Source organism: Mizuhopecten yessoensis, unplaced genomic scaffold, assembly GCF_002113885.1.
Source record: "Mizuhopecten yessoensis strain PY_sf001 unplaced genomic scaffold, ASM211388v2 scaffold5229, whole genome shotgun sequence".
In the NCBI taxonomy this organism is placed as follows: Eukaryota; Metazoa; Mollusca; class Bivalvia; order Pectinida; family Pectinidae; genus Mizuhopecten; species Mizuhopecten yessoensis.
In genome coordinates this window covers 1,905,393-2,028,944 of record NW_018405944.1, presented here as the reverse complement: position 1 = coordinate 2,028,944, position 123,552 = coordinate 1,905,393, and the positions used below count along the sequence as shown (strand labels likewise).

Below are 123,552 nucleotides of genomic sequence, written 5' to 3'. Positions count from 1 at the left end.
AAAAAGCTCGCATATCGAATGCATCACGTGTTCTCCTTGTATATAAAATGTATACTTTTGCGGTTTATGTTTGTGAAATGAAATTGTTTTGACTTGACACGATGTATTTCGGTACTCATCAGTAATACTGTCTGAATGGGAGTAAATACTCTTAAACTCATCGGTCATTTCTGTCTGGAGTGGAATTAAATATTAAATCATCAATCACACCTGTCTTAAAAGGAGTTCATGATGAATTCTTTAAATATACCTGTCTAAGTGGAGTTATTTTTTCAACTAATCAAACATACCTGTCTAGAGTGGAGTTACCGTTTAACTCATAAATGAAATCTGTCCGAAGCAGATTTACTGCTAAATTCTTCAGTATTACCTGTTTTAAGCGGATTTACTGCCAATCTCATCAATGATACCTGTCTAAAGCGGAATTACTGTTTATCTCATAAGCCGAATCTGTCTGAAGTGAAATTAATTAAATTCTCTGTTGAAGCATTTTTGGTCAATTTACATGTAGATTTATAATTTAGTCAAATTTTCGGGTCGTTCAAGTATTATTTTAATATTTTCATACATAAAAAGCTGCATTAATGTCTTGTAAGATTTCCATCAAAATGAACAATTATCGTTGACCGCAATGATACAAGAGGTGCGTTCGGTAGCGAGAACGTTCGCGAGCGTTTTGTTGGCGAACGTTCTGTGCTTACCGTACGCTGCGTTCGCAGAAAACAATTTCAAGATGGAGGAAATAATGAATGTGTTAATACTAGACGAACTAGCAGACGACTCTGTGGACCTTGCATCGTTTACAGATGCATCAGCAGCAGTTATCCAATCAAGTAACACTGCTTTGTAGTTGATGCTCGGTCATCGCAAGGATCCGACAAGAATCGACAACTATTTTGTAGAAATAGTTCCCTTTTACTCGATTGTCGAATTTAAGGGTCATTTTAGAATGACAAAATCGTCGTTTGAGGTAGGCTTACATCATTCACGGTGTGTTCGATGTTGCATTTAAGGAGACACTCTCGCTACTTATTACAGTACAGTAAATGTGAAACCTATCAATATTTAACATACCCTTTGGATAAAAACGGCATTATGGCGAACTGACTGACATAAATATACTAGCCTGTGTCAGTACATTTTGCTGTTGCAAGATATTCTAACTTACTTTCAATTTATAAATCTCGTAGTTTACATAATGGGTCGCATTCGTTTTTCGCTTAACGGTTGTACCAGGTTATTCGCGGGCTATAAATACTTCTTTCTATGACGTCACAATAGGCAGTCGTCACGCGAGATTTCCTGTCGTCATTGTCACTGTTGCTAGCGACGAAGGAAGCTACAGATTAACGAAGACGTGCGAAGGAGATATACTATTTTGGTTCCAAAAGATAACTTTTAAACTAGGTATAGGATATTTTATTTCGGAAGGTACGTATGAATCACGTATTCTCCATATATAAAATGTACACTGTTACGATATGTTTGTGATATGAAACTGTTTGACTCTACACAGTGTATTTTGGTACTCATCAGCCATAACTGAATAGGAGTAACTACTCTTTAACTACAATCATACATGCCTTAACCGGAGTTACTGTTAAACTCATCAATCGTACCTGTATAAAGTGGAGTTACAGTTTAACTCACCTATCATACCTGTCTAAAGTGGAGTTATTGTTTAACTCATCAATCGTACCTGTCTAAAGTGGAGTTATTGTTAAACTCATCAATCATACCTGTCTAAAGTGGAGTTAGTGTTTAACTCATCAATCGTACCTGTCTAAAGCGGAGTTACGACTAAATTCATCAAGCATACCTGTCTAAAGTGGAGTTATTGTTTAACTCACCAATCATACCTGTCTAAAGTGGAGTTATTGTTAAACTCATCAATCGTACCTGTCTAAAGTGGAGTTATTGTTAAACTCATCAATCATACCTGTCTAAGGTGGATTTACTGTTTAACTCATCAATCGTACCTGTCTAAAGTGGAGTTATTGTTAAACTCATCAATCATACCTGTCTAAGGTGGATTTACTGTTTAACTAATCAATCGTACCTGTCTAAAGTGGAGTTATTGTTTAACTCACCAATCATACCTGTCTAAAGTGGAGTAACTGTTTAACTCATCAATCATACCTGTCTAAAGTGAAGTTACTGTTTAAACCATTAATCACACATGTCTAAAGTGGAGTTACTGTTAAACTCATCAATCCTACCTGTCTAAAGTGGAGTTACTGTTTAACTCATCAATCATACCTGTCTAAAGTGGAGTTATTGTTTAACTCACCAATCATACCTGTCTAAAGTGGAGTTACTGTTAAACTCATCAATCATACCTGTCTAAAGTGGAGTTACTGTTTAACTCATCAATCATACCTGTCTAAAGTGGAGTTACTATTTAACTCACCAATCATACCTGTCTACAGCGGAGTTACTGTTAAACTCACCAATCATACCTGTCTTAAGTGGAGATACTGTTTTATTCACCAACAAGATTTTTCTTAAATGGGGATACCTCTGATCCAGATGTATAATATAACATGAAATTCATTCCGTTTTACACATTAGGTCAATTCAATTTGTTTGAAACATTAATATTGACCTAAACAGGTACAAATGTACTCGAAATATCTCCGAGTCCCCGCCTCAAACATATATGTTATTGGCTGGAAATAGTGCTTTACAGTGTTGCATGTGAATGGTCTGTTGGAAAACAATGCCTGCACGTGCATGGTTTATCGTCCAACAATACACCAATGAAAAGCGTTGTTGATTCACAGAAGTGGTAGAATGAGCTTACAGGCAATAATTTAACGACATGAACTACATTTTTCAGAATCTACAATGGATGACGAACAACTGCGAAATATTGCACAGATTTTGGTGAAGGATGTAATAGAGAAAGCCGTTGATAGAGTAAAGACCGAGAACAGGCAAATGGATGAAGGTCTTGACCAGGGCGTAGACGGCATTGTAGGACTGACCATTGGACGGTCAATCACGGCCATACGCGAAGGTCAAAGGTCACCAACTGACAACAAGATGGAGAGAATGTTCGGACTTAACAAAACCTTGGTTACTGCAACACCGGAAGTAACAAGTGGCACAACAGGAAGTAAGCCTCTGGAGATTAAAGATGATCGAATCAAACCAAGTGTTGGAGGAAACGATAACAAGCCTCATATCATCACCTCTCACCCCGTCAAAGGTAATTTTTAAAAATCAAAATATTCCTGTCTCATGCATGTGCTATTTACTCCTTTAGCTTAAACTACCAAGGTATTTCAAAATGGCATATTACTAAAAAGATGTAGTCACAAAGTTATATTTCATCTATTATTAACGTTACTAAGATATCGTTTAAAACGAATCAGTTTATAACGTTGATTTATAGTGAAAAATAGAAAAAAAATTATCAAATAAAAATGATCAAATTGTGTTTCTTTTCGGTCTTTATTATCAAAGACGACAAGCCGACAGAACTGAAGAAAGAGCACGTGATTACAACGCATGAGCATTTAAACAAGACTTTCGGTAAGAAGAATGTACTGGGACGATTGTTGGACAGGATCCTCAAGGTAACTTCGGTCGATTAACATTTCTATTAGATCGTTGATCAGTGTCTCACCATTGTAACAAAAACTCAAAATTGAAATAAATATTATTTCTTTATCAACATCAAACACTAGTACCACCACATGTAATTTCACAGAAAGGCTCGTTCAATACACAAGAAACATCTGACTTTGAATGAATAAAGTCAAAGTTTAATATATAACTTAAAAATAAGTCATACATAATATTAAAACACTTAATTAATGTATTTATTAGCTTGATTAAGTTAATGCAATTCGATTTTAACGTTTTGTTTCAGAGAGACAAGAAAGAGGCTAAGGAAATCGATGCTGCTACAGCAGGTGAGAATAGTATTCACTCGATAACATCGTTCAGATCCGGTCTTTCAGTAGATCATACATTTGGGAAATTAATGAGAAAAAATACCCTATAGCATTTCCGCTTCATTGAAGTCAGGCAAGAACTAAAATAGGTACATACCAGAAAAGTCTGAATGATTACCAGATGATTTATATGCGATCGGCACAGCTAGGTATTGGAGTTAAGCCAAAAGAAAAAAGGGATATAGAAAGAAAAAGTCTATAATTATAAAGGCGAATCAGGTTCCGGACCGGACCTTTTTCCCGGTGCCTTTTCAATAACTGTTTTTTGGCCTTTTCTCGGCTTTAATCGGGAAGGAACCGTCTGCACTTTCCGTAACGTATTTTTAACGTTTATGGAAAGTGCCGATGGTCCCGATTGCTCTCTGCTTGTGTGAAAAGCTCGTGTGCACGGGGTTATGTGATTTTATGTTCTGTACCGAGTCAAACTTAATAAAAAAAAAAGAGCATGGTTTTATCAGATCAATTATCTATTTTGTTCTCTCTTCCATTTTAATATATTGTTATTTTAATGTTAATGTGTTACTTTCGATGTCCAATAGGTGGCAGCACCAGTACCTCAGTCGGTGGAAAGAAGAAGAGCGCATCCAAGGCCCATAACAAGAGAGACTGGATACGTAGAAATCTCCTGTGCTGCTTCGTCAGACAGACTGCCACAGTCGAGCCTCTATAAATGAATAAATACATCAAGCGAAGTCATGGACATTCCGAATATAATGTGGCTTACATGTATCATATTAACGATATAAACAAAAACAAAATAATGATAATATTGAATCAATTTCTAAAAGTAAAAAAATAAGAAACCCGGATTCAAGTTTGGTGACAGAGTGAAATTATCGTAAGATATATACTTTATTTAATTAAATAATCCAATCCGTTTAAGCATTAGTCAAAGCAATCTTAATTTTAGCAGTGAAATACTCATTGTTCAAGTCAAGTTTTTGTCATTGTAATTAAGAGATAGACTGGATTGCCCCCCGTACTATCACTACTCTCCGCCAGGCTTCGAAAGAATACAATTTATATCGGACCGCGCTCGGCCATTTCCGTGATATCACTGACTCTCAAGTATGCAAAGGAAAGGGGCGGAACGATCCGATTGGTAAAATAGTATCATTTTTTTCTGATATTGGCCGTCACAGAGCTTCGAGTAATGAATAGTACTGATAAAATATGTTTTCATGCTTGACAATTTGTATACGTACATCTTGTTTCAATTATTAATAAACACTGATGTCTTTCTTCTTATTTTCGTTTTGTGTGTATGTATGCTTATACTTACTAAAAAATCAAGTTATCAAGGGATGGTCTCGTTTATAGAAACTGATACATATATATGTATATTTAGACACTACCAGAGGGAATTGGAGTCATTTTGACGTATCTTCTTCTTCTCCTCCTCCTCCTCCTCCTCCTCCTTCTGCCTAATAAAACATGGGACCATAGTATAACACAGGGCGAGCCTCAGTTTAGTATTAAGGAAATAGAAACAGGAAAAAAATCACAACAGAGGAAAACAACTATGCATACACAAATGTTATTTACATCAACATATTTAAAAAAGGAACCAACCAGTATTCACACTCGCTATTACTCTCACTACCCGTCCTACATTTATCTATATAAATAACTACAGTCTCTTCACATCCGGGAAGTACAACACCTAAGACAGCTTCTCTGCATCTGTCACAACATACGGGTACACGAACCTGAGAAGGTACCAAATCCTCTCCACATTGTCTTTGCTTCTGATCAAAGTAATATTCAAGAGCAAATATCTTGTTCAAAAGCACAAAGATGAGGTCAACATTCAGTCCCTACTCCAATTTTTTATACTGTTTCGCTATATGTGGATACATAAAAACTGAACAATAATTGCATATAAAACTATTCATTATTATTACTGATAAGCGTAGTGGACCTCCTTGCATAACACCAAGGAACCGCAGTGGCCAAGTGGTTAAGGCGTCTGACATTCTGCTACCACTAGCCCTCCACCACTGCGTCGCGGGATCAAGGCCTACGGTGGGGCAGTCGCCAGGTACTGGCCGTAAGGTCTATGTTTTTTCTCCGGGAACTCCGGGAACTCGGGCTTTCCTCCACCACCAAAACCTGGCACGTCCTTAATGACCATAGCTGTTAATAGGACGGACACAAACAAACCAAACCTGGCACGTCCTTAAATGACCATAGCTGTTAATAGGACGAACACAAACAAACCAAACCTGGCACGTCCTTAATGACCATAGCTGTTAATAGGACGAACACAAACAAACAAAACAAACAAAACCATGCACAACACAAGGTTGAGGGACGAGGGTATCCCAACAAAATGACAGATATATGTCTCTTTCACGTTACTTATGTTAATTTATAACAAATCGTAACACAAGATTTGAAAGGATTCCATTTTTATCAATTTCAAATTTTATCACTACTACCTGCGTTCGGTAATTCGGCAGCATTGACAATCAGTCCTGAGAAATAATCCAATCCGGGGTGATAATGCACATGACGAGCAAAACACAAATACCTTAATACCATGGCTACGTGTGAGCAGAACATTAACAGTACCAGCCGGTTATATTGCGCTCTGAAAATTCCACCAAGAGGTTGTGTTGCTTTGCGGAAAATGTTTCCATGTTTTCATAAAACGGTACTGAACTGTGTTGTCTGCTGCAGCACATTCAACCATTCGGCGAGCGACGTCACAGTCTGACGGTAGAGATGTCCGCAACGGTGGCCCGATGATGCTGATAAAATCCCATACATTGGGCAGATCTTTGTTTGGTACAATACTGCACAGGTACTTCCAGGTTTTTAATCTACCGTTGACAGTTTCAACCGCCCAACGAATTTTTCTTTACCAGCCGGGAATTGTTGACATCTTCGGTTGACATTTATTTCTTTCCTCTTTTAGGAACGCTGGCGAGTGCGTTTCAATCTCAATTTCTTCGAGAAAAGAAGGAAGAATATCCCGAAATTCGCGTTGAAGGGTGATCATATCTTACTGTTTCATCCATGCAGATATATAATTGCCGCTTCATTGTTAGAACTCTTAGTTTGTAGCCAGCATCATGGTCATCATGGGTTTTATCAGGGGGCGGTACTTAGGCATAGAGAAACATTTCCTTTGATATTTTTGCTCACTGCTAGTTCATCCATGATAAGAATAACTGAATCTGAGGTGAAATTGGAAAATAATTGAACGGCTAAATCGGTTGCATGTTTTTTTTAAAGATGTCTGATCTAGCGATATGTTGAAGTCCTAGGTGCGATGGTACGAAGTCCTTTTTCAAAGCCTTTTTTGCTGCTGCGATGTAATGAGCCACCTTCCGCCTGCTGCTGATTGCATAATGTTGCAATGACCATGAAGTTAAATAAACGTGTCAACATCGGGATGATTTAACACAGATTGATACATGAAATTTGGTGAAAATAGGAAATGTATAATATAACTTTGTAAAGTATACAAAGTACGACTAGCAATAAACCGACACTTAAAATACTGATTTGCCTTAATCGAGAGACGATATTTTGTAATGAATAAACAAAACTGAGATATATATAGAGAGTATCTTATAAATGGTGATGTAATATCATTTACATCCAATAGAGTTAATTAACTCTTAATTAAAGCTTCTACCACCAAGAGCTGTAGAGACTTACTTGTTTAATAATTATCTGACGAGAAAAAATGATATTATATTGTAACGCATGTGACATTTGGTTTATTGCTCTGGCACATCTTTATTGTGGTAGTACGCTGTTATAAGTCAACGTGTTGATGAAATAATAACGGTTTCGTATAAATACATTATTGACACCATTTATTTAGCGACGTAACAATTCGAAGGTGTGATTTGGTTTGAAGATTGCAGATATATTTTATATAATAATAATATTTATAAATTTACCTATCGGACACTCCTATACGCAACTTCATCAGGAGCATTCCATCTAGACTACCTGTGCGATTTGGATTTCTTCATTGACTTCACTATGGAACACGTGTCATCAAATTGCTGTCTATTCAACCCAGTTGTATTGTGTAACTGATCATCTGTCATATTCATGTTGTCAAAATCAATCTTACTGGTGTTTATCGCAACATTACACAGTCCAGTGAGAGAAACGATTCATTTATCTGTGGTCACCTTTGAATTACATTTCAATGCCGTCACATTTTCCGTTACCCCCTGGTTCAGTTTTGGGCAATTTAGGTGTGACTTGCAACATCGTGTTCCCTGGGGAATCAACACACATTAATGACTGACAAAGACCTGCAGACATGTCTGTGAGGGTACATTTGTCATGCCGTTACCTGTTTTCTTACAAAACATACATCCTGATTTTGTTCTTCCTGCACCTTAGAATGGTAAAATTACATATAATTTTCGAAAAGAATATCTTACACGTGTATTGCGCTCCTTACTTTGTGTTGCAGTTTTCCTGTATTTTAATCCATTGAGACCATCCTCAATGATGACTTTTCCCCGCATTTTTGGTAAAATATTTGCCATAATTGTTCATTCTTCTTAACATATATAATAACTTTTGTCAGTTGGTGGGTAAACAGTTCATAAATGTAATGTAAAATGATGTCTTACCTTCAAAGGCTTTTAGCATAGCTGAACTGTACACGTGTACAGGATTTGTTGACATGATTCTTAAGAAGTATGTCACACTAAATGATAACAAAAATATTCTAAACAAAACTGATAAATGTATAGGTATGTTATTAAAATATAAACAAAATGTTCTATTGATTAAAAAAAATAAAAATATTACGTAGTTTAGAAAGAAGATAACAACATGCTTAAATATAAAAGTAATAAAGAAGAATTTTAATCTGAACGTGGATTCGAACTTGCACTGTTCCTTTTCTGGTCAAAAGTAAATAGCCTTACACATTCGGCTAGATTGAACATAGAACAATATGGAAACACCAACTGATTAAACCAAGAAACACCTGTCGCAGTTTTGAGAAATTTGATTACCCCTGTTTTTCATTATTTTGAGCACTTTCCCAAAGAAGGACCATTTTCCCGTCGTACGTTTATTTGTTTTTTCGGGGGTTTTGTCATTTGTTACACGGAATCAAAAACAATATCAAAAAGTTTGTCCTCGGATGGGAACGTGTTGAAAGTACATTGTTTCCTTAAAAGTGTTGGAAACCCAATCCCTTTCATAGATATAGTGAAAATGGTTATATCTGCAGTATTATATAAAAAAAAAAAAAAACACCTAATATCTCAGTAGTTGAAAAAAAAAATATTCAATTGTTTTTTAACTCTTCTATGCATTTTCGCTACTAGAAATTATTTACTCCTTATTTTTTTTTCATCTTAATAAATGCCGACTTGGGGAAATAGTGACAGTTATACGCCATAGCTCTTTAACGATTGTCGTTTTTGTAATATGTGTTATATTCTGTATCAAATTAATAGTAGGAATATGTTGTACACGATAATGATATAATTTTAAAGTAATTGTGTCATTTAAATATCTATGAGGAGTTGTATTACCGCATATTTAACACTCACACAGGTGTAAGTCAATGAGGTCCCATTTGTCATAAAATAATTTCTGAAACTAACTATTCCTGATTTAAGCTTCTCGTACCCATATCTTTTCATTTACTGCTTATGTTAAAATTTAATCCTATTTAATAACTGATATTTACAATAAGTGTCCTTTAATGTTGCCAGCATATTATGTTCTTAGATGCATGCTAAAATCTACATAATTAATTAAGGTTTGAAATGCATCTTTTTAACATTTATGAGGGTATGCAACACAGCTCCGCTAACGCGCATCATGGAATAAGTTTGAACGGAACTGTGTAGCATACCCTCATAAATGTTAAAAAGATGCACTTCAAACCTTATATTTACATTCTATTACATCCACTTTTATTTTATTAATAGTCTTTTTTCACGCTAAAAAGCAAAACACCGTCATGAAAACAACATTAATTGAACAGCCTTTTTCGCGGGAAAGATGAAGCGTTGACAACGGTGACGAAATACACAGTTGAGCAATAAACAAATCGTTCCACTTTGCATATTTTTTGCTAATTTAATTTTCATTACCAGCATGTTTAACAAGCATTGGTTATCTTAAAATTTGACAGTAGATCTTTTAAAACAAAAATACCATATAAAATATTTTAGTTGCCAAAAGTCAGAAATTTATTTCGTGTTCGCGGAGAAAGCTGAACGTTTAAACATCCGGCAACGAAGCGGTTCCACTTTCAATGAACGAGATAGAAAGTGCATCCGTGAAATATTGAGTTTTCCTTTGAAACTAGAAGACGATTTAAAATATGCTATTTGCTGAATTCTTGTGTCGATCGACTGTGTCAACAGGACTAGCTCATCGTTTGAGCATTCGGTATGTGTTACTATCGATGAGGGACTGCCCGACGAGCCGGGACGATTTCACCTGCTTCGCCACTTGCAACGGACGCTAGTGTAGATTCTAGAGGAAAGTGAATTATTCTGTTCTGTTGAAAAGGACCGGTTATAGGATCTCATAGCAGACACGCTTCGGTGGCCCGCCATATACATGATGTTCCTTGATTCAAAACCACAGTCATTCCATATTCTAGGGACACGTCCGCGACGTCGCTGTCAGGCATAATGGCTGGAACACAGGGGTTCGTTACAAATGTTTGTAGCTGGAGTTAGCACACGACGCATTTTTGACGTTGAATACGCCGACTTAAATTTCACGGTGATTTCTTGTTGATGATTTAAAAAAAAGGATTATCAAAATATATTTACATGTATTTTAACCGTTGATTAACAATCTTGTTTTGTTTTTGGTTTGTTTGTGTTTGTGTGTGTTGGGGGGTCAGAGGTCATGCAACGGTACATGTTGTACTGTTAATATTACTACACACTTGCTTTTATTGAATCATGCAAACATTTTAGTTGGTACTGTTATCTAGTGGCACTGCAACACAAATGTAAATAACTACTGATGAGTTCATATATACGACTATCACGCGTCATTCGCCGTTTCTGGGCTTCCGTAGATATTCCTTCTGCGCGCACTCCATACATAGTCTACCCTTTAAATTAAAGGCTTTCTCTGTTGGTGCATTTTTATCGCGTATTTCAAGTATTGTGTTAATATTATCAAAGAATGTCCAACGGAAATTTATAAAAAAAATTGCGTGAGTCCCTGTTAGAATTCTATCAATATAAATATTTATCATTGTCCGCAAAGATAAAAAAATGTGGTTCGCAGGCTATAAATATTTATTTCTATGACGTCACAATAGGCGATCGTCACGCGAGATTTCCTGTCGTCATTGTCACTGTTGCTAGCGACAAAGGAGGCTACAGTCAACTAGACGTGCGAATTCGAAGGAGATAAACAATTAACTTTTGTTTTAATCACTTTGCAATAAGGAACAGGATCTTTAAAAGGTATGTACTGTACTTAGTCTCTTTGAATATGAACAAATTGAGTTTAACCGAATACGTAACTGCTTTAACTTAACGCAATGTATTTTACCACTTGTCGACCATTTCTGTCTGAAGTGGAGTCACTGTTTAACTCATCATTCACACCTGTTTAAAGCGGAGTTACTGTTTATGTCATCAATCATACCTGTCTTAAGCGGAATTACTGTTTATATCATCAATCATACCTGTCTAAAGCAGAGTTACTGTTTAACCCACCAATCATACCAGTGTAAAAGATGTGGATTAATTAGGTTGCCTTACAAGCGTCAGCTGTAGGGAATTTCCCTTTAGCTTAGCGGTAGAGCATCGGGCTGGAGAGCCAAGGGTCGCGGGTTCGAGCCCCAGCGACGGTACTATCTTTATCACTTTTCCTCGTCCTATTACACCTGTCTAAAGCAGAGCTACTGTTTATGTCATCAATCATACCTGTCTAAAGCAGAGCTACTGTTTAACTCATCAATCATACCTGTATAAAGCGGAGTTACTGTTTATGTCATCAATCATACCTGTCTAAAGCAGAGCTACTGTTTATGTCATCAATCATACCTGTCTAAAGTGGAGTTACTGTTTATATCATCAATCATACCTGTCTAAAGCAGAGCTACTGTTTATATCATCAATCATACCTGTCTAAAGTGGAGTTGCTACTTTCCTCACTAATCATACCTGTCTTAAGCGTATAGTCACTGTTTAACTCACCGCAAGTTTTTTTTTCTAAAACAGGGGTAGTCTTGATATAGATGTATCTAATGAAACGTGTAATTTGCATTCCATTTTAAAGATTTTGTAAGTAATGAAACATTACTATATAGACCTAATCAGGTACTCATAATATCTCGAGTCTCCGCCACAAGCAAATATCATAGAGTTGCACCTACATGGTCTGTTGGATAATAATACATGCACGCGCATGGTCTATCGTCCAATAATACATAGTTATTAACCAATGAAAAAGAGTTGTTGAAGCAAAGAAGTGGTGGAATATACCATGAACGTACAAATACAATTTAACGAAGTATTTTTCTTTCAGAATCTACAATGGATGATGAACAACTGCGAAATATTGCACAGCTTTTGGTGAAGAGTGTAATAGAGAAAGCTGTTGATAAAATAAATACCGAAACAAGGGAAATAAACGAAGGTCTTGACCAGGGAGTTGATGATATTGAAGAGATGACCATTGGACGGTCAATTATGTACATCCGCGAATTTCGAATTTCACCAACTGTTAATAAGATTGAGGGAATGGCAGGACAACTGGATAAGGAAGTAGACGACATTGTAGGACTGACCAGTGAACGGTCAATCACAGCCATACACGAATGTCAAAGTTTTACAACTGACAATAAGACGGAGGGAATGATTGGACTTCACAAAACCTTGGTTACTGCAACATCGGAAGTAACAACTGGCGCTACAGGAAGTAAGCCCCTAAAGATTAAAGATGGTCGAATCAAACCAAGTGTTGGAGGAAACGATAACCAGCCTCATATTATCACCTCTGACCCCGTCAAAGGTAATTTTAAAAATTAGAATATTCCGATCTCATGTATGCTTTATTTACTTCTTAAGTTTAACAACTCAAGTATTTCATTATGTACAAAGAAATAACAAATTCTTAAAAAGACGTAGACATCTAGTCACAAAGCTATATTTCATTTATTATTAACGTTATTAATTAAGAGATAATTTTAAAACGAGTTTGTTTATATCGTTATATCATAATGAAAAAATAGCATCGCTTTAATCAAATTTCGGCCTTACTTCATAAAGACGTCAAACTGACAGGACTCAAGATAGGGCACGAGGCTACAACGGATGCGCAGATGACCAATGCCACCCAAAAGAAGAATGTACTTGAACGATTGTTGGACAGAATTCTCAAGGTAAGGCTACTATATCTGTCTTCTGTTGATAAAGATGTTATTTATTAGATTGTTAATCAATCTCTAACCATTCTAATAGAAATCCAAAACTAAAATGTATATATATATTTTTAATAAACATCAAACGCTTTCACGACTATACGTAATTTCACAGAGAAAGGGTTGTTCAATTAGACGAGGAATTATACTGATGTTACACGATGTTGTCAATGTTTATTAAAAAATTTACGTAAAACAACAATTAAAAAAGCTTTCTGCTAACTGTATCAAATAATACAGAATATTAAAAGACCATCGAAAATATTTAGGAGCTTGATTGAATTGATGTAATTCGATTTCACGTTTGGTTTTAGAGAAACAAGAAAGAAGCGAAGGAAATGAATACCGCTACAGCTGGTGAGAATATTATTCACTCGATAAAATCGTTCATATCCGGACCCGTATTCATGAAACCGTTCTCATGCTCAAGCATGGGTTTTGTGCCCAAGCCTAATTTCTTGTTCTAGTTATACATTGATAAACAAATGTTATTTTGTCAATGATTTGAAAAAATCCATGTTTGAGCATGAGAATGGTTTCATGAATTTCAGTATATCAAATATTTGGGTAAAAACATGTTTCTCAAAATTAATCAGAAAAACGTATTTTCTCGTTTACTGAAGGTGCCGACGTTTCACGTTTGCTCTCTGCTTGTGTGTGGTTATGTGACTTTATATTCTGTACCGAGTCAAACTTAAGAAAAACATGATTTAATCATATCAATAAACCATTTTGTTCTTCCTTCCTTTAAAAAATACTGTTATCCGCGATGTAAATGTGTCATTTTCAATGTTTAATAGGTGGCAGCACCAGCACCTCAGTCGGTGGAAAGAAGAAGAGCGCATCCAAGGCCCATAACAAGAGAGACTGGATACGTAGAAATCTCCTGTGCTGCTTCGTCAGACAGACTGCCACAGTCGAGCCTGTATTTGACTAAATACAGACAGAGAAACAAGTCATGAACATTAATGAGAAAAAAGTCTGTTGTAAATAATAGACCTGCAGTAGTGACCAGTATATATTACAGCCTGCTTTCCTTTGTTATAAAGAGACAGACCGGATTTCCTGCTGTATCATCACTGAGATATGTTAAAACTATTAGATAAAATATTTGTAAATAAAGAAAAACAATGTTTTGTTGTTTAAATCATCTTTTGTGGAATATGATTGTAATATTGTTTTTTATTTTAGAATAATTATTTGGCGAACGTAGTTCCGGTGGTCGTGGCTTATATTTCTTTCTTTTTCATGAAACAATGAAACGAACATTTTGACCAGTCAGATTCAGGTATTTTGTTTGAAAACAAAGAAAACATCATTATTTAAGAATTGAGAGTGATTTGTTTTTAATTTTCATTGGAGTATGAAAAATAACTTATTTGCAAACTGTTTGTTTAAAATAATAATCTTTCTCCATGCTTAATTATTGGTTATGTAGCTCATCCTGTTGTGCAAAAATCAGAGTCTCTTAAGTTATACGGGGTAACAGTGCGTCTTTCAGTTAAGAGAGAGTTTCCCAACCTGTTTCAAAATACAACGACTCTCTACTAGCAAAGGATGGTAAACCCGTGACAATACTGACAACACTTCTAATTGTAATTTTCCTACTTTACATGCATCGGCGCTAGAACAACCATCCCATTTCTCACAACAATATTCCAAAAGAAGTAAGATGTATGAATTCTAGTTCATGTTTTACTATCTAGAGTGTATTTTAAATTGCGTAGTATACCTAAGTTAATGTCTAATTCGTACTTTGTATTTGAAATTAGTAATGCTTCCGTTTTCAAAGGGTTAAATTTTACAAGTCAGCTGCCTGCCCATATTAAAAACAATTTCGAGGTCCTTATTGGTGGTGGTTTCTAGATCATTTGCGGAAAAAGCAGAGGACAGTAAGTGAAGTATCATCAGCGAATAAGCGGGAGAGACTAACAAGATATCGTTGATATATAGAAGGAAAAGCAAAGGGCCTAGGACAGAACCCTGTGGTACACCAGCATTAGTTGTTTTTGAATTAGAAGATGGCGATTGCTTACGTAATCAGATAACCAATATAAAAGATTACAAAACATAACATAGCTTTCTTATTAATGTACAAGGCCTGCATGCCATACTTTGTCAAAAACCTTCGCAATTTATGACTTTCGAGATTATTGCATACAGTGTGATACATTTAATTAGCTGGTGTACCGAAGATTGTTCTGGCTGGAATCCAGACTGGTATTTATATAGCAATGAATTATCTATAAATAGTTATGAAGGTATTTAGTAATGACTTTTTCAAAAAACTTTGCCAACAGTGCTTAACAGAGATATGGGCCTATAGATACTGGGACATTGTTTGTCGCCTTTTTTTAAATATAGGCATAACTAAAGCAATATTCCAAGATTGTAAATATATTCCTTAGACAAGTGATTTTCTAAATATATGAAATACTGGGTATGAAACAGTATGAGCAGTATTCGTAAGCATATGATGACTAATTTTGTCATGTCCAACTGCTTTACCTATATTAAGTGATTTAAGAAAGTCAACGACATCCGATTTTGTAAATTCTACATTATCAATTCTACTCTCTGTCCGAAGATCAATAGGTGGTAGAGGTACGTCAGAATCATCTATAGTGGAAATGAATACAAAATAGTCGTTAAGGATATTGGCTTTACGCTCGGCATCAACTTCAACCAAATTCGAAATAGGGTTTTAACAGAGGGGGTATACTGTTAAATACATCATTGGATTTTATTAGTCTACGTACCAGTTGCAACAGGTTATTTTTATTTGATCTTATAGTCCATTCACATCAGCATAAAAAAGTTCACGTGTTCTTCGTTTAAGATTGTTGACGTGATTCCACTTTTTTAATTACTTACATTATCTACAGAAAAATGACTTTTTATTTTTATTTGAAGTCTATCTCTGATCCTTATTTCACGTCGTATCTCTAAAGGGAACCATGGTTTATCATTACATCGAAATGTAATAAACTTCGTAGGAATACAATCATGAGCTATTTCCATCATATTTTAGTAAATAGCAAGCACATTTCATCACATGTAGTAGCATTACTAAACAAATCATGCTAATCGGTGTTTCCTAATGAATAGTGAAATCTATGGTAGTCAGCATACTTATAGCACCAGATCATGCGTTTCAATTTGATAGTAATGTTACCATGGCAGCACAGGGGCACGTTACAAATGTCTGAAATACACACATATGCTANGGCAGCATGATGGTCCGGAATACCCGTGTCTATTTCAATAACATCCGAAAACCCGACCGCGCATGTCTCACTCACAGGTACAGGGTCAAGGAGAAAGGCACGTGTGCGAACTACAAGCTTAGATTGGCATTTACATCACCAACTATTATTACATGTTGGTTTTCATTTAGAGCCTTTTCTGTGGAATATTTAAATTGTTCCCAAAATGGATTTACACAATCGTTGGGTCTATAGCTAGACTGAACGAAGAAGATACGAAGAGTTGTCAATAGATACTTCAGTCCAAATGACCTCGCCTGACGGAAATTCTAAATCAAGACGACGGTGTGCCGAAAGTAGATGCGAGATATATACAACAACATCTCTCCTTGGGAGTATTCTCGATCTTCCCCGAATGGGTAAGATTGGAAACCACTAAGTGATAGATCACTATCAGGGATGCTATTATCTAGATGGTAATAATATGAAAATCGCCTGAAATATTGTCAAGGTGAGTTATTCTACTTCTTAAAGCTGACAATGCAAGTTAAAAAGCTTTCAATTGAGTTTTAAAAAAATCTGGTTTCGAGATTTTCCCAAGTGACAATCTCTTCCTGCTGTCGTATCTAAAGAAGCGGCGACATTTTAGAATGTACTTGCTTGGTAACGAGTAAGGGTATCGCTGGGTATAAAAAGTGCATTACCCGTCAAACAGTTTATCATTTGCTCAACTTGTGCGCAAGGTGACACTACTATACTATATAAATAGAACACTGTCACGATTTTTAACCAACATTTTTTTATCAGATCAGTTGAATAGAATTGAAATAGATCACATCGAAGATATCATTTATCTAAGAAAAGTGGAAATAATAGTAAAATAATATCAATTAAAATATCTAATGCACACATATTATTTGAAGTATTTTCAGTAGTGTATACATTTAATTTTGGATACACAATTTCGAGAATGTGACATAAGTAACAACCAGATTGGCATTATTGCAAAGTCTTCAGGTGCGTGAATCGAAAGACGGCAGTTGTAGAATGATAACCGGTTTGACAGGTAATGCGCTTTTTAAAGCCAAACTCGTTACCAAGCAAGGGTAAACTAAAATGTCGATACTTCATTAGAAACGATAGTTGGAACAGATGGGGAAGATACCAAAAGCAAAAAAAAAAAGAAAATCTCAATTAAAGCTTTTTAACTTGCACTATCAGCTTTAAGTTTGGGTATACTTGATCTGAATAACGTAAAACATGAGAGAAACCAACCAATCAAAAAGTAATGTAAAAATATGGCTTGAATGGGGTAAGACTAGAAAAACTGAATAGTATATGTACATTATTTACAATACCAACAGATATGTTAAGTTTATTGGTTTTAAAATTTCAATTGACTTAATCTTGCACGCAGGGTTGAAGCCTAATAATCATGCATAAGCGAATTCACGGGGTGTCACGAGAGCAGAATCCAACATATAGAAAATATGTGTTACACTGAATCAGATGTAATATTTATCATTACGATGTGTCGGACAGGGTCAGAGGATATGTTTTATTTCAGTTAAGAAGTTAACAAAAAAGCGATAGCACATGTAATAGCAGAAAAAGAAACGTGCCAAAATTTGACCTGATATATCGTCAGTTTGAAGGGGCCTACTGAGGCGTGCTTTTCATTATGTTAATCATCGATGTTTTTACGGCACGTAAGAAAATCAAATTAAAGTATTTTTCGTTTTATATCTTTGACATGTTTCACACTCTGGGTGGGGTATTTACAGAAAGTTAATCCTTTTTGCTTTGTAAGAAAAATAAAGCATGCAAATTGTATCCTGCTGATAAGAAAACATAGTGAAGGTAAGCAGGACGGTAATTAAATGAGAAACTCTATAGTGTTTCGCCGACAGTGGGATAGGGATTCTTAGATTTCTCTAGTGAAATCACAGAAACTTTATTAACCACTCATTGTAGAAGACTAAAAGACATTGAAAACATCTCTAATCGTGACAAAAAAACTGAAATGCCAAATCAGTTCTGGCTTATTTCAGCATTTATGCCAGAGGTAAAGATCAACTGTGAGAAAGTTATTGCATACGCATCATCTTTAGACTCATCAACCGATGTCCTATGCAGTCATTTTAAAGCCAAAAGGTAATTTATTTCGATAATTGTGACATGATTTTAATATTTTCTTTCGCATCTACAATTTTTGAGTCGCCAAAGATTTGAATTACGTCACAATGTTGGCGCTGATAGAATACGTCCATCGGGGACAATTCAAACACAGGGTTATAGTTCAACGTTACTTAGTATATAGTATTCATTTTCCCGTTAATATTGCCCTTTCAAAACTATATGATGCAACACATTGAAAAACCTGAAATGTTTCAAATAAAAAGGACTTAAAGGGAGCTTACCTGTAACTGTATCTGGACTTTATGATTATATTGTAGCACCAAAATTAATTTAATTTAGTTTTTTCTATCAGCATGTCAGTATCGAGTTTTGTGGGCTCCTCATTTTGCTTAAATGATATTAATAATAAATTAATTAACTAAACTAAAAAAAAAACCGCATGGTCCAGCTGTAGCTTAGTAATCATTCCCGTTTCCGGATCAATGTATACCATACTTTAGGTAAAGTACTTGTTGAAATAAATCTTTTGTCTGAAATAAAGTAGTAGCCACTAACATATATTTCCTACCGAAGTATCCATTTTGACCCTTATCGAGATAATCTCATGGCCATAGTTTATATTGTTGATGACATGATTATCAAACTACTTCCATCCGTACCTACATGGACTACGTCAATAGACGCCATAACATATAAGTACTGTCACTTTCCTACTAATTTCACGGATATAATGTATAAAGAACGGATGACTTAGTTAATTTTGATATGTATTTAGGTATAGGTTAAGATCATTGGAACGTAAAAAATATGCTCGAGCCCACTATGCATTGCCCTGTTTTATATACGCGCATGAGCAATGATTGGTAACTGATGTGAACAGTCAATGTGGTTGTATGTATTAAGTGGATGACCTAGTTAGGGATTCTACAGGTGTTGCACGATACTCTATTGCACATTCAACTACTGCTTTGCATACGGCATTTGACGTTTTAATAGGTGTGCTAGTTCAAAAATGGCGTCTCTGGGGAAATCGGTGAGGAGATTGAGTGTCCTGTGCACGTATTTCCGGCGTTGTATGTTCACTGGTAGTCCGAGGAGGAGAGCCTGTCCCGCTGTAGGATCAGTTACACGACAATGGTGTACCAGGAAATTCTCCAGCTCTTCCGCCCGAAACACCATTTTCACCAGTCCGATACCCGATATCCAAATCAAGGAAGAATCTTTGTCGGAATATCTTTTACCAAAATTTGAACACTTCGGAAATAGGACAGCCCTGGTAAGTTAAATATAAGAGAGAGAAAAACACATTTTACGATAATTATTTGTTTTAAATTGTTCAAAACCAAACGTGGTATAAAATACTATATAATTTATAACTTCGTTGAGAGACCCAGCAATCTGTATTGTATCTTCATCAAAGGAAAGTTCCAATTTGTTCAGCATAAAGAGTTACATACTGAAGAAACATTTATTATAATTCAGTATAATTGCCTGTACTTGTGGACTTGTTCACTTTCGGGTCGGCTAAAACAAGTCATTTTCATATTAAGATGTTTGAGTAAACATTGTTGTATATGTTGTTCTATTACTTTACTCATATCAGGAACTATTTTGTATTAACTGTATAGGTAGATGACAATGCTGGTAAAACGTACACTTATCTGGAGATGAGGGACGCGGTGGTAAAGTTAGGCAGTTCTCTACACAGGTTGGGGTACAGAAAGGGGGACGTACTCTGTATGTATTCTACCAACAATACCGAGTATGCCCTTCTCATACTGGCTTGTGTGACGTCAGGAATTATACTTACCACCACGAATCCGTCCTACACTTCCGGTATGTAAAATATTTGCAGTGTTATAATTCGCATAGTGGTATATTGCATTCTCTTTGATAATAACAATAGTATGTATTGATGAACACATCCTCAACATTTCAGCGGTTACGCTTACCTACACTTTGTCTACCCCTGGAATATGTCATGACAAAAAAGGAATACTCGGTGCGCGGCACCTTGTCAATGCCACAAGTAGGTTAATGTGAACGTTTGATGTACATATCAAAATAATCCCGGGGAAGCATAACATTTAACATCTTCAAATGGACATGAGTCAGCCTAGCGATTGATCAGTTTTATATGCCTGAAGCGAAATAGCTACCTTCGTGCTTTCCATTTTGTCATGACATATACCAGGGGAAACAGGTGAGCGTCACGCCTGGAGTATCCAGTATGGGTTTTAATATCACATTTTACGGTTTAAATGAAAGCATCATATGAGGAAATATAAAATTGAAATGTTAATGTTCTTCTTTCAGTTGAACTTGCAAGGCAACTCAACCATTCAGGCACTACTGGTGTTGTCGTCATACAATCGCTGTTGCCGACTGTTCAAGAAGCTATTACAAATGACCGTTTCCTTAAAACTAAGATCAAGGTACGTTTGAAATATCAAAATGCCTACAATATACTCTAGCAATGTTCATTAAATACAGAAAAAAAGTAAATAAGAAAAGAACACTTAACAATTTGCAATAGCAAAACATTTCAATAAAGATTTTTTACCTCAGTATTAAGACAAACAGACAAATGATATACAAGAGTGGCAGCACACAGGGCAAAATCAGACCTCAACGTAAAACCTTACAGGCTACAAATATAGGAATATAGGGGAACTTGGGAAACACCAAAACAAAAGGAAAACATCATGACCACTTACGAAACATTTGATGTCAAACCATGTGACAGCTGTCCTCTAATAGCAAACGGATAAAACGTGTGGTTGTTTTTGGACTTTTTTTAATTATGCCGACAATAATCATACACAGATTTAAACTTGAACTATATTTATTTGTGTTATTTTTTTATATTTTAATTCTTAGAATGTCATAGTAGTAGGCGAGGTGGATGGATATCGTTCGTTCTCAAACCTCCTCAACGATGACGGTACTTGCTTTCCTGACAACATTACATTTAATCCAAAAGATGACGTGTCACTATTACTCTACTCCAGTGGTACGACAGGATTACCTAAAGGCGTTATGCTTACACACAGGAATATCGTATCAAATCTTCAGCAAACGAGGTATAAGTACGATAGTGATATCACGCTGCCATTCATTCCGTATCTGTCTTCTTTAAAATTAATGTTATAAATGTTTTTACATTTTTTTTATAGCTGAAGCCTACTTTGCGATGTGTGTCAGTAGTTATGTTAACTCTACCTGTACGGGTCGTGCTTGAATCATTTTGACTGTATTATGCTGATACAGATTGTAGATTTATGTTTTGTTAAACACTTGCCAGTCACTCTGAATATCCATTTGTATAAATTAGTAAATTGTAGTTTTATATGTGTTGAATTTACAAATTTTCTTAAATCTTAATGTTGTTGTACTTTCGAATCAAATGATAAACTTCTGTTAATAATAATATTTAATACCGTATACGAAAAGTTAGCGTCAAATGCCAATATGTTGGGGCAGTTTATACAATGATCATGTTAACATATTTATAGAATTTGTCTATTATGAACATTATCCATATCTATTTTCTATAGGCCACAGCATAGCATCACGGCTGATGACACCGTTCTCTGTCTTATGCCGATGTTTCACGTGTATGGCATGCAATTTATCCTTATGACAACCTTGCAAGATGGAGGCAAACTGGTCATATTACCTCAATTCGAACCAGAATCCATCCTCAACTCTATCGAACAACACAGGGTATACAGTTGTTTACCCAAACGTTTTATTATTACATGGTCGCCCTCCGGCTTTTTGAACATTTTCACTAATTGTTGCATTTGCCGTCCTGTTTTATTAAAATTGTATACTGAATATCAATAAAAGTAAGACGTACGTGTTGAATTAATCCTATCTTTCAACAGTGAAAACAACACAAGAGTGAGCATTATATAAAGTTTGTTTTCAATATCTCATTTATACAATCCGACTTCCTTTAAGAGCTTAAAATCTAATAAGATAAAGTAAAAAGAAAAAGAAAGAAAAAAAGAAGAAAAAATCCCGTCTGGCATTTCAAAAGAAAACATCAGTGAGAATCTTTACTCATGTACGATATTCTCTAGTAGAGTTGATAATCAAACTGATTTTGTTTTTAAGGAAACAATTAACTGCTAACAAATAAAACAGCAGCAACAGAATACAGCAGCAACAGAATGGCTTAAACAAGCCCTACCTAGTGTTTGCATTGGCTGTACCAATTTGTTGTTGTTTGTATATCAGAAATTTTATGGAACATGGCGTTCGACAAATAATCCAAGATATAAAGGAATGCGATAAAGAATTGTGTTTATCATTGTAAAAACTAAATCCTAAATACATCTTACAGTCAACCGGAATAGCACCTGCATCGACGATTGCACAACTCTACCAACTCAACAGACCTAACAATGTGTATTGTTGAATTTGGTAGGTGACTGTCCTGTACATGGTTCCACCAGTAGCTCTGTTCCTAGCCAGACATCCCATCGTGGACACGTATGACATTTCAAGCATCCGGTCCCACTTGAGCGCAGCTGCTCCTTAAGGGGAGTCATTATGTAGGGAGTATGAGAACAGACTGAGACATCCCGTTGTTCAAGGTAATGACGTCATTTCTTACTATCACAGTAATAATGCAGACTTAAAACTATCTGAGAGTTAGAATTTTTTCAGTGACACAATTTGAGACAAAAATTTAAATGAAAAACGCGGTGCGCATTCGACACTCCAACAATAATCAAATGAAGTACACACTTAAGGAAAATGCAAAAACTTTGTAATTTGTGAACTTCGAAAAGATATCGGTGTTATCATAGACATCATTTGATCCACATATATCTGAAAAAGTAGGTTAAACTAATTCCAATATGGGATTCATGAACTTAGACATTTTTAGGTTACTATTCACATCTTAAATTAGACAACACATTGAATACGCGAATCAGATCTGTTGTCCTCATCTCGAAAAACACTTAGAAACAATAGAAAACGTCGAGCAATGAAGCAGATTCCTGGCCTAGAAACACCTATTATATCCATATCTTAAATTGATTAATACCTCTAATACAATGTTTATACCGAATTTGATGCTTTTATCACAAAGTGTAGGTTTTTTCTCTTATCCGCTCTACTATAAGGAGCGATTAGAGAAATTAAAGACACCAACACTAGCATAAAGAAGATCTTGTTGCGACATAATAGAGGCTTACAAAATATTGTACGGGAAATATGAAATGAAGTATCCGACATATTTCTTATCGGGGAAAGTTCATTTACACGTGGACACAACTTTAAAATTTTCAAATCTCATTTAAGAATTAATATAAGAACATGTTCGTTTACACAGAGAACTGTTGATTGGTGGAACAACCTTCCGTGTTGTGAATTCAAGCACAGTTCAACAGTTTAAATCAGATGAACACTGGCTTAACCTAGCGCAGAAATATAGTTATATATATCAAATCGAAACATAAACGTCCCAACTGTTGAAATATGTTTTTATTCTATTATGTTTTTGTTTCAGAGCTGACTGTCAAAGAATTGTAAAAATCCTAATTTTGTCAGAATAAATTCATGTATCTATGCAAGTTTTTTCAGAGTAATGGCCCATTGTTATATTGGCAGTAGGTCTTTCCTATACAGAACTTGTACATGAGGGCAAAGATGTGCTTTGTCTTATTCCATTTGCTAGGGAAATAAAGTTTAGTATGTTTCCTCTATTATCCAGCAAATGCCAGGCGTATATGGTTATGGTCCCAAAATATAGAATCGTTGTACACTGTACTTGTAGGCTACGGAATGACAGAGCTGAGTCCAGTAGCTACGTTAGACACGCTGCCCCCACACCACATAGGAACGGTAGGACCATTAATACCTAACTCAAGCGCTAAGGTAACTTACCTAAAATACAATTAAATGTACGTATATGCGACACTTGGATACACATTATAGATTAGGTATAAATGCCATCTATAACGAGGAGATAAAAAAAAATTGGAAGACGCGTCCAAATGGTCCAAAAGCTAAAACTTGAACAGTGCAATAACAGATTAAAAAATTACGTGATCATAGACGAAATGGGCAAATTCGGGTTTGACAATTCAAAAATCTTATTGAGAAAGTCGGAGATTAATCCCTTTCCCCCCGGAGAGGTGAAGGATTATTTTAATGTAACGAACGATGGGTGCCCATAGAGCTTTGTTAGTTGACTTTGATTTCGGAAATTTCTGTTCAAATGATATATCAAAGTCTTACCAACACAATGTGTTAGGGTCTTGTTAATGGAGAAGGTAAATACAAACTAAGCAAAATATGTTCTTATTAAAATATCGTCGTGTACATATTACAAGGAAAATTGTTCAAAGATGTATTCAGATGAAAGTTGAATTTCTTCTTTGATTAAATATTTGTTTTTGCTTATATTTCGAAACATTTTAGAAATGAATATTTTTCTTCTCATACTAATAACTCCTGATTTGACATTTTTGTTAAATGAATGCCTGTATTAAGTGATTCATTTAAATTAATAAATGTGTTAAGAGATCCGATTTCATATACAGGTTAAGACGGATTCAAAGTTTAAATTTTCATCATAGGGTTATTTTTATTTATTATTATCACTTTTTAAATTTGATTGGTGTTCATGTGAAATTTTCCCGAAAAGAATACAGATCTATGTCTTTAATACACTTAATTAAGTAACTGGTTCAAATTATCATGATATGATTATGAAATATTATCCTGGAAATTTGTCTTTTGTTTTCCAACTTGATAACATAACGTCGTACATCTTCTTTTTACTTCTTTCGTTTTTTCCTCTAACTATTATTCAGCAGTGTAATAATGGATTAATTTAACAGATCTTCAATTCAACCATAGCTGTTATTTGCAATGTAATGACGCATCAATAAAAACTAATAATTTTGAAAATTTACAAAATAGCCACAAAAGCGTCGTTTTACCCGCTTGTTATGTAGTATCTAGATTTTGAAAGAAAACTTAAATTAAGGTTTGTCCTCCTGAACTGACAAACTACTAGTATGTATAAATGTAACACCGTGTGGTATGCAATGGTGAATAAGTTTTATTTTGGTTTTATTTTGTTTTACGCCCTATTAACAGCTAAGGTCATTTAAGGAAGGACCTCCATAGGTATTGTGTATAAATGCAATTGCGTGTGCCCATGGCGAAATAACATTTCTCATGAACGGCATGAGCCATTAATAAATTCTTAGAGGAATATATTGTTGTATATAAACAATTGCGTGTGCCCATGGCGAAATAACATTTCTCATGAACGGCATGAGCCATTAATAAATTCTTAGAGGAATATATTGTTGTATATAAACTTTCCGGTAATATTCAAGAGTGTAATAATGTCAAAAAGTTTTGTTGTGCTTAGTAAAATATGTGTCACCTAACCAGTACTATAGAGTACATGTAGTAGTGCTCAGTATCCTATACAAGTCTAAATATAGTTTGAAGTAACTACATATGTAACAGGAAAGAGAAAAGTGTGCTTCCAACAGGGATCGAACCCTCGATCTCCAGGTTCCTAGTCGGACGTTCTACCACTTAGCTTAAGGGAAATTCCCTCAAGCTCAAAGCTAGAAGGCGACCGTAATCCTATGTACAATTTAAATCTACCACACTACTCCACCCCTTTTTAAATGTGTTCGCCCGCGAACACCACAAACCAGGTTCTAGCTCCCTGTCACCACAGAGAGGGTCCCGAACACCATTTGTAACAGGAAAGTGAAAATTGTGCTTCCACCGGGGATCGAACCCTCGATCTCTCGGTTCCTAATCGGACGTTCTACCACTCATCTGGCTAAAGGGAAATTCTAGAGAATCTGTGTGCTGTGCCCACCTCAATGGGGTGTGGGAGTCCTGGGGTGAAACAGGAGAGAGTGAGCTGTGTGCTCAGACGTGGTGAAGAGAGACGCCAACAGTGACCTCGGGGCAGGGAGTCAATAACAAAGGAATGACCATGTGCTAGACCATACAGGGAGCAGCAGAGACCATGGGTATAATGTAAAACCTGAGGAGCAGTATTTGTGCAGTTCTAGAGCAGTCTATGCGAGTCAAATTGTACCCGCCAGTGTATGACGTAAAACATGAGGAGCAGGAGTCGTGCAGGACTATCGTTACGGACAACATCCGGATTGACGGGAGCCACTCACAGTGATGAACTATAGATATTTTGTGTTTGGAGAGACAATGGGTTCCTGAGATAATGCTTTTAATTCACATAATTAAATGATTGTGAAAGGGTGTTTAGCATGTTGTAAATATATATTCGTATGTTTATGTATATATATTCGGGCGAGTACATATGCTAATTTGATTTCATGTCGTTGTCTTATCTGTTTGCATATAATTAGGCTGAACCTATACCCACAATTCTTGACAAGTATTACATGTATTGAGCTTGACCTGTCTAAAGGTCGTGTGCTCAGAGACTGGGGCTGAACTTGGACCTGGCGAGACGGGGGAGCTGTGTATTCGGGGACCACATGTCATGAAAGGATATTTAAACAATGAGGCGGCTACAAACGACATGATCAAAGACGGCTGGCTTTACACAGGTACTGTGTTTTAAGTAAAATATGAAATTATGTTCTCGAACACACAACGTGGTAAATTAACGGGGTAAATATTTGCGGGGGTTAAATTTCGCTGTACACCTGCTTCCGATATTTCGCGGATCTCTTATATACCAATATAATTTGAAGTCAACATTATTCCAGGTTGTTGTGCAATGTATTTTGATTATAATCGTTTAAGGGTAAATCCGTTTTGAAACAGTTACACAGCTTGTCAAGGTGTATGTGAGTTTTGCGTTGTGTATACACTATCCCGACTGTCGTTATAACCAATACATTTGTTTGCTATACACGATTTGATGAACTAAATACTTTTAGAAGATAGACTTTGTACATTTTGTAATTTAAACTGTATTGAAGACGAATGCCATTTTCTGATTGAATGTGATTTTTATACAGATTTCAGAGCTCATCTTTTTACAACAGCAGAACAGATTGTACCAGGTTTAGGCTATTTTAACACTGTACAGAAACTTGTTGTCTTAATGAATGAACCTATAATTTACAATATGTCCTGCCGAGTTCATAAGATTTATCGAAGAAGAATGTGTTTTTGATATTAAGTCTTAACCTTTTTTATTTCTTTTTAATATCTATGAACTGATTTTTAGTATTGATAAATTATATCGTATTAACGAATATATATAGTGTCTCGTAAGCCTTAGTATAGGTTGGGTGTCAATCATATATTGTTGTACATTTTAGACCATGCTATTTTGAGCAAATTTGACATGTGTCACTTTAATAAAATGATTTGTATTGTATTGTATTGTACTATTGTTACACATATTGGTCAGTTTTGGGTGTTACCTTACCGACAGTGGTCCAGCGATAGGTACTGTAGTTACACCACGTCCATTTCCATGAGTACTAAATTTATGTAACGTTGTTGAGTTATAATGACACTTCTCAAAAACGTCAGTGATGTGCTTACTATTTCGCTGGTGTTTAGAATTCGCGGATTTTAGTCGAAACGCAAACATAGCGATTTTGTTTTTTAAAAAAACGCGATATATAACCGCTATACAGTACTATGAGGTCATAAGGAGGTCAGTTTGAGCAATAATATGACGTCACTGATAAACGATCATGTAAAGATGGAAATGATTTTTCTTGTCAAATTAATCACAAGAGTATCTTAACGTTTTGTACACCACATGTGCACTGTTTTGACGTGTCATGTCAAGAGTATGGTATGTAAAATAGTTTCTCAACTGAAAGTTCACCGAACATAGTGGAAAACAATATGTGATGTGATATATTTTCCGTATTACACGCGTTTTTGTGTTTCCCCATACCAGGCGATGTGGGGCACGTGCGAGAAGACGGCTGTTTCGTGATAACAGACAGACTGAAGGAGCTAATCAAGTACAAAGGATTTCAGGTTTGTTAATTTGCTAAGTATTGTAGTGGTTGACAACAGTTGAGTTGTCATTGCGCATGTTTCTGATCGAGTCACACAATCAGCGACGTCGCAATCGAGATGTGACTTCATATCTTTTACAAGAAATGTGACGTAACAAATAAAGTGTCAACCATAATTCGCGTTCAATTGCTAGGAGCAAATAAAGACAAAGTGTTCCAGAAGGGTAAGTTTAATCGACTACATCCGTCCTGCTTTATCTTTGCTAATTGCCTGGCATAGGCTTCTACAGTATTCATCAGTATCTTGAAATTTGCACGAACAGTGGCATATTTTCACAAAAGTTATACATTTATTTACACCGCTTTATTTACACCGCTTTATTCACACAAAGCTGTATTACTACAAGCTATATTTTACCCAGTTACACGAACGACACATGGATTTATTGGTTCAAAACGAGGGGTTTTCTGACATTTCACAGGTTGCCCCAGCAGAGCTCGAGGATTTGTTGCTGCGACACCCCGGGGTACAGGACGCCGCCGTGATAGGGATGCCAGACGAGAGGGCAGGGGAAATCCCCCGGGCTTACATAGTACCTAATCCAAACAAAAAGGTCACACGCGACGAGATATCCAAATTTGTTGAAGGCAGGTTTAGTATTATGCTTTTGGATGATATATCCTCATTCTTAATGGATGCTGGTACTATGAACACCAAACCGCTTACACTAAAAATAAATATCAATATGTACTTCTTGTGACGTAACTATGTGAAACTATGCCAAATGCACCAAATCCGTTTTACATTTTTTCATTATATTTCAATAATGTTCCTTTATTCATATTATACACATAGGTATATCCAAAGTTAACTGTAAACGTTTTTTCAAGATGGAACATTAGATTCATTTTAATCTTTCAATATAGATAGATCTTTAACAATGTGTATACTTATTATTCAAATGTGATATAAACATTGCAATCTAAATTTTGCTTGACAGAAAACGCTGCTCCGCACAAGCAACTGAGAGGAGGTGTCGAATTCCTAGATGAAATTCCAAAATCATCATCTGGAAAGATTTTGAGACGTATACTTCGGAACATGTCCTAAAGAACTCGTGAGAACAAAGGATTAACACAGAAAAAAAACACTAAAAGAATTTTACAAATTTGATATTGATACACGTAAAGGATTTATGTTTAATCGCTATTTTCCATGAGACAAAACCATAAATACATGGATCATCGAAGATGAGACCGAATTCTCCGGGAAGATAAACGTTTTCTCACTACAGTTGACACTCGGCATGGTGTTTTCTATCTAATCCAATGCATGTTTTGGTCACCATCGATTCAGATCGCACAGTTTCCATAAATGAGAAATAACCAGAAAAAAGAAGAAGAATTCAACAAATTTGCTCGCTATCGCAGTCAATACTAACCCTTCTCGTTCAGTATTGAAGTGAATGGTTGACCTGGTCTGAGTTTTGAAACCGAGGTGTTTGAATTGTGCATAATGATGTAATGTTCCATTTTAATAAGAATAAACTTAACTTTAGTAAGGATAGGAGTGTTTGAAACTTGAGAGACTATGAAATTAATAAGTGCGAAAGGCAATTTTCCGTAAAAAATGCAAGACTTGTGTAACGTTGTCCTTACTATTTCTTAGTCATTTGTGATCGTTAGAGTATGGGAAGGTAAGAGATTCGTTTGTAGTTTTGTTCACCTATTAATCCACTTCGAATGACTGAACGGATATAATTCAGAGTCATATTGGAGATCAAACTGGAAATATTGATGTCGCCGATTCACCAAAGGATATATGAGCAAGTGTATCATCTCTGGATAGAAGTATACAACATCTGAAATAGTTATCTTCAGCTGTTACCTACTTGAACTACAAGAACTTTATCTTGGAACCATGACAGTTGAGCGAAGGAGGGATAACCTTTGGATTCATGTCGTACTTTTCGTCGGCGCTGTCTTTATTGATTGAAGAAGTGATTATCAGACCATGTTAGGATATTTGGAATAACGCTAAACCTCCCACATACATAAGTAAAGGGATTATATAGATAGTTATGCTTTAAGAGCTATATTGAAGAGTATTGCACACAAAAACTGTGAGTGAAAAACAGTTTGTTTTTATTCATGTACATGTCTTGGAGGTTAGGTGTGCATACTAGATTTTGTGCAAAGAAGCGTGACAGTACTTCCGGTACCATATTACTCACAATCTTGAAATATCGGACAAGTTTTAAGTTGTGTGCATTTTCTGACGTGCAAGTGAAACTTTAATATTGTTTTAAGTAACGTTTATTTGTGGGGCAAACGGACGAGTGATTTGCAACTGTTGAATTTCTTTGATATTCTTCAGACTTTATTGTTTTGATTTTCTGGCCTAGGACGGGCATTGATTGGTAAGATTGCGTCACGTGATAACTTGCAAGTTGATAAAGCCGACTTCTTAAGACTCTTAAAAGATGGCGTGGTATTACATGGATATATACGTATGTAGTGTATATTTGTCACTAGTAAAAGAAGTGATACGGACATGAAAAAGTGATATTGACAGAGGCGAAGTCGACGTTAGTATAAATGTTTCGGGGTTCATATCACATAACCAATTACCACCACTATTTCTTTTATTCCACTAATCAAACTTTTTTTTATTTTCTAAAAATAGAAATATCTAGATTGGATACCAGGTTATTCTGCCATGTTTTGTTGTAAGCTCCCTATCGTACAATATTTATTACTTTATCAAACAACTGTTCATAAGCGGTCACGTGTATGGGATGTCAACTGGATTGCGGGAAAGTTTCCAAATCGTTGATTATATTACAAGTAATGACTTTATCAATCATTGGCCAGATACTTATTTCTACCGTTATGACTATCTCTCCGTTAGTTGTTTCTATGTTAAGGTGGTATATCTAACCAGACCGATTGGCGTACTCAAAATAAATGTGTCATAATAAGTTAACCGTGAGTAAATCTCTCGCAAATCTTGCGAGTTTCAGACAGAGAGAGAGAGAGAGAGAGAGAGAGAGAGAGAGAGAGAGAGAGAGAGAGAGGGAGAGAGAAAGAGAGATGAAATCTACGTGTTGGTTCGTAATTATGAATACTTTCTTTTTTGATTAATTCATGAACTTAGAGCGATTCTTGATGTTATTATTGACAAGTCACTATTACATTCATAGTAATAAATTCATGAACTTAGAGCGACTCTTGATGTTATTATTGACAAGTCACTATTACATTCATAGTATTCCGTATTAATCGGGATGACGTCATAAGATGGCGATTGTCTCGGAGAAAATTTGACAGTCCTCCAAGAAATACTGCTATATATACAGTACATTTAAAACAGTTTCTTTTGTTGACATATTCACAACCTGGTACCCAACAATGTAGTACATGTATGCAAGCCCATTATCATATGTTGATCACAAACCAAATATACCATATAGATGGAGAATAGTCTGGCATTACTCTCTAGTTGTCACTGTGTTTGTTTCATACCCAGTACTCTGTGTTGACAGAACGTCACACCTAGTATCCAGGGTTGACTCATCTTCATCTTCAAACCTTCCTCCGTCAATATTGACGATTGCGGAATTCTGGTCTTGCGCTGTAGTGTGTTGTTATGTTCTGCGTACTTAGTATATTACACATATAAGTTGACATTTCTGTCTCCAGTACTTGAAGATTCCTGCTTCTATCCAAGGCTGACGGATATCTCAACATTTCCTAGTATCTGTTGATACTAGTTATGTTGATACATATACTGATGTCCACAATAGATGTTGACAGATGTTAGAACCATATGGCGACTTAATAACATGTACTACCAAGTAAACCCAAAATGATTGTGCATTAGTTTATATGATGTTATATCCTTAAAATATATCTGAAATTTTATAATTTCAATTTTTACCGCAGATTATTTTCCGACAGATTATGGCGCGGTTACTAAAGTTTTTCATACAAACAGTAATATCACCATAATTTCTTTTTTATGTAATCATATCTGGGCAGGGTCATGGGTAAACTATCGGCAATCATGTAACTCTGTTTGTAAGAGGGACCAAATCAATTCCTTTTTTTTTATATATATATATTTGCTTTGGTATTTTCATGAACGGGTGACAAAAGTGGTTAATAATATGCTTACCTTTTTTCTTGTTTTTAATGCATCAGCTTGTCTTATTTTGATATATCCTCAGCTCCTGTCATTTTAAATCGAATTTGGCTCTGACTTTGTTCTGATGTAATGGCACTATAGTCTATTTGGTCATTTTGTTGACGATGTGGAACATTTTGTCTGTATTCAGGCTGTGTGATATTTTCCCGTTTTGGTTGACACCGTAGAATATTGTTTCATTGTTTTTTGACACTGTGTTGTATTTCGATATGTGTTGTTGCTGTGGTATATTTGTATAAACAGATATCAAGAATGATGGATTGTGAACGACTGTTTCATCAAAGTAGACGCTGAAATCTCTAGAAAAGTATTTAATGAAAAAAACCTTCAAACTTTCTCAGCGTATATTAACGAAAAATGTATATCACATTTAATAAAAAGAATGTTTTTTTTTCTTGTATCACAATATTTACATATTTTTGATATTAAGTATCATATGCAGATAAACATATTGAAATTAAAACAAAATATTTATGCTGGGCGGAAAATATATGACATTTTTTGGCTTTATTTTGTTAATGTAAAAAAAGTTTAGCACATATTCCGAAGAATACGTCTCAGAATTTTTCCTGATGGCGATTTTGGAATTTCATCTAGGAATTCTACTCCTCCTCTCAGTTGCTTGTGCGAAGCAGCGTTTTCTGTCAAGTAAAAAATGTAAGAAAGCATTACACAAGCTTATATTGAGTTACTTAAAACAATAAGATTGAGAGCAATTTAAGATCGCAATGGTTATATAAAATTTGAATAATCTACACATTGTTAAAGATCTATCTATAGCAAAAGTATACATTTACCTTTGGATATACATTGTACATATGTATATGATATAAATAAAACATATACTGTAAAAATAAAAATAAAGATATGTAAAATGGATTTGTTTGCAATTGGCATGATTTCACATAGTTGTATCTCAAGTTATATTTATTGATATGTCATTATTAGTTTTAACAATTAAGTGTTCAGAGTACCAGTATCCATTTGAAATGCTGAACTTACCTTCAACAAATTTGGATATCTCCTCGCTCGTGACCTTTTTGTTTGGATTAGGTACTATGTAAGCCCGGGGGATTTCCCCTGCCCTCTCGTCTGGCATCCCTATAACGGCTGCGTCCTGTACACCGGGGTGTCTCAGCAACAAATCCTCGAGCTCTGCTGGAGCAACCTGCGTCATGTCAGAAAGCAATCTCGTCATGAACCAATAAATCCACGAAATTTGACTTTCACGCGTCTTTCGTGTAACTGTGTAAATATGACTTGGTGTAATATAGCTTTTTGTTTATAAGTAATTAAAACATTTGTGAAAATATGCCTATGTAAATTTTATACTGATGAATACTATGAAAGACTACGCTTCTGGATCACCTGATTTTATTCTCTTTGCACTTTTTCTTATGCCTCCATGTATTTTTTTCTTTGCTTATATTTTGCCCTAGTTTTATCGATTTTTAGTCCAAATTATGGTTTTGTTGACAACTCCGTATTTTTACCTGCATGTTTTCCATATAAGTAATATTTTACACATATGAGATGTAAAGCTTTTTACCAGTTTCGCCTTAAGAAACTGTTATTTACAGGTAGTTCCTGTACAATTTCCTTTTTTTGTTCTAGAGTCAAAAGTTACATCACATTTGTTGCAAAAGATATGAAGACATAATCAACTCGATTGCGACGTCGCTAATTTCCAAAAGAGTTGAACATTTTTTGCCATTTTGCCATTCATTCTTAAAAGTAGAATAAAACAGACATTTCATTCACGTGACCAGATCAGGAATATGCTAAATGACTATTCAACCGTTGACAACCACTACAATACTTCGCAAACTAACAAACCTGAAATCCTTTGTACTTGATTAGCTCCTTCAGTCTGTCTGTTATCACGAAGCAGCCATCATCTCGCACGTGCCCCACATCACCTGGTTTTGGGAAACACAAAAACTTGTCACTCGGAAAATATTTCACATCACATATTGTTTTAAACTGTGTAAGGTGTACTTTAGTTGAGAACCTAGTTAACGCGCCATACTCCTGCCACAAATTTCTCAAATTTGCCAGAAAACGTCAAGACCGTGCCACAAACGTGTTGACGGAAGCTTGTAGACACTTTTTGTGAATATTTGGACAAAACAAATTACTACCATTTACACATAATCGTTTAACGATATGGTCATATTACTGCTCCTAATGACGTCCTTATGACCTAACTGTATGTCAAATAAATTCGGAAATTATGTGTTGGCGTTATTACACTCCATACATTCTCAAGAATTCGAGAATATACATTTCAAATTTCACTATAAACTACAGCGTACCTGTGTAAAGCCAGCCGTCTTTGATCATGTCGTTTGTAGCCGCCTCATTGTTTAAATATCCTTTCATGACATGTGGTCCCCGAATACACAGCTCCCCCGTCTCACCAGGTCCAAGGTCAGCCCCAGTCTCTGAGCACACGATCTTTGGACAGGTCAGGAATAATACATACAGTACAATACTTTGAAATATTTGCAAATCTGGAAGGTTTGCAACAATGCAACAAGATATTCATGAAAGATTCTGAGATTGTCAATCATGACACTTGATGAAGGTGAATTACAATTTAAGGAAACTTTTTTGACTGATGATTTATGAATTTATTACCTAGGTCTGGAATTTGCTCATCTCGTCTAAGAGGAAGCAAAATTTTATTCTGCTCTTGCACTGTTAACAATTTCAGCCTTTGGAATTCATGAACATGTGAATTGCTATTGTTATTAGACCGGGTCAAACACTTCTCGCGTTTTAAATATAAAAAAATAAATGTCATATATGTTAAATAAATCCATTTCAACACGTTTATTTTACGTAAAAAAGCAATACACGGTCATGTAAACAATATTAATTGAGTCTTTTTTGCGGGAAAGATTATGCGTTTCCAATGGTTATAAAATACACAGTTGAGCAATAAAGAAAAAGTTCTATTTAAAAAAAAAAAAAAAAAAAAAAAAACGNACGCGAGATTGAATATTGGAAAATTATAAAGCGACCTTTATTATTATTTTTTCAATGTTTTATTTCCTCGTTATATAAATGTTATTTATACCTTTTCAAGAAATTATATCAAAGTGTCGGATATACGTACATTTAGTTGCATTTTAGGTAAGTTACCTTAGCGCTGGAGTTAGGTATCAATGGTCCCACCGTTCCTATGTGGTGTGGGGGCAGTGTGTCTAACGTAGCTACCGGACTCAGCTCTGTCATGCCGTAGCCTACAAGTAAAGTACCAAGATGTTATTGTTCAGGACAACAACAACATACGTGTAGGCTGGTATATGCTAAGTAATCGAGGAAACATACTTAAATTTATTTCATTAGCCAAGTACGCGTCTTTGTCCTTATGTACAAATTCTGTATAGGGTAGAACTCCATTTGCCCGTTTTCCAAATAATCATAAACAAAAAACGGTTCAAGAATGAACAATGGGCCATTACTCTGAAAAATCGTACATAATTCATTATTTTTTTGTTTCACAAATTGTGTCAACAAAAACAATAGTATTCTGTCTCTCAGCTAGTTAAACGTTGGTATGGGTACTGTGATAGTAAGAAATGACGTCAATACCTTGAACAACGGGATATCTCAGTCTGGCTTCATATTCCCTGCTTAATGATTCCCCTAAAGGAGCTGCTGCGCTCAGATGGGACCGGATGCTTGAAATGTCATACGTGTCCACGATTGGATGTCTGGCTAGAAACAGGGCCATAGGGGGAACCATGTACAGGACGGTCACCTACCAAATCAACCATAACATTTATTTATGTCTTTTACGTGCTTTAGGTACGGTGGTGTTGGTAGAGTTGTGCATCCGTCGATTCAGATGCAAATGAGATTGGATGTAAGCATTTAAGATGAATATCAAAACGATAGTTATACAATGATAAACACAAGTCTTTTTTACATTCCTTGATATCTTTGATTATTTGTCGAACGCGCGATATTCAATAACATTTCTGATATACAAGTCAACCAGATATTGCAACCGCCAATGCAGACGCAAGGTAACGTTTCTTTCAGTCGTTTTGTTGCTTGTTTCATTATTGTGAGAAACAATTACCTCAATTACCAACTTGACTAGACAATATCGTAAATAAGTAGTTATTATTACTTAGTTTTATATGCCAGAGAGTTTTGACTGCTTAAAAGAAGTTGTATTGTATAAATGAGATTTTATGCTGTTCGCTTCCGTCTTGTTTTCGCTGTTAAAAGACAGTATGAATTCAAGACTTAAGTCTTATTATTTTTTATACTCAGTGTACAAATTCAATATAACAGGGGAGCGAAATCAACAATGAGTGAACGTGTTTTAAAAAGCCCGCGGGCGACCATATACTAATGTTAAAGTGATTTAACAACTCCGTATTATATCAGTTACCCTGTGTTGCTGGATAGACTTGAGGAAGCATACCGGTTCAAATTGAGATAATATGACCAGTTTACCTCCATCTTGCAAGGTGTTCTGAAGGATCATAATCATGCCATAACCGTGAAACATCGGCAGAAGACAGAGAATGGTGTCATCAGCCTTGATGATATGCTGTGGTCTGAGGGAAATAGATATGGATGATCGATGTTACAAATATACAGGTACTATAGATATGTTAAAATAATCCTTATATAAAGTGCCTCAACGTATTGGCATTTGACGCTATACGGTATGAAATATTATTACTGAGGATTATCATTTGATTATATAAGTATAACAACATTAAGATTTATGAATAATTCGAATAATAATTCGAGTTTCTTATATACCGCCTTATTACAACCTAGTTCAATAGGTCGTCTCAAAGCGGTTCAAAAAATATTATCCGTGGTTATAGGGCCTTTGCAACCAGCCAATATCTTTCTCATCTCCTTGGGGAGCAAACAGCCGATGCTGACATTTCGGCACTCACAGCTAGCATTCAACAATTCCAGCACTGCCCAACCACGTGCTCATTTACAGCTGAGTAGACTGGAACAAGCGGAGTAAAGTCTCTTGTTCAAAGATACAACACAGTGCCGTGCCCTGACTCGAACCCGCAACCCTTCGGTCAAGAGCCCAGCGTCCTACCACTAGACTACCGTGCCTACGGTATATATTCAATACATTTTAAACTACAATTTACTACATTAAATATTCAGCGTGACAGTTAAGTGTTTACCAAAGCATAAATCCACAACCTGTATCAGCATAATACAGTTACAACGAGTGAAGGACATACAGCACGACCGGAATAGGCAGAGTTAATATAATCACTGACACACGACAGGTATCACAAAGTAGGCTTACTATTTAAAGAAGATGTGCAAACACTGATAACGTTAGTTTTTAAGGAAGACAGTTACAAAAAGGATAACAACATGATGTCACTTTAGTCCTTATACCTCGTTTGCTGAAGATTTGATACAATATTCCTGTGTGTAAGCATAACGCCTTTGGGTAATCCTGTCGTACCACTGGAGTAGGGTAAGAGTGCCACGTCATCTTTTGGATTAAATGTAATGTTGTCAGGAAAGCAAGTACCGTCATCGTTGAGAAGGTTTGAGAACGAACGATATCCATCCATCTCGCCTACTACTATGATGTGCTAGGAAATATAATAGAAAAAAGTATAGTTGAATTATTTATTTTTGTATGTCCATTATCAGCATAATTGAAATCAGTCCAAACAACCTATAAGTTTGGTGTATGTTTCTAGATTACAGCTGTAAAATGGTTTTTGCATCTAGGTTTTGTGAGTGGTCATGATGTCTTTCCTTTTGTTTCGGTGTCCTCGCTGCCCTCACTACCTGTATTTGTCTGTAAATTTTGACTTCGAGGTAACACTTTGCTTTTTGTTCTGACACTGTTGTATATATTTTGTCTTCTTTGTTGACACTTTGTAAGATACTTCATTTGTTTCATTTCAACAAATTTAATTCAAGATGGTATATAAATAGGATTGAATAACAGTTTTCCCCTGTCAACTGGTACCAGTACTTACTTTGAGAGTAGTTTTAAGTTTAATGTCACTTTCAATAGCTTCTTGAACAGTTGGTAACAATGATTTGAAGACGACCACACCGGAAGTGCCGGAATGGTTGAGGTGCCGTGCAAGTTCACCTAAAAGAAGAAATGGCATCTGGATAATATTTCCTCAAAAGATACTATTATTTATACATGTTTTATTCGCATTTATCTTACCTCTTTTAAATGACGTGCATATTTATATGCTATTTAGATTTCGTATGTTCTTGGTTTCGATTCGCAATTTATCTGACCTATTTAAATTTGCGTAAATTGCGTAAATTGTAAGCCCTGGAATTTTGAGGATGTGTTCATCAATATTTGACAATAATAAATGCAGCACTTCACATTTCATCGCTATAAACACTAGCATCCATGCCAGTGGTATGTTAAGTAAAGTCAAATATTTTACATACCGGAAGTGTAGGCCGGATTCGTGGTGGTAAGGATAATGCCTGAAGTCACACAAGCCAGTATGAGAAGGGCATACTCGGTATTGTTGGTGGAACACATACAGAGTACGTCCCCCTTTCTGTACCCCAACCTGTGTAGAGCACTGCCTAACTTGATCACCGCGTCCCTCATCTCCAGGTAAGTGTACGTTTTACCATTATTGGCATCTACCTATACAGTTGATACAAAATATTCCCAGATATGAGTTAAGTAATAGAACATATACATCAATGTTTACTCAAATATCCTTATATGTAAATGACTCGCTTTAGCAAACCTGAAAATGAACATATAATCACAAACAACAAGTACAGGTAATTATGAGAACTTCAAACGAATAAACAAAATACAAAAAAAGTCTAAATATTAGTTGTTTCATAACGAAGTTGTTAATCATATTGCATTTTATACCGCGTTTGGTTTTAAACAATTCAAAACAAGTAAATAACGAGGAAAAAATAATTCTTCTATCATTTTTAACTTACCAGGGCTGTCCTATTTCCAAAGTGTTCAAATTTGGGTAAAAGGTATTCCGACAAAGATTCTTCCTTGATTTGGATATCGGGTATCGGACTAGTGAAAATGATGTTTCGGGCAGAAGAGCTGGAGAATTTCCTGGTACACCATTGTAGTGTAATTGATCCTACAGCGGGACAGGCTCTCCTCCTCGGACTACCAGTGGACATATAGAGACGGGAATACGTGCCCAGGACACTCAATCTCCTCACCGATTTCCCCAGCGACATCATGTTTTACTAAAGAAACTCTGATCCCTTCACAGAAAATAATCTCATTCTAAAAAGAATCATATGATCAAAAGTAAACTTGCACAGCTATTATGATACGTCCTTTGCCGTATGCAGTGTGTGTAAGGTCTGAGGAATCTCTAACTAGGTCAAAAATTCATACACACCACCACGCTGACTACCCACTCCAGTAAAGCTATATCACCTGTCGTGTGTGTATATAAAACAGGGGCCAATGACTCAAGGTCTCGCGATTTGTTTACACACAAATGACCTTAACCTATATCTAAATACAAATAAAAAATGAATTAAGCTACCCGTTCTTTATATTGTATTCGTGACCGGAGGTAGTTGCAAAGTGACAACACTTATATTATGGCGTCTACTGAAGTATTAATTTGGGAACATGTCATTGAAGGAATTTTTCTCGTAGGTTCATCATATTTGCTAAACAAACCGGATGGAAGTAGTTTGATAATCGTGTCATTAATTTTTTAAACTATGACCACGAGTTTTCGCGATTAAAGTTTAAATGGATACTTCGGTGGTATATATATGTAAGTGCATGGTTAGTATTTCATTGCTAAGGTATAAATGTAGCACAGTAGAAATGGTCTGATAACGAAAATAAAACACGTGTCTCAGATAAATATGGATAGTGGATTCATCCTGCATTACACACCTACATATATAGATATATATTTATAAACTACAGTTTGAAAACATCCTTTTAGAAGAATGATTTTGTTTTCAAAAAGTGTTTTCCCCAGATTTCGGACTTGTGAAAACCATGATTACCACATAAAAAAAACATGATTTTTAACACAAAATTTGACCTCGCAAGTAGTAATTTTAAACCTGTCTTAAATTAATTACCACCTTCTCGGTAACAGCTGTACCATAAGTGTTTTTAGTTTTATTTATTTATTATTTTTAGTTTAACAAAAATGAAGAGTCCACAATAATTAGATACTGACATGCTGAGAGGATGAACATTAATTGGCGCTATAATATAATCATTGACTCAAGGTGCATACACAAATAAACATCCTTTATGACCGTTTAATGCAGAATATTTCATGCTGATCAATGTGTTGTACCCTACAGTGTGTAAGCAGTCGAATTTACGGGGGAAAAAAACACCATGTATTTAGTAACAGTGAAGTTTTACCCCGTCGTTAAATTCTCCCTGATTGACATATTTAAAGGCCAATATTGTAACGTAAGACAAATCAATAAATTGATAAATTCATTAACTTCCGGTATTAAAATGACTGCACAAGACATCGCTTCAGGAGTCTTACGATGATCTGTATGCATTGGGTTTCTCACAGTTGATCTTTATCTCTGGCATTAATGCTGAAATAAGTCTGGAACTAATTTCTCATTTCAGTTTCTGTCACAATAAGAGGGTATTCAATGTCTTTTAGTCTTCAAATAATTAAGTTACCAGTATCATTTCAGTGATTTCACACGAGAAATCTAAGGACCCCTGTCTACCTGAAGGAGCAACACTAGAGAATTGTACATAAACCATAAAACAGAAACCTCACCGTAATTTTGCTTTTTATATAACCATATTCGGGCAGGGCCATGGGGGAATTACCGCCGATCAGGTAAATTAGTTTGAAAGAGTGCCCAAATACAATCATCTTTCTGAATACTCAAGGGGTTACACTCACTTTCGCTCTCAGCACCCCTAGAATATGTCATGGGAATTTTGAAGGTACAACGGTAGCTGATTGTTTGGTCTTAAGTAAAAACACCTAACCAGTCGCAAGGCTGGTACCTGTCCTTTGAAGATCATAGTGGAGCGACACCCCACTTCAAAGTCAGTCAATATTTTTTACCGTTACGCGACTTAGAGATTCTTTTGATGTGCATCAAAGTATCGAACTAGTTTGCTTGTCCATCCATAAGGTGGCGCATACTGAGCCTTCAATTTTGCTATGATATATGTCAGGGGTGCAGAGAGCAATGGTGAGCGTAACTCCTTGATTATTGCGGATGAGATACGATTTTATTTTTGCATTGAAATGCTGGTCCTCAACGTGTGCTACAATGGGCAAATGAAATGCTTACCTTTCCAGAAATATATTTTTATATATTTTTAGGGCATCACAGTGTCATTATTTGTTATCTCCTCTGCTCCTGTTTTTTTAATCGACTTTGTTCTAGTGTAATTGCGCTGTAGTGAGTCATTTTGTTGACGCTGTGGAACATTTTGCCTGTATTCAGGATGTGTGATATTCTGCCCTTTTGTGTTTAAACCGTAGTATATTTTGTCATTGGGATTTGACACTGTAGTGTATTTCGTTATGTGTTGGTTGCTGTGGTATATTTTTTATAAGTAAAGTTATCAAGGATGATAGATTTTCAACAGCTGTTTCATCAAGGTAGACGCTGAAATCTCTCCTGGAAATTGTTTTATAAAAACAGCCTTAAAACTTTCTCAGTGTATATAAAAATTAAACGTAAATCGCATTTTATAAAAAAACATATTTATTTTCTTGTATCACAATGCTTACATATTTTGACATAAAGTATCAAATGCAGATATACTTATAGAAATTAAAAGTAAACATATATGTTGGGGTGGGGGGGATATATGACGTGCTTTTGCTTTATTAGTTTAGTTCTTTTGTTAATGTGAAAAGTTTAGCACATGTTCCGAAGCATACGTCTCAGAATTTTTCCAGATGATGATTTTGGAATCTCATCTATGAATTCTACACCTCCTCTAAGTTGCTTCTGCGAAGCAGCATTTCCTGTCAAATAAAATGTCCATTTTACATTTGAATATTTTACACATTGTTAATGATCTATCTATAGCAAACGTTTATACTTAACTTTGGATATACATATATATGCATATAATATGAATAAAATATATACTGTAAAAATTAAAAAAAGAAAATGTAAGATGAATTTGGTTGCCATTCGAATACTTTCACATAGTTACATTACAGGTAGTACATATCTCATTATAAGTTTAAACGCTTTGGTGTTCCTAGTACCTGTATCAATGAAGAATGTACTTACCTTCAACAAATTTGGATATCTCCTCGCTCGTGACCTTTTTGTTTGGATTAGGTACTATGTAAGCCCGGGGGATTTCCCCTGCTCTCTCGTCTGGTATCCCTATCACAGCTGCGTCATGTACCCCGGGGTGTCGCAGCAACAAATCCTCGAGCTCTGCTGGGGCAACCTGTGTGTCATGTCAGAGAGAAAAAAAACTCTTCGTGAACCAATAAATCCACGAATATTGACTTTCACTCGCCTTTCGTGTAACTGTGTAAATATGACTTGCTGTAATAAAGCTTTTTGTAAACAGGTAATTACAACGTATGTGAAAATATACCTATGTAAATGTTAATTTTTTACTGATGAATACGGTGGAAGACTACGCTTCAGGATCACCTGGTCTTATTCTCAATGCACTTTCTCATATGCCTCCATATGTTTTTTCCTTTGTTCATATTTTGCCCTAGTTTTATCGATTTTTAGTCAGAATTATGGTTTTGAAGACAATTCCGTATTCCTTTTTTTGTTCTAGAGTCAATTGTTACGTCCCAATTGTTGTTAAAAATATGGATTACATACATCTATATTTCGATGTCGCTCCTTTCCAAAAGCGTCGAAAATTTGCATGTTTGGATTTGCTATTTTGACATTAATTCTTAGAAGTAGAATAAAACAGACCTTTCATTCATAAATGAACAGTTCGTGACTCGATCAGCAACATGCTAAATGACTATTCAACCGTTGACAACCACTACAATACTTAGCAAACCAACAAACCTGAAATCCGTTGTACTTGATTAGCTCCTTCAGTCTGTCTTTTATCACGAAGCAGCCGTCATCTCGCATGTGCCCCACATCACCTGGTTTGAGGAAACACAACAACGCTTGCCATTCGGAAAATATATCACATCACATATTGTTTTCAACTGTGTAAGGTGTTTATGCACCATACTCTTCCAGGAAACGTCAAGACCGTGCCACATACGTGTTAACGGAAACTTTTAGATACTTTTTGTGAACAAATACTTACATCTTCACGTTATTGTTAAACGATCTCGTATTGACGTCCATAAGACCAAACTGTATGTCAAATAAATTCGGAAATTACGTGTTGGTTTTATTACACTCCAAACCTTCTCACGTATTCGAGAATATACATGTCAAATTTCACTTTAAGCTACAGCGTACCTGTGTAAAGCCAGCCGTCTTTGATCATGTCGTTTGTAGCCTTCTCATTGTTTAAATATCCTTTCATGACATGTGGTCCCCGAATACACAGTTCCCCTGTCTCCTCAGGTCCAAGTTCAGCCTCAGTCTCTGAGCACACAATCTGTCGACAGGTGAAGATTAAAACATATATTACAATACCTTCGCATATTTGTAAATCTGGATAGTTTTTACACACAAATGTATGCATATTAAGTATTTATTAATGATGCCAGCCGTTCTGGATAAGTAGTTTTTCGCCATGGCATATCACAGCTAAAGTTGACGTCGAAGATATGTTAATTTAGTTATTATTACATTGCTGCAAAATAGTTAGAGGGGAAATGGGAAGGAATGAAAAGAAGAAATACTACGTTATGTTTTCTATTTGGAAAACAAATTACAAATTGCCAGGATAATTATTCATAATCATATCATGGCAATTTAAACCAGTTACTTAATTAAATGGAATAACGACAAAGATCTGTATACTTTTCTGGAAAATTTCACATCAAAACCAATTTAATTTAAAAATTGATAATAAAAAATGAAAATAAAAAGGGATGTTTGAATCCATCCTTATCTGTATCATAAATCGGATGTCGTAGCAAAGAAAATTTAAATGAATTGATCGGAAGAAACATCAATTTAAAATCATAAAACGTTAGATAAAGTTCCCATTTTTGTTGCACCTTATGGCCTTTCTTTGTCAAATCAGAAGTAATAAATGGTATTCATGTGAAAAGGAAAAAATACATTTCTGAAAAATTTCGATATATAAGGAGGAAAAGTATTTATTTATCTTTCATCCTAACACATCTTTGAACAATTTTACTTGTAATATGTACACGACGATATTTTAATAAGAACATACTTTGCTTAGTTTGTATTTACCTTCTCCATTAACAAGACCCGAACACATTGTGTTGGTAAGACTGTGATATATCATTTGAACAGAAATTTCCGAAATCACAGTCAACAAACAAAGCTCTATGGGCACCCATCGTCCGTTACCTCGTTAAATAGAATCCATCATATCTCAAGGGCGAAATAGAGAAATCTAAAACTCTCGCAATAAGATTCTGAAATTGGCATCCCGATATTTGATGATGGTGTTTGACAATTTTTGGAAAGTTAGATAATTATGAGGTTTACTATCTGCATCCGTTGTTTAAGAGGGAAAAAATATTCTTCTCTTGCACTGTTTCAAGTTTTAGCTTTTGGACTATATGCACTTAGTAATGAAGTGTTAATATTGTTATTAGACCGGGTCGATCGCTTTCCGCGTTATGGATTAAAAAATATCGTTATGTATATTATTCGGGACTCAAAACATTGGAAAATATATAAAGCGGCCATTGGTTATTGTTTCATCCAATATTGTATCCCCTCGTGGCATATATGTTCTTTATACCTAATCTATAATGTGTATCCAAGTGTCGCATAAACGTACATTTACTTGTATTTAAGGTTAGTTACCTTAGCGCTGGAGTTAGGTATTAATGGTCCTACTGTTCCTATGTGGTGTGGAGGCAGCGTGTCTAACGTAGCTATTGGACTCAGCTCTGTCATTCCGTAGCCTACAAGTAGAGTAACGAAATTCTATATATTTCAGAGCCATAACATAATTCAAGTATGCCGTTAATAAGTAATCGAGGAAACATGTTTAAATTTATTTCACTAGCCAATAGAATAAGACAAAGGGCGTGACTTTGTCCTAATGTACACATTTTGTATATGGTAGAACTCCATTTGCCCGTTTTCCAAATATTCATAAACAAAAATACGATTCATGAGTAAACAATTAGCCATCACTCTGAAAAATCATACATTATTCATTGTTTATGCCTCAAATTGTGTCATTAAAAAATCGTATTCTGTCTCTCAGAGAGTTTTAAGACTGTATGGTTATTGTAATAGTAAGAAATGACGCCATTACATTGAACAACGGGATGTCTCAGTCTGTTCTCATATTCCCTACATAACGTCTCCCCTAAAGGTGCTGCTCCGCACAAGTGAGACCGGATGCTCGAAATGTCAAACGTGTCTACGACTGGATGTCTGGCTAGGAACAGGGCCATAGGAGGAACCATGTACAGGACGGTCACCTACCAAATCAACAATATACATTAATTTATATCTTATACGTGCTTTGGGTCCGGTGAGGTTGGTAGAGTTGCGCAACCGTCGATTCAGATCCAATTGCGGTTGATTGTAAGCATTTAAGATATGCATTAAAAATATAGTTATTCAATGATAACCGAAATTCTTTTTCACATTCCTTGATATCTTTTATTATTTGTCGCGCAATATTCCATAAAATTTATGATATATATGTCCACCAGATATTTCTACATCTACCGCCAATGCAAACACAAGGTAAGGCTCGTTTGAGCCATTTTGTTGCTGCTATTTCAATTGTCACAATTTAATTGTTTCCTTAATGTGAAAAATAATCAGTTTCATTATCATCTCCACTAGACAATATCGTCAATGAGTAAAGATCCATGCTTCTTTCAAATGCCCGACATCTTTCTGATTTATTTGTTTTATTTCAAAGGAAGTTGGATTATTTAAGTAACAGATATGGAAAATATACCTTGTGTTGTTCGATAGAATCAAGGAAGGATTCTGGTTCGAATTGAGGTAATATGACCACTTTACCTCCAGCTTGCAAGATGGTCAAAAGTATAAATTGCATGCCATACACGTTACACATCGGCATATGACAGAGAACGGTGTCATCAGCCTTGATAATATGCTGTGGCCTGTAGTAAATAGATATGGATAATATTCAAAATAGACATGGACTATAGATTTGTTAAAATGATCATGGTATAAACTGCCTCAACATATTGGCATTTGACGCTAACCTTTCGAATACGGAATTCAATAATAATGATTAACTCAGGATTATCATTTGATTCGAAAAGTACAACAACATTAAGATTTAATAAAAGTTGTAAATTTAGCACATGGAAAAAACACAATTTACTTCATGATATATTCCAAGTGAATGTTAAGTGGTTTTCTTCAAAACATAAATCTACAACCTGTCGAGTCAAGGACATATATCATAACCCGAAAAGGTAGCGTTAGTATAGTCACTGACACACGACAAGTATCACAAAGTAGGCTTTCAGCTATAAAAACTGCGAAAACATTTATAACATTAATTTTAAAGAAGACAGATACATACAGAATATCATTACTGACAATATGACGTCACTAACGTACTTATACCTCGTTTGCTGAAGATTTGATACAATATTCCTGTGTGTAAGCATAACGCCTTTAGGTAATCCTGTCGTCCCACTGGAGTAGAGTAATAGTGAAATGTCATCTTTTGGATTATCTGTTATGTTATCAGGGAAGCAAGTACCGTCATCGTTGAGGAGGTTTGAGAACGAACGATATCCATCCAACTCGCCTACTACTATGACATTCTATGAATTAAACCATAAAACATTAACATATAATAAATATAGTTCAAGTTTAAATGTTATATGACCATAATCGGCATTATGAAAATAAGTCCAAATAACCACGCATTTTATCTGTTCGGTGGATGTTTCTAGAGGACAGTTGTCACATGGTTTGGCATGAAATGTTTCTTGAGGGGTCATGATGTTTTTCTTTTGCTTTGGTGTCTCCTCAGTTCCCCTTGATTCCAAAATTTGCAGCTTTGAAGTTTTTACATTAATGTCTAATTTTGCTTTGCGTACTGCCACCATTGTTTACCTTTTATCTCTCTGTGTTAATACTGTGGTAAAACATTATCTTTTTATTAAAATATTTTGCTATTACAAATTGCTTTGTGTTCTTTTCTTATTTACTTATTTCTATATTTCTAATGAAAATTGCTAGAGTAAATTGTTCAAGTTCATTTATTTCCTTAAGCTTTACAGCTCACCAGTTGTGCATATATACAGTGCAACATAAAGTAAACAATTAAATAATACACACACACCACTTTCGCACCTACTCCTAGAAGTTTATATATATCATACAATTTGGAGTAGTTTTACGAAAACCAAATAGATTTTTACATAAACTTAAATGTAACTTTTTTTTATATCTGCTGCCTTATGACTTCCACATATATCAGACTCATAGTTTAAAATGCTAGCTACATGTGTATCGAATACCGACAATATTGTTTCAAAATTAAAATATTGCTTAACGACCTTGTTCTGCTATTTTTTGTACGTTTTACGAAACTTTCTGTTATAACTCAATAAAACGCCAAGGTAATTAAACTCATCTACATGTACAATGTCTAAATGGACCCCATTATATGTCCAGTATTCATTGTCACTCAATTTACCACCATTCCTAAAAACAATCACTTTAGTCTTATCCTATCTAATTCTGAAAATGACGCAGGATAATGAGAACGGTCATTATTAGTTAAATGATTAAAAATGTCCTCATTTATACTAGTTACCGAAGTTTCCAAATTTGAAAAATGATAAAAAAAAATCCCAGTTGATGTACTTTTCTTCAATTCTTACGTTTTCCAAAATGTTTATAGAATGTCTTAGGATTGTGCTTTCTTAAAACATTCATATGGTTTCCATTATGCCCCTTATATTCTATCTTGAACCTAGTTTCATAAATCTTATAAGCACCTTTTTTATTGACTAATATATTACGATTTTCTACTGTTTTTTAAGAATTAAAAGAGATTAATGCAGCTTTGTTATCTTTATAACGTCTTCTACAAATCTCATTAAACCAAAGTTTATCTTCACACCGTTTCAGTTGCACCTTTTGAGAAATATTTCGAGTAATAGGTTGCAAACAAAAAGGTTGAACAATATCATTTAACATCACTGAATTTTTCAATACATTCATCATTACATTTAGAAGTAAAATCAACAGGGTCACACAAAACGTACAGTTCATCAATGTGATTACATAATCATTGTACTTTTTTTTCCATTTATAATTTACAGATGTGTGTATGTATGCTGTTTGACTTAATTTTTCATAACGTAGTTTCAGACAAAAGAAACAGGCGAATGATCTGAAGAGATATTAAAGATTCCAGATTGAAAATTAGTTATGCTAGACAATGTCGATCGTTCTACTAACAAATTATCTATATGAATAGTTCCTCTGGTACTTTAAAATATAATACTGCCATTAAGATCATCACGATGTCTTCCATTTACTACTCTTGAAGATGAGGTTTTACACAACTGTCTCCAGCCCTGATTATAAAATCTCCTATCGCTACATGTATAATGCGATGGTTCAAGAGTTAAAAATAGATCAATATCTTCATCATGATAATGTGTGCTATTTGCTGGTGGAAAATAACAAATAAAAGTGTATAAATGTTTGCCGTCTGAAAAAAGGCATCCCGATATTTTCAGTCATGCAATACTATCGTATTGACGTTAGTTATACATTCACAATATGTCCTTAACTGATTTCTGATAAAAAAAAAACAATGATACATCCGCCCTTAACCTTAGTTCGTGGATATATTTTGAAAAAAAAAAACGTTTAACAAAATGCAATCATCACTCGTAATCCAACATTCATACAGACACACAATACCATATTTACATATCATATTTACAAAATCCGCATTACTCAATATATCTTTTTTTCTCTTCAAACGTTCCATGATATGAAAGATACATTCTCTGTCCTTATAGTAAGGTTCATCCGGTTGTATTGATGGGGCATTCTCGTCATCCATAATGAAGTTAATGTCAGCAGAATAACTGTTATATACCGTCTGGTCTGTTCTAAGCCTGACATCATTGAGCTCTTTTTCTGTACCGCTGACCTAGCATCCTAGTGATTTCATAGAAAATTCAATTTGGTCATTTTTTTTCAAATCATGTCAATTTTGTCAATCTTTTTAATTTGGGTTTCTATTGCTGACAATCTGGTGACCATAGCACATTCCAAACATTATGATATTTCAAACTTACCTTGACCTTAGTTTTAAGGAAAATGTCACTAGCAAAAGCTTCTTGAACAGTCGGCAACAGCGATTGTATAACGACAACACAGGTAGTGCCTGAATGGTTGAGTTGCCGTGCAAGTTCAACTGAAAGAAGATTCAATTGTATACTTCCTCATATGATGCTATCTTTTAAACGCAGGGTTGAACACTAATTTCGTTTTGCTTGGTAGTCCACAGGACTAGTTCAATATATTATTTACTAGTCATTTGTCAATGTAACTAGTCCCAGAATTCCATATAAGGAAACATCGCAATCTACAGCATGACACATCAAAAGTAGTCGACTGTAAGAGACTTAAAATAACTACTGCCATCAATATATAGTGCAATATATCTTATTTTGAAAAATACTTTATTTTAAGCAGTTTTCTAAATTTCAAAAAGGAATATTCGTATTTTATAATCACATTTTTCACAAGTCGAAAAAACCAGTTAGGTTAGTTGATTCACTAGTCCCTGCTGAAATCTTCTAGCCCAGGACTAGTGGAATAGTGTTAGTGTCGACCCCTGTAAACCTGATGCTAAAACTCATACTTGATACTCCAGGCGTGACATTCACCTCCTATCCCTGCTCCCGTGGTATATGTCATGACAAAATCGAAAGCACGAAGATAGCTATTTGGTTTCAGGCAAATAAAACTGATCAATCGTTAGTCTTTCTCATGTCCATGTGAATAGTTTAGTGTCATGCTTCCCCGGGATTCGTTTGATATGAACATCAGAAGTTCATGTTAGCCTACTTGTGTCATTCACAAGGTGGCGCGCACCGAGTATTTCTCTCTCTTTTTTCATGACATATTTCAGGGATAAACAGAGTGTACGTAAGCGTTACCCCTGATATTTGAGTATGTGTTCAACATTATTGTTGTTATAATCAAAGGGAATGCAATATACTACTATGCGAAATATAACACTGCAAATATTTTCATACCGGACGTGAAGGCAGGATTCGTGGTGGTAAGTATAATGCCCGACGTCATACAAGCCAGTATGAGAAGGGCATACTCGGTATTGTTGGTGGAACACATACAGAGTACGTCCCCCTTTCTGTACCCCAACCTGTGTAGGGCACTGCCTAACTTGATCACCGCGTCCCTCATCTCCAGATAAGTGTACGTTTTACCAGCATTGGCATCTACCTATACAATTGATACAAAATATTCCCAGATATGAGTAAAATAATAGAACATATACATCAATGTTTACTCAAATATATTATAATGTAAATCACTTGCTTTATCCAACCCGAAAGTTAATAAGTTAATAACAAACAATAAATACAGGCAATTATGAGAACCTCAAACAAATAAACAAAATACAAAAAACGTCTCAATATTAGATATTTCATAACGAAGTTATTAATTATATTGGATTTTTTACCACGTTTGGTTTTGAACAATTAAACAAGAAATTAACGGGAAAATGTTTGTTTTTATCATATTAACTTACCAGGGCTGTCTTATTTCCGAAGTGTTCAAATTTTGGTAAAAGGTATTCCGACAAAGATTCTTCCTTGATTTGGATATCGGGTATCGGACTGGTGAAAATGGTGTTTCGGGCGGAAGAGCTGCATAATTTCCTGGTACACCATTGTCGTGTAATTGATCCTACAGCGGGACAGGCTCTCCTCCTCGGACTACCAGTGGACATATAGAGACGGGAATACGTGCCCAGGACACTCAATCTCCTCACCGATTTTCCCAACGACGCCATGCTTTACTAAAAACACACTTATCCCTTTACTGGATATATTGTCACTCTATAAATACAGATATGATAAGAAGAATTCTTTGAACTAGCACAGCTATTAAAACGTCCAATGCCGTATCGTCCAATCCCGTATGCAAAGCAGCAATCTGCTGGATAACCGAACTACTCGGTAGTAAAGCGGACGTAAAAACTATTAATCAATCTATGCAAAGCAGTAGTTGAATATGAATAAGATTAGAATCCCTAACTAGATCATCCACTTAATTCATACAACCACAGACGGGAATACGTGTCCAGAACACTCAATCTCCTCACCATTTTCCCCAGCGACGTCATGTCAAACTGATCCCTTCACGGAAACATCTTCACACCATAAGAAATAAATGATAAGAAGTATCGTTTAAACTAGCACAACTATTAATACGTCCTATTCAGTATGCACCCGTAAAATCTCTAACTATGTCACTTCATACACATCATCACGCTGACCGTCCTTACTAGTAAAGCAATCATTTGTCGTGTATATATATAAACAAGGGGTCATTAATCGCGCATTGTTGACGTTCAAATGACCTTAGTATATACCTTTATACACATCAAAAACAGAACCAAAAAAAGATACTTTTTATTTATATTATATTAGTGAAAGTAATGGAAAAGTGAAAGTACTTATATTGTGTAGTCTATTAACGTTTTAACTCTAGCAACATGCCATTGAAAGTTTTTTCCCGTAGGTTGATCATATTTGCTTAATAAAACGGATGGAGGTAGTTTGATAATCGTGTCACTCACAATATATACTTTGACCATAAGTTTTCACTATAAAAGTAAAAATGGACACTTCGGTGGTAACTTTATGTAAGCGCGTGGTAACTATTTCATTGTTAAAATGTATAAGAGTGTTCTTGCGATCAAAAAAACATGTGATTTATTGTAAATTTTAATATTTTAGACGATTAAAAAGGTGTCATCAAACAGTTTACCAAAACTCATGGTAACCCTTGTTCTTGAAGCATGAATGATAACTTAGCTGCACCATTCTGTTATTTATTTATTTATTTATCATATTTGTTTAGTAAAAATGTAAAGCCCACAAAACTCGATACTGACATGCTGATAGACAAAACTAAATTAAATTAATTGGTGCTACAAAATAATCATTAAATCCAGATACGGATACAGGTAATCTTCCTGTGTATGACCGTTTTATTCGGAACATTTCAGGTTTGTCAATGTGTTGCACCATATAGTTTGGAAGGGGCCATATTTAACGGGAAAATAAATACTTTATATTAAGTAGTGTTAAAGTATTATCCAGTTGTTAAATTGTCCCTGTTGAACGTAATTTATCAGCGCCAACATGGTGAAGTTATTCGAATGCCAAAGAAAATAGTAAAATCTTGTCGAAATTGTCGAAATTCATAAACGTTCATTTTTAAAATGACTGCAAAGGACATCGCTTAATGAGTCTAAAGACGATGCGTATGCAATGGTTTTTTGACAGTGATCTCTGGCATCAATGCTGAAATAAGTCAGGGACTGATTTCGCATTTCTGTTTCTGTCACAATAAGAGAGGTTTTCAATGTCTTTTAGTGTTCTAAATATTACCTTACCGGTTTAATTTCAGTGATTTTATACGAGAAATCTAAGGACTCCTGACTAAATATAGGCAAAATATTCTTAACTCTTTTTTTTCATACAAACATAATCCTCACCGTAATTTTCTCTTTCATAATACCACATTCGGGTAGGACCATTGGGTAATTACCGCCGATCATGTAGTTCAATTAGAAAGAGTGATCAATGCATATATACATTCATCCTTGATACTCCAGAGGTTATACTCACTACCGCACATCGCACCCCTAGACTATGTCATAGGAAAATTGAAGGCACAAAGGTAGCTGTTTGGTTGGTCTCAGGTAAAAACAATTAACAAACCGCCAGGCGGATACTTGTCCTTTGAAGATTACAGAGATCCAGCACCCGACTTCAAAGCCAGTTATTTTTTACCGTTACGCGACCTCAAGATTCTTTTGATGTACATCAAAGGATCGAACTACTCTTGTCTCAAAAACAAGGTGGTGCATATTGAGCATTCAAGTTTGTTATGACGTGAGCGTTACCCTGGATTATCGCGGATGAGATACAATATTTGATTTGTTTTGCAGTGAAATTAGGATCATGAACGAGTGCCACAGGCGGCTAATAAGAGACAGTTGTGTGACCGCACAACGCACCAAAAATAGCGTGCACACATCGTGTACATTCGCCCCATTACGGAGGGCATGTATACAAAAATATTAAATAATCATCACAACAACTAAGATTGTGTACAGTTTTACAATGCGTGTTAAACAGTATAATAGTAACGATTATACTGTAAAGAATGTGTTTGGCGCCAAGGTAACAGAACAGGTAAATAATATTTTGATGAATGACCTGATGAGTTTTACCTGGCCTGTCCCTGACACAGAGAGATGATACGTGATACCGTATGACCGTTATGAAAACACATCTGGACGTTTAGTATTTGTTAGTTGCATTCGATTTGGTCTGTAGCTCCTCTCCACCTGGATTTTCACACCTCGCCGAGATACGTGAGTGCGCCGTTGATGATAACCACGGTCTAGGTACCTGTACACAACGGCTATGTTTACCTGTATATGGGACCCATGTCCATATTTGTGGTAATTTAAATTTAATTTGATTCTAAATTAAAGAAAGTATAGATAGAAGGTTAAGCTGTAATATGAAGCTAGAATATAGAAACATACTAAATAATCCAGATTATATGTTTAAATACGAAACAGTTTATAATGTTAAGCCAGTCCTCAATTTACACCAACCACGATAATTATCGCTCAACTTTTCTGGCAAATTTCGCATCAAAACCAATTAAATTTAAAAACAAAAAGGATAATTATAGATTAAAACACCCCGTCTGTACCTATTTACCATTATATGAATTTAGATCTCTTAACAAAGAAGGTTCAAACGAATTAATCAGTAGAAGCATCAATTTAAAATTAAAGAAAGTAAAATTAATTTCACATTTTTATTGCGCCTTGTGACCTCATTTTGTCAAATCAGGAGTTATTAGTGATAGTTCATATGAAAAGAGAAAAAAATCCGTTTCTAAACAAAATAACAAAATATAAACAGAAACAATATTTAATCACAGTAGATATTTACCTTTCATCTGAACACATCTTTGAACAACCTTCCTTGTAACGTTTACATGACAATATTTCATTTTGCAATGTACTTTAACAGGACCCAAATACATTGTCTTAGTGAGACTTTGATATATGATTTGAACAGAAAATTCCGATATCGAGGTCAACAAACAAAGCCTTATTATCACCCATTTTTTGTTATATTAACTGAATCATTCACCTCTTCGAAAAAAGTTTGACTGACAAGTTATGAATTTTACCACGAGGTTTGGAATTTAGTATTTATTTTGTCATAAGACCGGGTCAATCGCTTTCTGCGTTATCAATTAAAAAAAAATCGTTTTGTATATTACTCGGGACTCAAAATATTGGAAAAGTTATAATACAGCCTTCGTTAATTGTTTCTTCCAATATATAATCCCCTCGTTATATAAATGTTATTTATACCTATGCACAAATTTGTATCAAAGTGTCGCATGTACGTACATACATTGTATTTTAGATAAGTTACCTTAGCGCTGGAGTTAGGTATTAATGGTCCCACCGTTCCTATGTGGTGTGGAGGCAGCGTGTCTAACGTAGCTATCGGACTCAGCTCTGTCATTCCGTAGCCTACAGGTACAGTACCGAGATGTTATATTTCAGGATCATAACAACATACAAGTACGCCAGTTTTGTAATACGTGATCGAGGAAACATACTTAAATTTATTTCACTAGCCAATGGAATAAGACAAAGGGCGCGTCTTTTGTTCAAATTCTGTAAAGGGTAGAAGTCAAGTTTTCCAAATAAATAATCATAAACAAACATAGGTTCAAGAGTAAACAAAAGGGCCATTACTCTGAAAAAACGTACATCACTCATTTACGTTTATGTCTCAAATTGTGTCACTAAACAAATCGTATTCTGTATACTTTTAAGTCGGAATGATTATTGTGATAGAAAGAAATGACGTCATTACCTTGAACAATGGGATGTCTCAAACTGTTCTCGTATTCCCTACATAATGACTCCCCTAAAGGTGTTGCTGCGCTCAGGGGGACCGGATGCTTGAAATGTCAAACGTGTCTACGATGGGATGTCTGGCTAGGAACAGGGCCATAGGAGGAACCATTACTGGACGGTCACCTACCAAATCAACAATATACATTTATTTATATCTTTTACGTGCTTTAGGTACGTGATGTAGGTAGAGTTGTGCATCCGTCGGTTCAGATGCAAATGCGGTTGAATGTAAGCATTTCAGATAAATATAAAAAGATAGTTATACCATGATAAACACAAGTCTTTTTCACATTCCTTGATATCTTAGATAATTTGATGAACGGACAATATTCAATAACATTTCTGATATGCAAGTCAACCTGACATTGCTACCGTCAATGCAAACACAAGGTAAGGTTCCTTTCAGCCATTTTGTTTCTGTTGTTTTATTTGTTACCATTTATTTGTTTCGTTATTGCGAGAGAAAAAAATGTTCAATTATCAACAATACTAGATTATATCGTAAATGAGTAAAGATTATTCCTTTTTCTTTAATGCCAAACATTTTCTAGATATTTGACTTTACATTCTATTAGTTTTACAAGTACTTTAAATCAGTTGGATTGTATAAATGAGGTATTGAAAACAATATTGCATTGTTTTCTACCTTCATAGAGTGAATTTAACACGTAAATCTTACTATCTTTTATATTCAGTGTACAAATGTAATATAACAGGAGAGCGAATCATTCGATTCAATAAATACAATAAAATTAGGTTTTAAGTCTACAGTGTGTATTCAAGCTACAATGTCCTGCACAAAATATTCAGTGTGTGACAATTAAGTAGTTCCCAAATCATAAATCCTCATCCGGTATCAATAAATACAGTAACAACGAGTCAAGGGCATACAGCACGACCCGAATAGGCAGAGTTAATATAATCACTGACACACGACAAGTAACACAAAGTAGGCTTACTATTTAAAGAAGATGTGTAAACATTGATAACGTTAGTTTTTAAAAAAGACAGTTACACAATGAATAACAACATGATATCACTTTAGTCCTTAGGAAGCAGAGTACAGTAGAAATGGCTTGACCCTAAAAATAAAGGGCATGTCTTGGATAAACATGGATAACGGATTCATCCTGCACATCACACCTACATATATATATATATATTAAACTACATTTTGAATACTCTTTTTTTTCGAAGAATCCATTTTTGTTCAAAAAGTGATTTCCCCAGATTTGGGACTTTTAACCCAAAATTTATCCTACGCAAGTAGTATTTTTTTTCTTAAAAACCTGTCATAAATTAAATATCACCTACTCGGTAACAGAAATACTCACGTTTTAGCATAGGTCGTCCACCTGGATTTTTCACAATATTTACACATGTGCTGAGTACAAAAATAGACTTCATGAAAAGCTAGCTTTTGTTGTGTAGACACAGATTCGTAAATGGCCAAAAATGTAGTCTCGAGCCAAATTCGATGGGTTTTTTTAATGTGAAGCCCACATAGTCCAATTCATCATGTATATACCAATTTTAGAGCTTTTTTTAAGTTTCGATACATGTTATATTACATGGGTGATTCATTGTACAAAAATATCACACATGACCACCGTACGCTACTGTACACTGCTACCTAATACCTCGTTTGCTGAAGGGGGATACAATATTCCTCTGTGTAAGCATAAAGCCTTTGGGTAATCCTGTCGTAAGAGTGACACGTCATCTTTTGGATTAAACGTAATGTTGTCAGGAAAGCAAGTACCGTCATCGTTGAGGAGGTTTGAGAACGTACGGTTTCCATCCATCTCGCCTACTACTATGATGTGCTAGGAAATATGATAAAAAAAAAAGTATAGTTAAAGTATTTATTTGTGTATGTCCATTTCCAGCATAATTGAAATCAGTCCAAACAACCTATAAGTTTGGTGTATGTTTCTAGATTACAGCTGTAAAATGGTTTTTGCATCTAGGTTTTGTGAGTGGTCATGCTGTTTTTCCTTTTGTTTTGGTGTCTCCTCATTGCCCTCAATACCTGTATTTGTCTGAAAATTTTGACTTCGAGTTAACACTTTGCTTTTTGTTCCGACACTGTTGTATATATTTTGTCTTCTTTGTTGACAGTTTGTAAGACACTTCATTTGTAGTAATTGCAGGTATTATGTTATTACAGGTTATTTAGTGTTCTCCTCTTATTTTCTATTAATGATTTTAATCCTACGAACTTTGCTAGAGTGTATGTCGTTATATATGTAATGATTTAAACTTACTTTAATTCGTTTCATTTCAACAAATTTAATTCAAGATGGTATATGAATAGGATTGAATAACAGTTTTCCCCTGTCAACTGGTACCAGTACTTACTTTGAGAGTAGTTTTAAGGTTAATGTCACTTTCAATAGCTTTTTGAACAGTTGGTAACAATGATTTGAAGACGACCACACAGGAAGTGCCGGAATGGTTGAGGTGCCGTGCAAGTTCACCTTAACGAAGAAATGGCATCTGGATATTATTGCCTCATAAGATACTATTATTTATACTGGTTTTGACTCGCAATTTATCTTACCTCTTTTAAATGACGTGCATATTTATCTGCTATTTGGATTTCGTATGTTCTTAGTTTTGATTCGCAATTTATCTTACCTCTTTTTAATGACTTGCATATTTATATGCTATTCGGATTTCGTATATTTCCTGTGGATTTGTATAACATAGTGTTCATTTATGTTTTATTTGATGTTAAAACCCATCATCGATACACCGGGTGTTACGTATACTTGCGTTCTCTGCACCCATAAGCATTTGTCATGACAAAATCGAAAGCACGAGGGAAGATATTTGATTGCCTTCAGGCAAAAAAAAATCATCAATCGCTAGTCTGATTTCTGTCCATTTCAAGATATTGTTAAACCTCCCCGGGATTCTGTTAATGAACATTCACGGTTCAAATTAACCTACTTGTTTCATCCACAAGGTCATGACATATTCAACGGGGTAGAGCGAAAGCGTATTTAGTAAGCGTAAAGTGTAAGCCCTGGAATGATGAGGATGTGTTCCTCAACATTAGTGTTGTTAATATCAAAGATAATGCAATATAACACTATGTGAAATGCAGCACTGCACACTGTAACGCTACATAAATATAACCAATAATGAAAGTGATATGTTAAGAAACGTCAAATATTTTACATACCGGAAGTGTACGCCGGATTTGTGGTGGTAAGTATAATGCCTGAAGTCACACAAGCCAATATGATAAGGGCATACTCGGTACTGTTGGTGGAACACATACAGAGTACATCCCCCTTTCTGTACCCCAACCTGTGTAGGGCACTGCCTAACTTTACCACCGCGTCCCTCATCTTCAGGTAAGTGTACGTTTTACCAGCATTGGCATCTACCTATACAGTTGATACACAATATTCCCAATTATGAGTTAAGTAATAGAATGTATACATCAATGTTTACTCAAATACTTTCATATGTAAATGACTCGATTTAGCAAAGCCGAAAATGAACAAATAATCACAAACAACAAGTACAGGCAACTATGAGAACAAAATACATAAAAAGACTCAATTTTAGTTGTTTCATAACGAAGTTGTTAATTATATTGAATTATATACTACGTTTGGTTTTGAACAATTCAAAACATGTAAATAACGGATAAAGATGTTTTTCTATCCTATTTAACTTACCAGGGCTATCCTTTTTCCGAAGTGTTCAAATTTTGGTAAGAGATATTCGGACAAAGATGCTTCCTTGATTTAGATATCGGGTATCGGACTGGTGAAAATGGTGTTTCGGGCGGAAGAGCTGGAGACTTTCCTGGTACACCGTTGTCGTGTAATTGATCCTACAACGGGAGATGATATCATTCTCGGACTACCAGTGGACAAATAGAGACGGGAATACGTGTCCAGGACACTCAATCTCCTAACCGATTTCCCCAGCGACATCATGTTTTACTAAAGAAACTCTGATCCCTTCACAGAAAACAGTCTCACTCTAAAAAGAATTATATGAAAAGAAGTAACGTTTTAACTTGCACAATCATTAATCTCTAACTAGGTCAGTTCATACACACCACCACGTGTATCGCATTGTTAACATTCAAATGACCTTAACCTGTATCAAAATACGTACTGTATCAAAACTACGTCAATCGTTCTTTATATTGTATTATTGAAAGTATAGTGGAAAAGTGACAGTACTTATAATTTGGCGTCTATTTAAGTATTTTCTCTGGGTACCTGGGTTCTTTGTCGTTGGTTCATCATATTTGAAAAAAGACGGGTAAGGATGTCGATATAATAGTGTGACATTAACAATGTTAGCCATGACCATCAGTATTTCTCGATAGGTGTTACTTTGATGGTAAATATATGTAAAACAATTCTACAATAACCTCCTCATAATTTCTCTTTTATATCACCATAGTCGAGCAGGACCATTGGGGAACTATCACTCATTAGGTTGAATGTTTAGCTCATTTTGTAAGAGTGACTAATACATAGATTCATTGTTTTAATTTTTGACATTGGTTTGATTACCACGATGCAATAAGTGGAAATGTAATGATCATCTCATCATAAACCTGTTGTACAACTTTATATTTTTGTATTCTCAGCTCCTGTCATTTTTTTTTATCGAATTTGGGCTTTGATTTGGTTCTAGTGTAGAAGCGCTATGGTATATATCTTCGTTTTTGTTGACGCTGTGGAACATTTTGCCTGTGATCAGACTGTGTGATATTTTGCAAGTGTGTGATGACACTTTGTATATTTTGTCATTGTGGTGACACTGACACTGTGGTGTATTTCATTGTGTATTGTTGCTGTGTTAGTTTTTTATCGTGTTGTTGTTGTGATATATATTATTTTAGTACAGTTATCAAGAATGATAGATTATGAACAACTGTTTAATCAAGGTAGACGTTAAAATCTTTCTTGGAAATCATTTAATGAAAACAACCTGAAAATATTCTCAGTGTATGTTGAAGAAAAAACATAAAGAATGTGTATGTTACCCATTAATATTCACTAAGACTAGAAAGTTCCACATGCTCAGCTGGCTCGTTTTGGTTATGAAGGAATAACAAAGATTTTTGTCCGACAATTGTCATTTATTTAAAAGACGAATGTTTGCCAAGAGAACCTGACAACAACATATTTTATGGAACATATAGTCTACATTACATTTCATCAATGAATAACCAAAAGGTGGCACCTAAAAAAAATCTTATACAATTTAAAGGTGGTGCCATAAAACATCTACTCTATAAATATAATCCTCTGCATATCATCATTCCACAGTGTATCGATTGGCGAAAGGGGATGATGGTGGGTTGATGATGTTGAAAGTTTGATCGTAGTGATGTCACTGTAAACTATTCTTGTTTTGATCACCTGACCGCCAGAACGGCTTTGATTGGCTAGCGAACTTATCGTACTTATTCATTAGTGATTCTCAGGAGATAAATTCAAATTTACTTCCTAATAGGTTTTTCGCCGTTCCCCGATCAGAATCCTGACACTTCACGGAATCGAATATAGCATTTACATTTGAATAATATAAATATTACATGCAAGCATAATAGTTTAATGTGCAACATAAATTTATTTATCTTCTATGAATTAAATTTTATAACAAAAAAAATGTTTAGTGTCTTGTATCACAATACTAACAAATTGTTTACCGTATAATCAGTATTTTATGCAAATACACTTGAACAAATTAGATATATATCTATATATATGCTGAAAATATGAATGGTTTTGTTTTATTAGATTAGTTCTTTTTATTCCACATTAAGTTTATTGTTGAGGTGAAAAGTTTAGCACATGTTCCGTAGTATACGTCTCAGAATTTTTCCAGATGGCGATTTTGGAATTTCATCTAGGAATTCTACACCTCCTCTCAGTTGCTTGTACGAAGCAGCGTTTTCTGTCAAGTAAAACAATTACAACTCAACATAGGGCGTAATGTCTATGCAAATACATATTTATTTACTTTTATGAAAACTACTTATCAAGAAAGTATGAACATTGTAATTGAATGTTCAATAAAGTATTGAAAGCAGTATATGATTCTTTCTTGTGCAACGATATACTATTAAACTTCGGAAGGATAATGTAATATTAAATTTTCATTATAAACATGAATGTCGTTTTGTATCTTTATCATAATACATATTACATGTTTTATATTAAGATAGGTATTTGAAACAGGTCTTAAAAACCTTACCGCAGTATTCTGTAACTACTAAATCTACGATAAAAAATGAAAGTTACCTGTGACAAATGTTGCTATATCCTCGCGTGTGACCTTCGTGTTTGGATTCGGTACTATGTAAGCCCGGGGGATTTCCCCTGCCCTCTCGTCTGGCATCCCTATCACGGCCACGTCTTTAACACCGGGGTGTCGCAGCAACAAATCCTCGAGCTCTGCTGGAGCAACCTGTTTACACGTAATGACAGAAAAATAACTCATCAATGAATAATCATTTTAAAAGAGAAACATTTGACAACAAAACTGTTTCCATATATGCTCAGCATAAACTTAATGGTATGACGTGAATACCATTCTTTATCCGAGAACCTAGAACCTCACTGGTGTCAATAAAATATATTTCGGGAAGACAGGAAATATAAAACCAAACAAACCTGAAACCCCTTGTACTTGATGAGCTCTTTCAGTCTGTCGGCGATAACGAAACAGCCATCTACCCGAATGTGTCCCAAGTCACCTGGTGCGAGAAAATACAATAACGGACTAGATAAGAAAACGTGTCAGTTCAGATGTAGTTTTGTTTGAGAAAAGAAACAAATTAACGCTTAACGCACACACACTGCTTAATACTAATTGTTCTAAAAGTATCGCATCGTAAACTCGTAAACGACGGTCATCGTCCAGAAAACAACAGCTAGTGATGGAATGATCATTTGAAGCAATATTGTTTAACATTCGCATATAAGTACTTGAAAAGAAGCCTTAGATGTTGTTGTTCTTGGTTCTTCTTTAAGCCCTTGACTTCTGGCCCGCAAAAACAACCACAGTGCAAATTTACACCGAAGGAAAAGCTCCATGCTATATAATTTCTCTCCTTTCTACCAAGTCTTTCCAGAGCAGTCCTCCTTAATGTCCCGCACTTCCTATCCCGGAAATAGAACAACTTTCAGTTTAGAAAACTTCCTTACCTACATTTTTAAAAGATAATTGAACTTCCATGACTTGTCCTTTTCAGTGGTTCTTAAACTTTCATCTGCCTTTAGCAACAGACGATTTAGGTTGCACAAAAGCTGAAATCGCTTGGGCCTTCGTGCGAGGTTAGCTGAAACCTACAGCAAAACATTTCGTTTATGAAAGGTCAGCAATCCCTGCATTACATGTTATACCCATCGTGATGTCCCTGGTCAAATTCAGTGCACATGCAGATCATTTTTAAAGATACATTATCAAATCGTTAGGGTAGACAAAAATTTCTGATGGAAATTTCGTACAGAAAAATCTTTGATAAATAGTTCGTTGATCTACATGGCACACTTCTTTGGAATAATGAATCAACTGGGATATGCATATTTGGAACGCGATGGTTTTTTTTATGTAGCTACTGAGTAATATGTCAATGACGGTTATTGATGGGAAACAAATATATCTACTTAAACAACATCGTACCTGTGTGAAGCCAGTCATCCCTGATCATGTCATTGGTAGCCTCCTCGTTGTTGAGATAGCCCTTCATGACCTGGGGTCCCCGTATACACACTTCGCCTGTCGCCCCAGGTCCCAGTGCAACCCCTGTCTCTGGACATACAATCTGTAGACAGTTCGAAATTGATAAACCTATATGAGTCCTCTCTTATACATGTTTTTGCGCAATATCCTTATATCATTATTTAGATCCTGAGATGATATAAATATATTGTTACATGAAATCTGTGACAATTTTTAAAACATATACTTGAATTTGATTTGTTTTGTCCTAAAAATATTCATTGTCCTCGTATACTTTATTTGATGACGTCATGCGCTTGCTATAACCAGTCCTAGGTAGAGACTTTGTTTAAACATTGAAACTTTATCGAATCTATTAATGTAAATTTAAGAACAATTTTATCAGAGTTTTAAACTGTTCCCAAGTTTATATAATTGTTATGATCATTCCTTAAGAAAATTTGTAAGGATAGTAAAAAGAACATACAATCAAATTTGCGCAGATTTCCAATATTGTAACCAGTTATACACCGTGCTCTTTGGAGAAGTACTGTACCTTAGCGCTCGTGTTTGGTATCAGTGATCCCACTGTTCCAATATGGTGTGGAGGCATCGTGTCTAAAGTAGCAAACGGGCTCAACTCTGTCATTCCATAACCTAGCAGAGAGTAGTTTTTGGTATTTATCACAAGCAATTGTGCCTCATATTTGTACATTTTGACAGAGGAATCTACAGTGTATTTCCACATTTGGGATGATGAAATAAGTGATACGGTCATACACAAGTAGACGAAACATGTAATCAGCCATTATAAATAATATCATTCACCGTAATTGTTCAATACTATCGACACTATGTTACATAAAACATTCAGAATTTAAATGGTAATATGAAGACATCACCAAAACACTTGTCAAAGATCGGAAATTACTCAAAATGATATTATTCAAAGAAATCAGTCACTGAATATTTGATGAAGCTATTAAGATATTGAACGCCCTATTCTTACCTTGGCATATGGGGTATCTCAGTCTGTCCTCATACTCCCTACATAATGACTCCCCTAATGGAGCAGCTGCACACAAGTGTGCCCGGATGCTTGAAATGTCAAATGAGTCTACGATTGGATGTCTGGCTAGGAACAACGCCACTGGAGGGACCATGTATAGGACAGTCACCTACCAAATCAACAATATGCATTAGTTGACATGTTTTGTAGGTAAATCATTCTCCTAAAAAAAAAATGAATTGGATATTTTTTTAAACAGGAAATAATTGCTTATTTAATCGAATCTGAATGAACGTCAGTTTTTCCTACAACTATTATAAAAAGCTCCTATCCATTTGAACATTGTTTGTTTGTTTGGACAGAAATACACATCTTCGTAATAATTAAAGGCAGATGAAGCCTGTGTCGTTTCTCTGAATATCATAACCGGTATGTGACACTCTATGACACATCTTTTTCTTCTTCTTTTTATTCTTTGTTTCTTTGCTTCTTTTCTAAACTTGTGGAGAAATTCTTAAGAAAACAATAATCTGCATTGGCGCAATAAGTTGCCTTTTCTTATCATGCAATGAGAAGACACGAAAGTGCAAAGTGTTACTAAGTTTATATATAGATCATTTTTAAAACAACATCTATAACATACCTTGTGTTCTTGGATAGATTTGAGGAAGGATCCTGGTTCAAATTTAGGTAATAAGACCAGTTTACCTCCATCTTGCAAGATGCCCATCAAAATAGCAATTAAACCAGCAACGTGGAACATCGGCAAAAGACAGACAGCGGTGTCGCCCGGCGTTATGATCAGCTGTGGTTTAGAGAAAATTGGGATTTATATACAAATTACAAAACTTAAAAACCATGTTGTCCAATCCATACATATATCACAGACGTTAAAGTTAATTCATAGCTTGAAAAGTTAATGAAACCTCAATTTAATGAAGAAAAAATGCATGCATTTAATCGAGGGTTTTCCTCGTTTACCAGCAATTTTGCCTCCTGTCTTATCCTGGAAATTTGAGCCGTTTATATCTTAAAGAGTTAAACATTCAAAATGCTAAACAACACTATTCCTTATTTATCAAATTACTCTATGAATTTGTGCCCTTATTAGGACCTCTATTATTTCTCATAACAAATAAAGCATTCTTACTCTGTTATTCCTAATTTAATAATCTTTTTTGCACTTTTCTTAAAGGTTTCCGTCACCGATTTCATTAAATTTGGAAATGTTGTTAAGTTTTTGTTTATGTTATTGACATGGATTTATTTGTGACCTGACAAACAGAAGTTTTAAAGGGGTGATATCTAACTTAGTTATATTTTTATTTGACTATTGCTATCCATCCATAATTAAGACAATGTTCTTTCTCCTAAGTGTCGGAGATACCGTTTGTCAAACTCAACCACTGATGATAAAACAAACGTTAAGACAGAAAGCTAAGTTCATAGCTATCAATCGGGACTACCTCAACTTTTCAGTTTTTGCACACCAACAACAGACTATAACATATATATATTTATATATATCGGTCGTAAAACGCCGTTTTTTTCGACTTTTGTTTTACGATAAATTTCAGTTTAAGTGTGCCAGTAAATGTTGGCAGATATTTAAGGAAAATAAGCGAGAGAATAGTTTAAATTGTACTCTTATCAAACCAATAGTGAATTGTAGCATGACGTCAATAAAAATCAACAGAATTAACCATAAAAAATATATATAAAAGCTAACTAAGATCAATGGATAAACTTTGAAATATTTAATAAAGGTAATAAAGTAAAGTTTAATGGAATATACCATGAAAGATATGATAAAGTAAACATCAATGGAATATACCATGAACGATATGATAAAGTTTATAAAGTAAAAACAATTAAATACATCATGAAATGTATAATAAAGGTTATAAAGTACAGATCAATGGTATATACCATATAATAAATGATAAAGGTTATTAAGCATAAGTTGAATATATCGTAGAACATATGATAGGGATCAATAAACTATACCGTAGAATATTTGATAGCGGTATTAGACATCATAAGAATATATCGCAGAATATATGAAATCAAAAAAAAGATGATAAAGTTAATAAAGATAAATTTAATATACCGTAGAATGATGTAAATTACACACACGCGGGTGATTGGAACTTTATAATTTGGTGACAGAAATGAATTACAATATATGATAAAGTGAGTACAAATCAATGGAATTTACAAATATATATCCATAATACAGCAATTCAGGTCCATCGATCATAAAGCAAAGGACAAGTATGAAATAAATTCAATAACATTCGGCTGGTAAATAACAAAAGGCGGATTATGATGTGAATTTGAAAGGGTACAGCTGGAATATACTAAGAAGTATGTAATGTAAAAAGTCATTATTGGTCAAATAGAATATAATTGTTTCTTGGTTAATACGGTATATTAAACGATATTACCGTGACTGTTGAATGTTTGATACAACGTTCATATGTGTCAGCATGACCCCTTTAGGGGGACCGGAAGTTCCACTGGAGTAAGGGAAGAGAGCCACGTCATTTTTGGGATTGAACGTGAGGTTCTCAGGAAAATATGCTCCGTCATCTTCGAGCAGATTTGAGAACGAACGATATCCATCCATCTCTCCTAATGTTATGACATTCTGGGAAGTAAAATATTAAATAGATATATAACAATAAATGTAATCTGATTAATAAAACTTCCCAATGTAACGATGCTTGGTTTTTAAACTAGATATACAACTACTAGATATACGAAGAAATGTAGCATGTACTTATAGAAACTTGAACGTTCATGTAGAAAGCCAAGCAAAGACAACAATTACTGTACCAAAGTCCATTTGGACTCTTGCTACAAGATACCATTAGAAATAAAACGAGTTTTAAAGTGTTCGAAACGCATTTAGAAATACAACGATAACGATATTTCGTTTCGATACATTTTTTGTGTATGCCGTATACGTCTCCCATCTGAAAAGTGTTATTTTGTTTCGTCTGCGGGTTTTCTTGGTGGTTCATTTTTTTTGTCCCATCCATGCCTTTTATTGTCTTTTTATTTCAGTGTTGATACTGTGGTAGGTTTTGCCCATGTGTGCTGATGTTGTGGTATATTTTGTCCTTTTGTGTTGATACTATATTATATTTTGACCCTGTGTGGTGATACTGTGGTATATATTGTCCTAACTTGTTGATACTGTGGCATATTTTGTACTTGTGTTTTGATGCCGTGGTTTATTTATTCTTCTGTGTTGATGCTGTGGTATACTCTGTCCATATGGGTTGATTATGTGGTATATTTTGTCCCTGTGTGTTGACGTTGTGGTATATGTTTTCCTTCTATGTTGACGCTGTGGTATATTTTGTCCATATGGGTTAATACTGTGGTATATGTTTTCCATATGTATTGATAATGTGGTATACTTGGCTGATTAAATAATTTATTATTGTTACAAATACTTCGGAGAATATTTCCATTTTGTTTTATTCCATTATACAGATTAAATGTAGCTAAGTATATACTTAATTAGAATATTATTTCAACCTAACCTTGATATTTCTTTGAAGGATGCTGTCATTTGCAATCGCTTCCTGGACAGTTGACAATAGCGATTTCATGACGACCAAACCGGTAGCGCTGGATTGGTTGAGGTGTCGTGCAAGTTCAGCTTAAATACAAAGTTACCTCGGCAAATTGCATCACTTAATGAGACACCATATATTTTAATATTCGTTGTCATCTAAATCTTTGTAAATCTAAATCCATTCCTTTAATAAACAAATTGAGTATTGTGCAAGCATTACACAGGGTACAGGAAAGTTCTTACTTAAACATATTTATTCATATAGTGTACATTTGTATGCTGTTATCAAAGTTTCATTAACAAAACAAAATAGGCTTTTGAATTTTTACTTTTAGGAGAAGATTGCGATATTATACAAGTGTAGCTATATGCATATCCATGCATTTATTATCATAATCAGTATTGATATACTTCGATATCAATTAGGAGTACAAATTAGAATTTGAGCAGCCAGCAATTTTAAAACATTATTTTCTCTAAAACACATTTTATGTATTTGTTAAGGAAGCTATGGGAAATCCTAACATTCTGACAGACAACTAGTTCAACTATTGAAAAAAAAATAAGCATCACCATTCTTTAATCATTATCGTCAATACCAGTGGGATGCTGGGTATATTAACATATGTTACATACCGGAAGTGTAGGCCGGATTCGTCGTGGTCAGTACAATGCCTGACGTCACACAGGCTAGTATGAGAAGGGCATACTCGGTATTGTTGGTAGAACACATACAAAGTACGTCCCCCTTTCTGTACCCCAACCTGTGTAGGGCACTGCCTAACTTGATCACCGCGTCCCTCATCTCCAGGTAAGTGTACGTTTTACCTGTCTCGAAGTCTACCTGGTTAATATCATAAATAAAATTCACTGAGTATTGTTGAAAATTATAAAACACCTTATAAACACATTAATGGAGCCTCTGTTTGATCTTATATATACTCACAAATAACAAGTATCTGTAATCAAAACTTTAAACAAAAACATGAGTACCTTATCTGTTTCTTGACAAAAGTAAATTGTTTAGTATAAGTAACTAAACTGCTGGCTAAGATAATATAACAATAACAATTTAAGTTCAAATATATAATTTTAACTTACTAGTGCTGTTCTATCTAGGCCACATTGCCAACACAATGCAATCACTGAACCTGACGTTTACATCTTACAAAATACAACATTGATGGGCCAAAAAACAAAGTCAACCTCTCGCAATTTAAAGAATGATGGATACTTTATTTCTAATTTTAATTAATATTGAACCAATATAAAAAAGGCAGAAATCGGTCATTAGCCCCTTGTTCTATAAATATTTACGGTGTGTCCCGCTATAATAGGACTGAGGTCACAATTAAATGCTTCCGGGCATTTTCCGGGTTCAGTACCGGGTTCAGTACCCACGAATGAAGTCCCTTAGAAATATAGGTACTTTAGTAAAAACTATACTATGCCTCTTAGAACATGGTGTTTGTGTAAAAGTTTGGTGTTAAAATACTGTGGAGATATCAATCTTACAATTCTGTGTCAAATTTTTATATTGTGCATTTATTTTTTGGTGCAGGGTGCTGTGTGAAAAGTCCTGTGTTTATCTCTACCCCTGACCCGGAAGTTTATTTTTGACATTGGTGACACATGCAGAGGATTATCTCAAGAAAAAGGCCAACATGCTATTTTGAAATTTTGATATTTTAATCCCAAGGTGTTGCTCTTGACCAGGTTAGATGGAAAGTTGGCTATAGGATATTGGAAATTTGTTATGAAATTAAATGTTACAATGAAACATATAGTAAAATTAATTGTGGTCTTAGTCCTATATTCACCCTGTACACAAAGCGTCTACACGTAAATTCCCATCTATTATATAACATAAGTTTACACCCTACAAGCCAGCCACAAAGATGTAATAGTGGTGTATTTCCCGTATAAATATCACAAGATATTCCATTCAATTTAAACTCTGTAACAAATAATAAAACAAACGTACATTCACAACTCACATACACAAAGGGAAATAACTCTTACGAGACAAAGTAATCGGAACTATACGTTATGCTATTACAATAACAAAATTACACTTCTACGAAGATCTACAATAACAGTTATAGGTAAAAGACACACTGCAATAACAGTTATAAGTAAAAGACACATTTTTCTTTACATTTCAAATAAATTTGATTCTACAATAATTCAGATACACGTATAGGGTAGTCATACCTGAGTGTGGCTCAGAGCCTTGTCCAGTTACGGACACACGAACGTCTACAGGTCTACAGGTATAGATACAGTACGTTATGACACTAAAACAAAACAAAACCCGTCTATACTTTCTCACAATTACACACATAAAACCACGACTTATACGCAAGTATTTATTTCATGAGTATATAGTTTATGAAATGAATTAATCAAATAGCAATTATCATAATGAGTAACTAATTATCATAATGAGTAACTTTAAATATAAAGCAACTGTAGCTAGACAGGTTCTAATATAACGAGACCTTTTTTTATCCCTCGACCTACGTTGGTTCTTTACTAATAAATCCTTAAGATATATAACAAAACCTACATCCTATATTTGTTCTATCTATAAGGAAGAAGTGCAGGTAGAGAATATTAGAAAGGTAAAACACTTACATATAAATTGGTCAGGTCCGTCCAGTCACAAGAAATGTCTGACACTGACTTTTACAAAGAATATCCCGCCGAATCGCCCAATAGAAACAACCAATGAAATAACAGAAACTACATGACGTAACACCACAAAAGCTGACCACTCGGACATTACAATTACAGAGTACGATACAAACGAAACGAACGCGCACAAAACGTGTACATTACTAAATTAATACGGACGATACACTAACGGACGCGTTACACAATACGATCGACAATCGGGGAAAATATTATACAATATCACATACGACATATTTTAATAAAACCCCTTAGCAAATACACTAAAATATGTCCCTGCTACAAAGACATTTGAATTATCTAACGTATCCTTTTTTTTCCTTCTACTGTTAGACTGTGGAACCAGTTACCTACTAGTATACGACGTAGCGCCACGTTCTCATCATTTAGAAACGCCATTCAAGACGTTAACTTGCCTTTTGTACCAAATCCCTTTTTTATGGTGATAGAAAAAAAAAATGCATACAAAATTAAGAAACCGTTCTAGTACTTTGAAAAGTGACCTGTTTCGTGTTTATGTGGCTTCCCTATTGAAGACATACCATTTCTTGTTTACCTGTGATAAATATAACGAACAAATAATTAAGTTTGATCGTGAACTGAATGAATACTTGCCTCTTAATTTAAATCTACTTTTATTTGGAGATAAATCTCTTTCGGAACAGGAAAAAATAACGATTGCAATGTTAGATTGCAATCTAATTATAGATTATTGATTATAGATTATTCTCTTGAAGGTCTTTTTATTCATTATATACCGAAGAGAAAAATAAACGCGGGGTAAGAAAAATTGCATTCTATCGTTAAAATATTATACTAATATAATGAAACTCGCTCAGAGGACTATCTTGGTAAGTGTTTACTACAGACAGAGTGTACAATCAGTCAATCGTGTAATGTATCCGTATGGGAAATAGTGAGAGAAAAAACATATATCATATGCAGAACAATATTGAAAACTTCAGCAATATATATTGTCATACCACTTGGTATTCTTGACAGATACACGTCGCTTTTTGCAATAACATTTCTGTTTATTTGTCTTTAATTTATGGCAAGACTGACAGAAGTACAGAGGGGTCATACACTTGTATAACTATTGCAGGGCTACCGTCACTGTACCCAAAACGGGACACTTGTGGGAAAACGACCCACGAAACTGGCATTCAATGCAAAGACATACTTTATGTATGCAGGTTTTATTTAATAATACTTTAAATAACAATTAAACTGTATTAAGCTTTATTGGCTGCTGATTATCGTTAAATGGACAATTTAAAGGTAATAATAATTACCAAAAAAAAGTCTATTTTATCAAAACTAATATTAGTTCGGAGAAAACATTTAATCAGAACCATCGTCGACACTAACATATTTCAACTATGCATATTTTCTGCCAATATTGATCGTTTATCCCCAAATATTCGCCCAATACCGGAAGTGTCCCCATCAGGGTACAGTAACGACAGTTCAAGGGCCTACGTAACTCGTTTGGTATTTCGCGTTCTTTTTATAGAACCTCACGCCCGAAATATCAAATTATGATAGAAATAAAAAATAACAATGGATAGTATCTATTTATGAAAAATGAACAAACATTTTTGGAACTTATAATATGGTATTAAGAACGTTGATTTTTATATAAAAAGTGTCCCGATTTGAGTACAGTGACGTTAAAGGCAACAACAGGTTTCTAACCATGTCGGGTTTAATGTTTCAACCATAAAGTGTCTTGTTAGAGGTTCGGAGACTGGGCGCATTGCCGAAAACCCGCAATCTTGACGTCCACGCGTGGCGTCTAAACGTCAAGACAGGATCCAGATCACTTGTCTTGAGCATTAGCATGATCGCTATCTAACTGGTACTGCTCGTAAAACGGTAGAGTAAGTCGTCCTTACGTCTGTCCACCCTTCACTAGAGTACGTCGTCCTTATGTCTGTCCTCCCTTCACGAGAGTACGTCGTCCTTATGTCTGTCCTCCCTTCACGAGAGTACGTCGTCCTTACGCCTGTCCACCCTTCACTAGGGTACGTCGTCTTTACGTCTTTTCTCCCTTCGCTAGAGTACGTCGTCCTTCCGTCTGTCCACCCTTCGCGAGAGTACGTCGTCCTTACGCCTGTCCACCCTTCACTAGAGGACGTCGTGGTTATGTCTGTCCACCCTTCGCTAGAGTACGTCGTCCTTACGTCTGTCCACCCTTCACTAGAGTACATCGTCCTTACGTCTGTCCACCCTTCATTAGAGTACGTCGTCCTTACGTCTGTCCACCCTTCACTAGAGTACGTCGTCTTTACGTCTTTTCACCCTTCGCTAGAGTACGTCGTCCTTACGTCTGTCCACCCTTCACTAGAGTACGTCGTCCTTACGTCTGTCCACCGTTCGCTAGAGTACGTCGTCCTTACGTCTGTCCACCCTTCGCTAGAGTACGTCGTACTCGTTGTTTGGCTTGGTTGGCGGTCCATGTTCCTAGAACGTGACTAATGAGGCAATAGAGACGAGCCTTTTCTAAGATGAGTCCCGGTTCACACTTTTTCGTCCTGACGGTCGATGTCTTGTATACCGTTGTTTTGTGGAAAGCTTCGCCGACGCATGCGTTATCGAGAGTGATAGTTATTTGTGTCGATCAGTTATGGTCTGAGGAAGGTGTAAAATAGTCTTTTGAATTTTTTGCAGGGTAATTTAACAACTGTAGGATTCCCGATACTTATGTGTCAGCAGATTGCAATATCCAAATTTTGGGGCAGCTTTCTATGACGTACAATTCCTAAATATCTATGGTTCCACAACTAATGCAGTTTTGATAATTTGTTTGTGAACGATCGTTCTTTACAGCAGTATGCAGATCTTATACTGAACACATCATACCATTTTTTCAAATCATACAAGCATATTCCCTGCGTTTATTTTTCCTTTCATTATATTTACAGGTCACTGTAGTACTATATTACCCTCATTCTAGTTGCATTGCCGTTAGGTCAATTTCCTGACCTCTTTATTGACACGTAGCTTACAGCCCATGTATCATTGTGCTACATAATGTATCGGGGCATTTCAGGATGCCAGGTAACTATAGTACTATACATTACCTCCATTCTAGTTGCACTACCGTAAGGTCAATTTCTTGACCTCTTTATTTGCACATAGCTAACAGCCCATGTATTCTTGTGCTAGATAATTGCTCCGGAGCATGTCAGGACGGTATCATCTTGTTAGGCAATGTTAATCACAGTTAACATACACGCTTCATCAGAGATTGTAGATTAATGTAATATAAAATGACCTACATGGGACACCGTATCTGTTACCTGAATATCTATATAAATACACATCAAACGATTTTGACTGTTTTTCAAAAACAAAAAATCAAGCAACCGGGTCAACAGTTAAGATATTGCCAAGTCAATAGCTTTGACGTGTGGCTATAAGGCATGAAACAGTTGTATAATATGGAGACTGAAAATCAACAGTGTAAATACAGTAAACCATCGCTGATGCTTTCATGTATTGCAGCCATCTTCTGTCGATTACTTCAAAGCTTCATTATTGTTGTTACTGTGTTGTTGATTTGTCCGTCAGTAGTCAACATCTATTACGGGATCAATGATATTCGGAGTTTGCTCCAGAAAACCGAAAAAGTTCACAATCAAAAAGTCGAAACCGTCCCGCTTATCGTTCAGTCTGAGTTGTTTTCCCCATATTTACCTTCAACATGACTTACTGAGGTAAATAACTATTTAGCTGAACAAGAAGACGAAAGCTTTCGATTTCCCTGCCTTGAACTTGCACTGACTTTATAGTAACATCTCTGCGACCCCCAACATACGATGTTGACATGTCGCACTTGATTCGATATGCAAGAGCTTTCTCGAAACATCATGAATTCAATGACGGAAAAACTTATGACAAAAGTAATGAGTTATCTTTCTGAATATAATCTTGTTTTTTATTGGTCAATTGCCAACTTGTTTGTGTCCATATAGCCCTGCACGAGCGGTATAAATCTGTTTCTATCAGTCAACGAAAAATAAGATATGTTTAAGATGTAAGTATACATTTGGCTGAGTCAAGATTCTGTTTGGTTTCTATTAGTTTATTTCTAATTACACACGTGCAATGGCATCTTGTTTATATTCATTTTTTCAATTTCTTATATCGACCATAAGCTTAAAGCTTCATCAGTTCAGGAGACAGAGTGATAAACAGTGCATCATCTGTACATACAAAGCCAAATTCACCGGAGGTGGTAGATTAATAAAATGAAAAATGCAATGATATTCATCGAAAACCATTGTACGCTGGAGAATGATTGGTACATGTGTATATGACAATATTATATATAATGAAAACGGAACAAAAAATATCCACATAATATGAAAGAATATTGAACACTTTAATCCTCAATTGAGCCAAGTATTGCCTTAGTTTACAATTTCTATTATTCAAATAGGCATACGTTCTTAACTATTTAAGCATTGTTTTGTCGTCACTGTTCTCTATATAATATATATAGAAAAGAATTTAAAGGAATGTTTTCTAAACGATGTAGCAATGGCCTTTTAAACGTTGCGAGCATTTTTGTTTATTATATTTATATTTGTTAATATATTATATATTATTGAGCTATTGCATAGTTTATCTGTCTTCTAAATTCACCACAACACATACAGTATTATTTAATGCCACAATTTTATTGACAACCATCGTCGTCGTAATATTTACACCTATCAACCAACACGCACACTCACACACACTTCCATAATGAAGTACATATAGATGAGATCATTTGTATTACCCATGCCCTGTCCTGCTTTCGACCAATGACAAAATATATTCACAGCTTTTTCCACTATAGAGCCCTTTTCGAAGGTAAAATATCGCAGTGGTCAACAGCCCAATACTACTTCCAACATATACCTTGCTTTGTTACTGTTCCAATTATTAAACAAAAAATATCAAGTGCACAAGAGTACGTTGATGCAACGATAACAAAAATAATATATATAACAAACGTTACAATTTACAATATAATTACCATGAATTAACATATGTTATGATGTATAAACACACCCACATATCAGACAATACACGTGTAAACTTACAATATATGTGCAAAAATATGAGTATAATATATCATTAAATAGAATTTAAAAACCAATATCTAATGCATGAAATAGAAAACATTAGCTCAGTTTAGCCCATGAAAAATACACTGTCAGTAATTGTATTTAATGCAGATAAACTGGCGTTCTTGTCTTTATATAATTCATATTTACAACATGTATCACAAGATTTGCATATTGAGTGAAACGTCTTTTAAGGTATTAAGAAGGTATGGAGATAAGAAGGCTGGTTTGCGAAAATTAATGAGCCCGAAAATATATATGTATATGTTGATTTGGTAACGAACAGTACTACATTTAATATCAGTTAATGCCAATTCTTTAAAGTTTCTATAACTAACTGTCGTTAGCTATTGACACTTTAATTTCAGGATCGTCATCTTCCATTTTGCTGAGAAGTAATTTCATTCATCTCATTTCCCTAAGGATCCCCGTGCCACTGCCAAAAAACTGTAACTACGCATTTAAACCATTCATTGAGGGACTTTTATGAAATATAGTAAAGATGAAATAAACAAAATAGCATCAAGAAATTGACCTTGCGGCAATGCAACTAGAATATATATATGAGGGTAGGATATAGTACTACAGTTACCTGTAAATATAATGAAAGGAAAAATAAACGCAGGGGTAAAGAGTGTTAAAGGTTGAGTGGAGCTAGACCGGGAGTACTTTATGTTGCTATACTATTGATCTAAACAACTGAGCTACGCGTTCAACGGAAGCGTTCAGACCTTTCTGTGCTACAGTTATATCCAAAACGAAATTAAGTGGAGGTTACTGTATATAACAAAAAACACAGATCAGTGAATTGGACAGTAATCCATCAGCTAAAATGTCACACTTTATCCGCTACACCAGAGTGTGTTCTAAGTGTCTGGAGTTTCGGTCCCATTATTCACTAGACTATATAATCGACTAGGTTGCTTCAGTTAGCATGCTCCCCAACCGGACTTGATGTTCAGTAAAAGGTTCTTTTATAATTGATTATGTAAAATGTTCTTTGTGACTTTGATAATGTATGGTATGTATTTCTTTTATTTGATAAGAGGCATCCATTTGTTTGCTTGTGAGTATCCATGTTGTTTAACATCAATCCCATTTATGTTGTGTATCAACATTTTGTCATCCATTTCCATTGGGAATCAGTCAATTGCATTAGTCTTTTTTGGCATAACTTTCCCGAAGAATGCGTCTGAGAATTTTCCCCGAAGGTGACTTTGGAATCTCATCTATTATTTCCACGCCTCCTCGGAGTCTCTTGTACCCAGATACATTGTCTACAACGACAAGATAAACATTTCTAAAAAAAATATTAAGTTATTTGATATTCATTAAGAAAACCAGGATGAAGTGACGAATTTTACAATTCCTTTTGTTTTCTTTCTCTTATTGCTCTAGCTATAATTCAACTTGAGTTGTCTTCGGTTACATCTCTTTTCAGTCCATTGACACCTGATATAAAATGAGGTAGCTGTTACCTTCGACAAACGTGACCACATCCTCCTGTGTTAGCGGTTGATTCGGTTTTGGCACCACATACGCTCGGGGAACTTCACCTGAATCCTCATCCGGGACACCAATCACGCCCGCGTCCATGATGCCCGGATGTGTTAGTAGGAGATCCTCTAATTCAGCCGGGGCTACCTGGTTTAGTATAAATACAAAACTTCCTCGAGAACAAGGTAATAATAGTGTAATACATGTGTGTTTCATGGATATTTAACTAATCGATTCCTACGATACATTGTATTGCATACTAAAGTCCTAAAGTATGGATCATATGGACCAAGCAATATGTTTGTTACTTTATCATATTAAAACAAACAAGGACCATCAGAAGTGTGGTCAGAAACATTATATTTTCCATAATTCGATCATGACTTCCTTAGATTTTCTTCCCAATTGTTGCACATTATTTCCTATTATCACACTGTACCTGAAATCCCTTGTACTTAATAAGTTCCTTCAATCTATCTGTGATCACAAAACATCCGTCATCGTTTACATAACCGATATCACCTTAAAAGAGAAATATACTGTTAACTGCATTTACATTTTAATAATAAAAAAAATCTACCCAGCGGTGATATATATCTGTTTCATAAAGTAGACAGCATCATTACTTTTGCAATGTGCATGGACCTAGAAAAGGTTTTTATCCTTTTTTAAACTTACCGCCTCTTACTGTTAAAAAGATTCCTGTCCGTCTGCACTGAGGTTTGGCGTTCATACATTAACCTCCACGTACATGTAATCTCATTTTGGATAAATATGATAAATGACCAAATAACTGAACGTGAGAAACTAAGACCATCCTTCGCTGGAGATAAAACTTAGACCGCAGAGATTTTCCGAAAGAGTTCCAAACTAGAAGATAAGTAAATTGGTTTTTTTTCAAGTAAAATGGAGAAACAAATTAACAACCAAAGAAAAATTCTTCACGCAAAGCAGCTGTTTGATATTGATGTATGCAATGTTTGATTATAAAAAACTGAAAAAAAATTCTCAGCAATGTCAGTTTAATGTCCGTAGCTTTAGATATTGTCCTTTTCATAGTTGGTGTAGACGCAATAGTATACTTTACTACTTCAACTTTAAAGAGTCCCTTTTCATAAATGCTGATAGAGGAAATCTCCTCAAAAATTGTATATCGTTTTTTTTCTGAATTCTTGAACAACTTACGGAGAAACGTTATTAATATATCAAAATAGTCCGCTGAGTAAGAGGCATAAATGATACGAACGTTAAGTTTAATAGTTAAACATGGTATAATATATATACATCAAATAATGAAATAAGCGATAAATGTCGTATCGGAAAGAATGAAACTACATCGTATGATAATAAAACAGATTATACATGTCATGACTATCTTCAGCTTAACGTACCTGTGTGAAGCCAGCCATCTCTGATCGTTTCGTTGGTAGCCTCTGCATTTTTGTGATATCCTTTCATGACCTGGGGTCCCCGAATACAGACCTCGCCTATCTTACCGGGTCCAAGTTCAGCTCCCGTCTCTTCACAGACGATCTGTTTCAAACAAATTCTGGTTTAATTTGCCGTCAGTATCGCGTTAACTTGCATTTTCTATATACATGTACAGTTGAAGGTTAAAAGCATCGACAAGTTCAACTTTACACCAAAACCATTAACACTACTGTTAAATATATGTTTAAGTCCATTTCAAAGGAAGTATTCCATAAAAATCAAATATTGCTGTGCATTTTACAGAATTGTAGTTATTCGAAATTTGAGTGTTAAAATATAAAACGAAACCTCAGTGATTGATTGATTGATTGATTGATTGATTGATAGGTTTTACGTCCGCTTCACTACCGAGAAGTTCGGTTATCCAGCAGGAATTATATAAGCACAGTATGAATTATTGGCCTTAAACCTCAAGAAAAACATGATAGGGGGAGTTACTATTAGCAAGAAAAAAACCATTTTGTCTGTTAAACTTTCTTCATAGGAGGGAGAATACGCCAAGTAAACAAAACTCTGAGTGGAACTTTCTTTGCGATTGTAACTGATGCATTTGTTCCCTTTGTCATGAACTCCTTATAATTGACTTTTCTTTGTTTTCATACCAAATACTCCAATCTGATTGGCCGAAAAATTCTTTTCATATTTCTATGAAAGGAAATTAAAATAAACCGCGCCCGGAACTATTTGCGCTATGTGTTATTGCGCTATAATAAAGTGCCAATATCAAATTAAAGTTATCGATTTTACTTGTTTTGGGTAGCGGCTTTGGAAGTTCGTTTTCACGCCAATTAATTGAAATTTATCATAAGCAATGAGTTTTTTTTTATTATTATTTTCATCGGGTTAAGAAAAGAATTGTTTTTTGCAAACGTTGGATGAATCCGCTACGTCAAAAAAAGTGTTTGAAACCCGATTTAAAAAAAAAAACTTAATGGTTAAATAATTGTGCAAACGTTTTAAATGAAAAGAAAAACAATTTATAAAAACTGTAAATTGTATTTGTACGTTTTACCTTTGCATTAGTATTCGGCACCAGAAAACCGACCGTCCCCTCGTGACTTGATTCCATCGTATCTAAAGTAGCAACAGGACTCAGCTCAGTCATGCCATACCCTGAAACCCAGAAAGGCAGAGTATGGATAAAATGTACGGAACATATATACTGTGTATACAAGTCACAACTTCCCAGTGTTTAAACATATTTTAATGTACAACTAGTTTATAAAATTATTAAACTTCAAATTAACTCCATAGAATTACTGGTATAAAGGTCACCTAGAACAGCATTCCGCTCGGTCACATTATACCGATAACGAGTGAACCAGATGTTACCAGTTGCAGCCGTTCCCCTGAATGCTGAACGTGAAGCGGTGAATAACAACTACTTTCTTAAAGGGATTTGGTATGTCCCGGCATAGGGAAAGAACCCATTGCCTTTCTCACCTGGGCAAACGCTCAACAACATCAAAGCCAAAAGTCAGGCATTGCCAACAAAAACAAAAACAAAAGGTAGGTTGAAGAAAAGAGAAATATCAAAAGCCCAAATATTGCAATGTCAGCAGCAGATTTATTTTGGTTGCTTTTGTGTCCCTAAGGAGAGGGGAAAAACAAATCCCAATTCTGCATGGGGTTTCCAATGTTAGTCGCCTTTATGATCATGCAGTGGGTAATAGCAGGAGCATTATTTTATCAAACCCCGACCTGCAAGGGTGACAGCCACTTTTGCCCAAATTTTAATGATAACTATTTCCTAAAACACCCTATCTGTCATTTTAATACATGTATTCTCCCGCTGATTCAATTGATAATAGTTCTTTAAAAAATGACTTAATACCTCAGCACATGCAACTCTCATGCGTATTATTAATCAATAACAGATCCAAATTATCATTCTTAAAATAAATATTTCTATGCATAAGTCTTTTGGAAGTAGTTTCATGTCACATTTGTACACAAAATAAAAACCCAGTAGAAACGTAGACAACATACCTTGAACAAGTGTTGACTTAAACCTGTTTAAGTACTCGTTATACAAGGAGGAGGCCAGTGGTGCAGCAGAACAGAAGGGAGTACGGATACTGGTCAGGTCGTACTTTTCTACCATAGGATGTTTGGCTAGGAACAAGGCAATAGGTGGAACCATCTGTAGAATTGTCACCTGATCCAAACATGTTTATTTAGACGTTAATTACTTTAATGGTAAAGGGAATCGTCTAGGTTTATTCCCTAATTCTGATTTATTATTTACATCAGTGAAAAGTAATTGTTATCATTTAGGAATTATTTTCGCTTTATTTGCAAATAAGCGCATCCTTTTCGACGTATACTGCTGTTGTCGACTGGCGAAAATTTCGCAATGCAACCCCGTCGGTACATGAATGATAGGTTAGCAACGATCATTCATATAGTACGATACTATTTTAACAATATTTCTTTTCGGGATACTCGTACCACTGCCAAAGACAAAGCAATGGAAACTGCTTTTTAAGGTATGGCTATATCTTTGATAAATCATTTTTGAATAGAAAAGTATACATTGCTGGACTTTTATGAAGGGATAATGTAAGATGAATTGAACAAAATTGATCAACAAAAGTGTTCTGAGAGTAAAATATTCTGCGGGGCTAGACTGGGATGTCGAACCCTGGATATCAGATTATTATACCATCGCTGAAACCGATAGAGCAATTAACCTAGGCAACAGAAGTGTACAAACCCAAATGTGCAACAATTATATCCAAACGGAAATTAAGGGGAGGTTACTGTGTATCAGAAAAACGGCATTGCAGTGATAAATCATTTCTGAAAAGAAAACCATACCTTGCGAGACTTTATAAAATATAATGAAGATGAATTCAAAATATTATCATCAATATAGTGTTCTTCAAAACATAGCGGGGCTAGACTGGGATTCGAACCCAGGACTTCAGACTAGTATACTACTGCTCTAGCAGACTGAGCTACCTAGTCATCATACATCTGGTGAAGAAGATAAGCTAGACGAATTCATGTTAAACATTGTCATATAAACAAGTACTTCGACATTATGACTGCAAATGTTATATGACAAAGATACAAGAATGAGTATTATAAAAAAGCAAGAAACGCAAATTCAAAGTTAAAGTCGGCACGAACTGACAAAAAACGGAATCACTTGCAATTACAATGTTACAGTTAATTCAAGCTTGATTATGAAATAAGTTCTTACCCTGTGCTGTTCAATAGCAGCAAGGAAGGGTTCAGGCTCGAATCGGGGCATGGTTACAAGGACGCCTCCCTCCTGGACAACACCCATCAGAATGGGAATCATACCGTAACAGTGGAACAAAGGAAGTATGCATAAACTTGTGTCGTCAGCAACGGATTTCGATAAAAGTCTGCATAAATATATCAAAGGTTTCTCTTAGAATCAAGGTATATTTTCAGCATTACCTGCATGCATTTTTTGTCAGATCGCTTAAACACAAATGAATAATGCTATGATAGTAAGAAGAAACTTATTGGCTTTTGACAGGCTTCGTGGTATGTGTTTGTGCGGTTTGGTACATGACGGTTCTACTTTTAAATGAAAGGGTTCACAGGTTGTACCTAACCGCCACGTGCATTATTCGCATGAAAAACACGTGCGTCTCCAATGTGGCCACCTATTACTGATGTCCGTTTCGCTGATGAAGCATATTACGCTTACCCTTCCAGAACGCCTGGTCGTATTCTCATTTTATTTCTTCATCTTTCTTTTGTTCATATTTTGCGTAGTTTTAACGACTTTAAAATTGAATCACATTTGGTTTAATTTTTTAAGAATTTCAATCCACTTGAGTTTTTTTATGGACAGTTCAGAACCTTTGTGAAACTACTGTAATACAAAGATATTTTATATGTTTAAATAATGAAATATCGCAAATGATGACCCCGGATGCATTGCATATAAAATGGAAATTATGCATGGGGAGTTTTGATAGTGCTTGTATAGAATATAACCATTTATCACATTTCTATTATAAAAGATATTATGCAAGAATTAGTGTCCTCGGAGTCCGATTTCAATAGTTCCCTACATAAAGATGTGACACCTAAATTACACATAACTTTTATAGATAATAGAATTGTTGTGTTCATAAAAAATAAAAAATAAATTAAATTAAAACAAGTTTGTTTCCTAAAACTTATTTTAGTAATTGTCAATCTCACTTATTATTACTTGAATGTAGTAACTTGTACAATTTTATTTACATTTCTGTTTTGTAAATAACAAAGCAATCTCGTTATGGATGAAATAACATCATGTCAGTAAGCAAAGTTGTGTTTTATTTTAAAAACATGCAATGAAATACGGTTATTTCATTTTCGAGGAGACGTTTAATTATATGATGATGCTGTTTATGTGATCGCGTATTGAAATTATTGCAGATATGTTATTTGAAGTGAAATTACACAAATCTTGTAAGAGTCTAAATCATTATAAAGTTAAACTAACCTGAACTGTTGTAGATTTGAAACGACATTCATGTGTGTAAGCATGACGCCCTTTGGTAAACCTGAAGTGCCGCTCGAGTAAGGCAATAGAGCCACGTCGTTGTGTGGGTCAATGTCCAGGTTCTCATTGTAGAGACTCCCATCATCATCCAGGAGGGACGAAAATGACCGATATCCATAAGCCTGTCCGACTACGATTACATTCTAACAAGAAATAAAAGTTATATTGTTCGTAAAGGCAACTGTATTGCGAATGATCGCAATCGTCTTCATTATATTAGATTTATGATGTTCGTATGTAGACTATCATCTGTTTTGGGGCTTTTTTGTAATGATAAAATTTAGTTTGTGCTAAGACTATGATATGTATTACTTGGTAGACTATGATGAAACGTGGGTTTATTGAGATCAATGTGTGCCCTAATTTGTGTGTTGTCTGTGCTTTCTATTCGTGTTGTTGTATTCCAATTCATCTGAGACAAAATAAAGAGAATAAAAGATATATGATTGATACCTTTTATTTAAATTAAATTCTATTTTGATGATAAGGAAAGTATTTTTCAATGACAGAACAATCTTCTTTCAGACATTTTTTTTTTCTATTTGAGACGATAATTAAAATAACCGTCAGATAATAATTTGTGTTGCTTCAGACATACAAGTCTTGCTTGGTTCATATTCCGACAAATATAATGCTTCGTTTCTCATTACCTTAATTTCGTTTTGCAGGTCCCTATCCCCTGCTATAGTTTCTTTGACTAATGGAAGTAGTGTCTCGATTACAACCACACCAACAGTCCCGGAATGATGTAAATGTCGGGAAAGTTCAGCTGAAGTTGAAAACAGCATGACAAAATGCAAATAAAGTATAAGCCTTACCGCAGTAGTATGATAATGATCTGTTAAATCACTAATTTTTAAAGGGGTTTTTCATTTCTGGAAATCTTCAATTCAAAGGTCCACGAAGTTATTAAAATCTGGTATAAAGCAATTCTCCGTTTACGTGTGTACTTTAAGAGTGCATTGACTGTACTAACGAAGTAGTGTTTTGTCGGGAAACCATGAAATTTGGGCTCCACGAAAATATCTAATTTCGCAAAATTGCCGTCTTTGAACATGATTCATTTGCTGCTACTGAGTTCTAATTACAGTATTTTGTTTTTAAACTCCTTAAAATGTGTTGTAGCTTAAGACACTTAAACGGTATAAAAAATGTATATCATAAATTCATACAAGGGAATGTTGCGACAAAAGAAAGATCCCATGAACCCTCGAAAGAATAAATTAATATTGTTTTTAATAGGATGTTCACATATCTTGTTACCTTTTTTACCCTCGGTTCATAACATTCAGCTGTGTTCTATTTTGGCATAAGAATATATCTTATATTGTCCGTCCATCATCTCATGAATTCCAAAAACGTTAAAATTCTTCCATATTTCCAGACCATTTATGTGAATCTTTGTGTTACACTTATTTAAACCATTTCAATTACAAATGTCAATTACAAAATTAATTCATAAAACATCAGCAAACATTAAATATCTAAACGTTAACATATGTTAGCGCTCGGAATGATGTTGACTTCATGCAAAGGCCAGTTTAAGTTCTTTTCGTATGTAGACAACATATTTTTTTAAATCAATATCCTTTTTGTGAAGCTCATAGAAAACAGGGTTATTTTATCATGATATGAAAATGGTTTGTTTAGTAATATTTATTAATGCCTAACCAACTGCTAAGTAAAACAAAAGGAAAGAAAGAAACTTAAGAAATATAACCGTAGTTATAGTTCGCACTTATATTTCCATCTATTGACAACAGTTCTTGATTCATGAGCATCATGCCTGAGCGCTTTAGAAATCTTTAACATGCATGAAGTCAATGATTGTATTTTCATTGATTAGCATATTTAAGCACTATTGAAATAGTGCAAAGACACTGAAATATGATTATCGCTTAAATGAGTGGTTTAAATAGTATGAATTTTGTAAAATTTGAATTCATAAATATTGTGTTGATGATAAGTCAAAAGCGTATAAAGCCCAAGTTTCAAACTGAATGCGATATTCAATACTGTGTTAAGTTTGGACTAATTCTGAATTTTTGGTATTGTTTGTATTATCTTATTATAAGTAATTATGTTGAAGCCAAGGATCAGTTGACTGAGATAATTGCCGTGATATACTCAAGTGGTAAAAAGAGCTTATTTAAATTTGCGTAAATTGCGTGAAGTGTAAGCCCTGGAATTTTGAGGATGTGTTCATGAATATTATTGTTGTTATTATCAAAGACAATGCAATATTTCACTATGAGAAATGCAGCACTTCACACTTCATCGCTATTCCGTCTTTGCGTATTGCAGAATTATCTTCTCTTGGGAGCAGGTATTGAATGGTACGTCATTGGTTTGTGTGAGAAAATTACGTCGTTTTCTCAAAAATTGATGACGTTACTCTCACAAACAAGTGACGTAACAATCAATACCTGCTCCCAAGAGAAGATAACTCTGCAATATGCAAAGATGGAATAAACGCTTGCATTCAGTTAAGTAAGGTCAAATAGTTTACATACCGGAAGTGTAGGACGGATTCGTGGTGGTAAGTATAATTCCTGACGTCACACAAGCCAGTATGAGAAGGGCATACTCGGTATTGTTGGTGGAACACATACAGAGTACATCCCCCTTTCTGTACCCCAATCTGTGTAGGGCACTGCCTAACTTTATAACCGCGTCCCTCATCTCCAGGTAAGTGTACGTTTTACCTGTCTCGTTATCGACCTGTGGAATTGAATCAATTGATTTATCGATTAATATATGATTTAAGTGTCACGCATTACATCACATGTTACGAATACATATCAAAAATATACTTTGCTGATAAAAGGAATCATTTAATTATGAAAACGTTTTCAAGATTAAAAGTGATGTAACACCCAGCCATAGACGGCTTATGAGACACTGTATAATTATCTACACAAATATCATTTAGTTTACCTAGTTAGTGAAAATATGTTATATACAGTACTTTTCACTACCAGTGCAAGACGAATGTTGTCGAAGATATGTAAACATTTCCTGTTAATTGCAGATATACATGCAATTCTACAAATCAAAATGCAAAGATACGTTGTAAGGAAAATGAGAGAAAACATGAGCACACAAACAGTTGTTAATTAGTTGTCAGTATTTAGTCACTTTCGCTGACTATTCCTCTACTTAAAGAAATATAATCGATATATTTATTCTATACATGGTCATTTAAACTATATTAAAATATTGTCTTTCTTTTACATATACATTTTTGTTGATATACAAATATCATTTTTCAATATTTACAAAGGTAAAATTTACGCTTGATATTTCAGACTGAATGATAGTTCGATAATATTTCAGCACTGTCTCAATTTCCATGCCAAAAGAATATACTCTAGAGAAGGCTTGTTCAAACCTTGTAATTTAACAATGAGATAATTAAAACAAAAATGAAATAAACAAAATATCTCGAAATTTACAAATGTTGTTAGCATGGATAATATTAATATAGAATCCCCAAGTTCGCGAATAAAATCTGCAAAGTTCGCAAAAAATAAAGAGTTTTACAGCAAATTATCATGAAATTCTTGTTATTCGAATTGCAATCGAGTTTTTCGACGTTTCGACGTTTTTCTGACGTTATGACTTACGATTGCCCGTCTGTTCCCAAAGGCCTCGAACTTTGGAAGGAGGTATTCGGGCAGTGTTTGTGTCTTGATTTCTATGTCGGGAATAGGGCTGGTGTATATAACCCGTAAATTTAGTGACGTAGAAAACTGCCTCCCATTTGACCTTCTGTAATCGGGATTCTCTGTTGTTGACCATGTCCGATAATTTTTCTGTCCATAATGTTTGCTGATGTTCCCGGAGATTGTTGTAAAAACACCTTTAGAAGCTAGCACTGTCTTGCCCAGTCTTCTGGTTGGACCTGACATGGTGGCTAAATGAAAACATATTTAATATGATAGATGATAAGATGCCTAAACTAATTCGAATGTTAAAAAGTAATGATGAACTCAATCAGTAATTTTTGCCTGATATTTGAAATTAAGATAGTCTTCTTAAAGCCAATTTTGTTTAACATGATATATTTAACTGATCAAAATAAGTCAAAGACGAACACAATAAAAAAAACAGCAGTAAACAAACCTGTCGTTTGAACTCAATATCGATAAAAGTAAGTTGAACATTCAAAAAAAGAAAATATTTATTCAGTGACCCTTGAAAACAGAAACAGGAATTTAAGACCTGGTCCTGTATCGATGAAATCGTTCTCATGCTCAAGCATGGATTCTGTACTCAAACCAGATTTTTTTTACCTCACTGAAGTCAAATGTAAACATTGAAAGCAGTATTTGCTTTAAGTCTCTTCAAACATTTTTCCAAATCCTCGACAAAATAAGAATTTTTGATTCATTTATAACAAGAAAAATAAGGCTTGAGCACAGATTCAATGCTTGAGCACGAGAGCGGTTTCAGAAGGTTAATCCGTTTTTGCTTAAGCAGCGTTATTCTAGGTAAGTCTTGTGCTGTTAGTTTGTCCGTCAGCATTTGCCAACCACAATTGTATCACGGAAGTCGTTACGTGAAATATAAACGAAGAAAGTTTCTGAGATTATTTTTTCCTCGTGCTAATTTGTAATCTATATGATTATAGATATAATCTGTGTATTCTAGTGGTCTATTTTTGTTATTGACAATACGTAATATGTTCTTATGTGAAGACGCTGTGATATATTTCTTGTCTCAAATGTAAGGTGACAGTATGTGTGTTAGCAGTTAACCAGGTGAAATACCATATATTAATCATATCAAAGTAATACATGTTGTTAGATATATTGAAAAAGTATGTCTGTTATATATTACACAGAGAACCGTTATCCTTTTTATCCTATTGACAACAAAGTGCTTAACTGCGAACACAAGTCAATAAATGTACTTAACCGCATAACCAAGTCAATACAATGTACTTAACCGCATACCCAAGTCAATACAATGTACTTAACCGCATACCTAAGTCAATACAATGTAATTAACTGAGTTGGTGCAGTAGTTCATTTCGTGTTTGATTGTTGTCATGTGATTTTCAGGATTCGACTCCTGGTCTCTTTTGATGCATTGAGGAATGTTTTGACCTATTTTCTCTTTGCGAGCACGTGAATAAAGTGAAGAGGCTACCGCAGGTTGACTCGTGATTTGTTTCCACGCGCGAGTGATGAGAAAATTGTTCGTACGACAAACCCGGTGTGATTAATTGTTCATCATCTACCTTACATATTTCTGCATTCACACAAAAACACCTAAATACCATTTCTTTAAAATGACTTTAAGATCAAATATCATCAATCGCGAGATCCTCGGTCTGTGACAAACGTAAACAATAAAAAGATTTGTGCGCACGAATACCATAACCTTCATACTATATAGAAAGATACAATTAAAACAATATTACGGTCATTGACTTCTCCATATGAACAAGTATGCTTTGACTGGTGATTTTATATCCTAACAGCATTTTTCCATAACTTGATAATAATTTGTTTATAACGGACTATTTTCGTACCCGGATTACCTTTGTGTGGATGCTGTTTCCGATTCAGGACGTCACCTGACGCGAGCAGACGTCCTTTTATGAGAAAATAGTTTCCAAATGAGAAAAACTATTATCAAGTTGCTCTCAACTTCTTCTTGAGTATTTTCATATTGACAACCAATGCAAATGACTTTATCTTGCTACCGGTAGATGATATATAGTAGTGAAAAGATATAAATAAACAATGTAGTGAGAATTATTTTACCTATTGCGAATTAACAGATGAAGATAAATATTTATCATTAAGTTTATGCTCATGTTAACTTTAAATTTGTTATCATGTTTTCATTCAAGGCACAAATTGTTGGAAAAGCATGACCCCAATAACATAGCAGTGATATACTGAGTATAATATGTACTAACAATCTTCGGAAGCTGACAAGTCATACACACATATGTATATGTTCCCGATGTGCACACTCTACCGATCGTAATGTATATTGCACCGAAATTGAAATTAGCCTTTTTTTTTTATATAATTATCTTATTATTCAGATTTTTCATCAATGCAATGTTCATGTACAATGAATAGCAAAACATTTACTTATTTGTATACTCGCACATACATACATAAATCTATATCTGTTATGTCAACATTTGTAATGGAGTACATACATTCTCAGGATGATATTTAACCACACTAGCACAAACTTACATACTCATTTCCGTCTATTTTTACATTTTAACATTTTATTACCCATATATATGCATCCATCCATGTGTCTGACATATATATGTTTCAATCATTCATTGCTATGTATCGTGTAAAAATAGAACACATATCAACCTTCATCACATATGGTATATATCTTTATGCTGGAAACAATATCTGCACTAAATTATATATAACCGCGCATACTGTATAACTCATGTCCATGTCAAAAACACCCATGTTCATGTATAAACATAATTAATATGATTTCACCATACTCACATGCGTTGTACTCACACAAACCCATATACATCATATTAGACATTTTCAAACATTCCTGTATCTACTGATTATTGATATATAAATGCAAAGAGAAAAAATTGCACAGACTGTCTACTGAGTACATTGCATTGTCTTTATAAGAAAGAGAAATTGAGATAGAGATTGAGAAAATAAAAAGAAAGGGAGAACAGAGAACATAAAGATAAGAGAGAAGAAATGTAGGAAAAGTTGGGGCGAGATGGTGGAAAAAGAGGTGGATATTCACTCATGTATATTATATTATATATAGGTAATATATCGGCTTTGTGAAGGTTAGAAATTAAACATATGTATGATGGAGTATGTCGTAAAAATAATAATGATAATGATAATATGATAATAAAAATGTATTACAACTTAATTAGTTTGTCCCATTTTTTCAAGTCATTTTCAAATTTATGTTTAGCTTTTTCATCCTTACCATTAACAATGTATTTTTGAATCTGATAGTTGACTTTTATTATGTTTACAAGAGCGTTTATATTTAATGAGTTAGGTAAACATCTCATTCTGTAAATATACTGCTTTATAATGATGATGATTTCATTATCTACTCGATTACTGGGAAGAAAATTCTGATGAAGAAGGCAAAAAAGAAAAGATTTTTGGTTTACTGAAAATGAGATTAAAAGAGCTTCCATTAATGTGTCAAAACTTTCTAGTAATCTTTGTACTTCTTCACATTCCCATAATATATGAGTAATTGTTTCCGGTTCAGAGTTGCATAGTACACAAAGAGGGGAGACAACTACTCCAATTTTAGTAAGAAATGAGTTAGTTGTAAGTACATGATGAATCACTCTATACTGGAACCACTGAAGTTTTGTATTTGTTGTTACACAGAATGGCATTTTGTAGATTTTACACCAGGTTAGTTTATCCATGTTGTCGAATATAGTATTCCAGTTTCTGATGCCGGATGGTATCTTGTCCGATTTAATTATGATGTTGTAAAACATTTTTGACCCTTTTTTATCTCTAAGAAAATATTCTGAATTGATAGGTATGTAGGGATACATTATCTCATATCTGTATGTATTTTTTGATGAAATAAAGTCTTTAACTGCAGAGACAAGACCCTGATACTGTCAAAAATTGTGTTTACTAGGTGTTTTTGAATAAATTCTACAAATGTGTAAAACAAACCTGTGCTAACCTCCTTTATCATATCATTTATAATAAAAATGTTTTTTCTGATAATGTTTTTTATAAAAAAAACAGCTCTTCCTCCTATCTTGATTTTACTATCATACCAAATGGGAACTTTCAATATGCTTTCCTGAAGAATTTTATCATAATATTTTGTATTTAGTGTGTACCATGATCTGAGCACATCACTCCAGAATTTATTTTTACATTTATTTACACATATCTGAATATATTAGGAACCACAATTTGTAAGATTCTATGTCAATATAAGTTTTAAGTATGGCCTGCCATTTCTCAGAACTCTGATAGAGTCTTCTGATCCAAGTAAGTTTAAGAGAGTTTATAAATGCAACAAGATTGATCATCTTCAAACCACCATCAGCAAAATTTTGAATAATTATCTCTCTTTTAATTTTGTCTGGTTTCCCACTCCATAAATAATCAAATGATATTGAGTTGAGTTTGTTAATAAATCTATCATCTGGATTAGGTAATGATATAAACAGGTGATTGAATTGAGAGATGAGCAATGATTTGATAATGTTATTTTTTCCAATAGGTGTTCCAAATTTTTAATTTTTTAATTTGATAAGTTTTTTGTCAAAGTTAAGTTTTGGTATTTCATGAAGGTTCACACTAAATTCAATTCCTAGCAATACATTTTTTCTTTTCCGCACTGCAAATTAAGTTAAGGTAAAAAATAATCTTCACTATACTTTTTTACTACCAATCCATATCACCTGAGTTTTATCAATGTTCATTTTTAAATCAGATTTTTTTGCAAATTCATTTAGTTCTTTTACTGCTTCCTTTAGTGATTTCTCAGAGCCATCAAGTATAATAGAAATGTCATCGGCATATTGTGGTAATAAAATAGGGCAACTTTCAATCTCGAAACCTTTTACATTTCTATTATTTCTCAATTTTGTAGCCAAAACCGCTGCACAGAATAAACAGATACGGTGCGATAGGATCCCCCTGTCGACAGACCCTCCTGATATCAAAGAATGAAGATATGTGTCCCCCCTGATTTATAGCTGAATGAACATTATTATGTAAAGTTTTAAACCAGTTTACAATGCTATTACCAAAACCAAAGAGAAGTAGAACTTTTTCAATAAATAACCAAGACACTGAATCAAATGCCTTCTCAAAACCAATCATCAGTATCATGCCAGGTATGTCAATCTCCTCAGTATAAAGCATAATATTATATATGAATCTTGTATTTACCCCTATATAACGACCCGAAAGAAAACCAGTTTGATCATCATTTATTTATTTATTGAGAACAGTTTTTATCCTATTAGCTATAGTTCCTGATGCAATTTTGTACACAATGTTTAATAGTGATATGGGTCTCCAATTTTTAAAGAAATGCCTTGTTGTGTCTGCTTTTGGTATACAAGTTATTATTCCCTGTCTCTGCGTTACAGAAAGTTGTCCTGTACAATAATCATAATTGATTGATCTGACTATAAACTCCCCCAATTTTCCCTAAAAGCATTTAAAAAATTGTGTTGAAAATCCATCCGACCCTGGGCTTTTATTATTTTTCATTAATTTTAAAGTTTGTCCTGCCTCTTTATATGTATTTTCCCCTTCTAGACTATCAGACTCCTCTCCAGATAGTTTAGGCATTTCATTATTTTTAAGATAACATGTCAAGTTTACTTACTTTATTGTTAGAGACACCATAAAGATTTTTATAAAATGAGCAAACTTCCTCTAATATGACTTCCTGTTTTGTTATTATGTTGTTATTTTGGTATTATTTCTGAGATATAATTTCTATTTTCTAATTTAAATAAACAACTAGTAGGTTTCTCCCCTTCTTCTGTCCATTTCGCCCGTGATCTTATAATACTGCCTTTAATCTTATGTTTTCCTATCTTCTCCAAATAATTTTTCTCCCATTTAATTCATCTAAATTAAAATTAGCCTTATTTGCATGTGCACTTACTGACGAGCTGTGAGCAGAATAGGCTATATGACGTTATACCTGTACGGTTCCGACCTGAAGTTACCTTACCTATTGATAACATACGGTGGGAAAATAGCACCGAACAGGACGCGAACTGTGAGATATATGTATTGTAGGAAGTGTTTATCAAGTCCTATCTTCGGTGAATAGTAATACTCAACGGATGTAAATTGCAGTCTTTCTTACACATAAGGTGCTGCTATTTGCCTTTGACGGGGCAGGGTATTACATGAGACCTTAAAGAAAATAAGTGATGTTTATTGTGTCACACTTTTTGCGTCATAGATGTTTGTTGTTGCATGAACACATACACAGGTTGTTACAAAACTTTTATGTGAAGTGGCAGATGCAATAAATCATTTGCAACATAGAAAGATAACAATTTTAAAATTTGCATCTGTAAACACTAATTTGTATGTAAATAATGAACGCCTGATGTAGTGTCGGTGTCTTCATAAACCACCAACACTATGTGTCAAATGGAGATATAGATCATGTGTGTAGTATTATCGTTCAGTTAAGTCCTTCACTAGACAGTACATTTCTTTTTATAAATAAGTCTTAACTGGGATACAATTAGCTTACAACAAAACCATTACCGAAACCTGACGAAACAAACAGGCTTTTAATTTACTTCCGTGTAAACAACTGCAAAGTACAGAGTGACGTATCACGGTAACACCTTCTATGTAGTTCACCGAAATCTGACATATCAGACTCAATCTTGTTTTCTCAGATATTATGTGTGTCAACCACTTTACAGGTGACACAACCCGTGATTTTGGATCAGTTGGTTGTATTTATATGCTACATAATATTGTTGAAACCAGCTCATCAATATATAAATTTAACTGTTTGTTATGGTATATATGAACTTACATACAGACAACATTGAAAAAACATCCCATTTATATTAATTATAGTATCGGTAAAATATGGAAAACATCAATCTGTCTGCGAACTGGACAAATTTGGATCTCAATGCGTAAATAAAACTGTAAATAACGAATAGGTACAAGGAAGTCGTAATGTTAATCAATGCATCAAGGCAGTAACCACAAATCTGTCTTAACCATGGTTTGTTCTGAGTCAAATAGCTACGATTAATAAGTTAAAATAAGTAATAAAGGTAAGCTCTCTTACCTGTTGGATATTCCTGTGGACGCTAGATTAAGCTGAGAAGACGTGTATAACCAAGTTACTAAAACGTAATACAAAGGTAAACGCATTGTCTAGATATTTTTTTAAATTCTATAAATATCTCGCTATACAATTTCAGCCTGCACTACGTACGTAAACCGGTAGTTGTGATCTTGATACGCTATTTAACTATGCAAGGAACTGCTTTGAATAAAACTAACAGACTTCATTCAGCCTTCTTTGTTAACATTATACGTCACAAACAGGTGTTATGTATGCAGCTCACATCTGTAATTAGTATGTACAGTGTGTGTAGGTTTATTCGACAGACAGTGTTTGATTCGGGTTAGGTGTCCTCGTAACAGCCAGAGTTATATGAGGACGTGGTCAGAAGGTCCCGTCCATATAGAAAGGCATTGCTTGAAATTGGTACATCTGGTTTTGCCCTCTGTTTTCTTATAATCATGGAACAGAATATATTATTACATTTCAGTCAGTTTATATACAAAATGTGTCATTGCAATTAGATATTTCTTTACATTGCTGGCATCTGCTACATGTAATTACTGCGTTCATAATTTATCCATACTCAATTCTAAAGCAAGCTGATGCCTTGAAAAAAATGAACAACTAACCTTTAATTAACGGTTTCATGCTGTCCTAAATAATAACAAAAAAATGATCGAAATGACGCCATACACGCAATATATAGTTCTTGCGGCTAGCTTTATAATGCTCGATGTGTAACCTTACTGTGTATTCAGGCGATTTTTATGAGAGTTGTCTACCCTGAAACATTTAAACACAATAGTGTTATCAAAACGGGCATTGAATTTATTTATTTGAAACTCTTTTGTGAAGGAAATTAAGTGATACCTAGTAGTATATATCCTTAACAGAAACAGCATCAGTACAGTTTGTATCAGGATAGCGTTCCGTCTTTACTGAACGAGCCAAGCTGATTTTTACGTCACTCGTAATATCTATGTATATATCGTATATATTATGAAGAAAACAAAAACAATATTTTATTTAAACTTAAAGATTTCATAAATCTACTTTATTTACAACATTTTGTCGTGAGATTTATACTATTCCCACATAGTTATTATCACCAACAAACATTAAATATTTACATCATCTATACACATGTTAATTAAAATCTGTCACACGCATGTTAATTGATATCATCCACACTCTTTAATTAACACTAGCCACACACATGGTCATACCATCAACAAATTTCAATAATTTCTGTTAATACCATTCATACAAATTCATGATAAAAACCATCCATTAACATTTATAAAGAATCACATTGACACACAGATTTACATTTCTGAAATAACACATGTCACAATCTTCTAAAACTACATGTTTGAAAACATACAAAGTCAAAACATATATCGTCGATATTAAAAATACATTAAAAGCGTAATAGTCTACATCGTAATGAACAATTGTGCGCTTCTTTTATCACTTTATCTTCATTAAACTTTGTATTTTGCTTTAAAGTATAAGCATTGCCCCCTATTGTTTTGTTATGTATCCATTTTATAACGCAAGTCATACATATCGCATTCCCTTTTTTTCTTCTATTGACGGCAGATTAATTGTCTGTTTAAGGAGGCCATTACTTTTACAAAAATAAAATAACAACGGTATTTAACTTTGAAGTTGATTTAGTTGAAATTTTCTTTTTCACGAGTGCTTAGCATCACTTATGAAATATAACTGATATTCATCACGAAAGCCAGAATATTCACTGTTTAATTGCTTATGTCTTGACACTGCTACCATTTATTTCCATGGCTATGTTTATTATGTCATTTATATGCAATTTAACATTACAATGCATGAACTGTAATCACTTTCTTTTGCGAGAATAATAATAACGTTGATTCGCGATTGGAAATCTTCCACGAATTAAATTTCACAGATAAATACTACATATAGCAAAATAGAATGTTATCGATCGCGAAATTATGTATTCACAAATCAACTACAGGCATAATGCACGAAAAGAAATACACACGAAAATAATTTCATTACCAGTATATCCTAAATTACACCATATGTACAATGTGTTACATATATATCCAACATTTAGTTTGTGTTTCTGTCCCATTAACATTTCTATACTTTGATGTATATGCACACAATGGTACACAAAATAGAGGCATAAAACAGATATATGTTCTTTTTCTAAGTACCTGTGTATAAATATAAATTACAAAATATGAAATATATTTGACGAGTGATATAATATTTACAAATGGCATAAAACAATCACAACATTTTATATGCGACCCATATCAGTTGAATTATTTCAAGAAACAAAACCTCCGTTTCCATTCATTGAATCCCTCAGCTGAATTTGGTACTTCTTTGTTTTAACGTTATCAGTTCAAAATTGATTCCATCAGTCTGGAAATATATTTGGAACAAACGTGTCAGGACTAACGTGCTTCCATTGAACATCTACATATGTTAACCGTTAAGTACAGATAAATGTCGCTGTCTTTGATAACTCTGTTAACTTTGATCATGACTGATAACTGAATTTTTTATATTAAATGATCACACGAATAATAACAATATTCCTATGTAGATACTTTCGTGCTATATTCGTCCCGGAGAATTCGTCTGAGGATTTTTCCAGAAGGCGATTTAGGGATGACTTCCATGAACTCTACTCCACCTCGTAGTCTTTTGTACGCAGACACATTTTCTGGAATATCAAATTCAACAATAAGTAATGTATTCAAATTTCATTTTATATAAAGAAATAATAGAAAAACGTTACATATAGATAATAATGCATTTCATATTTTAATCACGTTACCAGATCAGATATACATATACGATGATAAACTGATTGTATAGAAACAAAGCGTTGGTACTTTATTTATTGTTGCAAAATATGTTAAACATTAAATGTAATGATATCTTATTCGTTGCAGATCTACGAATCATACTTTGGTTTTATAAACACTACCTTCAACAAACTTGCAGACTTCCTCTTGAGTCAGTGGCTGGTCAGGTTTGGGTACTACGTAAGCCCGGGGCAGTTCCCCTGCAACCTCATCCGGGACACCAATCACCGCCGCGTCCTGGATACCCGGATGTTTCAGCAACAGATCCTCCAATTCAGCTGGGGGGACCTGATACAGCGGTGAGAGACTGAGGTTAAACTGACAACGGTTCAAGTATTATTAGCTCCTACAGCGTAAGAAGTTAACTATGTTGGTTCAATTTTTCACAGGTTAAAGGGTCGGAGGGCACTGTAAATAGCGCACTCGCCTTTCATGAGGTCCGTGGTAAGATTCCCCAAACCTTTCCGACCGTGGGAATTATCTCCGGTACTCTGGTCTTCTACCTCAGGAAGACAACTGTGCGTATCCATCCGGGACGATATGAGTGATTTTTTGAGGTTGATTTAACAGTTTTTCATAAAAATTGTAAAATAAATTAAACTAACTGTTGACACCAGTCACGCAAGAAACAGCAATCAATTTCCAAACGATATCTATAGTTATTAAAATATTTCATGTTAACGTTTAACAAATGACACTCCGGAAAATCACAGACAACCGAGGCAAGTAATGTATCTTTAAACGTTCTCTTGATTGGATATAAAATTTATTTGGCCGTAAGTGCACTGGTGGTTATTATACGGGAGAAACTGGAATACCTGGAGAAAACCCTCGATTTGATACTTATATATATATATATATGTTCTCAAGGTTATGTTACCTGGAATCCCTTGTACTTAATAAGCTCCTTCAGCCTGTCGGTGATGACGATACAGCCGTCCTCTCGCACGTGTCCCACGTCACCTAATGGACATATAACACGAACAAGTTAGAGGTGCAAAGATAAAATATACCTTATTTGTTGTTGTTGTTGTTGTTGTTGTTGTTAATTCAAAAATAAAATGCATTCAATGGGTTGTGCTGTCAGAAATAAGTATCAAATTGATTTTGTGGTCATACTCGCCATTCTCCTACTGTTTCTATATACATTTCAGTCATTACTGAATTAATTAATTGTACCGCACCGCCTATGAATTAAGTATATATATTACCCTTCCTATAAATTTCAAAGAGCATATAACAGCTTTTTATTTTAAATTAACGGAGTACCACATTAAACTTCGGAAAAACTCGTTTCAAATTACAAGAAGACGAAAACTTGTCAGGGAGAACATATAGCGATGAACACAAGTTGTTTTATCCTGTCAATAAATACATGTGATCATGTGTAAATATATTCCGGCCAATGCCGATTGCATTCTAGTAAGGGGATGACTATCCGATTCGAGCAGGGAGGGGTTTGTTTGAATTTTGATGAAAAAAAATAGTCTAGTCTTGACCGTCATGAAAATAGGCACTATGGCTCGATTCAAATGAAAATGAATGATATTCTGCCTTGTATCAATAGTGTTACTTAAATTTATAGTAGATTTTGTGATATTTTCATTTCCGTATCAGAAATTTGTGCTTGTAGAAGTACAAATAATCAGCAGTCATTATTCTTAAGAACAGTATCGCAACGATAAGTTTTATTTCATGATCAACTGCTGATAAAAGATCGAGCAGTAGATCAATGTTCAAGTTCAAATTTAAATATTTGTAAATATGAGGAGTTGATAATAGATGTAAAAATGCTTCCGCTTTCTTTTAAACTCTTTGATTTTGATCATGTAGATATTTTTTCGGTAATATTGGTATTCAGAAATTATACAACCGAATGATTTCATTCTGTGAAAATAATATTTTACTGGCTATGCCAGATAGTATTTAATTAATCTATATTTCATCAAAAGTAATTAGGGCTCTCAAATGTGCAAGACCCCGCTTAGCCCCTCAAAACCAAACAGTAGCCCCCCCAAGTACATTGCAAAATGTACATTCGACTGTTTGTAAATAAATGTCGGTCATTGCCGATTGGCATTTGATAGTTTATCATAGAATATCCTTTTTTGCAAGTAACACACATTAAACAATATTTCTTTGCGTGAACTATGAACGTTAATCAACGAACGACAAGATAGTTAAAATAAGAATCCGCTGTACCTGAATAGAGCCACCCATCCTTTATCATATCATCCGTGGCCCTTTGGTTGTTTAGATAACCTTTCATCACCTGTGGACCCTTGAAGACGAACTCTCCTGTTTCACCGACACCTAACTCAGCACCCGTCTCCGGATTGACGACCTACGGCATACAAGTTAATACTGACCATTAGATCGATACGTTTATTGCTAGAGGGGTGGATTGATTTTGAAATTCTGTCAGAGTTTTGCTTGTAAACGAATCAGTGATATAACTATGCATTTGTGGGAGAATATTGTGATGCCGATTTGCATGTTTGATACAATTATTGTTCTTTTTTCTTGAAAATGTTCTCAAAGTTAATAAGTATTCTGGTTATTAACTTAAATGTGAATTTTAACTTGCTAAAAATAGCACACACGCCAATTCACTGCGTGTGTAACATAGCTCGTAGCACCTACTACACTGTGTGTGTGTATATATACGGCTAAACAGGGAGAGGGCATCCGTGTCTAACACAAACATTTCTATAGTTTTGAAAAATATGTCATTGTTAAATTGTATAACAGAATTGATGCAAGGTCTCTTGTTTCCGGAACCTGACAACAGGATTCAGCAGTTTTAAGCACTGCAGTCAAATGCCCAGAGAACTACATGGTCCTTGACCACTTATTCATATATACAGTAACTCCCCACTTCTGATGTCAATATAGATATATCGGTTAGAGCGATAGTATATCAATATCAGTCCAGTGTTCAAATTCCGGTCTAGTCCCGTTACTATTTGTTACGCTCAAAACACTGATCGATTATATTGTGTTTATTTATTTATTATAAATTCTCGTAAAAGAACCGAAAGGTGTAGTTGCTTTTCAGAAATGTTTTATCATATGCTATACTCATGCCGAAAAACATAGTTTCCAACACTTCGTTACGGTTTTTGGCAGTAGTACGGAGATCTTGATTTCGTTGATTCAGCGAAGGAAGGTCGATATCTCCTATAAACGTTAAAAATGGCAGCTCATGTCAATGTGATGATAACGTGGTGAACTGAATGTGAAAGATGCGTCCAACGTAGGGAAGTAACGCGAAACTAAACCACAACATTCCCTATCGTCAATAAAGCAAAGACCGAATCGATTTTTAAAAAGGCAGCAACAGAAGCAAAGGAGATATGACTTTATATGACAGTAAATTGGTATTGATTGATCCTAGCTAAGTGGCTGATTGGTCAAAAGAACCATCGATATAGAATGTCTATATTAAAGTTGACACGATTGTCAAAGGGATCTGTAGCAATGTGAAACTATCGGCGTACTGTTATTGAGAAAATATGAAACTAAAGAAGAAGCGTCTACAGTATGATTTCAAGTTCATGATGTTACAAGCGATGCAAATATTGCAAATTGACTCAAAATTGGCGACCGTCACCACATTTGACGAAGGTTTTCACCAAGTTCAGTGCACAAATTTGACAAAACTAGTAAAAAACAATACATAATAACTTCAAAACACACAGATAAAATACATCCTAGAGGCAATCACAGAAGAACAAAATACATCCTAGAATCAACACTCAATAACAAAATATGGCATATATATAAGGGACAAAAACACAATGATGTCAAAGCTGACAAGTTAGAAGCAGTCAGCAAGGAAAACGGAAAATATTGTACATTATTAACCGACACCTAACCTGTCATTATTTACTGGTATGCATACATCATAAAAAAGACATTACTGATCTCATCAGCTAACCACTCATACTTTGTATTAATAGGAAATTGTGGCATTGTTTAGTGTTTGGCACAGATGACAGCCGATTCCTGTGCTATAATTGGGGAGGGGTTGTATATCAATGATGAAACTACTGATCACATCAGCAGCTAACTACTCATACTTTACATAAACAGGGTATTGTGGCAATGTTTACCTTGGCTAGTGTGTTGGGCACCAGATGGCCGGTGGTTCCTGGGTTAGGGGGAAGTACATCAGTCGCTAATACCGGAGACGTCTCCGTCAACCCGTATCCTAGAAAAAAATAATCAAGTACAGTTACACTAAAACCGTTTAATACGAGATACTGATTTTTATATTCCGCTGAAAAGAAATTCTGGCAAGCAAGAAATGTTAAGGTAATGTTAAATAAAAAGGTCATTACTTGAATATCTTATGGATGACGAATGACTCTTAACATGTCCGTCTATTGAAGATTCCATGCACAGTATGTTTTCAATACTAAAACCTCAAACATTCAACATATTACACAGTATCCAGAAAATAATATTTTTGATTGCACGAAAAAAAAATCAAAAAGAATTATATATTTGTAAGTTAAGTTAAGCATTGGTTTTGTCTTTTTAGATAAATAACTTCTCAGTCGGGTGGTGTTATATGGTTCCTTTACCACGTTTAATTATTATAAACAAGTATCAAAAGGAACATGCATAAAGTTTACTGCATTCTAACAAAGAGTGTTTCCCCATATTTTGATGTTTGATGTGAATCAACTTATATTTCTTTAATTCATACAACAATACATATTGTATGACACATTTTCATTATAAATCACGCGGAGTCGTTTGTAAGGTGAACAAGTGACGTTATAATTATAGTATATACCTTGCGTTACAGGAGCCTTTAGTCTGTCCATAAAGGCTCCAGTGATAGCCTCGCCGAGAGGGGCTGCACCGACCACCACCCTATTCAGACTGGAAAGGTCAAACTGGGACACAGCGGGATGCTTAGCCATAAAAACGACGATTGGTGGGACAATATGAGCCATTGTTACCTAGCAACAAATCAACAAGGGTAGATACCATCAACGCATTTAATCACGTCAGTCTACAATATTCCAGGAAATAATTATATATTAGCTTTAGTAATGCATTTGTGTCCTATATAATCTAGATTCATTTTATTTCTGTATGTATAGTTTCCCTTACAAATTCAATACAGTAAGTCATCATATATTAAATATATTCCACTTATTAAAACAACTTTGATTTGCTTCGATATAATTGTTTCCCTAAACTCTATAGTGGGTTTTTTTTAATTTTGCTCAGATGAAAGGTTTTCCTAAAAACTATAGCTTCTTTATTTCATATTAACTCAAATATGGAAAATAATTACCTTGTGTTCTGATAAAGCCTTGAGGAACATTTCGGGTTCAAATTTGGGGAGGGTCACTAATTTTCCTCCGTCCTGGAACACCCCCATCATGACAGGGATCATACCATAACAGTGGTAGAATGGGAGAATCCCTATGCTAGTGTCTTCCACGTCAACCTTAATCACTGGTCTTTCAAAACACAATCAGACAAATTGAGAAGGTTAAGCAAGTGAAATGATGAACATTTAAGTTGTATACTATAAACCTCGTTATACTGCCACAGTTTGTCCAGGGAAATGTTGGCGTTATAATAAGGTTTGGCGATAAATTGAGGGAAATGTATAGAAGCATTCTTAAGAAAACGAGAAAAATGGACATTGTCAAATTTCTGCGCTATCACAAGGAGACTAACACGAACATATCGCAGCCTCCCACAAAACACACACGCGTGCATCTTGCACACAAGGGAGGCAGTCCATTAATGACCATAGCTGTTAAGGTCATAGGAGTGTATTGCTAAACGGAGATAGGAAGTCGTCCCTAGTTGAAAATCCAATGTAGGGAGACAGTATCACAATTTCCGCATAATCTAATGTTTACTATTAAAGTGATAAATATTATATGCTTATTATTGACAGAACAGTGTGTTCTTTCAATATCAAAGTTTTGCAAAGCAATCCAGGTATTAATTCAGTTGTTTTTTAATCAATGAGTCACATGTGTCCATTTTTCTGTACTTCAGGAAACCGGCTACCTATTTCACTACTGTGAAGTTTTTCAAGAACGATTACTGTCGCATGCAATTACTATGTGTATATGGTTTTATTATAAAATGTCAATTTTTAATCGTTTATAGATAATTAATTTTACACAATTTCAGCATTTATGAAACTGATATACATTAATGCAATACTAATCTATGTTAGAATCATTTTTATTGACATTATTCTGCAAAAAAATGTGTGTTTCAATATTTTTTTCAAAATTCACTCCTTTTTACATAAATTTCCATTTAAAATCCTTAAAATTCTGACAACCTATATTTTTTTTGTGATAGAAAATGTTCTTTACTTCAAAGCAATATAACTACAAAATTTGAATAAATTCTACTAAGAAATGGCGACACAATCCTATTACCTTAATAGGACGTTAAAAATTACTAAACCAAATCAAACCATGTTGGCGATAAACGAGGTGACAAATGAAACATGTACAACAACAACGATACTAGGCGGTGAATTCATAACACAACATCGACAGAAAAAGAGGACAATAGATACCAAGAAGGAAAGAAAAGAATATAACAGGAACAGCGGGATGTATCGAAAGTTCAGAAACATTTAATTCAGGATATGTTGACAGGACAAAATATATAACAGGAACCAAGGAGACACAAGGACAATACGACCAAGTGTTCCAGAACGGTAAATGCCTTTTGGTCCACTGACGATAATGACAACTGATATAATTACATAACTAGAAATTAATATACTGATAATACTACTGCATACCGGCAAAATGTCGCTGCAGTTTATTTTTCGCCTTCTTCGCCCTCTGTAATGAGAGCGAATTTATCATTACAGCGAACAATTGTAAACAACAGAATACATATCGTAATTAAATGTGAAGGGCGGGTTTATTTTTGGGCGAAAATGGATTTCACCCTCGAAGGACGAAAATTTGACTAGGCAAAAATGTCCCTGTATACAGTATGTTAACGTGAAAAATAATTTAAAGAGATAACTTGATTTCATAGCATAATGTATAAGGTACAATATCACCATAAAACATTGTATAAGTTATGTACCTGAACTGTTGAAGGTTAGCCACCAGGTTATGATGGGTGAGCTGAACTCCCTTGGGTAGCCCAGTCGTTCCACTGGAGTAGGGTAAAACTACCACGTCATTCATCGGATCTATGTTAAGATTTTCAGGGAAAGATTTCCCATCATCCTCCAAAAGTGTGGAAAAAGGACGGCAGCCTTCTGCTTCACCAATGACTATTACTTCCTGTAGAGATCAGTTCACCATGGTAACCATTCGATTACAACATTTGTGTTTACAAAAATGTACATATCCATTGATTTGTTTACTGAAGTTTAAGGCTGTAACATTGGATGTAGCGCAAGGAAGCGTGTACATTAGGAAAACCTTGTACTAGACCACGTATAATAGAGGTAGCCAATCAAACAGGATGAGATATATGTATTAATATGGAATTCCAACAACAATATAAGTATTTAATTTGAAGTTGTTCCAGTAGGAATTCTAAACGAATCTCTTCCCTAAGAAACGGAATGTGTTAAAATAAACAAAATACAATTAATTATCTCTAAGTCTTACCCGGTGTTATGCCTGTCATGCATTGATAAATACCTTAATAGCTGCCTTCAGTTCAGGATCGCTGTCCATTGCTGCCTTGGCAACTGGTAATAGAACATCAACTACAACCAAACTGGTCGATCCAGAGTGCTTTAAATGGCGCGCAAGCTCCGCTGTAACATTAATGAAAGCATCGTACAAGTACTGAGGGTCATAAAAAGAAGGGTTCAAGTTATCAACGACGGGTAATCTCTGATGTGGCATAAATGAAGAAGCAGAAAATATACTGAGGAGATAGTAACACCAATGAAAACACGTATCCATGTAGAGGAGGGCTAAGCGAATACGGAATTCCCACAACCCTGCCGCATTTTGAATCTACTTCATCTATAGTTTTATTAATTCTGGTTAGCACATTTGATAGGACCGACCGCTAACTGACAGTCGTAGGACAAGGAAGAAAGTGTCTCGGAAGCAATTGCATACCTGAAGAAACTACTTGCAAAACCAGATGCACAATGCACTTATGCAATCTAAACAACTAGGAGAACATTAATCTACGACATTGCAGAAATATATGCCGGGTTGGCGGTGATCAGTATAACACCTACAAGAATTGCATGCCGGTCCATGAGTGTATGCCGGTTTTGCAGTTGTCACCAAGACACCGACCAGGATTATATGCTGGGTTGGCGATGGTTAGTTAGACACCGGCCAGGATTATATGCCGGGTTGGCGATGGTCAGTTAGACACGTAACAGGAGTATATCTGGGTTGGCGATGGTCAGTTAGACACCGGCCAGGATTATATGCCGGGTTGGCGATGGTCAGTTAGACATGTAACAGGAGTATATGCTGGGTTGGCGATGGTCAGTTAGACACGTAACAGGAGTATATGCCGGGTTGGCGGTGGGTGATTAGTAAGCTAGCTACAAAGAATGTTTGCCGGGTTCGCAGTGGTCAGTAGGACACCTACCAGCGATATACGATGGGTTGGCAGTGGTCAGCAACATACGTACCAAGAGTGAATGTCAGGTTAGCAATGGTCAGTAAGACACGTACCAGGAGTGTATGCTGGGTTTGCGGTGGTCAGTAAAATACCGGACGCTGCACATGCCAGAAGTAAGATGCAGTACTCTGTGTTGTTGCTAGAATGCATTGCCATAACATCCCCTTTCTTGTAGCCGAGTTTGTTAAGTGCACTAGCCACGCGAATTGTGGCTGCTTTCAGCTGAGGGTAACTGTACGTCTTGCCGTTAGCGTAGTCAACCTGAAATATAAGAAATGTTTGTTTTTAATTTCAACATTAAGAACGCTGCATCAGGTTGTTGTTTTTAAAGTGAAACAAGAGCAATGATTGTGAAACTTTAAAGTCATTCTGTTGTGTTGTACGAGACCCATATTTCAGAAATGTATAACCATGGTTTTATATTAGTGTTTTTTAAATCAAAACAATTTATTATCATTATTTCATAATTCACCCGAGACTTATATGCTTGGGGAGTGAGTCAGCAACCTTAAATGAACTTCCACTTCTCATTTATTAAATATATCATATATCTCTCTTCGTGTGGAACTTTTTTAATGGAGATTCAACTTAAGTTAAGTAACTTTTTAAACTAAAACTGGATATACTTACCAGGGCAATTTTGTCGCCGAAATTATCTAATTTTGTCAGCAAATATTCGCCAAGGCTTCTGTTATCTAGTGCCACATCAGGAAGACTGCTTTTGAAAATGGTTTTAGTTGAGCTTGATGTACTGAACGGCTTTGAATGAGCATCCCCTACTACCGCAGATCGCCTCATAGTAGAAAGAAGTCTAGAAAACTGTCTGTGTACATGTCTGGTGTCGTGGGAAGATCGTGCTGCCGTCTGCAGCAAGAGTGGCAAAGCTCCTCGTGATATAGAGCTGATTTTGCTGCCGGATGATGCCATGGTAAATTATGAGGTCAACTTGCTGAAATGAAGATGCAATTTAATTATATTTCATATTTAATTGCAATGGGCTGGACGATCAAGATATATAAAATTTGTTTAACTTAGATGATCAACCTGTATTTAATTGATATGTCTTGGGCGATCAAGCTATATTTAATTGATATGTCTTGGGCGATCAAGCTATATTTAATTGATATGTCTTGGACGATCAAGCTATATGTAATTACAATGTCTTGGACGATCAAGCTATATATAATTGTAATATCTTGGACGATCAAGCTATATTCAATTGTTTAATTGATATGTCTTGGACGATCAAACTATATTCAATCACAATGCCTTGGACGATCAAGCTATATTTAATTACAATGTCTTGGAAGATCAAACTGTATTCAATTGCAATTCCTTGGACGATAAAAACATGTAGGAAGTCATGGAGTTTTTTCGTTCAAACAGAAAACTTTACTAGTTCTTGTAAATATTCCTCTTCTGTAGAATACAATAGCCGATTTACAGAGTTAGAGGAGTCTCCAATCCTATAGTTAGTAGATTTATTGTTCCACCAAAATCAACCAAACATTAGTTCTTTTGAAAATGTATACGAAATAATGTCGTCTTCATTGGAATATGTTATCAGACTCAAGGTTAAATATTGAACCAATGAGTATACATTTTACAGACGAGATATTCGTAAATATCCGTATGGGGAAAAAAACTATTTCTTTTAGGGTTGCACCACTTAAGAAACAGCAAACGATTACACTTCCGGAGATTCTGGTTTCGCCTTTGATATTTTTGTCGGAGATCAATGATGTTATTTTTCTGTTTGTTTTAGTATGCGCACGGCTCCTTGTTTCTTTTTGTCCGATTGATTTGTTTTTATTAGTTTTGATATTTCCTCAGTTCCTGTTTATGATTTTTATTTTAATGGGATTTGTGGTCCTGTTTTACCTTTTTGTGTTTACGCGGTGGTAGAAATGTACAATGTATGTCCATGTTATATTTTAGGCAGAAAAGATAGGATGATATTTCTAATATTTGAGACGTGAGTTACCTTTGGATTGGAGCATGGTGATATACAGTGCTTCAAAGTCCAAAGAACTTTTCAAGGAACCTTTTCAGATAAACATGACAGCATTCATTGTAGGAAAAGGCGCCATCATTGTCACATATCACGTAATATGATGTACAAGATCGTAAATCAGACAGTTAGTGAAGGTACTACAACTTCTTTCTATCCATTTTAAGATACAAAATAAATTAAAAATATTACGAAAGATATTAACAATCTGTGCGGGAAAAATCCCTTTTGTATTTAAGCATGTTTAATGAATGCAGATATAATAGAATTATATTTTCTGGGTAAATTATTTCTTAAGAAACTTGCTTAAAAAAATAAATGAAGTTTGTAAGTCTGCAAAATCTGTTTATAAGATTCAGTATACCAATGCATGGGGTAAGAAAAAATCTATATTATTATATCATTTTTCTAGCTATTTCGCATGACACGACATGGTGATACATCCTTATGACACGCCGACTGGTAAACTGCGAGACCAATAGTAATAAGTAAATAAACTGAGACCAGGATATACCATGTAGACTGCCGAAAAGGTCTCCAAATGTTTCATATACATTAACATACCCATTTTTACTCGGCACATTACAGCCTATAAGCCGCTTCGTTGAGATCTACGATTTAAGTTCCTGGTAACGTTGAGTTGATTTCTTCAAGCCACTTTGATAGTATCGTCAATGTTTAAAATGATACAAAATATCCCACAGATTGGCTGTAGGAATGTGTCATCAGAATACAGCATCAAACACCAAGCGGAAAATGAGCCATTACTTCAATAGGGTTATTAAAACGTACGTACTGAATTATTGGGGTACTCAAGTCTGGTTTGTCAGTGATGTATTGGCGAAATATCAAGATTGAAGTCAAGTTCAATATACAAGTATAATTAAATGTTTGTACACAATTACTACAAGAATGTTACTAGGCTTGTCGCTGACTGATAATATGTAATCAGACTAAGATATGTAATATGAAAGTGCTATATGAGATCAATTAACCTGTAAGAATAAAGTTAACCTATATTTACATCGTTATTTTTTCTGCAGAAACGACTTCATTTGAAGGTGATGAACATACACGACATACGAAATATTTACTTGCATTAACTCACCTCTGACAGCGACAGATAAACAGTTAGATGATTACCTACCCTTTTGGACTCGCGTTATCTCGTTGACCTGGGAACGTCCCGACTGAATATGTCAACGAGCTAGTTTGTCTGGTACAAGGGGCAGTGCGATTTCTATCTGTATTCTAGATCATTACAACTGTCAACATAGCCTATGGTGTCAATATACAGTCAAACGTTGCTATTATGAGCTCTTATTCAACAGATCGAGACCCTCTGCGCGCTTCCATCCGGGCCAAAAAGGGTGATTAATATCAATTGGAATAATAACTAGTTTCATATATAATTGTTGTAAAATAAATAGAGTTAATAATTATTCAACAGAGGACGGGTCATGGTAACATGTGTAAAAATAAAAATGCATTCCTTAAGAGATTGATTATTAAGACAAATGTAGTTATTCTTCTTCCATTTAGATACAAGTATGCATTTGGCATTTACATGTACCTCATACCTTACTACTTCAGGTATTTGATGTCCAGTAACGCTGATGAGAATGTATTTACTTTAACATGGTGAATCATATCAGGTACACTATCTTTGGTATGAATATTTTTTTAATTTTCATTCCTAGTCCAAAAGGCTATTTTTACAAGGTGGCGTTTAATTAATGTATCTTCATATTTTTTTTTCATTAATCACAGCAATTAGCGTTGTTTTATTTTACAATCGGACAAGCTGAATCTTTAGTTGGTATTGGTCGTGACAGAGGTGAGTGTAATTATGTCTTTTGATCATAGTTCAATTACCACGGGTGTTCTGATATTGTTAATCACTTGTATGAGAGAAAATTGATTTATTGGGAGTAAAGCAAGATGGATTATATAACGAAGATGTGAAAACGTTGGAACAAATGAGAAATTAGAGGCCTTAGGCCCGAGTTAGTTATTTTGTGTCGTAACATTCTCTAATCCTAGTCTTTTCGAGTAGAGTATAAAAAATATCACAACGCCAACACGTATGGGACAATCTGAGCTTGAAGTTTATACTTCATTATAAAAAAAACAACGAACTGGTTAGTTAAAGTTAAAGACCTGAACAAAATAATAGCAGTTAACGGACATGCGTAGTAAAATTTCTAAGTGTGGTCGATGAAATACTAGACCAAGGGAAGAGAAGTGTTCTAAACAAGACATGAATTAGGTGATGAATAACATTATCTGGTCAAAGGCGAAAATCCATGAATACGTTTTAACACGTAAACTAATGACTCAATCTTGCCACGAGATGCCAAAACACATGCAAGTTTCACACTTGATTCAGAAGCAGAAAACGAATTTATTCCTATGGTTAAAATTGTTAATGTTATTATGTATTTATGCACTCAAGCGTTCATGTATTGATATGTGTATGGTTGTGGTATTGATTGTATGATACAACTACTAGAAATTAAATACATTTCAGTTTGATAATAAAAAAATGATAGTATTTTGTCCTAGGCCAAACCAGTGCTTCAAATAGTTTTCAAGTCAGTGTATGTTGTTGACGCTGTGGTGTATGAGCTGTGTCATTTTAGTGCAGCTGTGTTTACCCGTTGTCAGTTTAATGTGACCGGGCGGAATGCTGTGCTGGGTGCCTTCGGCACGATATTTCAGTAAGATAGCACTATAAAGTCGGCATCAGATCCGCGCTTTCATAAGGAGGCAAAATCACCAACATACCCGTTCTCCGCCGGCACACATACACACATGCACGCTCACACAACACACATGGAGGCACCTCCTTATATGACCTTAGCTTTTAATAGGACGTTAAACAAAATAATACCAAAAACCAAACCGAACCAAACCAGTGGTGTATGATTTATACTAAAGGGTATTGAGGTTGTTGTATGATTTGTGTCATTTTATTGCAGCTGTGGTTGTTATTTAACTCATTGTGTTTACGCTTTGGTGTAGTATCATTTTGGTCAATTTGGGTCACTGTAAGTAGACGCTGTGGTGTATGATTTTCGTCTGAGTGTGTTATTTTCATTAATCCAATTCATTTGTAAAAAATATATAAAGTCTGGTACGTCAATTACCATGTAATATGGTTAATAACGTTTCAATGACTTAAATTATTTGATAGAATCATTTATATAAGCTCCAAGCTATGTGATTTTTTTGTATTTGAACTGAAACTAAACTTAATATTAGTATCTACATTCGGTCCGATAACATTGTAGTATTACCACCACGGGGCGATTTTCGGGGTTATCTACGTATATATACGTGACATGGAATGCAGACACGTCTAACGTTTACAGGTGGGTGACCTGTACGATATGTATGACACAGAATGCTCAGTATCTAATATCTATAAAGGTACGTAGGCATGCCCGACCTGTAATTCCTATCAATAATAGGTTATGCAAATTGTGCAACAATGATGTAGAAAACGAGTATCATTTTTTTAATGGAATGTATATTTTATAATGATCTCAGATCTGTAATTTTTACGAAAGCAAATAATGTATATGATTTTTTTAATGATATGAACAAATTGAACATTTCAGATGCGTGATGTGTGAACACGTTCCCCAATAAACACTCTCTTATGTGGAGGAGAAGAACTATGTTTCTCCCATAATAAATTATGTATTATAATTAGATGTGCAGGTATGGGGTATATAATTTATCGGTAGGGATAGGCCCAACCACTCTTGTATATCTCTTACCCTGTTAGGGGACATGGTATTATATATATGCAAACTATAGTCCTGCTACTAGTAAAAAACAAATTACCAAGCACAATTGTTTTTACAAAGACTGGTTAATAACATTACATGTCTGAAGATAGTAAATAGTGTGATTGTTCTTATAACGTGTCTAATAAGTCATTTTGGCTAGACACATTTTATATTCAAAGGTATATGTATTGTGATTTTATGAATACTATGTGTTTGACACGAAATTAATTATTTGAACTTGATTTGAACTTGAACTATAATCTCGATATAGCATTTTGTAAACATATCCAGCCATGCAGTCATGTTTATATAATAGCCACTATCGCGGAATCTAAGTCCGTGCCACTATGTAGGTTATCTGGAGTTCTGAGTCCGTAATGAATGTGATGACGCAAACAAAATAATACTTACAGGACATAGCTATTTAAAGTCTGGTTAGCTTACAATAAGCACGGACTTAGATATCAATAAGTGAATGTTAAACTTTGTTATCTAACATGTACATATACGTGTTCAAATCTATTGAAACCCCATAACTAAAACTATATCTTATACCAGCAACCTAAAGACAAGAAATAAACTTTTTACAAATATTCTTAAAATAATTACATTTTGTAAAAAAAAAAAAAAAGACATTGTTTTCGTTCTGTGATGTCAAAGGCATATAAACTGAAATATTCCTTTCGACTGGTCCCCTTTCTGTCTATTTTGTCATAGATAGAATCTCGAATATCAGATTGCAAGTGTTTCGTTTTCACTGAATCGGGCCAGTTTATCGCAGATGTTTTCTCCGGTGATATGTGTGGTAATTATAAATAGATTTTGACTTAGGAATATTCAGATTTCGCACAGGCTGCAGCTGTGCAGAACGCGTTATCGGGTAAGATATAGCTTTATCTCTAGATCTGCGACCACCAAGCCGCTCAGGAATGTGTGCATATTTATATAGGATGAAAACGGTTAGTGATACATGCAGTCATTCACGAAATATCAGTCGAAAGCTACTTTTTTTAAATAGACACTCATGAGAACAAACAACACATATGCTAACGTCAATGCTACAACCCTATTCAAATAAAGACTTAGCATTGACGACATGCCTAGGGCCCTGAGATTGTGTTTGACAGCATGTGTATTTGGACTCATTCTGAAATGTAGGGCATACAATAGATGTTTTTGTAGTTTAGGTCAACACTGTGTAAACATGTCAAAGTTGGTATAAAAAACATACATGTTGTAATTAATCGATGAATCTGCGTGTCCCTGTGTATCGACCGAGCTCCATATTTACGATCGAAAATAGAGTGACAGCACTTAGTTAATTATACATAATTGATATAGTGCATGAAACAAGAGACCTACGAAGATGTGTACATACCTCTGAACGGGACACGTAAAGCTGAACGATCCCCCTTACCGCAGTACAATATCGACACAAATAATTGTACAATGTGTTATGGCTAATGTACTGCTTATACGTATATACGGCACATTTCACATGGAGATCAATGGACTTTGAGCTCTCTTACAATATCAAGTACAGGTATTTTGAAGCTATATCGTGACCCCAAACCCAGGTTCCCTAACGTTGTTTACAATTTGACAGTAAGAAGAGTACTATGTAGGTAGGTGTATAGGTATTTATATGTATGTACATTATATATAGACGCTAAAAGTAAACATTATTGCATGTAGCACAAAAACAATCGAAAAGGACCATGCAAAAAAACTGACACAATTTTTAGAGTTATTATACAAATATACACGTACCTAGAGGTCTGTCCTGCGTCTCGAATATCCTGCAGTGTTCAAACTGGTTATAATGAAGCGTACTGAGTTATAAATAGATACCCGCGCAGCATTGTACAACAAAGCAATAAATCGAGTGTAGACTGTCACAGCTAATCAATTCCGTACTAAGCTTTAACCTACGGTGGCCGCCGGCGGTACTGGTGTAATATATAGGGTCTGTGCGTTAAAGCTTTACTATTTGCTCGGTAAAATCTTAACCTAGGCAGATAGAACAGTACCGTAAGACAGGTGTGACATAAGCTTTAGAACAGGCAAAAGATCATCTGTCATGTATTAGCTTTAAGGCAATTCAAGCGTTAACATGCAGGACGTAGGCCTAGAGCATTTGCTTTTATACGGGTAAAAGCACAGGGACATGGATCGCTTTACTTGTAATATTAAAAAATAGGGGTCTCCTATACTAATCCCTATTTTTTAATATTACAAGTAAAGCGATCCATGTCCCTGTGGATATACATACATATAGTACAATTTACCACGGAATTAGATCAGTTATCTAAGTCCGTGAATTCATCATGGTGTTGATGGACAGTGTTAGTTCGCTCAATTATGTGCTAAGGGAATTTTATAAGTGAAGTTAATTCTTCATTATTGACATAATTAAATAATGTATTTGAACTTGAAAGTACTAGGACTTTCAAAATAATATCTCGACATCAATTTTCTTCTGCTTTGCAGTATCTTGTAATCATTACAATTAAACAAAAATGATATTCGTCTCCATTTTCATTCAGGTCGCAAAGAACACATTTTCTATCTACTCCATGTTATTCCATCTACCACAGTCAATCGGAAATTTAGCATTACAAATTCTAAATTTACAATAGACATTTGATAGTCTTTGGACGGGGATCTAGCAGGTATTTTTCTAAAACTAAGTCATTTTTAAAAATTCTGTAATTGGTTTCTTTAGGTAAATTGAAAACATTTATCTTTGAGTGTATGGAAAACTGTATTTTTCAACCCTTGGATAGCTTGGAATTCTTGACTTTCAAACATATGTATTAAATTACATTCGTCAAAGATATTTTTAATACAATTAGACCATTGAGTATTATAGTTTATAATAATCTTATACATTTTATTACTTAATTTATTAGGTATTGGTTCTAAAAAATCCGAACATTCGAACTTTGATATTTATATTCAGAGGAAATCTTCCTAGTTCTCCATAAATCATGAAATTGGGTGTCAATTTTTTCTTACCTGAAGAATATGTTTACAGAATTTCAAATGTAAACGTTCTAAAAGGTTGTAATCACAAAACCCCCAACCTTCACAACTATACAACATGACAGGCTTTATAGCTTTATCGAAAATACCTAATTTACAGTCAAATGCTAGATTATGGTCGCTGCATTTAGCAATAGAAACCATACATTGCTTTAAGGCCCTTATCATATAATTGTGAATGTCTGATATTTAACTGCGTGAAACCATTTTAAGTAAAATGAACACCAAGATATTTGATTTTTTTCACAATTTCTACTTCATTTCTGTTTCAAGTAAAACGTATATTTTGAGATACTCTCCCTCTACTTAATATCATCACTTTTGTTTTATCGATATTTACTTTAAGATGCCACAATTTTGAATAATCATTAAACACATTAAGTTGTTTATATAAATCTTCTGGTGTGTCTGTTTACAAAATAAAGTCATCAGCATATAACATTACAACCAAAATCGTCACGGCGTCAACAAGCCGATTTCAGAAAGAAAACGCCCACAAACCGAACGGTTGTTTCAGCGTGTCACTCACTGCATCTGGCTCGACGATTGGTCGATACAACGATTGAGGTCGGTGTCATCCTTGACCTACTCGACATCCAGGAGTTACGCTCACTTTCGTTCTCTACACCCCTGGAATATGTCATAGCAAAATTGAAGGCTCAGTGTGTGTCACCTTCTCGATGAGACAATAAGACTAGTTCGATCCTTTGATATACATCAAAAGAATTTCGGGTCACGTAACGGTAAAAATTGACATGCTTTGAAGTCGGGTGTCTCTCCTTTGTAATCTTCAAAGGACAGTTATCAGTCTAGCGATTGGTCAGGTTTCTTTTACCCGAGACCAATCAAACAACTATCTTCGTGCCTTCAATTTTACTATGACATGGGTAATTATCCTACCAGAGACGTATACTAATGTATTATACGTCTCTGATCCTACCAAGCTGTAATTCTGAAAAAAGACTTATCAAACAAGTTCAGTGATTACTCTCGGAATAAAATCAGCTCAATCAGGGAAAATATTGCCGAAGTGAACTCTTCTGCTGACAATGATATCTCTGTCATTACTGCTGACATTAAATTTGATGAGGGCCCATTGGCAAAGCTCTCACCAACTACCCAGGACGAGTTGCGCAATATCATCATGACCTCGCAATCGAAGTCCTGTGAGCTTGATCCACTGCCTACAGATCTATTAAAGCAATGTCTTGCTTCCTTTGATTACCTCAATCATGGACAAATCATTGGCTGAGTCAAGGGTTCCATTTTGTTTCAAGAAGGCACATGTTAGACCATTGTTAAAGAAGCCTGGAATGGACAAGAAAGAACTACCGCCAAGTTTCAAACCTGCCTTTTCTGTCTAAGATCTTAGAGAAGGTTGTGTCCCGGCGATTAGAGGTTCATCTCAATGCAAACAGTCTCCATGACAACATGCAATCGGCCTATCGCATGAGACACTCTACCGAGACGGCCCTCCTACGTGTACATAATGACATAGCTTCTGCATTGGATAACAAGTGCAGAGCGGTGCTTGTCATGCTGGACTAGTCAGCTGCATTTAACGTCATCGACCATGGCTTTCTTTATAAACGTCTGTAGTACTCTTATGGAGTGACTGATACCGCACTATGCCGGATACAGTATACAGTTGTTTCATGCCTTATCAGTCAACAGTCAAAACTATTTTCCCGCAGGCCGAGGGAAACAGTTCATTTGGTGGGTCCCAACTCCGAGGAAAAAATGTTTTTTACTGTTGACTGAAAAGGCATGAAACAACTGTTTTGTTACTTGACCAATGAAAAACCAAAAAGTCCTATGTCGAATGTGCTGTTTAGATCTACCGACAGACGACCGTCAACAATCCAGTACCAAAAACGCTTGATCATCGGGGTGCTTGTAATTATAGGTGCGTTCGATTATCTAACATGTGACCAGTCAACAGTTTTACGGTGACCAGTCAACAGTTTTACGGTAGCACACATTAGCTATAGTTCGTTTGGTGAATTGTCTGGGAAACAGTCGAAATTGATTAATATGCAGTTATATAGCGAGTCAGGTAACAATATTATCTGAGTGAACGACGACAGTGTGTTGTCATCGGATCGACCACCTCAGATGACAAAGTGCTAGATTTCGGGGTTCCTCAAGGGCCGGTGTTAGGACCACGCAAATAGTACATGTACTCCAAACCGATTGGAGAGATTTGTCGTCGCCATAGCCTTCGCTATCATTGCTATGCGGATGACACAAATTAGCATGGTCTTCAAACCACAGGACAGTTGGGATACAGTTTCAGAAAATCTGGAAGATTGTCCGACAGATAAAAGTACCTGGATGAACGCCAACATGCTAAAGCTTAATCAGGAAAAGACGGAACTAATCGTCTTTTCCCAAAAGTGTCAGCAAACAATGGTTCTCCAGCCCAAGGTCGGTGCCAGAACTATTGAGACTGTACCGGGGCTGTTTAAATCCTAAGGATTTTCTTTGATAGTTCACTGAATATGGAGAAACATGTGAACACTAATGCCAAATTCTGTTACTACCAGATTAGGAACGGCTGTATTCGGCAGTTTATAACTGAAGATGCATGCACGATTTAGGTGTATTCACTTCTTGTTACCTCTCTGTTGGATTATGGTAACGCCCTGCTCTGTGGCATATCTGACAAACTAACTAGTCGTCTGCAGAGGGTCCAGAACACTGCAGCACGGCTGGTTACTCGTACTCGAAAGAGAGAGCAGGTCACACCTGTGCTATATTCATTGCACTGGTTACCTGTACGATACAGGTCGCAGTACAAAATTTTGGTGTATACAATACAAGGCACGGAATGGAACAGCTCATCAGTACCTACATGAGCTTGTATCAGGCGTCACGATCACTGCGGTCGGAGTCAGAATCATTGTGTGACCCAATTTCTCGTACTGTGACCTATGGAAACCGGTGCTTTGGGAGGGTTTTGCCCACGTTGTGGAATAGCTTACCATCTGCTATTAGAAAGTCAAACACCCTGGCCAAATTCAAGAGGGACATCAAAACTCACCTCTTCCCATCTCTATTTTAGGGTCTCTGCAAAGACGTCCTGCAAATACCACCCTTTATTTGTTTAATTACATGTTGTGTGTGTATGTGCACATTGCTTGCTTAAATGTTTGAAAGTGTTTGTAAGGCTTTGTTTTTGTTTCACAATTATAACCATTAATATTATCCATATGTTGTAAAGTGCTTTAGAGTAATTTTACAAATTATATAGGGCGCTATATAAAGGTTGTATATTATTATTATTATTTATATGGACAAAACCTTTAAAATTTAGTCCAATAGTCTTAGCATAGAAACAAGTAGTCATAAAACATAATTATATGTTTTCAGGGTTTAGATCGACTTTTGGTAAAAAGCAATAAATCATAAAATAATATATGAATAAATAGATCGATAGATAAATCAATCAATAAATATTAGGCATTTTTGTACATTGAACCACTACTCATTTTAAATCATGTCAGCTCATCTATTACATGTACCCTTAAGCAAGTTTAGGACACCACGGACAAAATCCATCCCTCATGAGATAGAGAGTTGGGGTGAGAAAACGTGTCACCTATGCCCATATGTTTTGCACGATTTCTCATCCGGGTGACAAATCGTGTCTGGGTGAAAAAATCGTGCCGTAACAAGCTTTTTTTAAGGATGTACTCTTCTGAGGTTTCAGTCACGTTCAAGTCTCGTTTTGATCTGGTGTAACGGGTTTTTGTAATATTTAACAAATTATGATAATATAATAGCAAACACACATCTAAAAAACATGTAAAAAAAACCTAGATGTCTGTTGTGTGTAGAACATTTTTTACAAGAATTTTTAAAAAATGACCAATTTGGCGGCCATTTTGAAAAAGTGTATTTATGTGAATTTCTTGCGCTTCACAAAGGGCCAAAATTCACCTTTTTTGACACTAGATTGATCACTTAAATTGTCATTGTGTCACCATTTTTAATTGTAGCAGGTTCAATTTTGCTGTACAACTTTATAATGTTCAATATGATCAAAATAATATGCAAAAAAGTGGAAAGTTATATATTATTGATATTTTTTTTACATATTAGGGTAACTGAAGCACTTTTGATTTTTGACCCCGAAAAAGGTGAAAAATAACACAAATAATAATGGGACAAAAAAAGAAGCACACCGACCCCCCATTTTTGTGGCTGTTTTAGAAAGAGAAACTCATTTTCTTTCGATTCATTGAATACTAAAAAAAGTTTATTACAGGAATTTTTATATCAAGCGTTTCATCGGCAAAAAATGGTGAAAAATGTGCATTTTTTCATTAAAAAATAAGGGGAAGGGGTAACTAAAATCGCATTTTTGAGTAAAATGAATAAGTTTAAGACATTTTACTTCCATAGTTTCAAAGAAAATAATATTTTTTATCAATTCTACAAACATTCATACATATCTGATAACACACTTGGAAGAAATTGTATGAATTTGTTCTGCCAATGGTCAAAACCCGAAAATTCACCTAAAATCACATATTGTGTTAAATTGGTATCTTTGACCGATCATAGCACAAAAACGAACACACCGACATTAGTTTTTTTTGCATTTTCTAATATGCCATTATCTCCTTTTTCCAAAAATCAATATAAGAAAAAAAGTTTAATACAGGAATTTTTTGACTTCTCAGAGGTGTACATCCTTAAGTGTGTAGTCTGCTCGCGTGTCAGGGGCAACGGAAGCGCCGTGCGAGTACGGCATGCTCTAGGTGTTTCTGTGGAGTACATGGATGCGCTATGTCTTGCAAGACACAGATGCCGTCGTAAAGACTAAATAAATATACATTTCATTATTTCTATGCATGTTTTGTGGTTTTCTGTTTGGACAAATTGGTACATGTAACGCGAAAACTTCAATGAGGGAGCTTTTGTAATAATACTTCAAACTTGACAAATACATATATTGTACTTGACAATACATGTAACATATACTTTCATTGGTGTACATTGACACATTTACCAACGAACACTGTTGAGGAAAAAAAATCCATTTTGTAACGATTTTCATTCTGGAGACTTCAGGTTGACATGATGTGACGTCGTCATCACTTGGCCCATTGTTCAATTGTTCTACGTCATATATTTTCAAATCACATTTTGATCAAAATTTGTCATGGCACTCTCTAAGGAGATCCCTGTGGCACTCTAAGGGACTTGCTCTGTCTTTTATTAGGTAAGGTTCAAATGTGACTTTAGGCGTGTATAGGTTTGAAATGTGGTACAGGAAGATATTTTATATATAGAATAAGATAATAAATTTGTCAGATCGACCGCTAGGCCTTTCTGCCTTCTAGGGTTTCTTCAGACGGATTGATATGTGTTTATCACAGTTGGTTTCATTGTAAAAATCATTGTGCATTCAAGCTGGGTTTACGGGCTTTTATAAATATTTTTTCTTTAAATTCTCTTGCAACTACATCGTCGCTATTCAGTTTGTAAATAGGTAACACATACAAATCATCTTTAGAACCTTGATGCATATATTTGCTGACTTTTAAAAATCTTAGTTCATTGTCCTTCATTTGTTGTCTATGTACATTCATTCGTAGTCTCAATTCACATCCGGTCTGTCCGATATAAAATTCACCACAATGTTTATATATTAAAGAGTAAATAACATTCTTAGAATTACAGTTAATTTCCGATCTAATTTCTATTTTGGAACCAAAGAAGGCAGAAAGGCCTAGCGGTAGGAAATGACAAATTTATTATTTTATTCTGTATTTTTCTTTGCAATGACTTGTTTCTTTATTATCTACTATATATATAATATATATATATAATCACACTTTTCCTGTAATTTCTCCTTGAACAGGCTGAGACCCAAGTCTGAACTTCCCTGTCTATTTTTTCAAATGAATAAGGTCCCAAATAAGGTTTTTAAAATATTATTCAATATTAAATTTAATAACATTTCATTTTGATTTGAAACACACATGAACCTTTAAAGATTTACTAGGATAGGTAGTGCCTATATTGGATCCCTCTCACAGAAAACATTCTAATACACATATCAACTCCCTAGAAATTCTTAAAGCGATGTCTATATAATAACTCAAAATATGTCTTGCTAGATTTATTAACTCATTACAGTGGAGATTTGGTATCTAAAAACTCTTATGAAAACATATTTCGAAAAAATGTAACTTCATCATTTTTACAGATTTTGAATTTGTTATACAATCTACTAAGGTACCGACTGTATCTTGTCTGCATCACAATCTTTTCAACCTAATCTGGAAACCTGTATAAACCAACCTTCAGTCACATCTGTGTATACATGACTGTTCAAGTTGAACCTGTCTGATCCAATAATGGTTTAGTCTGTATCAATTTAGACTTGTTCCACAGTTCGGAACCATACCTTACCAGGCTATGGCATAATATGGGCATACTATCTTCCACATATTAAGCAACCATTCTTAAGTGCATTTAATGCAAATATTTTGTTCCTTCCTCAAACAGCTTTAGAACTTTTCTCTAAAAAAGATGGCTGTGTGAAAATCACACATACTATCACAGATAATTAAACAGTGAAAGCAGTCACATTTCAGATGTTACAATGCATATTACATGGATCATGTTTCGTGCTAGCAGTCACTCATCATTCACTTTCACTTTCCATACAGTTTACATGGGTCAGGTTTCATGTAAGCAGTCACTTTGTATACTTTCACTTTCCATACAATTTACATTGGTGTCAAGTTTCCTCCATCTGTGTTGGTTGTGTTGAATTGCTACTAAACATGGCACGATATGTCTTCTGAAGCTGTTTATCTTCTTCCCGAATGGCTTGTTTACATAGAGCTAAATATTTCTTTGTTGCCGCATCTGAAAATAAAAACATAGAATAGATATGTCAAATTCAGCTTTTAAAGATAAATCAGAAATGAATAGGAATTAGTCAGCTGTAAAAAAAACAAAAAAAACTTATAGAGTATGTTTTTTTCAATCTGATTAAAATCATCTGTTACATGGCTCCGCCTGAACTACGAAGTTAACGAAGCCATGTAACATATGATTTTAATCAGATTTGGGTTTTTTCAGCATTAATTCTGCAGAAACATTTCAAATATCAATAGCTGTTCTTTCCTAACTGATAAATCTGTAAATTTTTTTTTATAAAAATGGTCTGCAGACAAAAGTAAACGACACAAATCATTGACCACAACAGAATAAAAAAGGCCAGCTTATTTGTACATGTGCACACCAAGCACTTGAAAGGTAGATTAGCTAGATCGCATCCTCGACACTCCAGGGGTTATGCTCACTTCGCTCTCTGTACCCCTGGAATATGTCAAAGCATAATTGAAAGAAGCGAGAAGACCAGTTTGATCCTTTGATGAATCTCTTGGTGGCCTAACGGTAAAAGTCGGTCGGTCGCGGCTCCTCTGTAATCTTCAAAGGACAAGTATTACCCCAGTGATTGGTCAGGTTTTTTCACCCGACACCAATCAAAATTCAAATAGCTAGCAGTGTGCCTTCAATTTTGCTATGACATATTCCAGGGGTGCAGAGAGCGAAAGTGAGCATAGACCCTGAATATCGAGGATCATGGCTAGATGGGTGCTTTTCTCACTTAGAATATAAATGTTGCACCGCATACTAACCAAATAAAGCAAGCCAATCATGTTTACTTTTACCATGTTTTGCCGCCTGTTCATAAAGCATTCTTTTTTAAACAACTTCATAAAACTTGAAGTCAAAGACATTCCTCATTCACATAAAAACAATTCAAAGCAATCAGAATTCAGCAAATTTAATTGAAATTAAAGGAGATGCATTAACAATTTCTAATAGCTTATAAAAAGAAATCCGGAAAAGTTCACTTTTCAGCTTTTAACTAATTAATCATTATTCAAGGGATAGGATATTCTATTTAAAATCCATAAGTGGCAAATCCTTCATATCAGAGTTCTATTTTTCTTTGGCAAATTGTAATGAGCAATATTAACAAAGGGACATAACTCTTTATAGTATGGGACACTATGTATGTACACTTCCAAGCAGTATTCAGATAAAAAATATAAAGTCTTGCCCTGGATAATTCTAGTGAACAAAGGGCCATAACTCTTAATAGTAACTCATAAGACCAGCCTTCATTTTATGTTACACTCCACCAACAGGTACTCGCATACAAACTTTGGCAGTTATACGTGACAAGATAGTTTGAGATATGCCCAGGACAATGTAACACTGATGGAAGATACAAAACCCTATAATCCCCTCTGGCAGATTTAGTAAAGACTAATTAATGTACATAAATACTTGATGTAAAAGCAGAGAACGCAAATAGCAACAACAGACAACACTCGCTTCAATTGATATCCTGTATAACAGTCCCAACTGCATAACTTATCCTGGTCGACCATGATGAATCTAAAAGACTAGAAACAAAATCATTGCCGACCAAGATAACTGATACATATGAACTTGAGTTCACC

General features: G+C 34.9%; 8 protein-coding genes across 9 annotated transcripts in view; 2 read left to right on the top strand and 6 right to left on the bottom strand.

Annotated features, from left to right (window-relative positions):
* The first annotated feature begins 1,293 nt into the window (after window positions 1-1,293).
* Window positions 1,294-5,185, top strand: LOC110450496. Its single transcript, XM_021498048.1, has 5 exons — window positions 1,294-1,431; window positions 2,840-3,211; window positions 3,469-3,581; window positions 3,878-3,920; window positions 4,502-5,185. The coding sequence occupies exons 2-5, from the start codon at window positions 2,848-2,850 to the stop codon at window positions 4,630-4,632; spliced, it is 651 nt and encodes a 216-aa protein (XP_021353723.1). The 5' UTR covers window positions 1,294-1,431; window positions 2,840-2,847; the 3' UTR covers window positions 4,633-5,185.
* A 6,106-nt stretch (window positions 5,186-11,291) lies between these two features.
* On the top strand, window positions 11,292-14,498 carry LOC110450494. The gene is made up of 5 exons (XM_021498047.1): window positions 11,292-11,401; window positions 12,471-12,956; window positions 13,214-13,326; window positions 13,680-13,722; window positions 14,166-14,498. The coding sequence occupies exons 2-5, from the start codon at window positions 12,479-12,481 to the stop codon at window positions 14,300-14,302; spliced, it is 771 nt and encodes a 256-aa protein (XP_021353722.1). The 5' UTR covers window positions 11,292-11,401; window positions 12,471-12,478; the 3' UTR covers window positions 14,303-14,498.
* Window positions 14,499-33,373: 18,875 nt separating this feature from the next.
* Window positions 33,374-40,857, bottom strand: LOC110450458 (probable 4-coumarate--CoA ligase 1). Its single transcript, XM_021497999.1, has 11 exons — window positions 39,858-40,857; window positions 39,336-39,543; window positions 38,897-39,015; window positions 38,298-38,500; window positions 37,303-37,471; window positions 36,492-36,660; window positions 36,039-36,139; window positions 35,207-35,348; window positions 34,728-34,810; window positions 33,894-34,059; window positions 33,374-33,532 (listed from the first exon to the last, which is right to left on the bottom strand). Exons 1-11 carry the CDS (start codon window positions 40,119-40,121, stop codon window positions 33,423-33,425), a joined length of 1,734 nt encoding a protein of 577 aa, XP_021353674.1. The 5' UTR covers window positions 40,122-40,857; the 3' UTR covers window positions 33,374-33,422.
* Window positions 40,858-43,791: 2,934 nt separating this feature from the next.
* LOC110450505 (probable 4-coumarate--CoA ligase 3) lies at window positions 43,792-48,104 on the bottom strand. Its single transcript, XM_021498057.1, has 5 exons — window positions 46,288-48,104; window positions 45,828-45,928; window positions 44,331-44,472; window positions 43,920-44,002; window positions 43,792-43,797 (listed from the first exon to the last, which is right to left on the bottom strand). Exons 1-5 carry the CDS (start codon window positions 46,439-46,441, stop codon window positions 43,792-43,794), a joined length of 486 nt encoding a protein of 161 aa, XP_021353732.1. The 5' UTR covers window positions 46,442-48,104.
* Window positions 48,105-61,992: 13,888 nt separating this feature from the next.
* Window positions 61,993-69,649, bottom strand: LOC110450504 (4-coumarate--CoA ligase 1-like). Its single transcript, XM_021498056.1, has 12 exons — window positions 69,642-69,649; window positions 69,177-69,384; window positions 68,506-68,624; window positions 67,399-67,601; window positions 65,933-65,957; window positions 65,595-65,756; window positions 64,952-65,120; window positions 64,499-64,599; window positions 63,904-64,045; window positions 62,892-62,974; window positions 62,520-62,685; window positions 61,993-62,172 (listed from the first exon to the last, which is right to left on the bottom strand). Exons 2-12 carry the CDS (start codon window positions 69,343-69,345, stop codon window positions 62,063-62,065), a joined length of 1,449 nt encoding a protein of 482 aa, XP_021353731.1. The 5' UTR covers window positions 69,346-69,384; window positions 69,642-69,649; the 3' UTR covers window positions 61,993-62,062.
* Window positions 69,650-75,906: 6,257 nt separating this feature from the next.
* On the bottom strand, window positions 75,907-94,884 carry LOC110450457 (probable 4-coumarate--CoA ligase 1). The gene is made up of 12 exons (XM_021497998.1): window positions 94,701-94,884; window positions 87,509-87,798; window positions 86,396-86,603; window positions 84,533-84,651; window positions 83,823-84,025; window positions 82,554-82,722; window positions 81,335-81,503; window positions 80,358-80,458; window positions 79,246-79,387; window positions 78,294-78,376; window positions 77,836-78,001; window positions 75,907-77,634 (listed from the first exon to the last, which is right to left on the bottom strand). Exons 2-12 carry the CDS (start codon window positions 87,791-87,793, stop codon window positions 77,513-77,515), a joined length of 1,767 nt encoding a protein of 588 aa, XP_021353673.1. The 5' UTR covers window positions 87,794-87,798; window positions 94,701-94,884; the 3' UTR covers window positions 75,907-77,512.
* Window positions 94,885-95,729: 845 nt separating this feature from the next.
* LOC110450456 (probable 4-coumarate--CoA ligase 5) lies at window positions 95,730-113,943 on the bottom strand. 2 transcript variants are annotated; one of them, XM_021497995.1, is made up of 12 exons: window positions 113,777-113,943; window positions 106,829-107,147; window positions 106,252-106,459; window positions 105,244-105,362; window positions 104,675-104,877; window positions 102,888-103,056; window positions 102,378-102,546; window positions 101,689-101,786; window positions 99,776-99,917; window positions 98,454-98,536; window positions 97,696-97,861; window positions 95,730-97,428 (listed from the first exon to the last, which is right to left on the bottom strand). In XM_021497995.1, the coding sequence occupies exons 2-12, from the start codon at window positions 107,123-107,125 to the stop codon at window positions 97,301-97,303; spliced, it is 1,782 nt and encodes a 593-aa protein (XP_021353670.1). In that variant the 5' UTR covers window positions 107,126-107,147; window positions 113,777-113,943; the 3' UTR covers window positions 95,730-97,300. The 2 variants fall into 2 exon arrangements, with proteins under 2 accessions (XP_021353670.1, XP_021353671.1); XM_021497996.1 differs by lacking the exon at window positions 113,777-113,943 and adding an exon at window positions 113,385-113,498.
* A 6,948-nt stretch (window positions 113,944-120,891) lies between these two features.
* Window positions 120,892-123,552, bottom strand: part of LOC110450455 (tetratricopeptide repeat protein 9C-like) — a 5,645-nt gene continuing 2,984 nt past the window's right edge. Inside the window, exon 3 of the mRNA XM_021497994.1 lies at window positions 120,892-121,939. Coding sequence (XP_021353669.1) covers window positions 121,809-121,939 — 131 coding nt within the window. The 3' untranslated portion in view covers window positions 120,892-121,808. The remainder of the gene's footprint in view (window positions 121,940-123,552) is intronic.

Coding starts and splice junctions, on each gene's coding strand:
- LOC110450458 (XM_021497999.1), bottom strand. CDS start 40,121: ATGATGTCGCTGGGGAAATCGGTGAGGAGATTGAGTGTCCTGGGCACG. Junction 39,544..39,857: donor TTGGAAATAGGACAGCCCTG/GTAAGTTAAAAA, acceptor TCAACTGTATAG/GTAGATGCCAATAATGGTAA. Junction 33,533..33,893: donor GATATCCAAATTTGTTGAAG/GTAAGTTCAGCA, acceptor TTTACTTGACAG/AAAACGCTGCTTCGCACAAG.
- LOC110450496 (XM_021498048.1), top strand. CDS start 2,848: ATGGATGACGAACAACTGCGAAATATTGCACAGATTTTGGTGAAGGAT. Junction 3,212..3,468: donor CACCTCTCACCCCGTCAAAG/GTAATTTTTAAA, acceptor TTATTATCAAAG/ACGACAAGCCGACAGAACTG. Junction 3,582..3,877: donor TGTTGGACAGGATCCTCAAG/GTAACTTCGGTC, acceptor GTTTTGTTTCAG/AGAGACAAGAAAGAGGCTAA.
- LOC110450456 (XM_021497995.1), bottom strand. CDS start 107,125: ATGGCATCATCCGGCAGCAAAATCAGCTCTATATCACGAGGAGCTTTG. Junction 104,878..105,243: donor AACTGAAGGCAGCTATTAAG/GTATTTATCAAT, acceptor TGATCTCTACAG/GAAGTAATAGTCATTGGTGA. Junction 97,862..98,453: donor TTAAGTACAAGGGATTCCAG/GTAACATAACCT, acceptor CCGCTGTATCAG/GTCCCCCCAGCTGAATTGGA.
- LOC110450494 (XM_021498047.1), top strand. CDS start 12,479: ATGGATGATGAACAACTGCGAAATATTGCACAGCTTTTGGTGAAGAGT. Junction 13,327..13,679: donor TGTTGGACAGAATTCTCAAG/GTAAGGCTACTA, acceptor GTTTGGTTTTAG/AGAAACAAGAAAGAAGCGAA. Junction 13,723..14,165: donor AATGAATACCGCTACAGCTG/GTGAGAATATTA, acceptor AATGTTTAATAG/GTGGCAGCACCAGCACCTCA.
- LOC110450504 (XM_021498056.1), bottom strand. CDS start 69,345: ATGAGGGACGCGGTGATCAAGTTAGGCAGTGCCCTACACAGGTTGGGG. Junction 64,600..64,951: donor GAGATACCCCATATGCCAAG/GTAAGAATAGGG, acceptor ACTCTCTGCTAG/GTTATGGAATGACAGAGTTG. Junction 62,975..63,903: donor GGATGACTGGCTTCACACAG/GTACGATGTTGT, acceptor TTCTCGCACCAG/GTGACTTGGGACACATTCGG.
- LOC110450505 (XM_021498057.1), bottom strand. CDS start 46,441: ATGGTTCCTCCTATGGCCCTGTTCCTAGCCAGACATCCAGTCGTAGAC. Junction 45,929..46,287: donor GAGACATCCCGTTGTTCAAT/GTAATGGCGTCA, acceptor CTCTACTTGTAG/GCTACGGAATGACAGAGCTG. Junction 44,473..45,827: donor TACCTAACTCCAGCGCTAAG/GTAACTAACCTT, acceptor ACCTGTCGACAG/ATTGTGTGCTCAGAGACTGA.
- LOC110450457 (XM_021497998.1), bottom strand. CDS start 87,793: ATGTCAGGTCCAACCAGAAGACTGGGCAAGACAGTGCTAGCTTCTAAA. Junction 84,026..84,532: donor ACCTGCAAAACGAAATTAAG/GTAATGAGAAAC, acceptor ATTTCTTGTTAG/AATGTAATCGTAGTCGGACA. Junction 78,377..79,245: donor AGATGGCTGGCTTCACACAG/GTACGTTAAGCT, acceptor TTCTCTTTTAAG/GTGATATCGGTTATGTAAAC.